Source organism: Ischnura elegans, chromosome 7 (assembly GCF_921293095.1).
Source record: "Ischnura elegans chromosome 7, ioIscEleg1.1, whole genome shotgun sequence".
In the NCBI taxonomy this organism is placed as follows: domain Eukaryota; kingdom Metazoa; phylum Arthropoda; class Insecta; order Odonata; family Coenagrionidae; genus Ischnura; species Ischnura elegans.
This window is the reverse complement of record NC_060252.1, coordinates 44445032-44589210: the sequence shown is the minus strand read 5'-3', so window position 1 is coordinate 44589210 and position 144179 is coordinate 44445032. Positions and strand designations below refer to the sequence as shown.

At 38.0% G+C, this 144179-nt stretch overlaps 4 protein-coding genes and 3 long non-coding RNA genes across 8 annotated transcripts; 2 read left to right on the top strand and 5 right to left on the bottom strand.

The window, feature by feature from the left end:
- The first annotated feature begins 69637 nt into the window (after positions 1-69637).
- On the top strand, positions 69638-80006 carry LOC124162442. The gene is made up of 3 exons (XR_006865563.1): positions 69638-69929; positions 70154-70321; positions 79676-80006. It is a non-coding gene; the product is annotated as an uncharacterized LOC124162442 (long non-coding RNA).
- Positions 70348-80815, bottom strand: LOC124162440 (F-box only protein 8-like). Of its 2 annotated transcripts, XM_046538979.1 has the most exons (8): positions 80723-80815; positions 80280-80489; positions 79923-80065; positions 79684-79834; positions 79482-79608; positions 79133-79251; positions 70775-70959; positions 70348-70691 (listed from the first exon to the last, which is right to left on the bottom strand). In XM_046538979.1, the coding sequence occupies exons 3-8, from the start codon at positions 80032-80034 to the stop codon at positions 70492-70494; spliced, it is 894 nt and encodes a 297-aa protein (XP_046394935.1). In that variant the 5' UTR covers positions 80035-80065; positions 80280-80489; positions 80723-80815; the 3' UTR covers positions 70348-70491. The 2 variants fall into 2 exon arrangements, with proteins under 2 accessions (XP_046394935.1, XP_046394936.1); XM_046538980.1 differs by lacking the exons at positions 80280-80489; positions 80723-80815 and adding an exon at positions 80145-80267.
- A 416-nt stretch (positions 80816-81231) lies between these two features.
- LOC124162439 (Hermansky-Pudlak syndrome 5 protein homolog) lies at positions 81232-103234 on the top strand. Its single transcript, XM_046538978.1, has 6 exons — positions 81232-81607; positions 81708-81818; positions 94100-94351; positions 95057-98034; positions 99056-99176; positions 102096-103234. Exons 1-6 carry the CDS (start codon positions 81524-81526, stop codon positions 102423-102425), a joined length of 3876 nt encoding a protein of 1291 aa, XP_046394934.1. The 5' UTR covers positions 81232-81523; the 3' UTR covers positions 102426-103234.
- LOC124162441 lies at positions 83382-90261 on the bottom strand. Its single transcript, XR_006865562.1, has 3 exons — positions 90107-90261; positions 85407-85546; positions 83382-85079 (listed from the first exon to the last, which is right to left on the bottom strand). It is a non-coding gene; the product is annotated as an uncharacterized LOC124162441 (long non-coding RNA).
- A 21428-nt stretch (positions 103235-124662) lies between the features above and the next one.
- Positions 124663-125154, bottom strand: LOC124162705. The gene is made up of 2 exons (XR_006865655.1): positions 124794-125154; positions 124663-124704 (listed from the first exon to the last, which is right to left on the bottom strand). It is a non-coding gene; the product is annotated as an uncharacterized LOC124162705 (long non-coding RNA).
- Positions 125155-125595: 441 nt separating this feature from the next.
- Positions 125596-128573, bottom strand: LOC124162971 (piggyBac transposable element-derived protein 4-like). The gene is made up of 3 exons (XM_046539751.1): positions 127481-128573; positions 126587-126791; positions 125596-125613 (listed from the first exon to the last, which is right to left on the bottom strand). The coding sequence occupies exons 1-3, from the start codon at positions 128500-128502 to the stop codon at positions 125596-125598; spliced, it is 1245 nt and encodes a 414-aa protein (XP_046395707.1). The 5' UTR covers positions 128503-128573.
- Positions 128574-132696: 4123 nt separating this feature from the next.
- On the bottom strand, positions 132697-135251 carry LOC124162969. Its single transcript, XM_046539750.1, has 2 exons — positions 135243-135251; positions 132697-133437 (listed from the first exon to the last, which is right to left on the bottom strand). Exons 1-2 carry the CDS (start codon positions 135249-135251, stop codon positions 132697-132699), a joined length of 750 nt encoding a protein of 249 aa, XP_046395706.1.
- Positions 135252-144179: the final 8928 nt, after the last annotated feature.

The following is a 144179-nucleotide window of genomic DNA, read 5'->3' as shown; positions in this document are numbered from 1 at the left end:
GGTAATACATATTAAACCTAATTTTAAGGCGTCATCTGGGATTTGAGCTCTGGATATCTGGTTAGCAAATCGCTCGATCCACTACTCTCACACGGCCCCTCGTTCCATAAAAAATCACCAGATTCACTTAAAAAATAGGATATTTCAATCGTCATTTTTACACCCCTTCTAAAATGTCGCTCGGAGAGAAGAAGGCGTTCCATTTGCCCCACGAAAGCAATGCCGCAGAGAAAATCCAGTTCTGAATTATCCCGCAACGAGAGGCAGAGGGAGGGCTGCTGAGATCTCTTGTCGCCGTGAGCCGCCGAGGAACAAAACCGCAACGCAGGAAGAGGAGGATACAGTCACCTCTTCGCTCGTAATTCGAAATTAATTGCCTAACTCCCCACCCTCCTCCGCTACGAACTCCCTTTGCGCCCTCCAACCCGACCCCTGTTTCACCTTCGTCAAGTTACCCACGAGCAACATCCAGGCGACAGAGAATCCATTCTTTCGACACTGTCTTATGAAGGGGAGATGGGGCAAAGTGTTTCAGAGAATAGGAGGTGGAATTAGATTTAAAAGGGTTTCAAATTCCTTTCCAGGAACAACGCTGTCATTGGCTTCGCAGAGAAGGAGGGATAGAGAAAAAAGAATGGCAGGTCACTTTAGAAGTTATATTTTGGGATGGGTTCCTATTCGATAATGTGCGCCATGCCAATTGTATGGATAATAGTACTTCGGAAATATATGATGGCGTCGGGGGTGATTTTCAGACACCTTAGCGACATCAAAGCCACTGCCATGAAAGCCTACAACCAGTGGCGAAACTATGCGGGGGGTGAGGGGATAGATCTTTCCCAAAGCCACAGAGGAATACAAAATATTTTAAACTCTTATCTGGTTTTGATATATAATAACTGCATTTGCTTGAAGTTAATTTTTGAGTTAAAAAATGATTTTAAATTTATTTCCAGGCATGTCATTTTTCAAAAACTTTCCCGCACCCCCCGCTTCCTCAGAGGTGGGAGGATCACCCCCACAGGGCCTTCATCCCCCAAAAGCATATTCCTAGTTACACCACTGACTACTACACCACATTCCCCAAACAGCTTTAATTCATATGGCAAACGAATACTCTGAGAACAAGTCAAAAGACCGAAGAAGCCACTAAAATAAAAGTTTAAAACAAATGAGTCATCGTAACCTTATTGGCTTTCAATTTAAAATTACTAAAAAACTGTTCAATAGTACATAGTGAATAAATATATTGACATTTCTCCTAAGAATGTAAATATCTAAGTAAGACCAGGAGGACAGTATTTGCAACCAAATTTGGCTTTAACTGATGAGGAAGCCATGTATCATTCTAGTTCCATTTTTGCCATCTATTTAACACTAAACATTGTTAGTCATCTTCCGATCTTTACCTGAGTTATTTTCCGGAGGGCACGAGTGCAGCCCTTCGTCCGTCGAATTGGACGTTTAACTTGGTTCTCTTCGCACCATTCGTTAAGAACATGCTAAAAGCTGCACTGGGTTTTTCTTCCCCCTATTTCTCTAACCTACGACGAAATGACCTAAGCTGTTGGTCATCACCTCTTATGCATAGCTACCTACCTGGATCGCTTCAACGTAGCCGTAAAAGTATCATTTTCAAAGCTGAACATTTTTCAGTTTTATCCATTCATCTGCCACTCGTTGACAAAAGTAAATTTAATGGTGTTTTATGACATTTTATTTGTTTCTATTCCCTTATATTTACTTACACATATTATTCCCTCCATTGGTTTGATAAGGACCATGGTGCAGCCACGTTAGTAATTACGAAGATAGGTTACAAAAGCATTCATGCATTTTTATTCATGATAAATTAAATACTCGTTTTTGACACAGAGTTAAATGCTTTAATAAGTTAAAGAAAATCATTTTGCTGCACGGCCTAAACTTCAATAAAAATGTTTGCCTCATCAGCTCATCTTTGACGAAGAACTCCGAACCTTGTCAAAACAATGAAGTAATTGATTTTATGCTAATTCTATGCTAGAATTTATATTATTAGGATAATTTTGTTAATTTATAACAACTAGTTAATTTTAAGAACACGAGCTACCATAATTGTCAGTTAGATTTATTATAAACTTCTTTCATCTCAAATGATTAAGTTAATGCATTGTTGTTGCTTTGAAGCAGAAGATTTAATTTCAGTAATGTTTTCCTCCTTGGTTTGTAAATTCTCCAGTTCCGCCGAGAAAAAGTTATTTTCAGTTCAATTATTCTTGCTCCAGAATATCTCTCCAATATTGAATATAATATCTTGATTTTACTGGTGGACAGTCACATGTGACCTCTTTCCTCTTGACGAAAACGCTGCTGTGACCTTTTTCTATCTCAGGAGACTCTAAGCGATGGAACATCTGGGGGCTAGCGACTCCTTTTGAAATGTGAACGAGAATGGCAGCAAATAAGTACACGGGAGCATGGCGTTGACTCTTATTATTCCCTGTGTTTGGTCATCCATGGTGCAAGGCGTAACCCTTAAACGGATAATAAGCCGCTTGATGGCCTACAAGTAGCAACAGATAGAGGGATCAAAAACGAAGGAATTTAATTGAATTCCCAAAGTCATTGATGTCTCTGATTCTCCTCCATTTCTTCTATGTTCTCGGTTTGTGAGGAATTTGTGGTGATGGGGCCCAAAGCTTTGATTGTCCCCCCGTGTTTTATTTTTCCTTTTCAGTCAAAACGTAATGGTCTCGAAAAGTTGTTTTTTAGGCGCCCTTTCTTTTTTTCGCACAAAAAAAAGTTTGCTTCCATTTTTTTAAAATTTGCCGGTAAACACAATAATATGGGTTACGATAAGTCACATATTATGTGAAAATTTAATAATAATTCTTTTAGTTAACTCATAATCATTTACCGTTGCGGAATGTTTGTTTTTTTTGTAAATTTATTGTTTGAAGTCTGTGATTCTTTGAAAAAAAGGAAAATGTGGGAAGAGAAATTTTTTCGTTTTATTTTCTCGGAAAAAAATAAAAACTATTTGTCTTCGTTTTTAACGTTTAAACTGTTACTTTTAAATTCACGTGAATAATTTTCTTGGATTATTGATTGAAAAATTAAAATTTTATTCAGGATTCATGTACTATCATAGTGATTATGCTGCACTTTACCATCGATTTCTTTCACTTTGTCTATGTTTACTTCATTTGAAATTAAAAATCTAAAAGTATATTATCTGAATTGGTATTTGAAAAGAATTATATCACTACTGCCTATTGCATAATTATAATAATTGGGATTTACATTTAAATCCGCTCCAGAATCAATGATATATAGATAACACGATTGGTTGTCTGCTATTTAGCTTCCAAGACGGGTATTTATATCGATTCAATCATCTATTTTCGTTTTTTTTGATAAATAGTTACTGGAGTTGGGGATTGATAAATTCAGGTACCTACTCCTCATCTTATGGAACGCCTTTGTATTTCTTTTCCATTCCACTTCAATAATTCTTTCACTCAAATATTACTCAATAAGAATAGTTTTTCATAGCCACAATAGCTCCTCAAAATGCCCGACATTATTTCCAGCTGTGAGCTCTTTCCCTCTTTTTCTTGCCATCTAACTTCTCCTTTCTCGTTTAACTCTACCAAAAACTCGATATCTACTTTACCTCTCCTCCATTTATTACTTTCTTCTCATTCCGTTCACCTCTGCTATTCCCCTTTACTCTGAATTGTCAAGTTGTCGTTCATTATACTCCTTCCTATCACTCTCTGTCATTGCAATCCTCCCAGTCTTTTAGGAGTCCTCATCACCCTTACCATGCTTTTATTCATTCTCTCTCCACCTTCCTCATTCTCTTCATAGCTCTGACCCTCCTAATTCATTTCTCTCCCCTCTGCAACTTCTAATGCTTGGCGCGTGAGGCATTGTTTCCCTGCCAGCCTCTGCTATAATCCCTCCAAGTCATCTCCCCTGGTGAAATATTCTGGCGCAAACGTTTTTCCTTTCCTCGCCGTTGAATGGAATATATCTCATTCCTTGGCTGCATTCTGAGGAACGAGGTGGTGTATCGATGGATGGAAGTAGAAAGGGATCTGTCGAATACTAAACGTTAGTCCACGATGGATAGGTCATCATTTCATATTAATTTTCATTCAGGAATATCCGCCAGTTATTCATGCGCAACTTATTCGTTCTTCTTCACCTTTAACTTGTTGGACAGTATTTAACATCCTTTTTTTCCAGTGATGTATGTTACCTTTTTCTCATATCTTTGTTTCCCCATCATCATGATTAAACGCGCGTAATTGCCCCATATAAAACGAATAAGAGTATTTGGTGATTGTTCAATTACCCCAGGGTACTCTATCACTATTAACTGTCGGTTGGTCGGTCACCCCTCTGATAGCAAGAATAGTTCAGCTTAATTTTAAACATTTGGTGTCTCTTGACACCCCCGTGAATATGCACAGCCCGCAGTGCACGTAAGAGGTTATTCAAGAATTGCATAGGCAGCAGGGGTGTATTTTAGTAGCAGTGTTGTACTGGTATATGAGTGCTTTAGTGTGCGTCAGAGAGGTAGGGTTTGGCTCAACAAAACTTTCATTTTGAGAGGCCCACATCTTTAAGAGATCTCGTTTGAAACCATTGAGTGCGAAAAAAAAATTGATTGAAGTAAAACTCTATCAAAATACATTTCGAGGAGAACCTTAGTGAAGAAATCTGTCCGTTGAAGAGACACGCGGCCTCATACCCCATATGTATTTTTTTCGAATGTGGTTAACTACCAGCAATGGAGTGCTCTCATTCCATTCTTATAATTATATTTTTCTATACTCAAAAATAATCTCTTCCTTCGGATGAAGGTTATGCATTTACACTTAAATAATTGATAACCAATAATTTTACTTTATTATTATTTGCGGGCGGAATAAAGTAAGAGCCATATATACTTATGAAATACCAATCCTTCTCTATACCTTTGGAATTATCAAATTGACCTCGACCGATCTTAATGAATTAAACAGAAGTGTGAGAACCCTTCTTACAAAACACCGTTTACACCACCCAAAGAGCTCTTCAGAAAGAGTAATACTTCCCACATATGAAGGAGGACTTAGTATTCTTGATGCTGTACAGCTTCACTAAAAGCAAATTGCTAATCTAAGGCAATACTTCTATAGCAAAGGAGTCAAATGCGAACTTTTTGAAATAGTATGTAAAACAGACACTCACTACACACCACTACATCTAAGCAACCATGTACTAGGCATCCCGATTCAAACCAAAGAACAGCTAATCGATCAATGGAAAAGTAAAGAACTTCATGGGCACCATCCTCATCAATTAAACATGCCACACATAGATAAAGAGGCTTCAAATATATGGTTGAAACAAAAGAATATATATGGGGAAATAGTCAGATTTATGAGGGCCATTCAAAATCGTATAATATTCATGAAGAACTACAGAAAGTTCATATTAAAATAAAACGTAACCAGCGATCAATATAGAAGATGTAAGAGCCAATCCGAGACAATAGAGCATATTATGGGAAGTTGCACGGCCCTAGCTGCAACTGTATATACCAGTAAACATGACAATGTAGCCAAAACCATGCACCAAGAACTGGCAAGAAAAAGAGAATCCTGGACACCGATGCACCATACTACAAATACCATCCACCTGATGTTATGGAAAACGATGAGTGCAAATTATATTGGAATGCAAAAATCAGAACTGACCGAGCAATTAAAAACAATAGACCGGACATAGTTATAATATAAAAAATAAAACGGCACACTACCCTCATAGACGTGACCATTCCCTTAAACCATAATGTACAGAAAGCTCACTCCACCAAAATTAATAAATATGCAGAACTTGCAGCAGAGATCAAAGCCTTGTGGAAGATGCAGTCAGTAGATATATGCCCAATAGTGATAACAACAACAGGAATCATGCCGTGCGAAGTTTTACACCAGCTAAAGAAGCTAAAATTGGAGAAAACTCTACCAAAAATACAAAAATCAGTCATCCTGGATGCCAGTCATATTGTCCGACGGTTCCTTTCAATAGAACAATAACGAAACTAATAACAAAATATAGTTGAACTTGACCTGGTCCGTTCATTCTGAACAAACCTTGCAAGAAAGCAAGAGGGAAAGAGGAAAATAATAATAATAATGATAGTAATAATAATAATATCCCCTTTCTCCTTATCTTTGTTCTATTAGTTTTTGAAGCAAAAATCTCGTTGATATACCTGTATTAATGAATCTCCGGCAAATCAAGGGTAAAAATCTTAATTTTTAGTTAATGATCTTCAATGTCATAAGCTTTTCCACAACTGAAATTTCTCAAAGACGTTTTAACGGAGTTATCGTTAATTCAAAAATATCATTAGTTTTCTTTCATTTCACAGATATTATATGCGTAAAGTCTCAAATTTAACATTACAAAATATCTGTATTTGCCTCGGTAAGCGCTTTAGATACTCGGTGCATTCATCAAAGGTTTTCAATGTATACACAATCACCGCTTTATTTTTATTTTCAGTGCTGCGATGTCTTAATAAATCTATTCCACGTTACTACAAGAAGGTATTTGAAACTTGGTATAATTCCAGCTTAAATTTATTTCTATAAAACGTCCCAGGTTACTTCTTTCTATTGATCATTCTTAATTTTAATCTCTCACACCTTGCAAACTTATATCAGAATCGTAGGTAAAATAAAGTCCTTAGTATTTCTACTTTTATGATCCGATTTTACCATGCAATTCCTTGTAATATACTCTTTCTGGAGTCACTCTTTATGCACTTAGACGATTTTAATGCAGGAAGTAGGGTATCTTATGGGGCTCTAACCCAGATTTCAGCCCATCTTCCCTCTGGGATTACGGAATAATATCGTCTTGAGAGCTCTTCATTGCCGTGTGCGCGCTACTAGACCATACTTCCCCCTTAACCTCGGGTTCTCACTCCACCAGTCCCACCTCTACCATCGCCCACCCCTCTTCCGACAGTGGAATTCCGCCGGAAGTGGTAATCGCGCGTGTAATGAATAGATGGCCCGCGGCTGGAGGAAAATACGGGGGAGGAGGGTTATATTCGCGGAGGAGACGAACATTCCCCTTATGGAAAACCACCCCAACTCGACTCCTCCTCCAGGTCCTTTTCTCAGGAGAAAAGCCTTAAGACGCCACCCTCACCCTCGATCAACCCTCTTTACATCCCTTAGCGATGATGGCCAGGCCGAATTCTCGTAAATTGCTAACTTTTTTTAAAGGTTTACCTGCTTGCATGGGTAAATATCCAAGTTCAATGTATTAATTATTTTATGACCTTTAGCTCTGAGTAAATTTTAAAATATAACAATAATGAGAAGCAGTTTATGATAGTAAATTTCTTCAGATTGAATAATGAAACATTTGGCTGACTCGTGAATTGCTTTTTTTTCAAAGACTTACTTTCTGGCCTCGGTAGATATCCAAAATCAGGGTATTTATTATTTTATGTGCTTTAGCTCTAAGTATTATTTAAAACATAAGAAGAAGAATTTGGAATGCATTGAAAATGAAATGTGATGCGACTAATAACCAGTAGTCAAACCAACCACCAGTGACTAGAGATATTAGTTGAATGAACAAGGATGTATATTGGAATAGCTTTCAAAGAGAATGCAATTTATGAATTGAAATCATTACCAATGTGTATGCAACACCTTCTTGCCTTCGCTCACTCCAGCCTTTTTTGGTAACTCAACCAGTTCGTAAAGTTATTGTTTGACGTTTCTAAATGGTGTGATGATGCATTATGACCAGAATTTGAGAAAATGAGAATTTCAAAAAATAGAAACCAATCTCGAGCAAAAAACAGTTTTGCTCCAAATCTGCCACATCTTGAAGGAATTCCGAATCCAATAAAATGACTTTGTTGCTTAGGGTTAATTATCTTCCTTAGCCTGTGATCCCAACTCTAAACCGTGTATAGAATAGATACAAGGTTTACTGTCCTTCTGAGTAACTGTTATAATCATTAGTAGTGATGACCTCAAATTGACTCACTAAATTAGGTCTGCAAGTCCTCTCTTCCACTTAGCTAGCTTAGAGATGCACTTGAAAACCAACCGTTGGATGAGGGGAAACCTATCGAAACGGAAGTTGAATCTACGTCCATATGATTAGCAAGCGCGGAATCCAACCCACCACCATCGAGGCCGGTCATATTAAGTTTAAGATAATGCAAGAATCGTAACACTACCATAAATAGACCTTTGGATACATTTCTTTGCTATATGTTGCCTTAGGTTGTTTATTATTATCAATCTTAGAGCTTCAAGCAACAAAGGAAACGTGTTGGGTGAATACTACACTCACCAACAGAGCCAGATTTTGGGCTAAAATTATTAGTATTTTTGTTTTAGTTTTTTTCATTTTAATACCAATCGATATTTTTAAAATATCCACCTTGCCGTTTTGTTTATTAGCCAATCTTATTATTTTGTGTAGATGATAGTCCTAGCGTCAAATGAAATACTATTTGTTACTTCCAAATATATTTATTTATTTTCATACCGCCGAATACAACATGTATTGGCCATTTTACATCGGTGTATTCAACAAATTCAACAATTACGTGTGTACAAACAACCATGCCCTGGAGGGGCAACCTACCTAGTTAGGACTCGAACTCGCGGCCTCTTTTGTGGCAGGTGAGGACTTTACCTCGCCGTCACCGAGCTCGGTAATGCCGAGGAGTTGCTATCATATAACTTTAAAAAAATATCACAGTTGAAATTTTTATTCCTTTCATAAAATGGCTTCCAGCTAATATGGCACCCTTGGTATTTAATTACTGTGTAATATTGCAGTGTTATCTGAAAGGACCCATTTACCCCGAATTCCTGGAGTTCGCATACGCTAGTTTTGACTAAAAGCAACGTTTTTGTCGGGTTGGTGACACAGCTTCAACCATTTTCATCAGCAGCATGCCTGTAATTTCTGTCCATTCATGCAGAGCCTCATATCTAGAGACGGAATTCTTAGCTTTACAAAGCGCTGTTCAGGTCTTGGAACAAAGGAAATATAAGCTGAAGTTTAGAGGTATAGCAACGAGCTCCACCACTTTTCTTGTCAATTGTGAATATTCTTCGCGGAAATACTTAAGTGGGACTCCACATCTTCCCTTTAGCAGAATTATTAGCTCTTTGAAAGGTGTTCAGTTATGGTCATTGATATAGTAATATCTAACAGGAATCGATGAAAACTAATGAGGAAAGTTGTATTGCTCCGCCGACTAAGTGAAAATGGATGTCAGCCGGCAAAATCTCTCCTCTCTAACCGCGTTGAGGTCTCATTTCGTTAATCGATCTTCTCAATGCGTAAATTGCATAGAAAATTTTAACTCGCAAGCTGAGAAATATGCAATGTTAGTTTACTCTAGTTGCTTTCCAATGGATTCTATCACTTCATAACATTTTTAAAGATATCAAAACGCTTGCACGCTTTCATTGAGAATGCAAATTTCTTGATGCGTATTTTAATGAGATTATGAATTTGTAAGTAACCTGCGTTTGTAAGTTTTCATTCTAAAAGAATGAAAAATTTTACTCGCATATAAAATATGCGGAGCCTTTTTGCTCATAAACCGCTGACACCTATTTCGTATTCAACTTAATAATTATGGTATGACTGAGGATATTTATCATAACACAAAGAACTTATCAGGTATTGATCCACCCCATGACTAATAAAACACTAGCCAAGTTTTCTAATGTCAACCATCATTATCAAGGTGCCGAGCACTGGCAAAAACCCGCATATATATTTATTAGTTTGGGTTGGGAAAGAAAATCTGAGGTAGGAACAAGCGGTAAACTTGCCTCCACCCAAACAGGCATTTGCATAGTGGTTCTTCTCAATCATTCGGCATCAAAATAGTATCGATTAACCAATGAAGAATACGATAGTTTTTATTTAATCAAAGTTTCTATTAGTTACGTGAGTCAATTTTTATACCATTAAAATAGCAATTTTCTAAACAATAAAATATGACTAGATCGTTTTTATGAGTGCATTGAGTCATATCCTCATCATTATCAGCCAGCAATCCGCAAATCTATGGGACGTAACACTTGTCTCTATTCTCTCATCAGCATCTCCTACAGCTCTTACATTATTCTTTTATTTTACATCCCTCATCTCAAGCTCCACATTTATTGTCCAAGGCCTACTTTTGCCGTTCTTGCTTTCCATTTGTCTGACAATGATTTTTTTCATCAAACCATTGTCTCTCATACTGAGGCCGATTACTTGTCCTGTCTCTTTTCCAAGATTTTGAAAATATTCCTCTCTTGCTCATCTTAGGACTTCGGATTTACTAACGAGAATGACCCATTTTACCTTCATCAATCTTCTGTAACACTCCATTTTTTAAGCTTCCCACTTTGCTTTATCTTCTGCTATGTAGAAGCTTGCTCCAAATCTATCCCTTCCTTACTTCAAACCCTGATATTCCCAGGTGTACTGAGACTCTTCTTTTTCAGGAATACTTTCTTAACTTTCTACTTATTTAAGTTTTATATTGTATACGTGTTTCATAATAATTATCAGTTATATATTTCACTCAACTGAGCTTCAAAGCCAGCGGACGGGAACAGTCGAAGTTTGTCACAAATGAATCTACTGGAGAAATAAAATTCACTTAGTATGTTCCACCCTCAATATTAAATTTGCACCAACGTCGGCTTCGATATCAATTTTATAATCCATACGCATTGCTATCACAGTCATTGATGATAATTTTATATTAATAATTTTAATAGCTTGATAACAGAGAATCGCAATCATGGTCAGTGTCAACCATTTGGTGTGGAAGGTTCAAAGAGGACTTTTCTTTCCCAACCCAAACCAAGAAATATATATGTTGGTATTTTGTCGGTGCTCGTAACCTTAATAATTACGGTTGACGTTAAAAACCTTGGCTAGTGTTTTATTAGTTATGGGGTGGATGAATACTAGATAAGTTCTTTATGTTACTATAAATATCCTCAGTCATACTTTATTTCCCTTTATCGTGGTGCTGCTAAGTTAAGCCGGAAACCTCACAAAGAAATCCGCTGGATTCTATCCTTAGGTAGACGATTTCTTCGGTTTTCTTCTCAAACCATCGAAGGACTCTCCTTGGCCCGCAAAACTACAGCAATCTCCTTGACAACCATTCTCAACAGCCTCCCGCTCTCACCCCCTGCCTTTTCGGCACCCCTCAACTCACACACGCCGGCTCACAACTCCTCCTGCTCCGGTCTTAACGCGTCGCCGCACCCGAGGATCTCTTCATATCCATCATCTCCCTGAGCGACCTACGCGATCTCTAACCCACCCACCTCACCGAAGCACACAAACGCCTCCGGCGGCGGCATGTTTAACCTCCACTCAGCCCCTCCTTCGTGGGAAGCCGAAAGAAACTGCTTCTGCCGGGGGCGGGAGCCGCTAAACACCGCGCCTCGGTCGCTGAGATACGGGGTAGTCGTCTCACCCAGTACTTCTACCTCCCCAATGCACACTCGTCTTCTGGCTTTCAAGCTACCTGCTTCTTCCCCTCTGGTTCGGGATCTTGAGGGATTCAAAGAAAGTCTTCTGACTCTGTATTCCCCGTCACATTTATAAGAGGTAGGATGAAGGGCAAAGAGAGGGGATGAAATAGTACTACTGTCCGATTCAAAAACCAGGCAAAGACTCGGGTTTGAAAGGTTAAATTTCCTTAAAATATTATTTTCACCAAAAGAAAGCATATATCAGCAGAAATCTTGATTGTGACGCTTGCAGGCCGCACAGTCTCGGTGCTTTAGGTGCAGGTAGAAGTTTTGGAGGAGAAGGGGTAAACATAGACTGGTTCATCTGATGACATCCCTATCCTGAATCACTCGATTTAAATTTCATTTTAATTGCTTTTCGGTGAAATCGTCTTTGGTATGCCCAGCAGAGATGGAACTATGGATTTAGAATGAAAGTTATAAGTCTCTCAGTATTATGGATGCAAAAATAGATGAAGAAGCTCCACTTATTGTCAGTAACCGTGTCCTATGAGCAAAAAATGCATCGGTGTCTGTTGGTAACTTCCACAAGATTATATTTTAAAATGACTTGTTTCGGCAGGTACGCAATTCTCATTGACAATGAGGGACTTATATGAAGTATGTGGAGTCTATCTGGAGAGTGAGGTGTGATGGGGCAAGAGATCTACGAAATGTAAGGTGTCAAGCAACAAAACGTATCATTAATTGGGCAGTTTGAATTCCTCGCCTGGCTGATCGTTTATTGATCACAGGCGTCCATTAGTTTCTTCCTTTTGCCGCATAGCGTATGTCCTCCTTGTGGAAGTCGACGAATCGTCTTTGTTTTCTAAGCAAGAACGTTTTTCTTTTTACCTGGTTTTAAAACTTGCCCCGTTAAGCCGGTATAAAATGCGTTTCAATTTAAATAAAATCTTGTTGAAGTGACTAAGTTTATTCTTTCGTAGACAATGGGGAGAAACTACTACCGCATGAAAGCTCCAAACTTTCTTTTTTATTTATTCCTGTACCACCGAAAACAGCACGATTGGCCTTTCAAATCGAGGTTTTTAGCATGACAGCCAAACGCACACCAACATCCATTTCCTGGCTTGGGGCAGCCTGCCCAGACGGGACTCAAACCCGCAACCTCTTGTGTGGTAGACAATGACTTCACTCCGCAGCCACCGTGAAGGGAAATTTTTTTCTCGATATTTAGATCCATGATAAAAAGAAGAACACAATCGTAATTTCCACACTTTTAATGTCACAACTCAGCAACCGACCATGGTTTCAACACGTAAGTGTCATTTTCAAGGTTACCTTTCAAGGTTACTTCAAGGTTCATTACCTTGAAAATGACCCTTACGTGTTGAAACCATGGTCGGTTGCTGAGTTGTGACATTAAAAGTGTGGAAATTACGATTGTGTTCTTCTTTTTATCATGGATATAAAGAACTTCCACAAAATTGAGCCGGATACGATTTTATACGTTCGATGTTTAGACATTTTTCTCTCCGTTATGAGTCAATACCCATGATTATGGACTAAATCCGGCCATGACACCAGAGGTTCACATTGCCTAATCCACCTCGCTGATAAACCCGACCCAGAACCGCTCAGGCGCTCACCTCAACAGGCGAACCCGAGTTCCCTCACTCCTTTCGTCAACCCTCCGCCGCCTCCGCAATCCATTCCGACGAACCCTTCCTTGCCTCCGAATCTCATTTCAGCCCCGAAACATCACTGTCATCCCCCGCCTTTCCCCAGGATTTAATCCTCCTTTAGTGCACACTTCCCCCCCACACTCCACAATCCCAAAACCTCCCTGCTCGCTTCCGTTCCAATCCCCGAGGAAATCCTTGCCCTCTTAACTCGCTGGGAAACACCTATCCCTTTCACGGTGGCTAACCACTTTGACACGTGTGAATAAAACGCGTCAAAATCCTACAAATCAAGTTTCCTTTCGGACTGCGACCTCGCATGCTTCCGCTTGTAATCCTTTTTCACCGTCGTGCCAACCAGTGGATGAAACCCTCTCCCTCCAACTTGACTTACGAGCCGAGGGGGGCGCTAAAATATACTCCGAAGTCGATACTCGAGTGGTCTCGTGCAAGGAGTTCGTTTCGATTACTGTTTCCATAGTCTTTCTGCTCACACGGGTGGATTTGTTATTCTTTGTCTCGCATTTCTTTTGTTTCTTTCGTGAGAGTATAATTAAATAACGAGAAATTGGAAAGGGTTCATTCCGTTGATCTTTATAATAGCACATAATAATAAAACAAAAGTCCTATTAGATTAAAAAAGGAAGTAGGCAGTGAAAATATTTGTTTTACTTGTTTCTGGAATGTTCCACTGCATCTCGTCTCCCATTTTAAGTTAACCACGTGAGCTGAAACTCTCTCTCTCTGAGTTGACTTATAGGCCAAGGGAAGCGATAAAATATACTCCGAGGACAATACTCGAGTGGTCTCGTACAAGGAGTTCGTTTCGATCACTGCTTCCAGAGTATTTCTGTTCACAGTGGTGGATTTTTTATTCATTGTTTCATATTCTTTTTGAGAAGATTTTGAGGGCTTGGTCAAATGATAAGAAATTTGCTTAGTCTACTTTTCACTCTTATATTAAAGCGTCATCTCAGGGTTGATAAAGCAAAGCAACAATACGATCCAATACAAGTTTAGAACTGAAAAACGTTAAATTTATGTACCATAGATTAACTGATGAGAGATACAGTATTTTGCCGAATCGATAAATATAGGAATTCATATTTACCGCCAAAAATAAATGACTCCAAAGAATGGTTGGTGGGATTTAGTGCGATCATCTCCTTTCCTTTATTTTTTATTAATTTATTTCTCAAATTTATTGGTATGGTATGGTATTTGAAGGAGGCGACCGACAGCTTAGATCATTTGCGCCATGAGGGAAGGGTATGGAAGGAAGGGTGGAGAGAAACCCGGCGTCGGCATTAGCCTGCTCTTAACGAAAGGCGCCAAGGGGACCACGGCTTAACGTCCCATACGACGGACGAAGTGTTGCGCTTGAAAATGTTCTCCACACAACACTCAAGCAGGGATCGGGCAGTCTCTGAAAATTCTCTGCCTCCGCCGGGATTTGAACCCGAGCCCACCGGGTGGGAAGCCAACACACTAGCCACCACACCAACCCGATCCCCCTCAAATTTATTCATTTGCATTGAAAACTTCGTGAGGGCTAGTGAAATGAGATAAAATTGCATAGTCTACATTTCACCTGTTTTAAAAGCGTTATCTCAGGGCTGAAAACCCTTAAAAACAACACATACCAACAAAAGGAAAAGATCTGAGGTTTTCCCGGCGTATGATGATGCTGAAGTTGTTTCGGGTTTCCCACCGGATGAGGTTCTCCATCTCTGCCGACGTTTCGATGGTCGTGTCGTCCATCGTCATCAGGGCTTGATGACGATGGACGACACGACCATCGAAACGTCGGCAGAGATGGAGAACCTCATCCGGTGGGAAACCCGAAACAACTTCAATATACCAACACAAATTTGGAAATACTGCACGTTAAACATGCATATCATAGATGAAACGCAGAGAGTTATTTTGCCGAACGAGTAGGTATGGGAATTTGTTTTTCCCGCGGAAGATACACCATGAAGCACTCCAATAGATGCTAGATGGGATTCAGGGTGCGCATCTCCTTATCTTTATTTTTTATTATTTCCTTTTGCCAGCAGATGGTGTCCTGATACCCCTGTCACATAATTATAGAAGCGGATTGCGTAGTAGTATTTGTACATGTTGGTAATTATTTTCGTAATGACATGGAGTAGTACTAAAATAGAAGGGGATGGGATTGGTGAGGTGGGTTGCGTGTTAGCTTCCCACCTCGTGGACCCGTGTTCATATCACGATTGTGGTGGATATTTTTTCAGAGACTGCTCGATCCCTGCTTGGGTGCTTTGTTGAGAGCACTGTAAGGGCAGCAATCGTTCCGTCGGATGGGACGCAAATCCGTGGTCCCATGGCGTCTTTCGTTAAGAGAACGTTGCCGACGTCGGGCATCTCTTCACCTCCCTTCTTCCTTCCCTCCCCAACGGAGCAAATAACCTGAGCTGTTGGTACCCTCCTCCAAATACCTGCCCCACTGAAACAGAATAGCAATCGCCACCAGAGATGTAAATTCGATCGATATCTTTCGTTGGAGATCGCTAATAAGAATTGGAATAAATACCAGGAGTATCCAGAATTTTGTTTGCATGACCAGTTATGCACTTCACGGAGGTGCGTGGTAGCCTATTGGGTAAAAAATTAGAGTTATAACCAAAGGGTCTCATTCTGGTTGAAATCCGGACTCTACAAAAGAAGTTCTCGCATTGCGGGGCGGCCAATGGAAAGGGACTGCCGCTGAATGCGTCATTTACACGCCTGTGGCTTAGTCCAGAGTTAGCTCTACCCTCACTTATCCAAACTAACTCTCGGGTTGAATCATTAAATGAGTAATGCCCTTGTCTCACCATTATGACTTCTAAAAAAACGACGTCCCGTGAGTAATTGGAAAGATATGACCACCCTCGTACACTCCTTAGCACAGGACTGGCCTCTTTTTCTTTCGCCTCTTGACTGCCTTCACTCCCTCACACCCATTCTCAATGCATGTCCTCATTTAGACTCCCACTCGGGCTCTCCCTTCTTCAAGCTCTTCCTCGTGATACTGCAAAGTCTCCTCAAATCCCTCTCATCCCTCAAGCACAGCCCCGTTTCTTTCCCTCGTCCTCGTCACTCCAATCTCGTCAAATTTACAGTCTTCATATTCTCTCGCTAAGGGGAAATTTTTTTAAGAACTTCTAGGTATCCTTTATATCTACTTCGCGTCAAAGGAAAGGAAATCTTGAGCAGCCTCGCGAGAGGAAGTGGCAAGAGAAAACCGGGTCAAGTGTTTTCTTCATTATTCTTGGCACTTACTCTCGGAAGCAGTGTGGGACGCAAATTTTTCAGCGCGTGGAACTCAAGGCGTTATCACTCTCCAGTTCTCGGTCCGGTTTTTCCTCAATTTGTTCCCAATCTAGACGTCCCTTGTATAATGATATAAAACTTCCTCCTACGGCTGAGGTCGAGTAACCTGACAACGGAAAGGGAAATGAGAATTTGAGAAGCGGCCGAGTTGTGAACCTTGTTATTACTATTTTTTCGTGAAATTATTCGTCCTCATTATTCCCAATCAACAGCGGACCATTGTTTATTTTTAGCATGGAAGTAAAAAAATCTCCCTATAATTCAATTATCTGGAGAAGTTAGCAAACATACAATAATTCTGATTGTCCCGTCATATAATCCACGGAAAAACGTAGGATTTTTCCTCCTTATAGGAAAATCTTTCCTTTCTATAGAAACATTAAATTATGGTTTCGCTAGTGCTGGGCCCTGGTCGCTTCTATAGTGGAGATGGCGCGGGCGTGTAAGTCTCTGACTTGGTTCCCGGCCCTCGAGAGTATACCCCATGCGGACCCGCTCTGGGTTCCCGAATCCACTGTCCCGTCATATAAGCAAGAAATGATCTTCGGATTTTTCTTCTCATAGAAAAATCTGCTAATTTAGTTGGTAAATCATGTAATTGTTTCGATAAATATATATTCTTTTTCCTCTTATCTTGACCTCATTTAATTACTGATAAAATAATTGCTGGAGTATAGGCCATATGTATAATGAAAAAAAAGTTGTGAGCCAACGCTTCAGTTTATTTAAAAAATTAAGTTTTGCACATATTTGTTAAAAAATATGTGCAATTGTTGCCAAGTAGGAAGAGAGTTCTTGACGCAGTCTTTCGTTTCCATGCACTGACATAGTCTTATGAGAAAATATGGCAACGCCTGCCTCTCTCTCTGTCTCTCCTCATCCTTAGTGTCGCAGGTCCCGCCTCTTGCCGCGATGCCACTCAATCATAACCTATGGTCGGGCGTTTTGTATACATATTAAGCATACTGACTGACGCACATCCAGTTTATACCCTGACACTACCAAGCTCGATAAGGATCAAGCCTGTATTTCAACAGACAGACATAAATGCAGTCAGAGAACATATAATTTATACCATGAAATAATTTGACTCGCCATAAAGATGAATGTTAACAAATATAATCGTGACAAGAGATGATTTTCACTCATAGGCCATCGCGTCAGACCTGACCCCTATCATGCAAGAGCTCCCCACAAGTCAGGTCCAGTGCTAACTTCAAATCAAAATGTATTAACACGCAAAACTCACATTAAGATAGAAAACACTTTACATCAATTTTCTGAAACAATCATGAGAAGACGGCTAGAAGGTGAAGGAATGATTTTTTTATTTCGTGTAAATCATACATATGTGTACTCTCTTGCATGATCCTTTTCAAACATCTTTGCTACTGGCCCAGTCGTGTAAGCTCGGAATGTTGTTTCGAGTGGCGTCGCGGCAAGAGGCGGGACCTGCGGCACTAAGGATGAGGAGAGACAGAGAGAGAGGCAGGCGTTGCCATATTTTCTCATAAGACTATGTCAGTGCATGGAAACGAATGACTGCGTCAAGAACTCTCTTCCCACTTGGCAACAATAATATATTGCTCACTAAGCGCAAGTTACGGAGGTCTGAATGCAACTGAATTTCACGGAGGCTAGTCTCGCATTTTGGTTGGTATTCAGGAAGTCACATGCACGAAGGTGGGGGAGGCCTGCCTCTCAGTCACAAAAATATTTAAATGAACTCTAGGAATAAACGCTATCATATTATGCTAAAATTAAAAATTATAGTCCAGTATAAAATAGGAATAAATTTGCCCAAACTTTATTGAGCCATAAAACCAGAGAAACAAGGCAAAAAGGCCTTCGCAGATATGACGGGACAGAGAGAATGAGGGCCCAAAGGGGGGTCCTTTGAAGGATACAACACACCGGGGCCGGGACCCAATAATTCAATTGATACGCCCTGACACCCGGGGAGGAGAGTGGAAGGGAAGGAAAAAGGATGAAGGTGGCGCCGGGAAAAGGAACCCATCGACGCCTCCAAGGAAGGGATAGGGATGGAAGGGTAGGATAGGGAAATACCTACGCCGCCATGAAAGACAACAGGGCCCACTATTACCGAAACAATTACTGATATAATAATTGCTGGAGTATAGGTCATATACATAAAAGTTGCTAGCCAACGTTTCAGTTTATTTAAAACCTTCATCAGGGCTTATTTTTGCACATATTTGTTAAAAAATATGTGCAAAAATAAATTATATGTTCTTTGACTGCATTTATGTCTGTCTGTTGAAATACAGGCTTGAGCTTGGTAGTGTCAGGGTATAAACTGGATGTGCGTCAGTCAGTATGCATAATATGTATACAAAACGCCCAACCATAGGTTATGATTGAATGCAGTTTTGTGTGCTATGAAGTGCACTAACACCGCATCAGCCGAAAATCCAAGGGACACAAAGTAGTTCTAAAATAAGCATAATTTGTATTGCTTAGAATAAAATAAAAAAGGAAAATTAAATAAGGCGGATAGAATCGTCGGAAATGAAATTTTTAAGATCAGTGAAAGGCTGCCCGAGATTGGATAAATTAAGAAATACTCAAGTAAAAGATGAGCTGGATGTCCAGGCAGTTACTAATAAATTACAAGAATACAAACACAGATGGAAGAAACATATACTTCGAATGCCAAATGAAAGAATTACAAAATAAGCAATTGAATATTTATCGATAGTCAAGAGAAGTGTTGGAAGACCAAGAAAAGGATAGTAATGTGGAGCCGGAAACGGCTTAGTAGCCTTATCCTGGAAGGAAGGAAGAAGAAGAATTAAATATTTAATATTTGCTTTGTGTGCTGGTATCTGCATGCCTTTTCCGATTAACTTTTTTATTTAAAATATAAATTTATAAATCACGTTTCAAAGAGTTGCTACATGCAGTATTGCTCATTTCTTTCTCTATTATAAGTGCTTCGGTAGCAATGAACTTATATCCGTAGTAAGATGTTCCTTCTCCATTAGGCCTGAACCGATCTTCTATCTGACGTTTTATATGATATTCATCCTCAACCTCGGTAACCAAATGTACTCCTTCCAATATAATCTCCGTAAGTAAATCTATTCCTTGAAAAATTTGATGAGTTCACTGGCATTTCATTGTGTTGAGATGTGAATAATAACTGATAGTAAAGTAAATTAATCCAGAATGCTCTCCACATCAATTCACGTCGATAGGTAACCGGTTTTTTTAATCTCATATAAGCATTCTTTTTCCTCAGACCCTTCAAACCCTTCCATTATCCCAGAATACGGTGAAGATACAATTTTATTTTCCTTGCTTAAAAGCCTACTTTTTTCATTTCAAACAGATTTGAATTATGGACGAGAACACCTATTTGATGTCAATACCTAAGAAATAATCTTTCCAAGCTAAATGGAGGTGGCTTGCCTCTATAGACGCTATTTTTATCGCTTATGGCGGCTCCTTTTGCGTCTCTCCTTATAAAGACCTTCCACTATATCTTCTGCCTCATCCTTTGATCGGATATTAAAATCGTCCTCGTGCTCTCGTTTCCAGCGATACGAGCTTCAAATTCCTCCGTGCGGAGCTGCCTTCATCTTATTCTTTGATGCGTAAACAATAGGATTTCCAGTAATTTTGATATTGCTACTTTGTCAATCAACTAGCTATTGATGCAATTCGCTCCATGAGATTAATATATTTATGAGACAAAATTTGCAATAAGAGCACTATCTTCGTTACTGCCTTTGATCTAAGGTTTTATTTCCCGAGGTGATACCAAATTCAAGCTCAGGTATAACTGCCGTTGCTAAAATTTTCATAGGCTAAATTTTAACCTCTAATCATATCATAGTTCCATTGTTTAAAACTTCAGGAAACAAAAATTATTGGGAATAAGAGTCGATTGATCTTCAAATGATAAAGTTTACAGATATATCTGTAATTAATTTCTGAATGTCTTAGCCACTTTGCTAGAAAGTGGAAAAGTTTCAACAGGGATAAAAAAATACGCGTTAACTTGGACAAAAACCAGAAGTCTCTGCGTAAAATTGACAATGATAAAGGCGTTGCCTAATGAGTTTATCGAGTCTAATACTGGAGATAATTAGAAACCCTTGTTCGAATGGAGCTGAAGGTGTAAAAGCATTTCAATTGAGGAATTTTCTAACTTTCGATTTATTTTGATTTTTTAAATAATTTTATTTTATTCCGTTTTTCAGCTACGCTCCATAAAAATGTATGCAGTGAGCATATAAACCGAATAAAAGGGAGCTTATGATTGAAAATTTTAAATATTCGTATTGCATGGATTTTACAAAAAATGCTACTTAAAGGAACTATTTGATCGGAAATATGATCAAAAATGATCAAAATCCTAGATTAAGAGCATTTAGGATTTTTGAGGTATATTTTATAAAATGTGAACTTGTATTGAATCGTTTGAGTTTCATCCAACGTAAAAATCGCATTCGCTGCTGGGGGGAAGGCGTTAATATCATATGCATCAATATTCTGGTACAGTACTACTACCGAACAGGTACTCACACCATATAATTGAAAATAAATGCTGAAATAAAAACATAGCTATTTTACCTGTATCTTTTTCCTTTGGTCCTGAAACAAAAAGATGAAATCAATAGGAAATGTTATTGATTGCACTGAAGAGCGTAACATTTTCTCAGGATTCCAAAATAATGAAATGTTAATTTCAAAGTATAACTGTGCGTGGCTCCAACCCATAAAGACCGTATTCATGAGATTTCACTGATATTTTGTTAATACATTAATTTCGTTTGATTGTCTGGAAAGATGCGGAACATTTTCTGCCATATAAGTGCTCATCAAGGACTCGGTATCCTTGAATCTGATAAAAATACATTTTTTTAGCTTCGTGAGGACGCGAGGTGCCCTTTAGCCCATACATGACTTTTTCATCGAATTTTTTATGGTAATTGTTAAAGAGCTTAAAAATTGAAATAATGTATGAACTTTACATTCTCTCCTCTTATATTTGCGTTATTGATAGCTAAACATAGATTTTTTTAAACATTTTAACGGAAAGAGGCGTTAAGAGTTAACAATGTCTCCAAATTTTTACACCTAATATCCTAGGGTGGTAAAAAAAACTCGAACAACCTCGCTTTTTATTTTGCTGGCTGACGATAGAATCTGTTCTCTGATGATACCGCAAGCTTTTAAAATGGATGGTAACTTAAATAAACAAAAGAAATATTTAATTTTGAGCCTGCTACAGAGCAGCACTGGTAAATTCTAGCCAAAAATGAAAGTGATCATTACTCAACGAAAATCATAACATATTTTCCAATTTTGCGTCAGAGTGGCTAAATATTTACGGGAATAAAATGGCTTCAGTTATAGCGTCATAGAGTCTCTGGAAAATTGCTTTCTTTTGTTATAAATATCTTCATGTGTATCAATCACTGCACTTTAAATGAACTCATCAGTAAAAATATTATTGTAGGCGTTGAATGAATTAATACTTTGCTTTTTCCACATGGTCATTTATTTTGTTTGACCATGGTTTCGTTGCCGCGTAAAATTGTCAAGGTACAGGAAACGAAACCATGATTGGACAAAATACATCGCAATGTAAAGATGCAGAAGTTTTTATTCCTTCCATTCCTACGATAAAGGATTTCCACCAAATTACGCCCGCTACTATTCATTATATTAATTATAAAAAATATTATACTACTTAATTATAAGTATTTTATGCTTTAAAAGGCGTTAAATTAAACTTTCAGCCTTAATTTTTGATCATCAGCCCCATATATTTATTGATTAAACTTTAATTTCATAAAGCCTTTACAAAGAAATTGAATAAATTGTTCCGGATTTGCAAAGTTTTTTTTAATCAAACTAACCTCTTGACATCATCGGTTTTTGTCATGCTCTATGCTGCCGACATTTTATATTAAAATTTGACAATCCCATAGAATTTGCTTTCCAAGCAAAGTACCATCTTGAAACACCCCTTCCCGGTATTATTCTTGAACCCTGTCGCGTTTCCCAGGTGAGCTCTGTTGCCGTTCGTGCGCTCGGCACTGTTTTTGGATAAATATGTCGGACGAGGTAGCGAGGTCGGTTATTTTCCGCTCCAAGTGAGACGCTGACTCCATATCTCTCTCCAGTCAAGATCCAAGAGGGCTTTTCCTGGACTCAGTCACTCACTCCCACCTCCCGTTCTCCCACCGTGCGACCAGCGCGAATTATACCTCGATATGCTGCTCGCGGAGGAACAACAATTGCTATCCGAGCACCGCAGCCCCGTCAACACCCACTCTAACGCTGCAACATTTGCGCTCGCTTCCTTCCTCCAACTTAACCAACCCCTGACCCTTTTCTCTCGTTGCGTGGGATTCCCTTCCCCAAATATCACTTGTGTCATAGTTTACACCATCCCACTTAATGTATGCTATGTCTCATATAGGGACAGTTTCTGCACATACCTGCCTGCATATTGCTGCAATCTTGTTATTGCGCCACTGTAGATTGGCAATAATTGCTGTGTGTGGGCTTTTGAAATAAATAAATAAAATACATTTCAGAATTTTGTTACATGCAGCGTTTTTAATTTATTTTTCTGTACATAATTGTTTTAATAGTAATGAATTTAGATCTATAACAAGATGTTCCCTCTCCCTGAGACCCAATGCAATCCTCTACCTATATTTTTAGCCTTCTAGTAAGCGTCTTTGGTAACTGTTAGTAAAAAATCAAACTTATCATTAAATATACGTTACTCGACGAAAATTATAACATATTATGCAAGTTTTCACCAAAGTAATTCATTAATGTATTCACTTATGTTAATAAAATTACAAAAAGGAACTATTACTTATCATATTTCATTCTACTATCGTTTATTCATAGTGTCTCCATAAAATTACTTCCTGTTACTTGGACATGTTCCTAAATATTATTCAGTGAACTTATTGTTAAAATTATTGCTTGATAATCAATATGTAATGCTTATGAAGAATTTGAACTTAATTTGTTCTCCAAGAGCCCTACACCTCTACCTTACCTTTCGTATGATATTCATCCTCATCCGCAGTGACTAAATGTTCTTTTTTCGACGTGGTCTCCAGAGGAAACACGTTTCCCCACAAAATTTGTTAAATTCACTCGCATTCCATAGGGTTGAGATATTAAAAATTAACTGGACGTAAATAAACTTTATCCTGCCTCATCTCCGGATAAGATGAGAATCACGCCGATAAGTGGCAGCTTATTATCATCTCATAATTGCATTCGATTTCCTTTACAAATAACTCTTTCAATCGTTTCTAACCCTTCCAATATCCCATAATACGGTGCAATCACAATATAATATGTATAATTTAATTAATAAGTATAAAATTCGGCCTTGCTCTGTTAAACCTTCCCATTTAAATTTTATACACGCCGTCAATGACACTCATAGAAATATTTCCATTATCATACTTCCACTACTCAGAAGTAGAAGTCCGCGAAAGATTTTCCTCACAGTAAAAATTTGTAGGATCATCTAAGAGCCGTATCATTGCCAAATTCGTTTGCTAACTAGCGTGGGAATGCGTGTTCTTGTGGCCCTAGTGGTGGTTGGAAATAAAATCAATAGACCTCGTAAAGTTCTCAAAATAAGTTTTATTTGCACGACCAGGGTTTTGCAACTTAGTCTTCATCCTTCTCCTCTAGAATTATGGAGGAAATAATTAACTTCACGATGGATTGATTCATAATTATAGGAAATAACTTATCTCCACTCCCATGTAGCCCTAGGGTTGGGTTTGAGCAATGATGAAGAAATTTCCGCGATAACTAAAGAAAGAAAGATGTGTTAGCCTGGCGGATGGAGCGCTCGGACTTTGACCGAAGGGTTCCAGGTTTAAATCCAGGGTGAAGAATTTGGCAGCCCCCAGCATAAATTCACAAAGTGCGAGGTGGTTGAGGGAAATAAATTTACCCCAAATTATATGTATTAACAGTTTTAGGCACGTGCCCTGGTAGGGAATTTGGCGGAAATCTACGGTTCCTTTCAGAAATAAACGAGTAGGTTACGCGTAATATTTATATATTTTTTAATGTTACGAGTACTATTGGAAATTAAATGAAATTTAATCGTAACCGGCGATTCAGTTCACGTAAGTACCGGGTACTCAGTTGCATTTCCTCGAAAAAAATCCCCAATTCTGGTGAAATATCGATATTTTTATGAGCAACACCCAGTCCTTAATTCTCCGTACCAACGCGGGACTCTCCGGGACCGAAACTCGGGAAGAGTGCGATTCGCCCACCCTCTATATACGGCAGCCTCGCTTCTCTCCCTACGCCAACCTCCACTTCCCCCCCGCGACCCTTCACCCCCCACCCCATTCACCACCGTACCTCCCCTTCAACCCCCTCCTCCCCCACTCCTCCCCTTTCCATCTCGCTCGCCCGCCTCGCTGATCTAAACACGCTCGAGGGAGCGGAAACGTACTCCGGATGGGAATAGGGATGTTTGGTGTGGGAGGCGAAGGGGTGGGAGGGGGATGGGTGGGTGTTGGGGGTTGGGAGGGGGTGGGAGCTGGGGGGCTGATGAGGAGCGCCACCGGGGGTTGGTTCACGGAGGGAGGCGGTGGTTGTGTGCGGGAGACAATCTTTGCAATCTTGAAAAAAATATGAACCACGCAATTTTTTTTATAGCATCCGGCATAACGTAGACTAAGTAGAGTATGAACGTGAACAGGAGATATATTAAATTGAAAACTTGAGGAAGAACAAATATATTACCATCAATGTATATAATGCAGACTAATAATATTTTATTTATCTCATAAATGCATTTTTGCCCACTATCGGCATGTCTTTTTCCTACATTTTACTACTTTTATGTCGATAAAAAAAATCCCATACAAAAAGGGATTTAATGTATTATCATTAAAATATTAATTACTTTAAATTTTGTGCATATATTTTATTTGCGCCAAGAGAAGTTTACAATCTTTATTAAAGGGTTTTTCCTGTTGATCTTTATGAATAAAGTAATAATAATTTAGGTATCATCCCAAGGCAAATAAAAAATATTCTTACAACAGTCGATCATCAAAAGTCAAAAAGTCAATTCAAATACATAAATCAAACTGCAATAGGCCATAATAATTTCATCTTCCCGCATCACGAGAAAAATTCTGAAATCAATGCTACAATAAGGAGTTACTTTGGCGAGAACCCGCTCTCTTGAAAAAAAACTGTAAAAACTAAATAAATTTTAATGAAAAATATTACGATAATGATAATAATATTAAAAAATTTATGTAAGAATTAAAACGTTGAAGTAGACAGCGAAAACATTTATATAACTTGTTTTTAGGATGTTCCAACTGCATATCGTCTTCCATTTTTGGTTAATTACATGAGTTGAAGTACTCAATTCATATAATGAGATAATGGTTTCAAACCATCTCGACACGTGTGAATAAAACGCGTCAAAATCCTACAAAACAAGTTTCCTTTCGGACTGCGACCTTGCATATTTCCGCTTGTAATGCTTTTTCATTTTCGCACCAACCAGTGGATGAAAATCTCTCTCTCTCCAACTTGACTTACGGGCAAAGAGGAGCGCTAAAATATACTATGAATATGATACTCGAGTGGTCTCGCACAAGGAGTTCGTTTCGATTACTCTTTCCAGAGTCTTTCTGTTTACACGCGCGGATTTTTCATTCTTTGTTAGTAAATTTCTTGAGGGCTTGGTAAAATGATAAAAAAATTGGTTAACCTACGATTTATTTTTGTTTATAAAACTTCATCTAAGGGCTGACATATCAAGAGAATATCACAAACCAATGCAATTTCAGAAACACACAGGTCATAACTGTATACTATGCACATTCATTAAGGGATATATTTAGTCTAGCGGTTAGGTATAGGAATTCGTTTGTCCCCGGACAATGAAGGACTTAAGTATATGCTGCAAGGATGGGACTAGTATAAGTGCACCGCACTCCTTTCCTTTATTTTTTATCTATTCAATTTTTATGGCTACGTATGGTGTTCTAACGCCCTCGTCATATGCTTATAGAGGCTGCTTGCGGGTTTACGAGTCAAAAGTAAATGGAAGTTTAAAATTGAAAATAAGAGGTTATATTATATTCCCAAATGCAATGAAAAAAACTGTTATACTGGAGGAAACAATGTTTGGAATTATTAATAATAATTATACGATTACGCCAATCTGTACTGCTAAAGTCACATTATTTGACAATGCATAGGAAATACTTTAAATAGCAATAGTAATATTCCACACACAAATTGAACATAACCAATCGTTTACTACAGATATGATTGGAAAATAGTGTTCAGACTCCCAAGCCACCAAACTAATTTCCCTAGAGAGTAAAGGAGTGATGAGAAAAGCTCTACTGCATTATACAAGGAAAGAAATTTCGAAAAGCACCTAGTAGCCCAAGAAGTACGTCATAGGGCTTGGCGAAATTCAGGGAAAAAGAACACAACCTATGCTCCCTAATTTAAAAATGTGCAATAAACATTATTAAAAACTTAACTAAAAATCATAAATTTGTGAAACAGCTGTAAACTTATCAATATCAGACCAAGAAGAAATAGGTCATGAAGTTACAAAGAATTACAACAGTTGTATTATGTATGAATATATCAGGTGTGACTAAGGAACGGAAGGAGAGGGAGTTTTAGCAAAATTTATTGGAGCAAAGGCTTGTAATCTAGTTGTATCACTTTCTACTTGGTTTTTAATGCTAATTCGCAGCAATACTGCAGCAGAAAATATTTTTTAAAATGATACCGATGATAACGATGAAAATCGTGAATTCTTTTAAATTTCAAACATTTGATTTTGGGTAAAAACCTTGTCTACTTTGATAATAGGGGAGTATGGTGGGCTTAAAGCTGCAGAGTGATAGGTTTGAGATGGAAATTGCAGATGAAGCCCTTTAAAATACCCAAACTAAAATTCTCAACCTGCGAGATGATCCAAAGAAATAATATTACCTTCCAAACCTGAATTGGTGATATCCCATGACTGTGGCTTTGTCTGCGGTAAGCTCTTCATCACCAATCTTAATTCGATTGAATCCCTGAGATCACCCAGCATTTTTATCGTGAAGATATTCACGTATGATGTGTTTGTTAAAAATTTTCTTAGAATCCATCACATAACGCTAATTGACTCTTTCTGGAGAGCGAAATATAGTTAAAAGATCATCTCGTTTGTGCTTTCGTGAAGATTCCTAGTAACATTTTTACTTCAGTCACGTTGGTTTAAACTTCGATTGTCACATTCATCGTTGCAAAACAAATAATTCGGTAACCCCAGTTTAACATCCACATTTTGGCTCTTCCTGGAGAGATAAAAATAATTGAAAGTTCATCTCATTTGTTCTTCCCCGAAGATTATGTGTAATATTTTAACTTCAGTCACGTTGGTTTAAACTTGTCACATTCACCATCGCAAAACAAATAATTCAGTAACCTCAGCTTAACATCCACCTTTTGACTGTTCCTGGAGAGCTAAAAATATTCCTTTTGAGTTTAAAAAAATATGTTTTCAGAGGCTACGTTGGAGAGGGGAAAATGAGGAGAGGATGTTATGGGTCGTCGGAAAACGAGGATGCGAGGTTGCTAAGAGAGAATGCCGCTCTCCGGAGTAGTAGTTCAGTCCACCACCCCGTGTGGCAGCAGGGGCGGGTTGAGTTCTGCGGCTGGAGGAATCGAGCTAGAGTTTTGGGGCGTTGGTGGTGGGCGGGAAAGTCTCGACGGGGGCGTAGCGTGTAGGTAAGCGGCAGGGGGTGGTTTTGAGGGACCTTTTCATATTCCCATCCCAAACCACCCTCCGTATCCATCCCCCGGAGGGAGTGGGCCGTTTCTCCACCTCCTCAGTTCTCCTTCCCCTTCATTTGTGGAGTGAGTTCTCATCCCGCCATCCCCCACTATAACCTTTAAATCCCAAAATTTGAAAGAGTAGGAGAGGTTATCAGAAGGTCCTGCCATCGGAGATGTATTCGATCGCACCAAGTTTTCAGGGATCATCCCTTAAGGTCAAGCGTCTCTTTTGGGAAAGTGGGTGAGGATGTAACTCGTACATCTCTGTAGCTATGGAAACAATCTTTTGCAGACCAAACGGTCGCTCTAGAGTAAATAGTTTGGCCTGATAAAATGCTTTTTTTCGTGTTTTCTGCACCATATATATTACCATCGTCTTGCGCAGGTGTTTCCTATTAGTATTTACAAAAGACTAAATAATTCCTCTGATTAATTTATGGCTTTAAACGTTTGCAAGGACAGGATTTTTGTAGCGTACTATGGCACGATATGACATTGCCAAAGTTTTGATGTCCTCGTTCAGACGAATAATTTCTCAAAATCCTTCCTGTGCATATCTCTCTGAAAATTATATTGCAACGTATCATGAGATTATGCGACTTTGGGAAAGCGAGTGGTTATGCAGCATCTAGTAGGTGCTGCTACTATGGAAGCAATATATTTTGAGCTCAATGTACCTCTTGTTATTTTTTAGTTTACTATTTTTCAATTTACTCCGTTTTATCTAATTTTTTACTACCTACTTGTACCTTCAAAGTGTTATTGATGGTGCCTCTGAATTTCTCATATTATTTCGGGCTGGGTAATATTTCCGTTCGCTAGAAAATCTTTGGAGAAAAATGTTTTAATTTCATTTGCTCATCATATATTTTTCTGGTGATTTATTGCTTGCCAGGTATAATTCACCATTTTAATCAATTTATAAATCATAGTCTTATGGGGGACTTATTTAAAGGGAATTTAATTACTTATCTTGAAGCTTTACCAGTGTGCAATTTCAGTGAACTATTCGCGGATGTTCCACCAGGCTAATTACTCAGTGATTTCGTTTCTGAACTCAACGCACTTTCTTATGGCTTGAAACTCTTGCGGAGGCGGTTTCTAAAGTTTATAAAATAGCAAATAATTCCTCTGTTTAATTTTTGGCTTAAACAGTGCGCACGAGCACAATTTATTTGTAGTTAACAGTGGCAGGATACGCCATTGTATTTGCTAAAGTTTCAATATCCTTATTTAGAAGAATAATTTCTCAAAATTATGCATAAAAATTTATACTAAAATAAAAAAAACAAGAAAGAGTATTATTTTAAATAAAGATCTATTTATGAGTTCATTTTAGTGCATTTGGGAATGTTTTTCATTATTGGAAACATACTTAACTCTGAATTTTCTAAATAGCTATCGCTGTGCTATTCTTGCAATGATATCAGTGTTATCTACAACAAATCGATGGCTGATTAGGTTTTTTTGCAATCGCAGGTGCTTCAAGTGTGAAATTTTTTAAGTCACCATAAAATAGCCCTTCTCTATTTACAATTGTGATTGACGTAGAAAGAGCCATTAGCACTGACTCTTTCCCAATTGATTACTTATGAAAATTTTCTTCTAATGCCGTTATTTGTTTAGGACGCCATAGTGTTGGGCGTTGGGATAGAGGCCATCAGGTCCCAGGTTCAAACAGGAGTGAAGACATTTGGCACCACTATGCAAAATATACTCGCGATCCTAAATTGTTGTTGGCCCGAGATATTAAATAGTGTCATACCGTAAATGAAAGGTTTTCAAACGACTGGATTCGAGGTGAGCTCTACCCTCATCGAATACATGTCAGCAGCTTGTGTTGAAACAATGATGGAGTTTCATTAGTTGCTAAGCTTATTCTTTGTTATTTAGTATTCCCGTAACTCATCCATTTAATCACTATTGAACTGTTTTTAGCTTTGATCGAGTGTTATATGAAATATTTTGTTATTCTCCTTTATCCGGTGGTAAAACTGAATCTGTGTGTTGCATATGATTATGGATAGCCTCCTTACGATGCGAGATTTTTTCACGCTAATATTGATGTAGGTACTACAAAAAAGTCATTATCCTCCTAATCATAAGGTGCTGCAATGTATTTTCAATCGAATTGAAGCCCCTAAAATGTATAATGCGTCAAAGAAAATCAAGAGTTTGATCTCATCTCTCATCGTTTTTTGTGAGAATATTTAAATAAGCTCTTCACTAGTTTTAGATCATCGAAACATTCATCTTTCATGTTACTCCAAATATAGTATATAAATTAAAAATCATATGATCATCAATTGCTGCGGAAATTAGATCTTTAAATATTAATAAAAACCCTTAAATTTTAATGAATGTCGTCGAAATTAAGTCCTTTTGAGAATTTTAGCTACTTTGTGGCAGATGAATCTGCTCTTTGCGTTCGAAAAAAGTCCATTTCGTAATATTTGCTAAATTGGAATAATTAAATTTGTTCTCGCGTTTATTTGTTTCGAGTACGTTTATTTCATTTTCCTGATTGAGTAAAATCTATTAGGGATTTGGCCTTTTTTCCTAAGTAATTTCATTATTTTGCATGGATGAATCGGCTTAATTTCTCATCCGCTTACATCTAAAGACTAATTGAATGTTACAAAAAAGTGCTAGAATGAAAAAATTTGAGAGTAATTATGCATGAATGTTGATCATGTGTGTCAAGTGATGCGCATCTTTTAAAAATGAACGCATCTTTGTTGGCGTTTAAAAAAAGACTGAAAATCATTTTCATCAGACTTAGCTATTTAATTCGATTATTCTTCCCATGAATTTGGAGGATAATTCAGCGTAAAGCCTTTCGTGTGTATTTGGAGTGTTAAAAATGTTTCATGATTGTTTTCATTTCCGACTCCAAAATTGTGAAAAGCAAGATCTTCACATTCAAAGACATTCAAATGTGAAGATTAAATGTGGGCGATTCTGATACACGCCGCATTGTTGTGTAAAACTGTTCGTCTCATTTTCATCACTTGAGTGATAATGTAAATGAGATATTATAAAAATTCTGTCATGCCTGCTTGATTTATGCAGAGGCACTTTTGGCTAATCTAAAGTTCCAGAGCTTTTTTTTCTAATGACCTGGTATATTAATAATATTTTCCTACTTAAATTGATGCTTCGGCCACATTATTTGCTCGTTTGCCATATATCCAATTTTCATTTTCGTCCTAACGACGAAACTTGGGAGGTGCGCTCCCAGCTCTTTCATCTTTTCCTAATTTTATCATCTTTTGATTGCTTATGCACCAATTTCAAGATTTTTCTTGTTCATTTTATCATGACAACATATTTTTAATTAACTCTATAGTGAATACTCGTCAATTACCGTGCAGCAAGTTATACCAAGAGCTACAATTCCCAAAACTACTTCATTTCCATTGCGCTACATTGGTTTCGCTGGATTCTAAGTGGCATGCATTTTCGTGGTGTAGCCCCTACTTGAACTATGGCGTAAATGAAAAGCCGCCTTTCTCTACATTTGGGAGGAAAAGATAAAATTTATTAATCAACACCAAGGGTAAAATTCGCCATGAAAAATTAATTTGTTTCACCCGCGATTAGAAACAGGTTCTCCCGATTTTTCCGTCAGGTACCTATGCTACCAGTTACACCACCAAGCCTAACTGGTAGCATACCTTCCCGGAAATCGAGAGAAACTTGTTCGAATACCGGCTAAGCCAAATGATTCTTTCATAGCGAATATGTATTGCACCTATGCGCATGACTGCATACAAGGCAACTATTTCTATGCAGCACTAGAAATGAATTAAATTCAAGGCCTAGCAGGTTCATATGGTAACCCAAAGTCGTTTGAAACCAGACCGGTAACACCATGTACAGTATTAAAAATAGTAATGCTCCTCCTCTAGTAATTATATCTCTGCGTGGTCACTTAACCCATCGGTGACCAATCAAAGATCAAGTTCTATTTTTTATGTTGAAAATTAAGCCATGGAAGAAAATAAAAACGTAAGAAAGGTTTGTAAAATACGCAGCTAATTGTAATTACATCGGGTTTAATGTGCTTAAAATTTTGGCAAGAATTTGATCTTTAATTGGCCATAAGCGGGCACTTCATCACGCATAAAGCTAAAAATAAGTGGAAATACATATTTTTCTCATTGATGGCACCAATCTGCATTGAAACGGCGTAGCATCCGACTTCATAATTTTATCATGCAAGGCGCTTTTACGAATTATTTACGATTAAAAAACAATGGAAAGAAGTCAAAAACGTGTTTTTACAGCCCTACAGATCAAAATTTGGACTTTGTTACACATTTCATGCTTGTTGTTCTTTAAATTTGGAGGTTACTTAGTCGTATTATAGTAATTGGCTTACGTTAACATCAGTGCTAATGCGGTCGGATCACAAATACATCATTAGAATTATATTTGAATATACCCTGTTCATTTTACCGCGTTAAAGACGATGATTTGTTTGGCTACTCTGCGGCCGGAAAATATCCCTTGAATAAATATTTTTAGAAAAGACCACTTTGGTCTTTGACCAAATGCCTCATAGCGATTGTTGACCCAACTTTAGCGCGCCATTCCTCTCATTAGTTGATTGGACGAATGTATATGGGTGATTGAATACCATCAAATCTTTTCGCTCGGTACTTGTATTTCTTTGTCGTCTTGTTTTCGAAACATCCAATGTCAATAAACATGGCATGTCAACGGCTTATCTACGACGACTGAAACAACAGGTTTGAAAAAAAAACCAGTTGTTTAGATTTTTTTCTTTTCATCTCGTCATCAAAGGACAAAAAATCTGACGGTCATGTGGGAGAGTAAAATGAAAGATGGACGAGTTTTTTTTACTACTAAGAGTGCGGTGTCATAGGGAAAGCAAAGGAAATGAAGCATTTGAGGGCACAAAAAAAGGACTCGTGAGAACTGTTTGAGTGCTTGGGGAGACCGCTGACAACGGACATGGAAAACCCAGCGCGCCTCCGTGCCGCCAAACACGTCGTCGGCTCTTCCCTTTGTAGCGCGCGGGTGCGGCGCTAGAGGGAGCGGGGGAGTGGGAAGGAAGTTTGCGGTCATCCTACGCTCCCCATTCCAGCCACCTTGCAGTGTCGGCGGCGGCGCACAGTGATCTGAGAAGCCACTTTCGTGGCCAAAAATCGATTTCGTCGAATTGTTTATTTCTTGGTAGAATCGTAAAACGTTTGGGATCGCCACCGGGTCAGGAACTGCATTAACTGCCGAATTTTCGATGTCCGACTCGGCCATCGTCTTCGGGGCTATTAGTGATTTCTCCCTGAATCCCGAAGAGACTCATAGCCCTGAGGACGATGGCCGAGTTTGACATCGAAACGTCGGCAGGAATGCAGTTCCTGACCCGGTGGCGATCCCGATAACTCTTCATGCAGTTTGTTCGCCGGGAAAGCACTAAATCTTTCTTCTTCGTGGAAGCTATTGCGGGGCATTATAGCTGATAATGATGTTATTTCGGACGTATCCGGCGTACTTATTCGGTTTGCTGCCTAACGTTTCCTGGACTTTACTGGTCACTTATTCTCAGGGAATAAGGATAGTTTTTCCGTTTAGGGTATTTATAAGTGATCATGGACTTGACTAAGCTTTTTATTTTACCTGACCCGGATTGGACCACAATCCGGTCCACTCTTCCCCCGGGCCAGGGCTTTTACAGGAGACGGTTTTAAAAGCATTGTATTGGCACGTATGCCAGTCCATCATATTTATAACCGAGTCCAGTTAGATTGTGTGCCAGGATTTTAAGTCAAGTCCGGAGGCTGCGGTTGTGGAAAAAACTCCCATCTTCCACCGATGTAATTCCCGAGCCTCCGTTGAGATTGCATCACGGACTCAGCACAGGATGATTTGCATAGAAAGATATAGACAAATAAATAAATAAATGTAAAGTATGTAATTAAAAGATCTGGGACGGGGATACAGAGGTTAGAATGATTACATTTAATGGAATAAAGGTAGAGATTATTGATGGATTAAAACTGAAGTAACTTGAGATAGTTCAATAGTAAAGTGAGTCAATTAAGAAAAAATAAAAATTTACTGTCTGTCAACGCAGGAATCTCCTTGCGGAGACGCAACTTGAGAGACTGGAATTTAATTCCAAAAATGGAGGGAAAGAGGTGGAAATTCATTCAGCCTCATTCCAGGAATAACTATTCTTATTCCCTAAGAAAAAGTGATCAGCAATGGCAGCGAAACATTGGGCAACACACAGAATGAGCACGCGAGGCAACCCGAAAAATTGTTTTATTTTTCGTCTTACTTATTCTTACTATGAAAAAAAAATGATTGATTCAATTGAGTGGGTGAGAAGCCAAGGGATACAAGTGATTTTTTTCTCAACAGAGTTAGGTAAAGTTAACTGATAGAAGAAATAAACAAAAACTTGGTTACCAAGGGATGCGAGTGAGTCTCTGTTCTGTGCTGACATCGAGTAGAAAATCAAATGCACTACCAATTATCTAGCTGATCTCGTTTGTTTTCTGTCTCACCCATTCAATTCTATTCTTAATCTTATGAATTTCCATAGTGTGTTGAGTAATGCCCGAGTAATACAGATGGACATGCAGGCCATCAGCGCCAGCGCTGCTCTTATATCATTTTGTCGTGCTGTGCAACGGAATCAAATTAAGAGGCATATAAAGCATATACAGGGTGTGTCAGGAGGGATATAAAATACTTCAGAAGGTGGTAGGCGAGACAATTTTAAGTATGTAAGCATAAAAAGCATAGATTTTAGTCAAACTTTTAAACGGAGCTAAGTAAATTTCGACTACACGTTGAAAATGCAGCAAAGTATGCACATATTGTGATCTTTGTTTGGCAGGAATACAGGGTGTACCAGGAGGAATCTGCATTACTTCGGGAGGTGGTAGGGAAGGAAGACAATTTTAAGCATTTTTGTCCATAAACATGGTGTCTAAACTCCTTAGTTACTGAGCTATGGCAACGCAAATATTTTTTGGGTGCACTTTGTAGAATCGTAAAATGTTCTCGGGATCGTTCTGTTACCATGGAAACGTTTTTTCTTGCGTATCCAGCCTTTCCGACATTTTATCTAACACTGAATTTTTAAGGGCATTCATTAATTATGGTTGGAGGAAAATGAGCGATTAAAATTTTCTGAAGGCCTGTTTACACGATACATTAGCACCTGCGAGCTAATGTCTGTTTGCTTGAATGATTTTTGTGGACCGGAACGGAATATGTACGAATGCATGAACCAAATTAGAACAGGTTATACTTTACGTTCATTCATTCACACAAGTTGGGTGACTACACGATGCATTTTCGTGTTCATTCTCGCGTTCCTACATTTAGACATAAACTCGTACGAGTTAATCTACCGTATACACAGGCCTTAAAACAATTAGTCTCAACATGGGTGATATTGTGCAATTGTATTGTTAATACTCGCTCAAAGCTCTTCTTTAATTCAGCTCAAAGTTTGATTATAGATTTTGTGTACTTGGAAATCAAAGATCGTAGTTCCAGATGTGTATAAAGTGGTAATTATACGTCTTATATACGATATATTCATAGTAACCGCAAAGTGCGTCCAAAAACATGTTTGCGTTGCCAAAGCTCAGTAACTAAGGAGTTGCGATCCCATGTTTATAGGACAAAGAATGCCAAAAATCTCTCCCCTAATACCTCCTGATGTGTTGCAGATTCTCTTTTATTATTTATTTATTTAGTTGTCCACACACAGCATATTTGCCAGTACACACTGGCACAATATAAAAAACATAAAAAAGTACGTATACAATTAAGCATAATAATATTGAATGAATAACAATGTATCAAATGTATTCATATTCTATTCAGATAGGAAAGAGTGCGGTTTCTAAAAGTGTGGTTAGGAAAAGAGATCGGGTCAATATGTTCTGGAAGAGAATTTATGAGGGAAGAGAGGCGGAAAAGGAGGCAACGTTTGGTCAGTGACAATCTGGGAATAGGTAATAAGCGAAAGCGTGTGAGTGGGTCTGCATAGAACTTAAAAGGCTAAATTGGAAATGAGATTGGGACAGTCTTTGACAGAGTTTAGTATGCTAATGGTAAATGTATTAGTTTTAAATCGGATTTGAGAATTAAATTTGGGATGTTAGATATCGAAAGTGTAGGTAAAATAGTATAAGCTTGTATATTACGAAAATGAGGGACTCTGAACTTAACTATTTTAGTGAAAACATTCTTCTTAAAACATCCTGAATATTTCATATATCTTCCATTTTTTAATTAAATTTTAAACTGAAGAACTCTTTCAAATCCTCCTCATAGTTGCCTTGTGACCACCCCTTCAACCTAGCACATCTTGAATTTTGGACAAGCTCGAAAGGGAAACATAAGTTTTACTGTAAGTTAGGCCTCTCATCTCTAATTCTGACCTAAAATAGATTAAAAAAGTACTGCATTAAAACCCTTGAGGGCGAGATGAGTATTTTTCTACGTATCCACTGAAAAACGTCCTTTCCTGTTAACCCACGCGACATGGTTTCATGAAGACGAGTCGTTTAGATTAAGAAAATCTGTAAAACTCTCATTAATTGCATGCGTGCTTTTTATTCGATATTCTTAGGTGAATGCTTACTTTTTACAATAATTAGCCTGGTATGCTAATCGCTCACTCTATTTTTTATTTAAAATAACTGGGCGGACTTTTTTAATAGATCAACAAGGATAATCTGGCTTTGGTGCATCCGCACTAATTTATTAATTATAGCTCATTTCAATAATATTTTTTTTAGCCGCGTCACTTTTTCGACATAATTAATGATTGAATTCTTATCTACTTTCAACGGTAATAACTATCTGTGGCGCAAAAGACCAATTTAGTATTTTAAATGGTATTTCGTACTTCCTTTTGCTATAAATCCAAACTCAAAATGGATGTAAGGCTAAAAAATAATTTCATGGCTATCTTTAATTCTTTATGATTGTGGTGGTGCAGATAATCACTACAGAAAAAAATCTCACCCGCGTAAAGCGCTTAATGAATAGGAGACAACTGAAAGTTCTTTATCTAAGCGCTCAGCACTATCACCAGGAAACAATGCACCTGTTCATCTCGATGTGGATGGAAGCATATGGATTGTACCACCTTCAGAGGGGCGTATTTCCTTATCTTTTAATCCACTTGAATGCATTTAATGGGAGTTGGAATGGCAAGCGTATGAGTCTCCTCACCAAGTGATATCAATGGAAAGTGAGCATATATCTCCTCTAAAGGCCGTTTTTCATGGGGCACGTAATTGCGCAATCGAAACGCATACACAAAATCGAAATTGCGTCGTGTAAAGCGGTGAATTGCTGGCACGCATACAAGAATGCATGGATGTGAGATTGAAAAAGAGCTTCTGTTCTAATTTTATTCGAGAAGTCGCGCAAATACATGCCATAATGAGAAATTAATGCTGTTCTAAGCTGCGCAATTACGTGCCCCGTGTACAACGGTCTTAATGGATGTCGGGTAAGCATATAAGTTTGGAATAAGAAACATAGAGGTTGTGAATAAGGCTAGTTCATAAAGCTCCAAACATCAATTTTCCTTGGCTTCGAGTTCACTTGGAAATCGCGGGCATAGATCATAATTCACTTTCGCACTAAGAACTTGCAATGGCGACGGTATCACGCGTTCATCACCGCGTTGAAAAATAAGCGTTGCAATGCAAACTGAATATTCACTATCAACTGCCGTGAATAGTTTGTAAATGGTGAAGCCCTCTGGGTCTCATCAGCTGCGGTTAATTGCTCGGAGATCATTAAACGGATTCAACTACCGTGGGTTAATTGACCACGGTACTACTGACATTTCCGTGTATAATTACGAATTAAAATGCTAATAATTAAATTATAAAATAAGTTATCTAAGTTAATATTTGTCTTTAAATTCATGATCAATGCAGACCGCTTTGCTGATGTAGTTGAAAGTTAATGGGATATTTCCTACTGCATCTTTAGGCAAGCCAAATTCGCTGTTTTACCTGCCTCAAGCTAATCCATGATTTTCTTCATACCATAAACAAAAGTTTGAAATAATATTATCGTGATGTCCTGGAAAAAATGAATATAAATTGTGTAATAATTTCGCAATATGCTAGTTAGGAATTAAAATGGTCAGCTTAAAAAAAGAATAAATTGGAGTTTATAAAAAAAATTTTCGAACAAATGACTGTAATGGATTGCTTAGCAGAGGCAAAGAGTGTGGATTAACTATAAATTACAGAAATCATTTCCGTCAGTGAGACAGAACAAGGAAAAGCAAAAGGGCGATTTGTATCCTCCAAATCAAATTCCGATCGATTCGATTAGTGATTCGGTTCCGAGTGAATGGAAAAGTATAAAAAAAAACTCTCGACACGACGCTTTTTATTGTGTATTCACGGCACGTGGAAGGTGGGGGTTGGGGTATTCCGAATCGCTTTTTTAGAAGAAAGACAAAAATAAAAATAAAAATTCGCTGCAAAATGCCATCCGCCGGTGTAGGGGAGGGCGCACCGAAAATTTCGACGCCGCTACGTATAACCTCCGGAACACACGACACATCCTCCGGGCCCGGAAAACTAACCGGGAGTGTGAGGTACGGAGGGTGACAAAGTAGAACCGGAGGAGATGGGAGTAAGAGGGTGAGAGAAGAGTGGTTCATCTCCATGGAGATTCCTCAGATTCCTGCGGCGGGATTGGGTTTCGAACCCACGTCCCCGCGCGGACAACTCACGCGGAACGGAAGCGGGGAAGTTGCGGAAGAGGGAGAGAGGTTTTGGTCGCTGTGTTTCGGGCGGGGTCACAAGGGATGGAAGGTGTGGAGTCGCCTGGCGTACTAGAGTGGGGGGACAGAGGGGAGCTTTGAGGGGTTGTTCCACGTATGTGTTTGTAGCCCGGGAGGGGCTTTGTAGGGGGGGGGGAGAGGATGGGCTGTAAAGCCGCTGCCTGCCTCGGCTGATGCAGGATTTCATTTTGTGCCAGCACTTTGATGTCCCTGGTGCGTGAGCTGAGTTTCTGCCTTTTTAACAAACTCATCCAGGGTTCCTCCTCCCCCCACCCACGTTGACTTCCTCCCCCTACCTCTCCGCACCCCCTCCACCCCCTTCATTCCATCTCTCTCTATTGAACAAAAAATCTTCCTATCCTTCTCCCTCGGCTATGTCTCTTTCACAGTCTCACCCGGTCTATCTCTTCATCCCTCTTCGCTTTATCTCCAAATCCACCACTCTCTCCTCTATCTCAATATGCTCACGTCTTTCACGCATTCGACGTATAAGAATCCCTTTATGCAGTTTTGAAACATTTTTATACGAATACTTAATGTTTTTTATGTGTACTTTATTCTTTGATTTTAAAGATGATTATTTACCGGAAAATTTTCAATAACCTTCATGGTTTTATGCAATAATTTGTGGGAATGCGTGAGAGTATTTTTAGCAAGAATAGCTTGCAAATTTTGTTTAAACTCTACAGTCTCCGGTTCAACTTTGTGGAAGTTCATTCTAACAAATGAAAAGAAAACTATGTGCTTATCCACCAATTTATTCTCGCGGTACAACTAGTTTCGACGCAGCGGCGTCATCATCATAGTTTTTTTTTCATTTGTTTGTATAAAATATTTCATCCAATTTTCCTTGATTTCAACAAATTATTTCCATTACCAAGGCGACTTATGGATATGATGACACAATAATTTTCTAAAACCTGATTCATTTGAGTTAAAGTTAAAATGTAAATAAGAAGAATATCTAGGTTTATTTCCCGCCCCTCCCTCTCTTCCTGATTCTCTTTGCCCACCCTCCTTCATTCCATATTTCTCTATTGAACAAAAAATGTTCCCATCCTTCTCCCACGGCTATGTCTCTTTCACCGTCTCCTCCGATCTATCTCTTTATTCCCCCTCCCTTCATTTCCAAATCCACTGCTCCCTACGGTCCACTATCTCAATATCCTCCCGTCTTTCCCCGAACGTGCGCACCGCCGCTACCACCTTCTGTTAAAAATCCTTCCGGCATTCTGCTGTAGTGCCTCGTAGTAGTCGATAACTTGACGGGAATGCGTGAGTTTAACTAAAGCAAAAATCGCTTCTAAATTTTGTTCAAAATATTGACCTTTATGGTTTTATGCGATAATTTGTGGGAATGCGTGAGAGTATTTGTAACAAAAATAACTTGCAAATTTTGTATAAAATATTTTATCCAACTTTCCTTGATTTCAACCATTTTCCTTCCGGGACTCTATTGTAGTGTCTCATGTTGATGACGATCCGACTTATAGTGATCCTTCTACGCTATTTTAAAACGTTTGATTTTTAATAATTGTGTTTTATGTTTACTTCTTTCTATAATTGATATGATAATTTTTATCAGGAAGTTTGGAGTTACTTTCATGATTTCGGGCGATAACTTGCGTAAATGCGTGTGGTTTTAAAAAATCAGTAGTTAACTTTGTAAAAAATATTTTATTTTTTAATATTTATAGTAAGTTCCCCTTGATTTCAGCATTTCTTTATATTATCAATGTGACTTATGCGTATTATGACATTAAATTTCTATAATCTGGGTCATATGATCGAAATTTACATTAAGCCACCTAAAAAAGGCGAGTGGCAGGGGGTATTAGGACACCAGCTGTTTACAAATAAAAAGCTAATGCTAAAAAAAATTACTACTAACATTTGTTAAAGTCTATTACTGTTCGGGGAAAAACGATTTCCCATATCTATCTGTTCGGCAAAACATCTCTCTTAATTTATCGCTTCAGTCGGACCTAGAAATATAGCGGGGTTTGAAGATGATGCTCACCTTGTCACTCTTGAATACATTCTCAATTGTTCAATCAATTTAAACCGAAAAGAAATTCTGCAATAGTGCCGCATGTTGATGATGATCCGAAGTATGGTGGTGATCCCGTAATGCTGTTTTAAAGCATTAGAATATGAATATATGTGTTTTGTGTATTCTTTATTCTATTATTTTAATGATGATGATATTTTACAAGGAATTTTTTAATAACTTTCATCGTTTCAGGCGATAACTTGTGGGAGTCTAATAGTGAGTTATGGAGTATCTAATTCGTGAGTTTAATGGTAACAAGAATCACTTGTAAATTATTTGCAAAATATTTTACTAGCTCTCCTTTGTTTTAGCGATTTTTCTGTTATCTACGTAACTTATGCCTTGATGGCATTAGCTTTCGAAAATTTGCATCATTTGAAAGAATTTTAGAATAGAAATCAACAGAATCTCCAACTTAACTTCCCGCCCCTTCCTCTCCCGCCTCTATGTCCCAATAAACCACGTCACCCAGCTTACCTCACTCTTTTCCATATTTCTCTCTTGAACCCATGAATTCTCCCTTTTTCTCAGTAGGCCCCGGTCTATCTTCACATTGATCATAATTTCAGCACGATTTCTGTAATCTTCCTAAAGGGAAGTTGTGGTTGCTGATCGAGGAGTCACGGTTTCAATACCGGATGAAAGTCTTCGGACAGCCCCAGTGACAGTGAGTGATTACTCATACCTGATGTGGTCAGAAGGAATTTACTTACATTTGACGCAACAACATTTAATCTCTATGCTAATAGTTATAAAAGTATTAAAGCGAATTGAATTTGTTTCCTATACATTTTACAATTTTCCGGCCCCGGTTACATATCAAAGTGTCATATGTGCCGTATTACCAAGGTCGGACCTAATTTGTGTTTCATGCACTCTTTATTCAATAATAATAATGATTTTATAGGAAAATATTACATGACACTCTTGGTTCCAGGCGGTAACTGTGTGACAGTCTTCATCATGAAAAAACTCTAAATTTTGTAAAAATTGCTGGTTAACTGATACAGGTTTCAGTAAATGTTCGCTATTTTACGAATGGAACATGGGGGGGTCTTAATGGTGACAGTAGTTTTCCGAAACTTAGACCCACGATCAACGATCGTTCCATGACGTGAAGTTAATGAGAAATATCAACCATCTCTCAGTATTCCAAATGTGCTCATGATTTCAGTATTTTATTTGTAGTATTATAGTTTCACTTACAGGCTACGAAACAGTAATGCATGCTTTTTCCTCAATAAACTTCTTTGCTAAATTTCAGCATCTATGCATGCTTATTTACTCAATTAATGGATGGATGGGATAGCCGCTATGTTGAGGCAAAATATGCCCATAACGATGTGCCCTAATTAGCCGGAATGTAATATATTTAGAAGAAGATTATTACGGCTAATCATGCAATCAATATGATCTAAAAACCAGATCCGCCATGCTTGATATGCGGGACACGCTTTTTGCCGCACAAAATTCTTCGTTTCCGAAGCAAATACCGCAAGTATGATCGTCCTCTGGCATCCATAGCTAAATAAATAGATATCCAATTCCAGAGAGGCAGTTATTATGAAAAGTCCCATAAATTGAAATGGAGATATTTATGACTTTACTAAGTGCTAACACTGACATTGTAAGGGAAAATTGATGAAACACTTGTCTATCCGTTAAACTTCGTGAAATACTTAGTGAAATATTCTTTTTAATTATTCGAAAAAAGGTATTTTCTGAGAAAATCATATAATTTATATAGACCTGAGGATTTCTCGGGGCCTAAATAAAGAAAATTTTGCTGAAGTAGAAAAATATTTATTTAAATAATCTGAATTGAGTACAGAGAGAGAAAGGAAGGATAATTAAGGACAAAATATCAAGGTATGTTTCACTGGGAAACATGCAATAGTCGATTTTAGTCCATGGGTGCGGCCTATTGATGATAGGGATAAATGTGTGAGTTACACTGTGATGTTAATAATTATTATTATGATGCTATGCGGAAACATGGACACTTAGGAAGGAGGACGAGAGAATACTGTTGGCGTTCGAGATGTGAGTGCAGAGAAGAATGGATAAAGTAAAGTAGACGGAAAGGAGGAGGACGACGAAGTTCTGGACATGGTGGGTGAAGAGAGAGGGCTTCTAGTTGAGATACAGAAGAAACAGAAGGTATGGATAGAGCGAGTGCTTAGTGAAGAAGTGATATTTAAAACAGTGTCAGAGGGTAGAACGTTGGGTGAACGAGGGAGAGGAAGGAAGAGAACAGGGTTTTTAGATAGAATGAAACAAGAGTAGGCCTTATTGTGAATTGAAGAGGGAAGTCCATGAAGGAAGGGGAGATTGCCAGAATACTTCTTGAATGCTTCATGTAAATCTACCATTATTGGTAGAGCTATTTAAAAGAAATGTAATTATTGTTATTATTATTATTATTAGTAATAGGTTAATTTTACATTATTAAATAAACATCCCTTTGAAGCGCAGTGGCTATGGTAAAAAAATACGTATGCAGGAAACCCCTCACATTTATTTCTTGGAAATGGCAAAGGATACATTTTTCTTGAATAAATTGAGGAATACAAGAATATTCTTAGCCCCATTTACTTGAAACTTAGCTTTGTGGAAATCCTTAATCATGAATTAAAAATATTTGGAAATGCTTGCGCGACTTTTAATGCTGCGTCGATCAGTACCCGTCGCATAGGCTACATCGTTAGTTATTACCGCGAAGCTAGATAATGATGTCGCCCATGCGACGAAAAAAGTTGACGTAGTATAAAAATATGTGGGAAAAAGTACGTATAAAATCGTTTTAGGCTTGATGGAAGTTCGATATATCCATGATAAAAACTAAGAATGGTAATTTCCACACTTCAATTCAAAAGTCAACAACCAACCATAGGATCAACATACTATGTAATTTTCAGGGAAATGGACAGCCTTGAAAATGACGTAATAATTGAAACCATGGTCGATAGATGACTTTTTAATTTAAGTATGGAATTACCATTTTTGGTTTTTTTATCATGGGAAAAAGTACTCCATCTTTTCAATTTAACAGAGCATTATTTTTAAATTATCTTTCTACTTTTCAAAATAGCACAGTTTCCACATTATTCCTTGCGCTGTCCTTTCATCCTTTGTCTCATTCACCTTTTGCCTGCCTACCATTCTCACCCCCGTTCCCATGACTTCACCAATGGCTTCCCATCATCCCCTCGGTACACCACCCCGGGCGCCTCGGACGCCGTCCAACTACCCTTTTCAGTCCAACCCACCCCTTTGGCACAACATTCCCCTTCGACCCCAAAATTTCCATGAATGGGAACGCGCTCACCCGGCGTTGCTCCCCGACAGCCCATTACCCTGCCGTCAACCAGTGGGTGGGTATTGCCCATATGGATTCCTGCGGACTTGGTCACGGCGGGCGGGTTTTGTACGGTAACCGTAATCCTATTTCGATGATAATATTTACTAATAATGATAACCATAGTTTTGATTTCACTCCCTCATTCAACTCCTCAAAATTCAGTACACCCATATTAAATGGAGAAACGAAAAAATTGAATTAAAATGGACACTGCATTGAATGAACTAATAGTCAATAATTCTTGGTTATTTAAATTAAATAATAAAAAATTAATAATAATTACTTTACCTTCACCCTAAAATGTAAGCGCTTAGCCATAACGAACTTAAACCAAACAAACTGATCTTTGGCAGGTTGACAGCCAAAGGCTTGACCTCCGCTGTCACAAGTACCTTTCTTGAAACGAATATAATTCACACCTTCTTCATAATAATGAGTCACACTCTGGAGATCAGGTGAATGGGATGTAGACTTCACATCTCATGGCCCAGGTTCAACTCCTGGCGATGGCAGAGATTTAACGTAGGCCTCCCTGCCCCTGCTGCAGTGTTGGATGGAGGACACTCAAATTACTGCACTACATTGGTCATTGAGGTACCATTAAGATTCCTTTTTTCTTTAACGTTGAATGTCAAACTTGTGTTTTTAATTGTGCTTGAACTTTAACCATCTACTGACTGGACTTAAAGCAAACAAACCGACCTTTGGGCGGTTGTCAGCCAAAGGCTCGACCTCCGCTGTCACAAAGGCTGGCCAATTCTTGAGAAGAAGTGCGTTTGAGTGCATAAAATATAGAATAATCAAAATCATCGAGTTTTCTGTAATATAAGACAGCCGAAGTATTGAGATATGGGTTATGATGGCAGCCGCTAAAAATTAGAGGCTGCGTGGTAGGCATAGATTGCTTGAGCCATTAAGGATTGATATCTTTCGGAGCAGCACGGAGAACATCGTCTTAGCCGCCCATCTAAGTGTCTAGGTCAAATTAAAATGACAAAATAGGGGAGACATTTTGACGAAAGAATCGGTAAAAGAATTTCTATTACCCCCGGAATGTCAATTAACGACCTCTCCCTCGTTCATCCAACGTTCTACCCTCTGACACTGTTTTAAATATCACTTCTGCACTAAGCACTCGCTCTATCCATACCTTCTGTTTCTTCCGTATCTCAACTAGAAGCCCTCTCTCTTCACCCACCATGTCCAGAACTTCGTCGCTCCTCAATCAATAAATTTGTCAGTCAGAGGTCAGAAATTAGTTTTATGGTACAGTGTGATTGAAAAAAAATTAACGGAATTTGAAAAGTTTGTACTTAATCAGTGTGCTCTCAATACCATATCGCTACAGTTTGGATAGCTGCTGTTATTCCTCGATTCAAATCTTCTATACTAACAATAAGTGGTAGAAGTGGTCGAAACACCATATCCTTACGTAGAATTTAAGGTTTTCCCGGCGTATGCTCTGCAGGAAACCCGAGAACTATTCCTTCAGACCATATCCTTAGCATACGCATATAAGAAAAAATCATAGGGGGAGAGATCAAAGCTTCTTGGAGGCCAGTGATGAAGTGCAATGTCAAGGCCGTTTTACACGGGGCACGTACTTGCACATCCTGACGTGTGTACGAAGGCGCAGTCAAAATTGCGACGCGTAAAGCGTTGAATTGCTAGAACACCTTCGAGAATGCGTGGACGTGAGTTGGTAAAATAGTCCCTGTTGTAATTTCGTTCATGCATTCGCGCAATGCCACGCCATTTTAGAAATTATTGCAGCTCTAACCTGCACAATTCCGTGGCCCGTGTAAAACGACCTTCACGGGAGTTAGGACAGACGTGAGAGTGTGGAACGAGTTTGAGTAACGGTTTGAAATCGCTCAAGTATCTGGAGGGAGTCATTCGAACATTTGTGAACTTGTTTTTAAGTGAAAAAAACTCTTTTAAATACTCTTTATAATCACATGTAACTCAAGTTTTTATTGTGCTTCTTTGATTAAATACAATTTTTTAAAGTTGTTGTATTCTTTTTGAATCACCTTGTACATAGATTCGATTCCGTTTTTCACCTTCATCGTCCTTCCGGTCTGCATGATTTGTTCCTTAGCTGTCCATCTGTCTCTACAATGTACACTAGGTCTCATCTCAATACGTTATGTTTCCCTGGGCATCGCACTACTGTTTACAGCAAATCTTTTCTCGTTACCGCTTCTCGGATTTGGAATGAGATACCAACTGACGTCAAAAATTGCATATCTGTCAAAACCTTTAAACTAAAATATTATTAACTATCTCGATAATATTATCTCGACTTTTTATTTTTTCAAATTTGTGTTCTGGTTATTATGGTTCATTTTTTTGCTCTAGGTTTTCGTTGCTTTTTTCTTTGTTTAGTAAAAAATATGTGACTTTTTGTTTGTGTTTGTATAAAATCCAACTTGGAAAATAGCTCAATTTGCCGAGTTTTACTATATTTCATGCATTGCCATGATCGGTTATGTCATGAAATGGAATATCATTGTAATCGTTTATATTGTATTAAATGTAATTTGCTAGCAAAATTTACTTTATTTATCTAATTTAATATTATTTTTGTTCTTACGGATTATTTCCTGAACAATAAATATTTTTCTACCTATCTAATGTTTTCGATTACAGCCTTGCGGTCTCTTTGGGGACCACTGAGACACACTTCGTTCAAAATCGCCTTATAATGAGTTTCGTCGCTCGAGAGTTAACTAAAGAGCTGTTTATATTTTAAACCCAGGCCATTTAAATGCCCGGCCATGTAGTGATACATCTGGGATTTAAAGCCGTCCTTAAAGGTTAAGTGAGATTCGAAGCGAAGTGAAAAATACTACTTAACGCTTATCGTACTGACCTCAGTACTGTATCCGAGCTCTGGCCATTTTCAATAGTTTTGTTTTATTATTTCTTCACAACCATCCTTTGAGATAGGAATAGGTGCTTGATATCATTTTAAAGAAAAATAAGAATATATTTTGCATTCGCTATTTCATTTGTTTTGTAGAGGTTTACCACAAAAAAATAGCAGACTACGATTTTTCAAAAGATGGATGGCATAACATTACGCCCATTGCACGCAAATTATTTAATAAATCTGTTTCCCTAAAAAAATATCTATAGCTAAAGGAAGCTGCGGAAAATTTTACGCTCATTCTCCTTCACTGACACTGGAACGGTTAACCTGGTCCCTTTACACAATTGTTTTGTCATCATTGTCCCGCTTACGCACTTTTCGAACAAGCATTGCCGCTGAAGACGTGGTATAAATACTCACCGGCAGCTGGACCATCCACGGGTATATAACCCGGTAAAATTTTAGTCGTCGTCGTCAAGCAAAAGGTACTACTTAAATATTTACGATTTTATGTTGGCAACGTTGCTAGCGCACGATCCGAAGTATATGGGAGAGTAAGCGGGGAAGGGAAGAGGGTGGGGGTGTGAGAGGAATTTCGAAAACGTTTCCCGCGACCGCTATCCCGTCGTGCCTTGCGTGCCGTTCTCCGTCCCCACCGCCTGCACCCATCACTCCCTGCCGTCACACGTCCCTTACACGCTCGTCAAATTCACGCCGTCCGCGAAAGGAATGGCTGCAGAAGGCTTCGGGCGCGGTAGGCCGCTATTGGTCCGCCCGTCTACCACCCCTTCCATTCGATATAACACTTCCCCCCCCCCAACTACCCTCCTCCCCTAATCCCTTCCCCCTCATTCCTTTATCCTACCCCTTTTACGCAGAGAATAAATGAAAATATTCCACCCTTACTCATCCCCTTCGAATACAATCACTTTATTACTATTATTTTTTTCTCTCGAAGCGGGACTGCTCCTCCTACCGTGACATTGATCGATCATCGAACACGCGGGCGACACGATCATGGGGACCACGTGACAATTTTTCCGCCTCGCATGAGCCTTTTCGTGCACGTACTCGTTTGCACGCGAGTGCTCGCATGCGTATGTAACAAGCTAATAAACATATTTAATTCCCCCCTTTGCTGTGTTTCTTTTTCTCGGTAACCGTGACTCCCCATTGTTGCGTCAATTAATAGTGTGCTGGGATCATTTTTTCAATCGTAGACATTCCTCGCAGCATTGTTGCGTTCTGTTTGCTCTTGAGAGTAATAATTGGCCGTAAACAGTTGGTTAGGGATTTGCTGAAATCATTCGTGGTTGGTTCTTTCACGTACCCAAGGACTCGCCCGATAATGAACTAATAGGGACCCGAAATTATTCCGCAATGGAAACAATATCGAACGCCTCAAGCATACTCTTCCTTCTTCAGACTTGGAAAAAACACAAACCCATTTAACGAATGACCTCCCTCTCCATACAAAGTGTTTATTTCACGATTCTCCATTCATTATAACGCAAATTTTTCGTTCATTAGCTTATCTTTCGCTTTCAATTATCAATTTTTAGCTTTCCAAAGGTACCACGCGAGGAAAAAAAATATTCGCCTCGATATCTTCGTAGCCTTCACGTCAACCTGCTTATTATCTGGAAAGTTTTGCAGCTGGAGTCCTCACATTTCTTCAACATCAATTTTCGTTCTCTCTCATTCTCTTAAGTCAATAAGAGGTGAAACGTCGAAGGGCCAATTACGATCTCATGGGGTATTCAGCCGAAGCTCATTGACGCATTCATTGGCGTGGCGAACCCTCGAGCGCGACAATGAGTAATGTGAGTAATTAGCATCTCTTAAGGGCACTGAACATCATGCCTTATGAAAACTGTCCACAAGTACTGTAGGCAGCGTTTGAAAGAGGGTCAACCACTTGAATGAAGCTTTGTATGACTGTAGGGTATCACAAGGGTCTTTTGTGGTTTTTTTCCCCACACTTTTGAAGGGTTTGAAATATCGAAAACGGCGTAGGATTTTAAGGAATGTCTGTGAAAGAATTATTCAGGTTTAAAGATGGATTTTAAGACATTTTTGACTGATGGAAGCTGCAATGACAACATTAAACCAATCTGTGCGAAAATTAATTTCCTGAAACCTCTTAATTGAGGGAAAGAATTAAGCATGCAAATTGTAGCGTCGTACCTGACACCTTATGTCAATTCCTCATGAGATGAATTGCATTCTCATTCTCGTGGTGTACATTACTCATGATTATGCCATTCGTTACTGTCATTTGAAAATTTTCTGAATATATTTTTTCCCCACACGTTGGGCTCATCGATATGAAAAATACTTTTCATTAACATAAAACAATTAGGAATTCTCTGTAGATAAAAATTCATAAAAAATATCTTAACTTCTTCTAACCTTCTTAAAAAGAGTTTCATTACCCTAAATGCATTAATACAAAAATGCTACGAGTGCATTAACGAGCAATGAAACTACTTCTAGTAAACCAAACGATCTAGTTGACACACTTAAGGATGTCATCATTAGTACTGCAATCTTAATACTAGTATGTTACAGACCTCTATTTCTCTTTTTAGCCAGCTGATTTCTATAGTTCCTTAATTTACATTTTCCTTATGCCCTTCTTTGTCCGCCAATTTCTCTTGGCCTTCAATGTAATGCTTTTCCTTAACTTTTACCCTCCCTTTTGATTTCTCTTGTAGTCATTGGTAGGATGCTTCAATCCATCGTCGTGATTTAATTCTTTTAAATTGCTTTTAGTGTCGATCGAACAAATTGGTTATATTTACTCACGGAAAAGTTTAAATGTTGATTAAATGTATTTAACTATATCTCCCAGCTTATTTACCGCAATAGACAAGTTTGTTTGTTTCGAACTGTGCCTTGGCATTCCCGAAAAAAACGGATTTCAGTTGAGCCTTTTAGAATTTGAAGTTTCATCAATGAAACTTGGAAGCTTATACTAAAACCCTTGCATAAATACCGTTTCACTGTTTATCAAATTTTATTTGTTCATTATTTATTATTATTTTCCCTATGAAGGTGATATTTTGGATTTCAGTGGACTTGATAACAGAATTCTCTCAACAAACCCCTTCATTTTCTATTGTTTGGCATTCCTATTTAGACTAATTTAAAAAAATGTAATAATCGATTGGCTCTTCCGTTACGATCGTGGTTGTCTCTATAGTTTTAGCAGTAGCCTCCTAACGCCATCATGTACAGTTTTCGGAACGATATTGGGGAAACACTTGATTTTTTTTATTCAAACCGATTGCCAAAGCAGCTATAATTGAATTGAATAATGTTTGAAATAGCCTCCTAACATTATCATGTACGGTGGCGGAACGATTTTGGGGAAACTCTAAATTGTTATATTTTCAAGGCAGGAGGAAAATATTAAAATTCTTTTAATTCTATAGCTTTAGGCAGGCACTTGAAAAACTTGACAGACTTGTGAATGCCCTATAACAAAATGAAACACGTTTTGCGTTAAATTAATTCAATGGAAATAATTGCAATGCTTATATCAACCAACAATGACCCTCCTAAATGTTTTTTCAGGAACAATTTCCCAATCAATTCCCTCGAACCATCCAATACCACCTGCTCATAACCCATTGACGAGGAAACAAATCCTCCATCTCAAAGAACGCCACCCACCCTGTAGGGCGTATGGTGGAAAAATATGAAATGCATCCCCCTCTCTTCCATAAACCCCCCCTTTACAATCTCCCCCCGCTCCTTCCGACCACCAAAACGCCCGCCTTGCGCTGCGTTTTTGTTTATCCCTTTTGTTCGGGTGTCACCCTCTTCCCCCCTTCTTCTTCAGAGGGGGAGGAAGAAGTGCCGGAGAGAGAGCGCCCTCCCCTTCGCGGGGAGGTGGGGGAGGGGTTGTTGAAGATATGGAGGGAGGGGGAGGGGTGGGTGGTGACGTGTCCGTGCGCGCGGCGCGTGCGTGCTTTCGCTCCAATGAACACCGCCGCCATCGCCACGCCGACTGCTGCCATTGGCACGAAACCCTCCCGACACCCACCCACCGTCTTCTTCCACCCTCCACCGGCTCTGCACCTCTCAGGAAACCGAAAAAGGTCTCGTATGCATGTTCGCATCCTCGTAAGGAAGAGCGCTCGCCACTTGTACTCGTCCACGAGAAGCCGATAGTTGGAATATGAAATCCAAGCAGCTTCGTATGGTATTTAGTGTAGGCAACGAACAGATAAGGTTATTTATGCCTTAAAGTTTAGGGATGGACAGGTGGAGAGATTAGCTGAGGTAAAATTTTATGGATCTCCTAATGTATCAGGATTAATTTAAGTATACCGGGACTAGCCATGGTGATAACTTTACGGAGTCCGCAATGCACAAATTGTGCGAAAAATCAGCAGGGAAAAAAATCTTGCGTTGGTTATACTATGCCCGGTATAGTCCTCAAATTTCCACAGGGTAGAATGACGCCTCGGTAGTTTAATTGACTAAAGCAGTCGACCGGAAATTGGGAGATCCAGGTTCAAATCCTGGTCAAGGCGAATAATAAGTTTCTCTGTGGATTAATCGCATTATATAAAGATAAACCAAAGATAGCAAAACTAATGATTAAATTAATACTTTTAAAAATCCCACTAAATGCTTCCATGAACAATTTGAGTGGAAAGGGATTTTATCCCTACCTCTATTTTATCTCAGAGAGAGGACAGGTGGAGAGAAACCCTTCGTTATCCTAGATTCCAAATGGATTATGGATTCCAAAATACTTTGGGCCACTGAAGAGGTTTAATATCGAGAGAAAAATATCAATCCAAGATTTATCGATACGAGGAAAATGTCATAAATCATATAACTACTCGTATGAATTCTGCTTAAAAACTATATGCATGCGTGATTCCACGAACCGGAAGGCACTTAACACGTTCGTCCAGATACAAGGATCTGAATCTACATGAAATTCAATGAATTTGGATTAGTTATAGTTCAGTACACTACAACTTGACTTCTATGCTTCGTAATTTAAGAATCATTAAAAAAATCGGTATAGTTTAGTATTATGAAGGAAACGACCTACAGTTACAGTGATTTGCGGCATAAATGAAAGGTTAGTGAAGGAAGGTTTTGAAAGAAATCCGTCGTCAGTATTAATTTGCTCTTATCGAAAGGTGTCGTGAAGACTATGGATCAACATTTCATCCGAAGGACGGAGTGCTGTGCTTGAAGTCTCCACCGCAAAGTACTAAGCCAGTGATCGAGCGTTCTCTAAAAAATCTCTCCCACCGCCGGAATTTGAAAGCGGACCCTCTGGGTGGGAAGCCAGCATTGCAGCCACCACACCAACCCGTTCCATTATAATATGACATTTTCCATCTAAATTATATTACGTATAAAATTAGCCGGCTCATCTTCCCTCGTAATAAAGCCTTTTAGGCAGAAATGTGAAATTATTATGAAAAAAAGGCTTAAAAGTGCCCCAAAATCTCGAAAAAATGTTTTTTGTTGCTTGTGTTTATACCCATTTAATATTGGCGTCTTTTAAAGGAAATTCGTAATGAAAGGAGGTTTAAAATGATATATGAATATATATTCTACATGCAATAAATATTTTAATAAATAATTTTTTCCCTCTACTCTGAAATAAAGAGTTCACCAACTGTAATTTCACTTTATTTTAGCATTGAAAATTGATGACAGCGCATAAACTAAAAGGTTGAAATCATTTTTCCCGCTCAAAATTCATCGAGAAACATACTTAATCCTCTGATTCATTAATTCAATTACCGGTCTCGTTTCTCCAAATTACACTGACGTGCGAGTTTCCATTTTCTTTCATTGAAATCGAGTGTTTGCATGAAAGAATAAGAAATTATCTCTGTTTACCCCGTAATAATTATAATATTTCCATTAGCGAAATATTAAAAAGCTAACAAAGGATATGGTTAAGCTAAAGCATAAAAAATACCAAGAGAGAAACTGGAGTTCAATCTCAAAAGAATAGAATTAATTGTTCATGCGTCGGAATAATTTTGAAGGAAATAATTTTACGACACGATTTATGCCCTCAGGGCATGAGAAATCTCGCACGTGGTATGCCTCTTGAGGCAAATACATTTCCTGTCAATTATGTCTGGAGAAGGACTCTGCTCGTTCCAAAAATATATGTGCTGATTAAATTTGAGTTATTTTATATGACCTTTGTAATATTAACTCGATTATCAAAAATACACGTGGGATCAAGAAATGTAAATTTTCTTTTACGAATTAAATTACGTTTTTAGAGAGAAGAAATTAGTGATCCTTCCATCGGACTTCTAATTTTTCATTTCAGTTCCTTCTCGTTAATTCGAATTTTATCTCAAAGTCACATGATTTCTCAGTATATTTTTTCAACTAAATTCAACATGAATCATATTTTTTTAATAACCCGCATCATTGGAAAAAATAGAAGTAAAGTTGAACTAAAGTTCGTGAAGCTCGTATCTACGGGTTGACTAATTATTATTTCAGCCTGGAAGAAAATTTTGTATTCAAGCAATTGTGTGTATGCTAGTTTCTAGTAATGCAATTATATAAACATTTAATACAGTAGTATTGATCAAAATTTTATAGAAAAAAACACCCCTTAATAACGTAATGACTTTAGTAGAATGATGTATGTAAAAGTGGAAAAAAAAACTGGGGAACGAGGCCATTCCACCATTAAAAATTATCATCCAGACAATAAGGTACTCAGGTATCACTCCAGATCACTTTTAAACTTCGCATTGTGAAAAAATTAAATTTTACGGGATAAGTATTTTTGTTCAAGCGTCGAATGGACCTTAGTTTTCGAGATGTTACCGATGGACGGTACTAGTGAACGACCTATACTATCCCCTCTTTATCTTTCCCAAGTATTAACCTCTAGGGCTGCCTCTGGGGACTACCTTCCATTATATTCATTACGTAATTGTGATGCATAATGAAATGGCCTATCCTCCAGGTCCTCCTCCGTAGTATGGTGCACCACAGTTCCATCTTTTCCTATATCGCGCTTCGATAACAGCTCCTCGTTTCTCTTCCCATCCGTCTATTAGATCTTCAGCGATTTTGTCCTATTTATACATATTTACGGACACCCTTCATCCGCGGTTAGGCTTGAGGAAGAGCACGTAAGAGGCTGCTGTGCCATTTATGTATTGCGGTATTTATGCATCGCGGGTTGCGTAGATCTAGGCGTCTTCCTCGTTCCTTCACTCGACAATATCTCGAAAACTGAGGCCCACTGAACGCGTGGCGAAAATATTCTCTCTTAAAATTTAATTGTATCTCACAATTGGAGCTCGGATGCTATCTAGTGTTGAAGCTTGTGTATCTTCCCTTGTTAGTTCGTGAAAATATTTTAATAGGCTTACAATCAAATACCTTTACGGCATCATTTGTGTGCTTTTCGAGGACTTAGTGACTATGAATGATTGACATCACATTTATATACGTTTTTGTTATTTTTATGTGTTTCATTTCTGAAGTTAATTTGTTGTTTGTTGTATTCGATTGTTGATTTTTTTATTGTTTTGTGTTGAGATTGAGTTGAGTTGCCTAGGTTACAGAGAGAAAAACAAGGGATTGTTGTGGAAGAACCCATAATGATATTTAAAGGATGAAGAAAGATAAAATGTTGTCAAGTGATATCGATTTTTTTATTCTGCATGATCGCTTTGGTACATTAGGCTGAATGGCGTCATTCATTATAAGCCAATTATCATAAGATTGGTTTGACGCAGCTCTCCATTCCGCTCTCCTATCTGCTATCCTTTTCATGGTGACGTATTTCTTATCTTGGACATCCTGTAGGTATAACTTATCCTATTTAACTCATTCGCAGCCGTCTCTTGCTCTTTTCCCCTTGCACCTGTTCTTCTACGATTGTTTTCATCGGGCCATCATGTCTCCTAATGTGGCCAAATAAGTTCTCCCGTCTTCTGCTTACGGTTTTTAGGAGGTTTTTCTTTTCTCTCGCTCTTCTTAGCACTTCCTCATTACTTGCACGGTCGATCTATTTATCTTCATCATTATTCGGTATCACCACATTTCAAATGCCTCCACTCTTGACTTCTCTGCTGCTGTCAACGTCCACGACTCGCTTCCACAAATGAACATGCTCCATACGTAGCATCTGATCAGTTAATTCCTTTTATGCTTTTGAACTCAGCTGTACGAAGATTCTTCTTTTGGTAGGAAACCCTCTTCACCTGCGCTATTCTACTGACTATTCATTTCTAGCTTCGTCCATTGTCTGTAATTCGGCTGCATAGGAAACAAAACTCTTACATCTTCAAAATTTTGTTTTCCTAGTTTAATTTTTTTAATGACGACATAGATAGTTTTTATACCGATGCAGGTAGTATAATAATGGAATGTCCAACGTATGGCTCGTCAGATGAGATGCATGGGCGAAGCGACCAACAGCAAAGGTTTTTTTCTCCTAAACACCATAGAAATATCGTCAGATTCTTTGTTTAAATATTTTTCAACTATATGACAGCATGTGCTCGAGCACTTTTGAAGCACTCGAGCATTTTTAAGGAGGCATAGATTTCTATAAGGTTTGAACTCATATTGGCTTATGCTTATGGTGAGAGATCATCACATCATTTTCATCACTTCCATAAGTTTAAATTTTTTATACCTGGAACCTTTATTCCTTGTTTATCGAAACATGTTTCTCAGGTCACTATCATCATCACTGCTTAAAAATCCTAAGATTGGTTTCACGCATCTCTCCACTCAATTCCTATGAGGTAATCTTTCCACACCAACGAATTTCTTCTTTTACACATGCTTCTTTACCTGTTCCATACATTTTTTTCGAGGTATTCCTTTTCCGTTATTGCCATCCACTTGTTCCTCGACTTTCGTCTTGATCAGGCCACCATGTCTCAAAATTTGGCCTATAAGGTTGCTGCGTCTTCTTATTAAGGTTTTCATGAGGCCTCTTCTCTCCTGCTCTTTCTAGGACTTATTATTTACTCCTCATTATTTACTCGGTCGATACATCTGATCTTTAACATTCTTCTGTAGCAGGTAGCATCATTCTTTCTCAGATACAAACCTAAATCTAATAACCCTTATCATTTTTTTAGAAGAAGATATGGCTACAGCTATTTGGCATAGTACTATCAATTTGGCGTACAAATTTAGTTTTCCAATTGTTCTTAATTTTACTTATTACATTGATACTTTTTTAAGTTCATTGTTTCCGAATATATTCTTGTAATCTTTTTATTTTCTCGTATTTTTTATATAAAAATTTAACATTTTATGGTCGGAATGTGCTTCCTCTTAACAAAATTTTTTATTTGTTTTTACTTCCTCGATCTGTCTTCTCTTTATTATCTCCATACTCATCACATTCACCGTTATCGTTCTTTTTCTATTTTCGTCTTTAAATGATTGACACATAATTACATACTGTGCTATCACAATTACTTTGGTATCTTAATACATATGCAGATGGTAAGGTATTTTTAATACGTAATTACTCTTTTATCTCATTTCACCTTCTTTAACGCCGTTTGTAAATGCCAGTCCTTTCATTAGGGACTTAGTGATTAGAGCAGTTGAGTAATCCATTACTGAATTTTTAACTCAGCAATTGAATTACTTTAACAAAATTGGCCTCTGATAAGCGAGACTTGATTCAAGTTTTTGACAAAGGAATCGGTATTAATTTATTATTGCTTGCGGTCAATCAATCTTTCCAATTTTAGCTTATAGTAATAATTTACGATAATATCTACCATGATAACTCCTTCACATTTTAATTTATAATAATCATTTTCGATTCTGTTCCAACCCGAATCAACTTAAGTAAGCCAAAATTTATTCTAATTTTTTAACCTGTAGCTGCTAAATAACCCAACCTAGCTTCATATTTTCGATACGTTGTGTCATTTCCTATACTGTCTGAGAATAAGTGAAAACCGTAAGGGGCGCCGCAACATATTGACTTCAGTTTCTCAATCAGTGGTTCAACCTGAAGATTGGTTTGATAGGTGAGAGTAAAGCTCACCCCAGACTAAGCCATAGGTGTGTGTATATCTCACAATCAGGGTTTTGGGTTCAGCTTCCTTCCCTGGGTTATCTCGCATTTTGAGCGTTAAAGATTAGGATGTCCGACGACTTATCCTGGGATTTGAACCCGGGACCCCTCGATCAGTAGCTAAACGCTCAAATGTCGAGACTACCACGCTCCCACAAATCATCTCAATAAATATTTTTTTTTAAGTTGAAAGTTGCTGTCCCGTTCGCCATTAAATGGGTTATTTATCTATATTTTTCCAAAAAATATGCCATTCTATCAGGTAAATCAACAGATATGCACCTTACAAGATTGTCCTTTCTCAACGAATTATATTTATATTTAATTCTCGGGATTATAGGGGTGCATTTTTATGGCTAACGTTTCAACTAAACACTCCTCTATCGTGTCAGAGCAATAATCTGCAGGAATTTGAAAAGTAAAGTCCTCTAAATATTTTTTTCTTTGTTGATAGAATAGTGTTCGATGGAAACGTCATCCCCAAAAATTCTTGTTCAAAAATTCTTTATCCACAGAAAAACGCATTTTGACGATTATTTCCTTCTATATTCCTCAGTAATGTCTCCATAGTATAGTAAAATCCAGCATTTCTATACTATAAAACCCATTTCTGAACACTGACTGACCGATTCATGCAAATTTTTGGGATGAGCGAGACAAGATACGACAAAAAGTAAAAAAAAAAGCGACCCCGTCTAAAATCGTCGGAAACCGGCAAATATAGTCGAGGTGGGAGTAAAAAAATGATGATAATAAGAGATTTGAACATCGCGGAGAGCTTGAGAGGGACACCAAAGTCATTGCGGCAGCCAGTAGTCCATGCCTTAAGCCGTGGTCCCCTTGGCGCCTTTCGTCAAGAGCAGGCTAATGCCAACGCCAGGTTTCTCTCCACCCTTCCTTACCTACCCTTCCCTCATGGCGAAAATGGCCTCAGCTGTCGGTCGCTTCCTCCAAATACCATACCACCATCTTTGTTATCTTGGTTTCAATCCTGTCCAAGAGAAAGGAAAAAAATATGACTCAATGAAAACACGTTTTGAAATCACGTATCGGCTTGAAATCATGCAAAATAAAGATTTTCATGATGTAAAATACGTTTTGCTTTATTAGCGGCAGGGTGGCAGGGTGAGAGGTTTCACTCCAAAGATGATTCTGCAGTGTTTCAGCTGTGGCACGACACCAAGCACTTCCTCTTCCGATGAGATTGAGTGTCAGGGGAGTTATAATAGCGTAAAACGAAAAGATCATTTGAATAAAAAGAAGATGAGTACACCATTGCTTCTAACTTCAGTACTTCTCAAGGTTTCATTCAAGTTTCCATGAATGAGTATGCGAAAGTGCAACACTGTAGGCCTTTCCTCTAATTTTGTGGGTATATATATGGAATGGTTGTGATACTTCCATTTACACACTTCCTTCAAAGGATTTTGCTTGCTTTGTGAACGATTTGCTCTGCGATTAATTCTAATACTTATATACAGGGACTGTGAGTTGAATGGTTATCAAATCTACTTCAAAGTTAATAATTGATAAGAAAATACAGACCCTTTGAATGAATAAGAGGGTGAATAAATTTTTGCCTCTGTCTTTATTAGATTTAATTACAGTCTCTTTAATTACAGATTATGTTCTCTAGAAAAACTCTTCCTTAATCAGTACATAAGTTGCTGTCTCTTTTAAGTCGGTAATAACCAATAGGTGGATACCTATAATCTTCTTTAGCAGCGGTGAAATAGTTTTCAACTCTTTCAGTAACTTTGATAACAATTAATATTAGGCAATAATTCGCGTTTTTTCGGTGTCTTTAATTCTATTTGTACAATTCAGAACAATCTGAGACGAACTTAAGTTATTATTTAGCTATATTAGTTTCCTTAGGTGAACAAAGTTTTTTATGGGATTGAATTTATTAAAAGGATATTATTTACATTTCCTAAAAAACACGATAATTATAAGACAGAGATCTGTGTTACCATATGAAATATACCCTTCGATAACTATTTAACTGTTAACTAGTGAAAATTTCAATAAAAACTTTGGCCAAGGCAGAGTAAATGAAAACAAAATGAAGGATTTGATGTAAAATATTCTAATGAGTAAGATTAACATAGTTAACTGTAAAACACATTATTATGTATGCATAATTATTACCTTGCCTGCTTATCACATTGAATTTCCGGAGCGTTAAATCTACCATCATTTATCATAAAATCATTGAGCATGAGAGCAGTCATTTTAGGTACGGTGTTGCAATTTGCCTTCATAAAACCGCAATTCAAAGTCATTTCTCACCATGACATTCGCAAATACGGCACGGATCACGGTGTTCGCGAAAAGTACATAGACAGTAAGTTCAACAGATTCAGGCTTCAATTGGTGGAAGTTAGACATATTTAAATAAATTAAAGATCGTTGCACTTTTCCAAAATCCTGTGGAAAAGTGCTTCGATCTTTTATTTATTTAAATATATAGACAGTGGTTATGTGGGACGTCAGAGCCATTAGAGCCTGACTTGCGGAAGTGGCCACTTCAAAATCGCACAAATTTCATCCCGGCTTAAAAGATTTTATGATGGTTCGAGTTCAGAAATATTTTCACCAATGTGAATTATTTGCCAAAACTACCGAGCTACGTTTATTTAATTGTGTATTTTCGTTTGATTTTAACACCTTTGAATGAGAGCGCCCGTTATATCAGCGCTTACGCAACCAGAAAACTTCAAAAGTTTCAAAACGACTTTTTCTGTTCTCGGCCGTACGATTCCGAATTCGTATCCAACTACTTCCATATTTTCCATGAAATGAAGATGTGGCTAGAAGAAAACAGCGTTTTCAAGCGGACGATGAGCTTCAGGAGAACGTAGACTAAAGTAGTAAACGTAAAGGAGTAAAACTCATCTAAAGTCATTGAAAGCAATATTCTTATGAATAGAGTATTGTAAAGCTAGCACACAGCTTCGACCAATTCTTTCGATCAATTCGACCAATCAACGAGGCGATTATGCCGGAAAGTAGCCACAAGCGTATGTGGAATTTAGCTATGAAATAATTTTAGTCATTCACGTTGTCTTATATTAATCTCCCGCCGGAGGTTTTCAATTATTTATTTGTGTGTTTAAATCATTTTTCACAAGCAGCCGTGACGCCAATATAATGTGAAAATTTTAACGAAACATTAAATCTGATAAGATAGATAAAAACTGCATTCGTAGATTCCTATAGCTCAACACGAGCAGTAAGCATTAATGTTCATATTCTTTTCGGTACTCCCATCGCGGATTGTCCACAGCGCCCATCTTTTCGGCAAAACTCTTCGAAAAACAAGCCATCAAAATGGCAGCCGTAAAATCCACCCTACCCAACATTGGCTCCAAGTAAAGCAATAAAAGGACGTTTTACGACGGTAACCATCCTCTGTCGTCGTGGTAGTCTTCATCTACCACCCAGTATTCTCCCTCTTCCCCCCTATCGCTAGAAATTGCCCCTCCCTCACTTATCCATCCAAATGGAAGATGCTCAATAGTACTGATTCGGCGGATATTTGGTGGAATACCCATGCAAAGGCATCCCATGAAAAATATAACCTCATCAGATTTCACAAATGATGAGAATAAGTTTCCCTGACGATTTTACTTATTGTTAGAACGTAATTTTCCACGGCGGTGGTTTGATCTCTGCATTTCTCCAGGGTTTTCTTCCGCGTCAGCTTGTTTGTGGACATCAGTTTCGCTGGCTATCCTACCAGCGTCTTCAGGTCGAAGGTGCGGTTTCTGCCTCGCTTACTTATATACTGTAGGCTGGATGAGAGCTGCACTGTGATTGGTTATCTGACTGGGCGCTTCTCTCTGATTGGCTCTCTTTTTGATGACTCTTTTCCAGGCGCTGTGAAGGAAGTATTCATCTTATCTATTGAAATTCAATGGTGTTTTTTGAATTTCTATTGCTTCCCTGATTTGTCTTGGGAAGTATCGGTACTCCTTAACTAAAAGTTTCTTTTCCTCAAATCTGATGTCGTGGCCAGGTTCCGACCATGCATGCTCATACTTATTACTTTTTCACACTTATTTCACTTTTGATTCACTCGTTCTTGCCTTTTTGGGCGAGAACCTCTTACCGGCCCTCCATTATGGCCTTCAACCATCTCAAACTTTGTTAGTAGGACAGAGTATACTGCCCGTAATTCTCATGAATCATTATGTTTGTCTCTTCAAGAAATTTTTTCAGCTCAGCGCAAAACTTTTTTCTTATTTTACAAGACGGCTTATTATAAGAGAAGAAGATTTTACACAACTATATTCGCCAACAATTTCACTCTGAAATATAATCATAAAATTATTTAGCTCTTATAAATATTTACACCAAAAATGGAAATTACTGCGAAAAAGTAACGTAAAAGAGCCGGAACCCAAACCCATCCCTTTCGATTGTCGGTCAGATAGGCAGCTTTGCTATTAGGCAGTGGCGTAACTACGGGGGGATAAGGGGGATAGATCCCCCCTAAAGCCTGAGAGAAATAAAAATAATATTCAAAACTATTGTCTAGTTTTGGCATATAGTACATTTTAGCGTAACCTTTTAATGAAACCCAAATTTTAAGTGCCAAAATTATGTAAAATGTAATATTTAGGCTTGTCATTTTTCCAAAATTTTCCCAAACGGGGGGGGGGGGGAGGTCACCATTCCTCATCCCTCCCCCAAAGCATATTCCTATTTACGCTACTGCTATTAGGTATGTACCTACACTACCAAGCCTTCTGTGTTCAAGTTAGCGAGCCAAGTCCACATTGTGGCAAAGGAGACAGAAAGAGTTCTCACCAGGTCACTGTCTAAGAGATATTGGCGTAAATAGCTGAGCAAGCGTGCGCTTCGCTGCGGACAAAGCTATAATTGTTCCACACAGGTATCTGGCATCTGATATATAAGACAGATTTATATAAATAAGTACAATCCTACGCCTCTCTTTGAATATGATTTTATTGATCCCTTAAATTAGTCTTCAAGATATCAAACAGCATAATAGGGTGGTTTCCTATTATTTTTTTATTGCTTAAATCGAAAGATTATTACTCCTGGAGTACGTATTTCACGCTTTTAGATTTTTAAATGTTGATATCTATTTTTCGCGTGAAAAAAAAATGAGCGCTATGAAAAGTGAAAATTTTCAAGCGCGCGAAAACGCGACGGCTAAGTAGGAATGCTGGGAAAAGTCCGTGTGACGTATTTCAGGTTCCAGCTGTCGGCGTGTGAGGTGACCTTGGGACGAGGCTTGAGCGCTGATATGACGCAGGCTGCTTACAGGTAGCTGAGTACCCTGCTAGTAGGTAGCGCTTGGCTTAAATAAGTATTATTATTCCCCTACCAAACGAAGGAAACTTTCCGAACTTAGGTATTTTTAATGTGTGACTATTAAGAGATGTTTCCCTGAGCTCTGTGTCTCATGCATGCATTAGTAATCTCAGACAATGTAAAACTCCTATCTACTCGTATATAAACTAGGTCCCTGTGACGTCACGTGGAGTGGGATCGCATGGGCGCCAATCTGGCCTTTTTCAAATGAGGTTAAAATTGACCATTGCCATTCGTCTAAACTGGGATTTCTAAAACCAAATAATTTGTATATTATGAATACACTAATGGTGGGTAAGGAATCGCAATCAATGCATTTCGTTTTCTTTGATGAAGGAAACAACCCTATTCTCCAATACTATCATTAAAAAATCATTCCCGTCTCGCAATCATTACTTAGTAGAATTTATTAACATTCACAAATATCAATATTTTTATAGATTACGGATCATTGAAAAATTACGAATAAACTAAAAAGTGCTTCAGTCAGTTTCATATTTTCTTTCGGGGTAATCTATAGGACTATATTATGTTTATACATTTTCGCTGATCAACAACAATGTATGCGTTCTATAAATACGAAGAAGCCATTTTATTTATCCAAACTAATATTTGCAACGTACTGTGGAAGATGAATGCTGTAGACGCAGTAGTTTTCCCTAGGTTGAGTTACAAAGTTCATGAAGTTGACTAAACGGCTAATTTTACGGTGAGCGGAGTCATTTATTGCACTGGCGTGTCTACGCAACGAACAACGGGAAGAATAAGTAAATCGCCAAACTTTAGAAGTGTGAAAGGAAGATACATCACCAGCTCATTAAATTTTGATCTGTTAGAAAGTTTGAATTGCTTGCCATGTTTTTTTTGTAATGTGAAGGAATTATTAAGTACATTAGTTCTACGTATAGTTTATTCATTAACCCCTTGCGCTGTAATGTAGATCGTCATGAACTTTCGACGCCAAACCGCGCAATGACGAGTGTACCTCGTCATCGGATTTTCATGATTTTAGCACTATTTAGGGGAACAATAAAATTATTTTGAAAACTTAAAAATGTAAAAACATACATAGTATGCATAAATAACTCATATTTCATGACATATGATGCATTGGAAGGATTAAAATGATTTTATTCGAGTAGCGATAGCTGTGTTCTTCATGTATAATAACGACATTTTATTTCACGGTTCTACGTTTTTTACAAATTACAAAATATCATTTCATTACCTACCATTTAAAAGAGAACCACCGAAAAAATAAATAGAGAATAGGAGCACGATATTCGGAAAATTAATCGAATTGGAAGGGGTTAAAATTTAGAATTAAAATTCGACTGTGATCAAACTCGATTCGATTACTATATATCAATGTGTGTTTGAGGTTGGTTGAATTTTCAATGCTGTTATAGCGGAAATACAACTTATAATTCTTCTATATAAGCCAGCTGCATGTTCTTGAGAGTACTCTAAAGAGCAAGTAAACCGTTAGAAAAATAATTTGAACACATATCATTATTTTGGGCAATATAACAGTGACTATAAAAACTAGTTTCATAAATTATTTGCGATAGTACTTTTGTGCAGCATAAAATTCTTATGTATACGTGATGCCTTCAGCATTTCACATGTACATCTTACTCCTCCTATTCTAAATCTCTAATCCTTTTTCGCGCATAGACGTGTGGGAACCTCATTTAATACCGGTATGCCATCTAGCGAGAAAATTTTGGTAACTCGCAATCCGGTTGGACGTGTACCTTTAGGTGCCAGCATTGCCTACCATCTGTTGATGAAAGATGGAAGTTCTAGTGGACAGGGACTTGTACCCGCGAAGAGTTTCGATTTAAAATAATGATGAACTAAAGGGATATGTAAATGATTGCTCACGTGTTGTGATGTTTGACACCGATCACCTATCCATGGTGCTGTACATGGGCAAAATATAACAGCAAATTAAGTCTACCAACATAATAAGTTATGCAAATGGTAACATAGTTAACGCAGCTAAATGAATAACGTTTGCATTAGCAGTACGCAGTCCGATCTTTAATTAATGGCAATCATCCGAGGCTTACTCTGCTATCAAACTAAAGGGTGCTGACGAGTGATTATTTCCTGTAGAAGGTGTTGTTATTAATCCTTTATAAAGTTAAATTTACTTACAAGGAAAGTCCCTCTAGTGTCACCACCATATCGATAGCTAAGTTCTAACAACACGTATCTCAAGAGTAGCAACTTTTCAGGAGAGCAAAAAAAAAATATTTTTTAATTGTATGTAATTTTAATTGAAATTAAAAACCAAAAATGCATCAAACTGAAAAAGAAGCATGCATTTTTAAACAAGAAGTTGTTTTTTGATTGAGTTTTATTTTTTTATTAACTGTATTAACTCGCTGTCAGAACGGCCAAATTTTGAGATACGTGTTGTTAGAGCTTAGCCATCGATGCCTCGTTCAAATTTTGGTAAGTGATAGAAAATGTTTACACATGAGATGTGGTTTTATTTCAGCCGCCAACTCTTTGCGACATATTAGCGTCGGAAAGTATCAGGGAAACGCCTGAATTAATGCAACCCGCAGCACGAACAATAGACGCTTATACTTCGTTGACGAAGAGCACCGGCAACAATACACCGTCGCAACGGTGCATAAGACGTTGGCTTCGATATTGACCAGTGCAATGACATCGTGTTGACACACAGGCCCTCCCATCAAGGTGGGGTCAACTCGTAGCTTTGGATGGATATTGCGTTGGAAAATAGTGTTGTGTAGCTAAAAGAATGGGGAATAAGATGTAGTTGAATGCTGGATAAGCAACCCGTGTTTCAGAAAAAAATGAGTTTCATCACTTATTGGACTCGTTTCGTATATATACCAGCTGCGGATTTATCGCTCTTTGTTAATGAAATGACCTCTTTCTAACGTCTACCACCATATTGTTGGATGTATAAAATTGCGTATTCCTATGTGATAAAGCGCTTAACTATCCTAAAATCTTCATTTTAATTTACACTAATCGTATTCCTGGAAGCTTGGACACAAACTTTGAACCTTTCGTTGCTGTCTCAATAATAATGAGACTTCAAAATGAGGTTAAATGACGTACTTAATTAATGATTACCGAGTGATAGTATTCTTCGCACGAAACGATTATTTTTAATGTTGAAGTAGAAATAAATTTTGGTCGCCCTCTTAATCCTTCACTGCATTTTTTATCATATATGATGCACTACACTCATCGCCAGTTATTTCTGAAGGGTACAATTCTTCCTCTCTAACGCATGGTGTACCAGATATGATACAACCCGTCGTTATGCTATGTGGTTCTCGAAGCAGTCAGTAGGTGCCAAATGTGATCAGCTTCTAATTATGTTGATGGAAGTCAGCTCCCCGTATGAGAGACGAGTTAGAGGATTTTCCCATGTGATCTATATATATGTAATTAGTAAAGGTACGGGCGCCATTGAGAAGATTTCAATGGGTACTTGAAGTGAAAACCTTTTTTGGAAAATTGCCAATTCTGTGATACATTTCCAGTTAATGTCAAAGTTGTCTATAACCATAATACCATATGTGATACATATTAAAATGTTTCCTCATTAAAAATAGCAAAAAGTTATTAAAATGTAGTAATTGAAGCGTTTCTGGATATATTTCATAAAGAAATATTTTTTAAAATTCTTTTCTTTATCCCTTATATCCATCCAGTTTCCTATAACTCCTCGCACACTAACACTCACAGTGTTTTGTTTTTATCGCCGTGTCCGCCGTACGCGTATTGTATAGCGCTGGCCGCTTCTCAATAAGCAAAATTAACTTTTCAACGTCTCCTGGCAAGGGCGTACCCAGGATCATAACTAGGGGAGGCAAGCCTTGGTCTAGAGGGGGATAAGCCATTGTCATGGGGGGGGGGGGCGGCAAACCAAGTTGTGACATTAGTTTATGAGATTTTTTCCTTGAAAAAATATTTTTATTTTAGTTACTTATCTTATACTAATACATACCATTTTTCGTGAGTTTAAAGAAAATTTATATAATACTTTCGTTTGAATTCAGTACTGATTTTTCTTAAAGACTTTTGCGAGTTTTGCTTCTAGAGGGGGGACAGCTGCCCCTCGCTGGGTACGCCCATGTCTCCCGCCATTACTTTCAAAACTATGAGACCTTTTCATAACGCAAACAGCAAGGAAATTCCCGAGATAAGCTACGAACAAGGGTCGTCAAGCAACTAAATAGTTGACCGTTCGCGGGTTTGGGCAAAAACCAACGCGGTCTATTCCTACCGGCAACAGTTTACTCCACCTCGGAATAGGTCCGGACGCAATTATTTCGTTGTGACAATTAAAGAGTCACCGGTACGCGGGGCTACAGTCAATACCGTGTGATTTACTGGGACTTCTTCAAAGCGACTAAATACATGCTTCGAAAAAGTTGCCTGCGCGCGGTGGGCCTATATCAACTTTCTCATGTGGGAGGAAAAGGGCTTTGCTACGAACGTGTGATATATTTTTATGACTGAGGCAAATGGAAGTATAAAGATTAGTACAAATCCTATAAATGACGTATTAACCTTAGTGGGGAGGAGAGGGTGAAACATTGACAGAAATTACATTCTGCCTATCCGCTACTGCTATTCACTCCCCTCAAAATCGAATTAATACTGTATTGACAATTTCAAGCAGTTTTAGGGCAACGCGGGGACCGATTGAATGTTCTGAGTTGGCCGCATACATATTTTGAATTTTTTTCTCCGGCATGAAAACTTTTACCGTCTCAGCCTTGGGTGCATCTATATAGTTTCATCCCCTATTCCAGTTGAGGTTGAGTCGAAGCAAACTAGAAGGCCACAGGAACCTATTGGAAAAATTTGACTCCATGTATTGTTCCTACGCCCCGTCGAGCTGGCGCGCCGAAATAAATAGATTGAAAAAGTCATCTCGTTTATTTATTTCCATTTCCCCGAAAACAGCACAATGAGGCCTTTACATCGGGAGTCTTAACAATCAACAACAGGCGATTAAACACACAACTATATCCTGCAAGGGACAACCTTTCCAGGCGGGACTCGAACCCGCGTCCTTCGGTATGGTAGGTGGCCCCACCGCCACGGAGGCAGAGTTCAGAAATTTTCAGAAATATTTTCGAAAACTAAAAAATAAAATTGCCCGCAAAAGGAATCGATGCTAGACTTGCTGTAGTTCCCTTAGTGCTCTCCGCCTATTATCACTCCTACTGCCGAGTTACTTTTCAATAAGCAGGTCATTACACGTCCAAGAATCTCAAAATCACGGACTTGGTGACTTCATCGAAAGTGTTGGATTTATGGTCTCGGGGAGGGCGGGATACTCCGTTCCATCAGTACCTTGATGCTATGCTAGCTATTGATTATTCTTCGCCTTTATACTGACAATTATTAATTTAAACAAAGAATGGTACAATAAAATATTTTGCTATAAATTTGCGACAAATAATTATATAATGCAAGTCAAAAATTTCCTCAACGACGGTGACTGCTGTTCTATTTAGCTCATTGACTTACCTCGACCAATTAGTTCGCCCTGAAATAATTAAAAATGCGAATTTATTTTCGTTGTTGGTGTATTATTGTCTTTTTGAACGGGAATCTTGTTTCTATTCATTATTCACAATTTTATAGATCCATAAACATAATATGTGAGGTCATGGCATTTAAATATTTTTTAAAGTTTTAGTATTTTTAATTTCTTTCTATTATTTTACTTTTTTGCTTTTATTTACACTTAACAACTAACCTATGAATTTCCTTACGGGTGAAATAGTGTTTTCTCGTTTTTTATTGAGATTATCATATTTTTTCTATCTTCTATTTAGTTATTTTTGTATTTTTCTATAGTCAGTCCTCATTTATTAATGCAATGAATCCCAGAAGGAGGCTTTTGACTTTAAAAACGAATACAGTATAAGATAGTAATTTGTTGATGCAGAGCATATGCAGTTGGGACTCTAGGATCATAGTCCTACCTGTGTATTGAGGGGTAATTATTCGTTGCCTACAGCCTGGTCTTCAAACTGCTTATAATATGGGAAAAAATTGTCTATTGTGGGGAGTTGGCGAGAGGCATGGTTATCGGAAACGCGGATAAGTTTAGAAATACGGAGAATTAGGAAAAGGGATTTATTTTGAAAATTTTCTATTTTCTTACGGATAGATCTGCTGCAAGCCAAAATAGTTGCAACACTTAAAATTTTTTCCTAAATAAAGTTCTTTGTTTTGTAAGAACAGATTTTCAAATTTCACTGTGATTAATCATTTTTTTCACTATATTCAACGAACAATTTGCGATTTTGGATTGTAATAACTAACGATCACCTGCCAATGATAAGAATATTTCCTTCGCGTGATGGAAGACTAAAAATATTGCTCGAAAAGGTATTCTCAGCTGCTGACCACTAATCGACATAGGTGGCTGTAGTGGTGAGCTTGATAATATTATTTGAAAAAATATTTTATTGGCCCATTCTTATTAAAAAATAATAGTCTAGTTGAATACTGATCTCTGTAATACGTTTGGCGGACCTGTGGTATGCTAAACGGCATATTCATCTTCGCGCTTTAATTATTTCACGCCGCGAACGAGCCTCTCTAGAACCATCTACTGGTACATTTTGGAAGTAAGTAAAATGTTCCTTTAGCATTACTCTTCCGTTCTCCCTAGTGGAGGCGCTAATATCGTACTCAAAGAGCGGGAGAGGTGTTGAATGTGGTGGTTTGTTGTGCGACGATATTATATTTTCTGTGGTCTTTTCTCTTGTAGATTTCGAATCATAACATCGATTTCTATCCAGTTACGATAACTTGTTTTGAAGTGTCGCCGGTGCCGAAGTCATCATTTCTGCGGAGCAAATATTTAGTGCCTTCTTCAGTGTATTTTAAATTTTTATAGGCTTTGGGAGTTGCATCCACAATGCTTCCCATTCCTGTAGAAGAGGCCACCAAGCTTGCAGAAGCATTAGGTTAGATGTGGTAGTTTACGAAAACATACTGGTTTTAATTGTGACTGATGGTACTCCTCACACATGAAGCAGTAATTTGGTTTTCTGCGATAGATTTCTTTCACCTGTGTTTTCATCAGGCGTCTGATGATTGACGTTACCGAAGTTAATGGTTCATTGGTGAAATTCTACTTCCACGTAGTTGAGCCTGATACTGTTGTACATAATAGTTCTTCAACCCATAGGTCACCTGTCGTCTGCCGTGACACAATTGGAGCAAGTCCATTCCAGTTTGTTGAAGCATAATGCTAAAGTTTGTTGGTTCATGAAAACCAGCAAACAACGTCAAGAAATTTTACGCCATGGCGTTGGAGAAATGTCTAAGAAAGCTGATCAGTGTGGGAAGTGCTAAGGTTTGTGCATTGAATTTGACAAGTTGTTACATTAGCACGATTACTTTATTCAAATTCACAATCACAGTACACACACATAAATTATTCTACTTGCTAACAATAGGTTCAGGTACAAGGATATTACATCACAAACACACTGGCAATAGTACTTCATAATGGCATTAATGGGCTCAGTCTTCAGTATTTGGGGCAATGTGCCCATCTAAATAAATGTCATCATATAGGTGGCCATACAGTTCGTCATCAAACCTCTGAAGTGCATTTCTCACATTTCTGATGAACTCTCGCTTTGACATTTTATTTTTCACATGAGGACTGGTCAGGTCCACGGATAGCAATATGAGTGAGAAGCAGAGTATATACACAACATCTGCAAGAGAAAACATCATGGCATATTTAATAGAGGAAGCATAAAATTTTTTTATTGAATGATTTTGATCATATCCCACTTGCCTGGAGTTAAATTGAGATGAGGGTTACACTGGCAAAACTGTCGGGAAAACTTTTCAAGTAGAGTTTGCAAGTAGTTCCCTCGGTCATTTGGGGCCTGTATTGTTTGAAAGAATCTCCTCAATGCCCGAGGCAAGAACAAATTACCGTAGTCTTGCAACTCAACTAACTTCTCAAGGACATCACGCCTGTAAATAACACAAAAAAATGAAGGCTCATGTTATACAGTTTCCATGCCATTAGAATCAAATAATTTATGTTATCAGTCCATTTGCACAAACACAATGAATAAAATCCATACCACATGCACATATCAGACATATTCACTTGTGACATATGTATCTGTCTAATTGGATGTTTAAGTTTGCAAAGGTAAAAGAGAAGTACATTGTCATTTGAAGACCATCACTATTAAGTAATTGGATGCATTTGCCTCAGTTTTCATTTGATTGAATAGTTGCATGGTTGTGGTTCATTTCAAGTCTGCCATGTGAACGGCACTGAAATTCACATTGTTTGACCTAAGAAAATATTCCCCTGCCCTCGAAATCGGACCACAGACCTTTTAGTTTCCTGGCCAACACGCAGGTTACTATGTTATTCAGGTTCTTCAACTCCCACAGAAATTTTACCCAGATGTTTAGGCTATTAAGACCCATCAAGGAATGGGGTTCACCTTTCGGTAGTGGCTTCTTGGAGACCCATCTTCCCTTGCATTTCCATCCTTGATGAACTGCAATGGCCCGACATCTAGCACCATTGATCCTAGGTAAAATTACCATGGGAACTGAAGAACTTGGGTAGTGTAGCAATCTGCACAGTGGCCCAGAAAGTTGAAGGTTAGTGATTTGATTCCCCGTCCTGGGCAATTGTTTTCAAGTTGCAATTAATGTGAGTTACATGATTGTCAAAATTTCAAGGTCGGGTTCATTGTCTTCAGAATAGCGTAGAAAATACAAGAGAGTGGGAAAAACATTCAATATAAGTACCTAACCCTATTAGAGGTAAGGCATCCAAAATTCCTACTATCCTTAGATAATTTCTTCGCCCTGAATTCAACTATCCTAATGTTAGCAATTACAGAACAACACCGTCAATAAAAAATCCTACAGGAGTACATCTAGAAAATTATTAACAGAACGAATTTAATTGAGATTCATATTTATTATTTCACAAATACTAATGGAAAGATTTAAGCAAATGGGTGTTCTGGAAAAACAAAACTCAAGGCGAAATCCAGAAATGTTCTTTCTGAGGAAATCTGCAAACCAGTTTAAAAAAATACAGAACAATGCTGGAAACAAAACTGTTGGTGCACATATTTTTAAACTGTGACATGGGTTTACTGAGGGAGCATTGTTGGACATAATAGACTGTGACAGATAAAACCAATCAATGGGGAATCTATGTATGTAGTCCACATGAAACAGTATACAGTGCAGTGGCGGCTGGTGGTAATTTATCTAGGGTGTGCATTACAGCAGATATAGGATGATTTAATTATATTATGTTAATACTAATCCATGAGCATCATATTTCGTCGTAATGGTATACATAGCAAGCAAAACATATCACTGGTATATTCTACCCTTAAAATTGCATGAACAGAAATAATATTAGCATGCATGAAAATAATTATTCTAAACACACCTTTACAAGTGACGGTATGTGAAATTCATTCTCCTTTCATAAAGGCCGTTTTACACGGCACACGGAATTGCGCAGTCTGACGTACGTGTGAAGGCGCAATCAGAATTGCGTCGTGTAAAGCGGTGAATTGCTAGAAGACATGCGAGAATGCGTGGATGCGAGACGGCAAAATAGCCCCTGTTCTAATTTCGTTCATGCATTCGCGCAATTCCACGCCATTTTAGAAATTAATGCAGCTCTAACCTGTGCAATTCCGTGTACCGTGTAAAACGGCCTTAACACCCTAAGAGGAAGTAGTGTATAAAACGGCCATACAGATGACTCTGTAGACGGACTATAGAATCCTGGGGGCAGGTAGTGTAGGTGGCGGCTACACCACTACACTACCTGCGAGTCACTCACCAAAAATATGCGCGTGCGTACTCGCATCGTTTTGAGTCTGCTCCCATCACCCATTTGAACTGTGCATACCCCCCCGCATACTTCGTCCCGCCCGAGCACCCTCAAGCGATCGCATAGACCGAAAATGCTCCCAGCGCGATGCCACGGGATTGCACACTTGTAGAGCGGTGAATTTGAAAAGGAGATAGCTGTAGCGTTCGGAGTTTCATGTTTCTTGCATGTGGAGACAGGATTTTTATCCTTCTCGTTGCAAAGGAATAGTTTTCTTTTATAATTCATTAATCTTTGGGTGTGCACTTGCTAACATGCGTATACGCACGCGCCACCACTGATGCAGTGCAGCATTGAACTGTAGCTAATGATTAGCTAACTGGAGAATTAATTGGAGAGCTGCATTAAACCCATCTTTGAATTGATGTATGCTGATGATGATGATCATTCAATGCCCCATTTGAAGTTCTTTCTTGGACATTTTTTATTACTCCCACGTAAGGTTATCATGATTGATTCCTTACAACTTTAAAATGCCTCGCTTTTTAAGGGAAATGCTGGCAACATATTCATTTACCCATTACTAATATTCCTGTCCTTTGCAACTTGAGTCATGTCATCACTTACTTGTCTTGAAAATGTTTACTATGTGGATAGATTGCCTTCCTCCATTGCTATGGACATTTGGGAAATTAAATCCCATATTTTTCCACTCAACATGGACATTTTTACACTTCCCTTACATCAAAAGTTGGGGTTCATAATACACAAGGTTTTACATGGCTACCTGTTAGTTAGTAAGAATTTTTTTATTTTTTAAAAATTACATATGTATGTATGCACTAGAGACAACATATTTTGATACCCTGTATCTTTCCAAGACTGAAAATTTAATACAATGGGGAACATGCACAATTTTCTTTTAAAGTGCTGGAACAAGAAGGCCTTTACCTCAAATGTACTCGCCAAAAATTTTGCGCATGAATAATGCTTTATAGCCGAGTTATGAGTCTTAAAAAATTGATCTTCATCGGCTGCTTGAAAACACGACGTCATCGGAGCATGACGTCACGGCATGGTATCCACTGATGACAGACTGAGGAAGTGGATAGAAAATCGGTCCACGTAGGGGCTCAAGGGTAAATTTGGAGAAAATAATTGCTGTTTTAACGTCAAACGGCAAATTGTGAATATTTTGGGTTGCCAAGGCATTGCTGAAACAATTAAAGGGGATTGTTTGGGGAGATTTGGAAAGATTAAATGAAAATAAGTTGGTTGCAGATTGTGTTCTACGTTAGACACCCACATCATTTGGTTAGTGGAATAAGTGTGTTACAGCATGGATATTCAATATATAAACGTGTGAAAACCATACATATCATGTAGTGTGCCCCGCCTCTCAAGTACCTCTATTTTCTCGCCGGAGAAGGTTTTTGCTTGTGTCCCAAAGGACAAAAATAAGAGAAGAAAGTGGTTGATGACCTACAGAATGGAGTTAAATACTTTATTTGCATTGTCAATGGGATATTTCTCAATGTAAGTACACTCTTGAATCAGGGTTACTGTAGGGTTTTATCTAATCGCCAGTATTTCTCTGATGCCCACCAAATTTAAGATGTATCACTCATTTCACCTTGTAAACAACCCTAGAAATGTACCTAATAGTCCACTGATTGTAGGATTATATATATAAATGAAGGTTATTCATGAGAATAAATACTGATTACGATTAAACCACCGGGAAAAATAAGGAATATACGAGAAATATATGGCTTTTGGTAAGGTAAACTAAGTATTTGCTGCTGTGATGCCCATAAAGTTCGCTGCTTGTCAATGCAAAATCTAAAATTTTGTCTCGTTTCTGCAGAGGGTTTCTGTTCAAAAACAGGAACTTGAGTAAGTACAGTGTAAATAGTACTTGAAACTTATTTCTGTGTCTATCAAATACTTTTTTTACCTTTTCACGATAATTTGGATCTAAACTTCGACCGATTAGGGAAAACTATCTAAGTTCTGCATGGTAGGTAACTAAGTAAATACATAAGATAGATTTTCAGCTAGCAATGCAATCACTGTTTTTCAGAAAATCAGCTGTCGATCAGTCGACCATAAGTAAACTTAGGTATTTTGCTTTCTCAATCCCTCATAAGTCAATTTGTCCTATTAGGAACTACTACAAAGCTCGACGAAAATTTTTACTTCAGTATCCCGCATTCAAGGCTCTACCACTCAACTCTCTTAGCGAAGTGAATGGTGTACCTTGCGATGACGTCAGAAAGCATTTCAGGTCACGTGACTCCAAGCGATATTTGAGCATTTTTAATTAGCATTTATTGACGTTTGTGGAGTACTAGGAGAGTTTTGGTTTATATATTTGGACTCTTGAGAAAATTTTCTAATCAATGAGACTTAGCATGATGAACAAATTTCATGCATGTTCCCCATTGGACTTGAAAATGAATCAGTGTATTGAAAATAGTTGCCTCAAATAAGGAAGTGGAAAATTATCATTTCATTCCTTAGTAGATGATGTTAAAGCTCCACCACATTTTCCTACATATTTCAACTAGTTCTGAATAAAACAATGGTAGGTATCTCACCATCAGCAATATACCTATGTACATACAGTAGATTCCGTTTAATTGGGACATATGGGTACTTGTGCACTTTGACCCAATTAAGTGGCTGCCCCAATTAGGCGAACTATCCTGTATAAGGGCATAAACAAACGTTGAAATGATAGAAAGAAGACTAAAGAATTTTGATAATGCAACATAAGTTATTAATCTATTAATTTGATTAATAAATCAGCAAGTTTAGTTAATTTAGTATCATTTTCAAGATTATAACAATTTAGTTTAAAATATTTTTAATAAAAAAGCCCTATTTTCTTGCGGATAATACAACAACAACAAGAGTTTTCAAAATAGGGCAATAATAGGAACATTTGTGAAAAATAAGAGTAAATCAAAGGAGGAAAATAAATAAAAATGGTATTCTAAAAACAAAAAAATTTTAATTTTGTCGCGAGTATAGAGTCTATGTTGCCAACTCATGGCCCAATAAAGCGGCATGCTGTTCCAAATAAGCAGAGAATACTCGGGGATATTCCTCTATTGGGTTCTGTTCCTCAAGATCTGCCCCAATTAAGCGGCTGCCCCAGGTAACCGGTGGACCCATTAAACGGAATCTACTGTATTATGGTGCAGCTAATTTTAATGTTTTACTGAAATACTAATTCCAAACGAAGTTAAGCACCTCACCGAGACCTCAGCTCAGAAGGTAGCAGGATATGGCCACAAAGGGGGCCTTGGTAAGAAAAATTAGGTTAACCACTGGCCTCCTGCAACTTGCTGCCTATGACTCGTTCAGAGATAATTACCAGTTGCTCCTACTGTTGGATGTGGAAGTCTGAGGGCTTTCAACAAATCATTCTCTTTACCTACGTTTAAGTGTGCCATGTTGCCTGCTCTGTGACAGTTCATACTGTTTTTGGTACTCGGGGGCATCTCGATTGTATTACATGAAGTGAAAGGTAAAAGCCTTTCCTTACAAAAGAAAGTGTAGGAGTTGGAACATGGGCAAAAAGTAATGAGTTGTATCCTTAAATTAGCAGTCCACTTTGGTTTCTGTGAGACTCAAGGCGCTGATATTCCGAAGCACAAGAAAATGCAGAGTTTGACAGAGTGGTTAAAAAAGCTAGTTAAAATGATGGGAAAGGAAAGAAGAAATATTATGCTTCTTCTTAACAATGTTCCTTGCCATTTCCATATAGAGTAAAAAAAACATCAAAATTATTTTTTCCCATAAAAATGCTGCAAGTATAATAAAACCTATGGACCAAGGCATCAACGAATATTTCAAAGTCCTCCGCAGAAGGTCAGAAAGTCAATTCATTTAAAAAAGCGTGCTATATAAAGTTGACTTGGGGCATTCCCATACTCGTGCGTGGAAGTCGATTGCTGCTATTGATGCAATGTTTTGGATTTATCCAATTATCAGAAACATGAAAAAAACAACTGAGAGTAATTGTTTTCTCAACGCACAATCATCTTCAGAGTTGGAAGTTGTTATCAATGGTTGGAATTTAGACATTTTGTTAAATGATTAGACGTAGGAAAATCATGTGAGCAAATATCCTGTCATGCCTCTTTAGAAGATAACATGATTGTCCCTATGCCTCACCAGGCATTAAAAGTTTGATAACTATGCATAGTAACTATAGTGAACACTTAGATTACATGGTTCATCTTATTGTCATATATAAAATTGTCAGTCTCCCGAGGGAAGGAACTTTGAAATATTCGTAGTAACTCATCAAACTCAAGCATCAAACAAATCAGATTCTTCGTCCTTAAAATCCATTAATGGGATCAAATTTTCACAAAATTCATCCACGAAAGTTTACATAAGCAATCCAATGGGTCAGAGAGATGGCTATATCCAAACATCAAATTGCTTATTTTAACTCATTTTGCAAAATGCTCAAACCAGCTTGGTTATTATCAATCAACTACGGGTTTATGGCTAGTGTTTACACATTCGAGTAACAAAGAAACAAACGTATATTCCTTCTATGCCCCACACTATCTGTATTTCTTATGAACTTCCCTAACTATTGCGTTAGAAAGTAATGCTAATATTTTACACAAATACAAGGATTGCACAACGAGGAATACATGTACTTTCAGACCCATTTTCCTGCCTTTTAAGTTACACTATTACAAAAAATCACCCAGCATCAAATCTCATCTGATCATCAGCACTACTTGTATTTCGATCTTCATGCCAGTACTCTCAGAAAACACATAAAATGTAGTGAAATTTCATTTAGGAGCAGGAAGTAGCAACACTCCATTTTTTTAATACTCATGGATCGAGTGTGTAGTTCAAGTTCGAAAAATAACCTAACTACTATCATTGATTTCTTTAGGTTTAAGTAAGCTGTTATTTTGTATGTATTCATATTAGAATGTGTAAGGCTTCAAGAATTCCAAATATGTACATGTACAGTCAAATTCAAAAGTATTGCAACAATTGAAGCGGCACCACTTTCACCGCAGTTTGGAAATTGTGTTTTGGTATTTTCTATTGTATCAGTGGGAGGGAACAACATTCCCTTTCACAACATTTGAACAGCATTCCCACTTCCCACAATATTTTTATTGCAACATCATCATAGAGAATTGTAAGCGAGATTTGTGTAATGTGTAATACCACATAAATTATGCAGCTCATGCTAGATAATAAATCCACCTCCACAACTTCCATTTACTTTCTCTCATAAATTGGCTGATCTGTTGAAGTATATTTTCTAACAATTAATGCTGAAGTTTTTCGATGAGAGGTAGCGAACATAACATACATAGAAAATATCCACCATAATATCACAGCAAATAATGCCACTGGATGTTAAAATTCAGTTTGATTTAGTGACACTAGAAGACTGGCTCGTACCCTTGCATGACTTTGCAAAGCTCTTAATAAAACACCTTTCGAATCAACGAGCCAGTTGGCCAAGTGGTAAAGCAGTGGATTTTGTACGGTAGCATTATACAAATTTGGTGGTTCGAACCTCTGTGTATTATTTTTTTCAGAGACATATTATGACAGTAACATATTTTTCTTATCCACTTTTATGCATGTAATGTTATTAACACCATAAAATTTTGAATGGCGAAAATGCATGTTTTTCTCAGCAGATATCGTTATTCGTTTTTATCGAAATCTCAATGCACGAATTAAATGGAAAATATTTCAGTTAGGTATTCTGCTCCAAGTTCTTTTTCGTAGTACCCAAAAGTTCTATTGTTTTCATTAATATGATTATAGGCTGTTAGCTCAAAAATAGGAAGATCTTAAGTAAACCTGGAGGCACGGAAAGAGGTGGGAGTAAACAATGTCTCAATAGAAATGCTGAAGGATAAATGGCATATAGGGGTGAAAAGATTTTATATTGACGTACGATATAAAGTGTCCCAGTCAAGGCAAATGATATGGATCGGAAATCCAGTAGGTTAGGTTTTTAGCTCACATTCTTTAAAACGGAAGCATGTAGTCATCATAACACCAAGATTTAAGTCCTGTTACTCACTTACAGGCAGGGAAAATTTCAAACATAAGGAGTGAAGAATGACAAATGCTAGACATGCAGCCAGGCAACCACATATACTCCAGTTAGAAAGGCTCTACAATTAGCATTTTATAACATTTTGAGAGGAAACTTATTTACATAAATTTTAGGTGAACAACATAACCTAGAACTGAGAAATAGGAACTAAACTGGCATTATTTGTTTTCTGGAAATTGTAAAATTACCTGGAATCAAGGTATTTCCTCATCTCTCTTGGATGAAGACAGTTTGTATGGTGAAAGAAACTGGCAATTTCTTCTGGTCTGTCAGCAACAAGTCCACGGTTAATAAAGTATTCCATTCCCTGTCAAAATTTGATGGAAAACTAAATTATAATGATTGACTGTAGGAAACGATCTATCATATTTTACATGAAGCACTCACTTTATTAAAATATGTAGTTTTATCCTGTTTGAAGGAGAAATTCGAAGTACTTCATGTAACATATGATAGGAATGACCGAAAAAGAATTTTCTTTAGGCATTTAGCACGTTAGTGATTTTGCATTTTTTGCGGCATCGTACAGAAATTTACCTTGTATGCATCAGAGTTAAAAGTTAAAGTACCCTCATCCAAGTCCAAGTAAAGCTTTCTGTATGAAAATGATTTCTTCTTTTTTTCTTCATATATTGATACATATCCCCATTGGTTTCGGCAAAGACTGCAAATGAAACAACAAGTTTTAAATATAAACTGTTATCACTCACAATCTTGTCTCCTAATTCCAGGTGCCTACCCTTGCCAAAGAATTTCGTCCGCGGCTAGCTCTTGCCAAACACATGCTGCAAGACAGAGATCTGTGGCATTGAGATGAGATAGTACTTCAAGACCAAGTTCTGGAGGCAGATCGTTTAAGTCGGGGAATTTATTTGTCAAGTTGTCACTTCCTGAAAGCAGAAGTTAAAATACGAAGAAAAATGTGTGGTGATAACCTTCTCGGTAAATAACAGACGCTGCGATATTGCAGTACTTTACCATTCCATCTTTTGTCATATATTGGATTCGGTTCTGGTTCAAATTCTAAAAATCTAAGAATGATATCCACTTCGAAGTCCACAGGCATAAACCTCCGAACTGCTTGCCCCATGACAGGACATAGTCAACATTTAGTGTTATTTCTGAAAATGAGAAGGACAATACCCAAAATTGTGAACGGAGTACAGAATAAATAATTCGCACTAACATTTCATACTCAAAAGTATTATTTTCGCTTCCCACGAATGACTACATTTTGTGGCAATCATATTGCGCAGCATCCGTCAGTTATGGCTCCTCACACTAATTACCATCAATTGCTATATTGCTCTAGAGGATTAAGGTGTACACACTCACCGTTAATCTGTGATCCTATTGTTTTGGTTTTACGTATGATGTCCACTATTGACAGTTGCTCTTCATCCGTGTATTAAATGTTGGTTTTATGGGATATGATTAAATACTCTTCTGTGATTAATACTGTCTCTTTATTGGGAACAACGGTGTATTTGAGCAAAAATACATCTTCGGAGAACTACCGCCATATTTGATGGATCTTGATCCAATCTGAAAACCGAAGCAGACGATATATTCGATAGAAAAATACAGACGCATTTGCGCAGTCGTGCGAGGTAATTGGGAGAGAAACAATGCAGTAAATGGTTGATGCTGTCACGGAATGTTAGTAACAATGACGTGTTTATTAACATCAACCTATCACGAGGTAATATTTTCTTTCGTCATTCTGAAGAGAAAAAGAAAGAGTAAAAATCATGCCAAAATACCTACTGCCTTCTTACCTAACGATATGACTACATCATCAATCCTCTTAGGAATTTAGCAAACTTCTAGATGCTGTTGTATGAATACTATCTGTAATACTATATCATCTAATTATCGTAGCCCGTCATTAATTTCGATAATGGCTCAGATTTAAAGCTGAATTAGTCTGTCTTCGACTCAAACGGTCAACTGAAATTTTTATATTGCTTAAGTGAAATGAGAAATGTTGAAGAAGCCTTAGCAATGACTGAGGTACTTATAAAACAAAGAAAGTCATTAGTGAAATCGGAAAATTTTTCGTGGATATAACGCTGCGCGCGATGAATAAATATTCCCCTTATTTAAAGGTACTGGAATATTATTTTTTCCTGAACTAATGCTTATTTTTTCACGATTTTTCTAAATTCATTGACCACCGCCAGTCAATTCTCTGATTGTGGTCCACACATGTTCGTTCCATCAAAAACTAAGTGCGATATATCGTTCCCGTATATTATATATAGATTATATGGTTTCGATTTTTCGATATGTCTAATGGATTGGATTTGAATGAAATCAACTGAACAGATCACACGACCAAAAGTCCTCAAGATGTACGCGAGCTAATAGTTGCGTTAAGTGCAACACTCATTTGCTGTGATCTTGAATTATTATTTTGTGAGCGATGAATATTGAATATATATTTGGAAAAGAGAATATCACAACCGAAGGAGAGGAATATTTTTATCTGTTTTCAGTGTTGTAAGTTAGCATTTTGTGTGCCTATCTTGATGCACGCATAAATAATACTTGTGGGACTGCAATTAAATATTTTGCCCATGGAAGTTCAGCCTTACGTTTTAGTTGAATTGGAAGATTTGTCTCCATTATCCTCTCCAGTGAAATCATCGCAACGGATTAAGGTAAGTTCTTCCAGACACACTTAAGTGAAGGCACTGAAGTTCCATGAAATATTTGTTTTAATAAAGCTTTTTTCTGTAACATTTTATCTGGTTCCCACAGTACACGTGCTTCGACGCCTCGCAAAGATTCATTGTTCTCGGTGCTACTAGCGGAGGAATCTATATATTTCAACGAAAGCCATGCATATTTCTTCAGTTGATTCCAAATACGGTAAAGGAATTGTAATAATTATCATGTTAATGTTTTATGTTTTACTTATCTATCTAACCTGTGCCTATGGAAATTTTTAAACCTTAAAATAGTGTAGTGATAAACTGTTGCGTAACTGCCCCCTTAGCCATAATGCATTATTATTAAATTATATATTCGACCTATGAACTAAACCGCTACAGATTTGTTTGGGAGACCGTAGTAATTACATGCCTTTCTTGCTGTTCTGTCTGTACATTTTTAACTAAAGATCATTGCGCTAATCAGAGCTGGTGTTTTTCCGAGTTACGTAGGCGGGGTATTTTACTTTTTCCTTTCTTATGCTGCAGTTTGCTACTGAACTCGTAAAATTCCCATGGGTTCCCATACAGCACAAGCAGTGCGAAACCCGTGTAAAATCGTGATAAAACACGGGTAAAAACTCGTGTATATCCCGTTTCTACTCGTGTAGGACTGGTGTAATTGCGGTGTATTTCCGGTACTATGTCCGCTATTTCTGGTGTATACACGAGTATTATCCGTATATTATTCCATAGGTCCCACGTAGTACCACGATTCCCGAGGGCGACGCCACCGTCGCAACATTGAGTTACTTTCAAATATGGCCGCTAGTTGGCAGTACTATCGCTGCAGCCAAATCGATTGGTCGATTATATCGAGCTATCGATAGGTCGCTCTTGGCGATATATATTGACTCATCGATAGGTCGCTCTTGACAATTACTCGAACCTGAACGATTAGGATGAAATAAACATTGCTGTTCCACAGATCAAAAAATAAACTTTGCAATTACACTGATTTCTGTGGAATTACAAAGTTTAATTTTTTATCTGTGGAATAACAAAGTTCAATTTTTTCATCCAAAATGCAAATTCCATGAAGTATCTATAGGGTGATCTATATAACCTAATAATATATTCTGTTGAATGACAAAGTTTAATTTTCACCCAAAAAGATTAGTAAATTCAATGAACGATCACCAGAAACCACCTATGACCCCGAATGCATAAAAAGCGGAAGCTTGTAGTTTACCAGTGAGTACATTTAAAGTGGTGCATTTCGAAGGCTGTACCGCTATGTTTTTTCATTGGAAGAAGGTCCTTCAGCATTCCTGTAAACAAACGTGATCCTCTCAAAATGCACCATTTAATGTGATATGGTGTTTAATACAATGAAAGCAAGTAGTAGAATTCACAATCAATGCAACCCCCTAAACTTACAATTAAGAGGTCAACTAAAACTATCCTGGATCTATAAGTTCGTATAGATCTAGACCCTATAGACACTAACTTCCCCCGAACTATTAAATTAATATCCCAAGTGGTTGATTTTGCTCCCCAGGGGGCAAACAATGCATACTTACCCAACTCCCCTTGGTTGCCACTGGCGTCCGACATCTCATGGATGAGGAATGCTTACCATTCCTAAGCATGAGGACTTACACAGAAAAACTCACCCATTAATGATGGTGATCACTGAAGAAGCCCACCTAATGCTAGGTGACTTATTTCAACCAAGTAAATGGGAAAACCTTTCAAATGCAGATTAAAAATTTAATGACACTTCAATTTAAGAAAAATTTATTTGGACACTATTAGGTGAATGGCAGAATACAAAACAAAGCATACGAAATACAGAATAAACAAAGCATACATGAGACTTCATTCGCATCCCCAGCAATCAAGAGACTTAAAATCCTTAGTGAATTACAGTCGGTCTGTGAAACTTCATTGTGGAATGAACCACTCACTATCAAATACTCAGTAGCATCTACAATCACAAAAAGGGCTTCATTAATAGGAAAAACCATACCTGTGATCCCATACCATCAAATAAAGAAAGAACAATCAAAAGAATTATACTTCTTTGTAAACACGAGGACCATACTATCACCTGCAGAGACAAAGGAAACAGTTTGGTTATATAAGAGTGAAAAGAGTGCCATGACAATGTCAACAATTCAATGAGGATAATGATTGTGAATCTTTAATATATGTACTAGAGACAAATGAAACAAGAGCTCAACAATTGTTACTTCCCACTGACAGGCAGAAAAAACATGATTTTATCAAATAGTGCAAACATTCCACAGAGTTTTATCAATATTAACCCTTCATCATCACGGTTATTTGGCCTCCTTAAGATACAAAAGAGTACTAACCCAGATAGACTAAATCTACTAATGCTCTGATAACAGATAGGCAAATGAAGAACTCTCTGCAGATAGGCTAAAAAATTTCATGGATAAAAAAAATCAACTATGAAAGTTCATGTGTAATTGATTATGGACAACCATAAAGTCAAATCTCTCTTGATAGCTATGAATTCCATAGAGGTAATCATGTTCATGTTGTCTTTATACCCCCGCATAATCACAGCCTTTGGATTTTTTTATGATTCTCTCAAGAAAGTGTTTAATTTACAAAGGGACAGGCCCTTATGGATTGATGACCTCCAGAAGATTTCAGTAAACGACATAACTTTGACCCTGAAAAAACTTTCATCCTTGTTGCGACATTCATGAAGCGTATATTAAGATCCCAACAATGCAAAATGGTGTTTCAGGATTCAGTGTAGCAGAAATCTTTCCCTTTATACTGGAAGAGTTCAATGACGTGGACTTCATCTTTGAAAAAGCTTTTCAAACACAAATCATCATTGACCCAGAGAATGTTGACGAATCAATGAATGACGAAACTGATCACGAACACTATGATGCTGTCAATGAGCAGCCAGCAAACCTTAATAAGACATGTGTTGAAACTTCACATCTGTATGGGTATAACCCAAAAGATATTGCTAAAAAATTGAATCCAAAAAAACAGCCAGCTTAAATTTATCAGAGCTGTACGAAAATCCTGTTGGTGGTACTTCGCGACCTAATTCAACACCCAAGTCATTCCCGGAACCTACTCAACCCCATCTCATTTCAAAGAAACCCTAGAATTGACATATCCTCCGCAAAAACCACACAGTGACTGAAAATAAAATCTAAGACGGGACAGAAAGCAACACTCAATAATTAGGACTTCTACTCCTATGAAATTGGTATCAAAGTGTCAAAGTATCAAAGAGTATATAGGAACACATGCAGGTAAACAAAATTGTAATTAATTTTCAAGTACTTAAATGAAAAATGTAACAAAATATGTAAAAAATCATAAATTTAAATGTCTTAAGGAGTCAACATTGTTCTGGACTACCATACCATGCTAACATGTTTTTATCTTCGTACTAGCACTCATCAATGCCAATTCATCCCTGAAAAAAAATAAAAATCATAATTATTGTTGAAGTAGCAAAGCTATCAATCACTTCATTTATGTGCTAATACCTTTTAATGCAGAAGCAATACTTATAGCATATGAACAATCTTTTTCACATGCAATGACGAATGACATTGCAAAGCCTACAACTAGTAAGCGTTCCAACAAAGATGCCATGATGAACACAACAAAAAGTTATAAAATATGGAACCTGGTGCAAACTGGTCTAACAAACAATTTTATATTACAATATTTAGGCATCATGTGAAACTAAGTGCCAACTCCCTCCCTGAGATATAACTTTTGAATAAGTATTTGGTACCTGTATTCCACATCACGCCACAGAGTATGGTCTATACCCATTTCACCAGACTCCTTCCTACGGCCAGCTTATATCAGCCAGCTTTGAATGTTTATCCTCCTCCATCAAACGACCGTAACCAATGTTTCCTATGGAGCTTCCTAGATTTATAAATGCAAAGGACACATTAAAACATTTTTATGATTACATATATGGTCTCAAAATTATTTCTTTACACCATGTCATGCCATCACTTAGATCAATATTCACAAGAGAAAACGAGACACAGTGATATATATAAGAAATGGTATTTTAGTATCTCAGAATAGTTTTTTATTAAAAATATGAGGAGCACGTCTAGTACCTCACCAATTAAAAAAGTACAGTCATTTGCAGCAAGGCTGATGACCCTACATATAATATTGAAATCTAACCAACTCTTAACCCATTGGCTTAGTATTTTTTGAGCGTTTCCCTTACCGAGGATTACGATTTATTTCAGCCAAATTCTTTAAATGAATAATATTTTTTATCTACGCATATAATGTTGCTATTTACTTGAAAATTTCACTTGACTACAATGAAACAATTTTGAACGTTATTTAGTTTTTTGTTAGAAGAATTTTGAATTTACAAAGCGATATTATTAACAATAGCAAAATTGTAACTTTTTACAACAATTGTTGTAATAATGCAACAAAGTGAAATTTCGAAGGTAAAATTGGAAAAAGTAATAGTGATATGTGTGTTTTTATATGTATTTCTTTTTAACAGTGATCAAGTCACTGATATGGAAACAATCAAACGTTGAATTCATTTCAGGAAATCTGTAAAACAAATTTTGACTTATCAGTTCCTTGAGTGAAAGTTGCCATCATACTTTGTTTTTATGCGTATTTAATGTTAAATGTATTTTTCTGGTTGGTGGGTACTCTGAAAAATAATATAAACTAATACTATTTAATGTAAATTTCGTTATCTTCATGGTTTTATGGTATGAAAATCCTTGAAGCATTCGGGTATTTGAAGAGCAACACAGCACTGCTCACACTCCCACCGACTTTCACTATATTTCAAACTGGAGACAATATCCTGAGGAACTTTCACAAATGTTGTAAACATTTATCCCAAATCTATCTCTCTTGTTGGGGTTATACTTCTAAAACTAAGTCTGCCGCGAAACTTCATAAGGCTTTCATCGACAGCAAGATTTTGTGAAGGGCAATATATAACTGAAATACTTTTGTTCACGTACTGACTGATGGGAGAAATCTTTCTTTGCCTGTCATTTTCATCGACAGTTGAATTATCAGTGAAATGCAAAAATTTAGACAGCAATAGAAAGCGTCGATAGGGCATTACTTTACCGAAGAAAGGAGTTTCAGTGACCGCTCACAGACTCCAATACTTTTGAATTTTATTTTTCTTCACCTGTGCCATCAAAACACACAATGCAAAATATGCTCGTAATTCTTCAGCAGTGGTTGGAAACCATTCGCCCATCAAACTACTTCTGCGATTCATCGCTGCATTCAAAAAAGTTTCAGCAAATCTGTTAGTCTCTTGGCAGATCAACTCCCAAAAGCCAGGTTGCAAAAAAGCGTAAAAAAATCCGGTTCATTGGCATTTTCCGGTAAATGCCGAAGCACTCTCGAGTTCATGTCAGGTGCACCACAAAAATTAAACTTTTTCACGAGGTTATTACATGTATTCCACATTCAGCTGTCTTCCTTTACTTTTTTTCTTTACTGGTTGATGCTCAACCTCTTCTTCACTAGAGTCCTCTCACAGTCCGCGGTTTCATTGGTGCTCTCACGCTCATCGGACGAATCTTCATCACCACTACTCATATTACTCTCAAACAAAGCATTCTCGATATCGGTACTCTCAAAGTAATCCATTTTTCTGCTTGCAATTTTCGCAAGGAGCACAAACACCGACGAAATAAAGCCTTACGTGCTTCCGAACTGACCATCTGAATTCCAAACCCAGGGTTTATATAGCCGTTGAGAAAAGAAGAATGTCTTACAATGTGATTAGTTCTGATAATGTAACGTGAGCAACAAAGGTCTGAGTAAGAAGCAAATTGATAGAAAAAGTGAACGATAACAAAGTAATTGCTTCTCACCAATTTTCAACCCAGAAAAGAAGGTTCTCAAATAACTGCGTATTATATTGCCAGACACATGAATCCGATATCAAAACACAATTGTGAGCAAAGTATAAAGAAATAAAACACCTGTATAAGGATCAGGTTAGGCACCTGCAGTGGAAGTGAAACACAACACTACGTCAGCATTGATAGTAAACCGATAGGTGATTTTGAAAGGGAGACGGGCCTCTGCGGCCATCTGCGGGAGAAAGAGAGGTTCATAATCCGAAATGAACTGCTCACTTGCAAGGCAATAATACTAAGTCAATCGTGAAATTGATAACTAGACATTACAAAGTAATATAATTACAGCCGTCAGTCAGTCTTGTCATAAACGCACGAAGCAAAATTTCAGTCATTTCAATGGGTGCGTCAGATTCCACGAAAACGAAGTCGTCTCGTTTATGCGTCCTTCTTATCGTCAGCAGAGATGAAAAGACAGGCAAAAAATCGCCTCCGATAAATACTTAAGGTAATCACTTTCAAAACAATTGCATAAACAGTGAATAATAAGTGCCAATGAAAGGCAACGGGTAGGCCTTCATCTGTGAGTAAAGATAACTGGCGGAAAGACGCACCCCTAAAAAATGGCAGTTACACATTTCGAGGTAAAGAGTAAAAATACTGTAAAATGGTAGCTGCAAATGCATTTGACCTAAAGAACAATGTTTCTGTGATACAAATGTTAAGATTTCATCCAAATATTTTATTCCGTTAATTAATTAGGCGTGTTGAAAGACAGCGCTGCATTCAACCGGCGAATCGCCGGCTCTTTAGTTTACGGCAAAGTCCCGTAGGCCGGCGAATCGCCGTCTCTTTAAGCCAATGGGTTAAATATATATGAACTGAAATATGTCCTAATCATCAGGAAACAATCCTCTTGCCGTGAACTTTCTATATTTAACAGAGCAGAAGACTAGAGTATGCTGTGACCTTTGCTGGCTCATAAGTGAGCATGCCTCAGAAAATACTTTTTCATTATACCAGCCTCAGTCTTGCCTCCAATCCTATTCATAGTATTCTCATGTGGATGAGACTAAGTTACAAGTAGTGAGTCCATCTCCACCCACCCTTCTCTAAAATGAGTACACTTGAGTGTTTAATTAATTTGATGATATTTTTACTAAATCTATACTCAAGAAAAAGATAAATGCAAAAAAAAGTTTATATTGACAGAGAGCAACATTTTGATATATCACACAGTTACATTATTTTATTTATATTTCTTAGAACTTGAGGAAGAAGAATGAGAGAGATCAAATTTATTACAACATAAATTGCAGTGTTTTGGTGTAGTTCGATGGCAGGTAATAATGGACACAAAAATGGGGCGAAATTTTTGTATTGATGTTTGGAACTCTAAAAGTTATAAAAGAAAACAAATCAGTGAATTTGATCTTATCCAACAATATGCCATTTAAGTTGAACATTCCAATTTGTCTTCTACGATTTGAGGGAGCTTGCAAATTCAATAAATGCACATATCTATAGCATCCTGGGTCTTTCTGCAGTATTTTCTCAATATTGTAATCAAGTAATTTACAATACTTATTTTGGATCCATTCAAGGGTATATATGTGTGAATGAAAATGTGGGTTAAAATTCATAAAACCTTGGCACGAGATTGTAAATAAAAAAATAATTAACACCTTTCTATCAGGATTACTTTCGAGTGTTACTACGAAATTAACGAAATGTAATTAGCTTATATTATAACAAATATCACCGTAACAAATGATAATAACAGCAACGAAAAAAGCTTTCATTTTTTAACCATTCACGAGCATATTAACAGCGACGTTAAATCGTCGTGGCAACATGCTACACACTAGCACTCATATACTTGATTCTCCAAAATATCAATTGAAAAATCCGGACCAAATAGCCCAATAAAGTCAGCAATTGACGCCCAAAATTATAACACAAATAAATCTCCCGGCAAACACATGAATTGCGTCGAATAACGGCTCTACTTGTGGTAATTAAACCACACGGATGAGCAATAATGAATTAAGAGCCAATAAAAACTCAGTGGATGAAACAGTAGAATATTTTATTAGCAATGGCTAAGAAAAAGGAAGGCTGACAATGAACCTTCGGCCATTTTCATGACGCCACCACCTCAGGGAAAGCAACACATTTGTAAAGTTAACTACGTATGATAAATAAATGTGAATCGAAATCGAAGCAAATTGAAACCATAGAATCAGCCAAGAACCTTAACATAGTTACTTAAAGGGTACTTGGAATTTTGACGCTCAAAGATTTATGAAAAATATACCTATCACCGGACGAAGATAGCGTCGAAGTGGAACCGAAGACGAATACCGCCGAATCCCAGCTGTATATTAAGTATTTATATCACACAGATGAGAAATTATAAATTTAGATCCAATAAAAATCCCAAGGATAACAGAATAGAATATGAATAATAGAACTACAAATGCGCTATTACCTAATGGCGTCCTTCGGCCATTTTCATGACATCACGAACCTCACGGTAGAGGTCACATTTATAAGATTACGTATGGCAAACAAATGTAAGTCGCATAAAAAATTGATAACTCACCTTTTTATGAAAGCAGCAAGGAGCAGTAGACGGCAGAGGTTGCAATATTAGCGCGTTGTGGTACCTGAGGTTTTATCGTTGCATCTTGCGTCCTTGTCCTTGTGTTTATCCAGCGACACGGAGCGCCACACACGGTGCTAACAAGAACTCATAGTCCAACATGTCTGCTACCATCAGCATCATCACCATCACGAAATATCAGAAATATCACGAAAAACATTATCTTCTTTTATTGTAAAAAGAATTATGCGCCAATATTAAGTACGCTCATCAATTTACATCTGAAACAATATTTATCAAGGTGGCAATTTTTGAAAGGAAGATCCAGTCATTTGATCAAGTCACGGACGTATTTAAATAAATATATTTTTAAAATTATACGTTTGCCTATCTGGAAGCACGCAAGCAATTTAAAAAACATAAAAATTATGGCATGAATGGATTTCATTACGAAAGTATAGCAAAATGTGCGTTTAAATGTAGAATACTTCTATACACGGGATTTATTATGATAATATCCGAGTTTTATTTTTACACCGCATTTACACCAAAAAAACACGTGTACATAACTTCTCGGTGCTGTCTGGGTTGATGATAGAATTTGTGATGAAACCCGGCTGGGCTATTGTAGGGTCATTCTTGTTAGACTTAAAAGTATTCTTTTCTATTTATAATGACTTAACACTTTTGCCAATGGTCATGGCATGGCAATATTTTCTCTAATATCTTTTAATGATGGAAACATATTAAATCCAAATTTACTTATGGTTGAACAGATAGGAAAGAATTTTTAGAGAATAACATTGCACCTTGAAAAGTGTGAATTGAGATTGGAAGAAATTGAGAAGCCTCCTACTGTTGTAGAGGATGTCACTGAAAAGCTATTGAAACTAGGTAATAAATATATGGGATTACTCATACCTTGGTGAGGGGATCAAATGTTTCTAGACATCAATCCAAATTCATGGGTGCCATGGTGTGGTTGTTTAGGTATAGAAGGCCCATTGGCTTTGAGTTTGGCCATATATAGTTAGAAAAAAATGAGTATATTTGCTGGTATAGTAATTGATAACCATCAGTCCGATATTTTTTGTTGAAAAATTTACCACCATTTCTATAACCATTTCAAAATGGGCACACCATATATAGATCTTACATTTTTGATAAGGCATGAAATAACCTATTTTTTTAAGAGAATTAAAAGTCTAAGCTTCTTCCATGACTCATTTTGGCTCATTCATGTATTTTATTGTAGCAGTTGAAGACAATATTTGTAACGTATAATACTGTATTTATATACTAGTTACCAGGCTAAAAAACCTGAAATTTTCATTACTGCTGCTTTCTTACTTCCTTTTATATTAAATTGTTTGTTTTCATAGTACATAATGCAAAAATGGTCAATGGTTCATTTGACTAACAGACTGAATTGTTTTCTATGAATTAGTGCATACAAAGAGTCGTATGAGTACTTTGGAAGCCAAGGGGTACAAGTGATTTCTTTTTTCTTTACCCAGTTAGGTACAGAAATTAGGTATAGAAAAAAGAAGCGAGATGAATTAGCTATTTGATATACATAGTTCATTAGATTTTCCACTCAATCTCATCACAGAACTGACAAGGAGGCTGTGCATAAGTGATGTCAAGAAAGAAGATGAAACCTTTTTTACTTGAAAGTAGGCACTTAGATAGGAATACTGTTGAATGGTTTTGTCCATATACACTAGGGTTTGAGAGAGAAAGCCTTTAAAAATTAAAAAATACGATCACATTGAATTTAATTTAAAAAATTTGCCCATTGTTTCAATGCCGATTTGGCCTAGTGGCAGCGTACCACGTTTTCGTTTTGAAAGACCTGGGTTCAAGACTTTTTCCCGCAGCACGATATTAATGGGATTTCTCTTCCTTTCATTAGACCTTGTGCCCACGAGAAATTGTTGTCGTATAAAGGACCATTAATTGGAGGAAATACTTCCATAATATAAGGCACCAAAATATAAAATTGAAAGATACTGAAATTGGCACTGTCTTCTCCAATTTTTCATTACTTATTTATTACTTCGCCCCTTTACAGGAATTTGGATGATGATTGTCATAAAAACAAGAGAAGCACAAAATTGTAAAGCACCATGCTCATTCTATAAAACTGCTACCTGAGCATTCGCACTTGGGTTTCTTTAAGTCTTCAGGGAAACGTATTTCCCTTAAGTTTTTAAAAACAATTCTATTCTCTACTAACTCTGGGGCATACCATGCATACCTCAGCATATCATTGAACGTTGGTGAGGACAACTGATGATGCATGATTGAATGGATTTTTATTCCATCCTTACGTGAAGAAATCTCTATTTTCTCTAGAAGGAGGAAGGTGCAGTTCTGGATTCGTGCAATAAACTGCTATACGTGCCCGTAAAAATATACATCGCAGTGTTGGCAGACAGATGTACACTTCGGTGGTATAATTTTTGTGCTGCATATCGGTTTTCCTTCCTTGACGATAAAAAGTTCATCATAAATGGCACTATTTGTTTGTCCCCCAAGAGTCAATGAGCTATAAAAATGTGTTTTTCTTAACGTATGGCTGGAGAACATTTTTTAAAAACTTGAAATACAACCCAGTCTCAAGTTTTCCAGATTTAGAATACAAAGCAGAAACATTTAAAATTTCACTCTCCAGTTTCTTCACATATTCGCGGACCAAAACACCTCCAGGTTCTAAAATGCGCAATAAAAACTTTAGGAAGCTGCTTTCTTAAAGTTTTTATTGCGCATTTTAGAACCTGGAGGTGTTTTGGTCCGCGGATATGTGAAGAAACTGGAGAGTGAAATTTTAAATGTTAATAGCAGACTGCGCTGTATGTAGGTGTGTTATTTTGATCACGCTCCCAAGAGCCACCTGAACAATTTTATCTCCTATTTTGGAGAGCGTTTTCTTTATATCCATCTGTACAGAAACCCGGTCTGGTCTGTATTATTTGCGAAATCCCTATTATATTTGGAGATTAGGCTTTTTGTTTGCTTCTGAAATGTCATTGATGGTTGCAATATTTCTTCAGCAGACGCTTGCTCGCTCACTGACACATAGTATGTTATTTTATGTTGCACTATTCAATGTCTCTTCTTGAAAGATGCAACCCATGAAGCACGCAGAGAATTCAAATCCTGGAGATATTTACTGAAGTCACGCTGAAATAGCCTATTCTTGTGAATTCCGGGTCATCACCAGCTCATTCCTGTTCCTGGCTTCCACTAAGCTCCCATCTGTTGATCACTTCCAGCTTGTCGAGTTTCATTCCCCTTTATTTTAAATCTTTCTCTCGTACAAAACTGGGAGATTGAAATTGATAAATGCACATTTCCCCTAATTCAGTGCTTTCAATAATTCAGAGCTATGTGATAGCTCTATCACATGTGTCTAGTTACCAAGATCAAACTACCAAAATTATCATTGGATAATGAGGTTCCCAGTTTTGGACCTTCCAGCTGTGAAAATTTCAGTGTTATTAAGTATTAATTTGAAAGATTGTCTGCTAGTGAGAGGTTTGCTTTGGATCACATCGACCATCCTCCACGACTCCCATTATTTGCAATTGCACTATCACCTCTTAAGCTCACAATTGCTACTCTAGGTGTTATTACTAAACTATAATACTGATTAAGGTAGGTTACTTAAGTGTTTTTCAGGTAGCTCAGTCTGTCTCCCCTCGTAGATCGGATCTCCCTTTTCAATTCACAATGAAGTCTACTACCTTTATTTCTATCACTTATTTCCTATCCTCCTCCTTCTCTTCCCTCCCCTATGGAACATTCTCCTTCAAATACAGATTTTAACTTTGGCCTTTCTGCTCAGTACTCCCTCAATCTGAAACTTGTCTCTGTATCTCAACTTGAAGTTTATAGGTGTGACTAAAGGGTGGAGTGTATTTTAATGAGGGGTACCTGACTAGTTTTCTGAGCATAATGCTATTCTTATCATAATGCTATTCTTTTCAGGAGGGAGCAGTCACGCAAGTGTCAGTGTCACCAAACGAGAGCATGTTTGCCTTCTCTACAGTAAAAGGATTCGTTTTCCTAGTTGACCACAACGTTGGGCAAGATGGAAGTGGAGGAGTCAGAAAAGTGCAAGTGTCTTCTGATCATCGTGGAGCACAGATCACTGCTTTTCAATGGCACTTGAGAACCAGTGATTTGTACATCGGTGATGACAAGGGAAAGATATCTGTCGTCAGTGTCTCATTTTTTATGGTATGTTTTATTTAGTTCATATCTAAATCCTTTCCCTGAATTCATGATTTTAAAGTTTTCATTCAAAATTTTTCATAATCTCAGTGAAATAACAGGTATTTTTCTTCAAAATGCTTCATAAGTATTGAACGTAAATGTAGTCATCACTACAACTTTTTTCCCACAAATTTTTGAAAAAATAGTTTTTTTTTATAAAAAAATATGACAGGGTAATACCTAAATACATTTGAAGGTATTGCTGGCAATGTCTTTTCACAGGCATTAAAATATACATGATTCTATCTAGTCCTCAATTCTTTTATCACCCAACACCAGGCACAAATGAATTAAGTTTTCAGAAGCACTTGAATGGAAGACTTGAATTTTATTTGCTCATCCTTGTACTTAGTTTGTTTGCATTTGTTTATCGTCTTTTGGTGAGGACCTTCATTTTTGACTCTTCTCTTAAACTTGAATATTTCAAAAATATGTCTCAGAAATAGATACATGTGTATGGGCCAAACGTCTATTTTAGGTAACATTTTTAGGAATCTAAAGAATTACCACTGTAGTGGTAACACATGTATTCTCATAACATGAATTGGTTAATATCAGTTTTAGTGCCCTTGATAATCACAGTTTAATTTCTTGTTTTTATGTCCACATTTTAATCATGATGCTTAATATGTTCTGTATTGTGATGATTTCTTGTATGTGCCATTTCAGGCCAAAACTATTTTTCAAGCCCCATCATTCACCCTCATGGAATTAGATTCAAAAATTGTCCAAATGGATCTTCATGGAAATCTTCTGCTTGTGTCAACATTGACTCGTTCATTTATATGTGATACTGCTCAAGAACAATACAGGAAAATTGGAAGCAAGCCTAGAAATGGTACTTTCGGGGCTTGTTTTCAAGAAGTTGATCGAAGTAGCTCTCCAGTGTCTGATGAAAATGTGTGTGCTGATGGGCCAGCAGATATAAATCCAAATATGTATAACTCTGAAGCTATGAACGTGAGGATATTTTGTGCTAGGCCTGGTGCTAGGCTCTGGGAGGTTGGCATTGGTGGAGAAGTAGTGAGCACACACAAATTTGCTGAAGTACTTTCTGTCCCTCCTGTACCTATTCTATACGTTAATTCTGAGCCTGAACAGCTCGAGAAATCAGTGGTTCCTGGCTTCACCAAAGTGTTTCCCATTGGGGAAAGGTTCATTTTTTCTTATGAACAGCACTCAGTTTATATTATGGATCCAGAGAATGCATGTGTCATCCTTTGGAGCAGATTGCATCAAGAAACTACTGATGTTCGTGTTATTGGTAACATTGCCTACCTTTGGTCTGGATCATTGATGGCACTTACCCTTCTCACTGTTGAGGAATGTTTGCAGTCATTATTTTCAGCCGGCCGCTTCAAAGTTTGCACCGACCTATGCCTCTGCCATCTTCAGTACCTTATGGAGCATGCTCAGCACATATTACCCCTGGCAGACCTCGGAAAGCACATCCCTGCCATTCCTGAGGAGATGATACCATTAATAGAGGAGGTATCACGATTGGCAAAAAAGCTGGAGGGTAGGGGTCAACCTCATATAAATATGTTCCGGAGGCTGGAATCTGGAATGCATGTCAACGTGGGTCATGAATCTAATGGTAGAAAAAGTATGAGAGACATTCATGGTGGTGTTGCTGCCATGCGTTCAAGGAGTGCATCCCCAGGCTTCCATCAAAGAAAGCATGCATTAGTGAAGAGGGATGCTTTATCCGAAGATAAAGAAGCTTGCTCCTTGGCCTCCGATGGTCCTTCAGCATCCTTGCCTGACCTATCAGAAGGAGCTGTTGACAGTAATGGTACCGAGAAGCCAGGAAGCGTGTCTGACAGCAGAAACGGCCTAGTGATTGAGGAGAAGGAGGCAAAACCAGTGGCAGAATCAATCCAGTCACAAGCCAAGTCTATTGGGACCATCTCGCAAAAGCTGGTGGAAGGGACAATGACGATCAGGGAGAAATGGCAAGAATTAGAGGGCTTAGTTAGAGCATTCAGTCGTGATTCACCTGTTGAAGTTTCACAGGCTGATAAATGTGATGAGCAAGATTGTGATGATGAGGAAAATGAAGCTTCAGATGAAGGAGTTTACGTGTATGAAGATGATATAATTACTTCAGCCCGTGACCATCTTTTAAAGAGAAGCATGTCATCTTCTGTGATGAACAAATTGCCAGAGGCTAAGCCATTTCATCCTGTTTTGGATTTAGAAAATTTATTTGAGAAAATCAAGAAAATTGCTAGTGATGGCTATGAGCTCTCTCTGCTGCATTCTCTCTTTGATTCAATATTTGAAGCCTTCCTTTCTTATTCAAGTGAAAAGAACAAGGAATCTGGTAGCATGAAAAATGGTAAGGATGCCATGGGAGAAGTTACAGTATCAGTTGAAGAGCCTAAAGCTGAAAATTTTTTGTTTCCATTTCGATATTATTTTACTGAAAGCATGATTGCAATAATATTAAAATGTATTGAGGTGTTGCTTTCTTCTGATAATTCATCTGCATGGCTTGAAGAAAAATTTAGTTCGTCTTTGATTATAAAGGCAGATGCTCACCCAGCTTTGAGAAATGCTTGTTCTCAACAAGAATTCATTGATGACAAGTATTGTTGTGCCTTACTTGATCCATTCTTAGACATAATTGACCCTTTGAGAATTCTATCCAGCTTAGGAAATTGTAGCAGCCCATGCCGGTTTTTAACATGGTGCAAAGTCATAGAATTGGTGATAAGTAAACCTTGGGAAAGGTTGACAAAGCCACCAAATGGAAGTACAGAAAGTGGTCACCTATCAAATATACCAGCTACGTTTCCATTCCTTCTGACTGAATTTGACAGGGTCAGAGAATCTAATTGCTCAATGCTTCTGAAAGATGCACCCCAAATATTGGTGAAAGAAGGGGTATCGTTGCGACACTCACTCTACATAATATATTGGCTTTGTGCAGACAATAAAAATGAAGATTGGTGTTCTGCCCTACTCTCCACTTTTCTGTTAAGTGAGGTTGACATTACTCAAGACCGCATATCTCATTCATGTGTAATTGATGCCCTCAACAAGTTGAATTCACGTGCTTCTCCGCGACCACTCTGCTCCTGTGGCTACCCTTGTCCTGGCATTGCCACTTCCTGTGCTCATAGATATGCTAGTGTTGTTGTGAGACTTGCAAAGAAATCATGGCAAGCTGGCCATCTTGAAGATAGTCTCAAGTTGTGCTGGGAGTCAGGCCTGTGGCGGTGGTTTGTTTGGTTTTTGCACTCAGGGTTTTTGAAGAGGGATGAATTGGGAAAAACAGTTATCTGTGATGTTCTCTCTCCACTTAGTTGGGATGAGTCTCGTGGGCAATGGGAGTGGGGTATTCTTAGTCTCCTGGCCACCTTAGGAGACAGTTGGTGCCTTGAGGAATGGCTGGAAGAGATGGATGAAGTGGCATGGAGAAATTTTGTGGACCTTAGGAAGGAAGTTGTGAAAGGGAACTGCCTTGGCTGCATAGCTCGTGGCCTTTCATCGTCAAACTCTGATGTGGCCAAGTCTGATCCCTCCACTATCACATGGACTGAAATTGGGATTCTTATGATGGAGAACTTGGGACCTGAATGTGCATGTTCCATCCTGATGGATTCTTGTTCTTCTGACTCTGATGTCCTACTGGATGCCAGGTACTATCCAATATTATACAATTTAAGTACATATTTAATGCTATTATGTACATAATTCTCATGCTCACGAAGAGTATACTTCTATAATTTTTTTAAACCTTAGGAACCTTGATCATGTTCTCTTGGCTCTGTATTAAAAACCCACTAAACTGTTACAGAGATTGTCTGAATTGGGTGTTCTAGTGTAGTTTCACTGAAAATTCAATCTTCCTAGCTATTTGTTTAGTCACTGGTAGACACTGTAATGTCTTCTATTCAGACTATGCTTATGCTTTCTTTTTGTCCTTCAATCCTGAAGATCTGATCTTACTGACATTATACTGACATTTACTGATCTTACTGACATTATATCCCTGCCTACCCCTCCCACCATGTAATCTATATATAGATTTTAATGTTTGCCCTGCTCTACGTATAATTAAAGGGTAAAGTCATTTTATACCAATTATATAAATTAACTTCAGATATGCACCGTCGCAGTCATTATAAATTATTACTTAATTAGATTCAGTCATTGTAGTCCATTGGCAAAATATGTTTCTTTCTGTAAACATAATCGTACTTTACATAGTTCAAGTAAAAAAAAGACTTGGGTCACAATTTATCATGGAAGCAAAGAAATTTTATACTGTACGATCTTAGGTTTTCCCGGTGTATCAGTTGCAGAAAAGTTTCTCGGGTTTTCCACTGGTTGGGCTGTGTTCCATGGGCCTGTGTTCAAGCTTTCTGTACTAAAATGTCCTATGTTGACTAATATGGTTTATATGATCCAGTATATGGCATCTTATAGCATATGTCATAATTTTATTAAAGCCTGCTACTGAACCTTAGTGAGTTTTAATCTTAGAAACATGTAAAACCTACATTAACCCGCGGAAACCTACGTTCTAACATTAGAAACATGTATTTACATTTTTATGAAGTAATTTACTGTGTGTGTGGAATTTTCTGTCAGCCTATTGCATTTTAATCCACATTTTTAGAATCCCAATCTTAATTTAATTCCATTGGTGCTTTCCAGTTTTTACCGGCTGTGCATTTTGTCTACCATTGTCAGCTCAGTTGCAAAGGATAAACTCGCTGTAAAAACTGTGGTGAGGAAATTACTTGGACAAGAGACCAGAGATGTATGTTCTCCTCAGGTATGTGTATCTCATTTACTGCATGCCAGAGGAATACTGTATTTCTCCGAATATAGTCCCCTCCGATTATAGTCCACCCCCTAATTTCGAGGCTTCAGTTTTGGGAAAACATTTAAAATAAGCTGCCCGGGTTGCAACTGCTGTGGGACGTGTATCCCTGATCACTGAGCACGATTGTGCAGTGTGGGGCTTTGAAAACACAGACACAGTGCTCCCTTGAATGCAGCTATACCATTTTTCCAAACTGGTGGCGGCTGGGTGGAAAATAGAAACTAGCCAATGAGAAGCGCTGCCCCTTCCACCTCTCCGTTCCCCTCCATCCCCTACCCTTTTCCAGGCCCCTCCCCTCCATCCGGCCGACCGGCGTTGCCAGCCTTAGGAATAACGGTACTTGTGGGGGCGGCAGAGCGAGCGCTGTGCAATCTCCAAAGATTCGGCTTGGCAACACTGCCAGCTGGAGAGCGATGTGCACTTCACGGAGTTCGGAGAGAGACTGCGGGCTCTTCCACACTTTCTCCTGTCGCTCTTCTGTGATTGGCTAGAAGAGTGGGTGGGTTTCGTGCACGCTCAAGGTCAGCCGCCATCAGTTCAGAAAAATGGTATAGCCTGTGATCGCTTCCATTTTACGAAGGGGATTCTACTGGAAATAATAAGCCCGGTGTATCCTAGCATTAATGCAGTAATTCCTGTGATTTTGCGTCCCATTTTACTTTTTTTATAAAGATTGTGGGAAATATTGAGCAAGAGTGAAAATCATGCACTGATAATCCGCAACACGGATATACTGCAGCCAGATAATTGGGAGTCTGCTGTACGTGAAAAATCTGATGCTGTGCTTTTAGTTTATTTAACTTAAACTTCTGCAGTCTTTTTCATGTTTCACAGTCATTTATTTATTTTTATTTATTTATTTATTTCCAACTGCCCCGTAAACAGCACTTTAAGGCCTTTACAACGGAGGATAAACAATAAACAAAACAAACATCCATGCCCTGGATAAGAACCACCTACCCAGGTGGGATTCGAAACCACGACCTACGGTTTGGCAGGCGAGGACTTTACCCCACCGCCACCGGCCACCGAGGCCAGTCATTATTGAGAATGCTAAATCAATGAATTCATACATTTAAGTTTTGTTGGCCCAAGGGTCCACCAGATGCATATCGATGGCTAAGTTCTAACTACACATATCTCAAATTCAGCCGGTTTGAGACAGGTATCTTAAAGTGTAATAACATTAAAAAATAAAATACAAGCAAAGAACAACTCTTTATTTGCAAATGAAGGCTTCTTTTCCAGTTTTATGAACTTATGGTTTTTATTTTCAGTGTGCAAGTATAAGAAATTGTTTTTTTGCCCTCCTGAAAAGTTGCTATTTTTGAGTTGCATGTTGTTAGAACTTAGCCATTGATATGCTTTTTCATTTCTTTGTTGCATATATTACCCATGTGTGTTATATTTGTCACAGTTTCTTGCAGCTTGCTTTTGTTTTACTTAATGGAAGCATTTGAGGCATTAATTGGCCGCAATATTGTTTTATCAGCAATAGTTTGATAATTCTGCAAAAAATATCCGAATAGTAGATTCATTATGCTAATGGTAAACTTACATAGAAAAATGGCTTCGTTGGTTGTGCCTAGGGGTATTGTTGGCAAAGCACTGCATTGCATGATTTTTATTCAGCTCGGCACTTATTAATCGAATGAGGAACTTGTATGAATTTTTATTTCACAGGTGGACATAAAATTATTTTCTGAATTCAACAAAGAAAACCACATGTAAATCTGAGTTTTCCTTCGTGAGATAGTCAATGATAAATATAACGAATTTTAACGCGCACCAAAAACTCCCTCCCCCCCAAGCCAATGGCGACGAAGCCTCGATGACGTCAAAGGTGCCTAAGCATCACACGATGCAATTGTTGTGATTGTTTGTAATAGTTGCCAAAAGCTGTGAGAGCTTTTGAGCGATCGAGGACCCATGCAAGTTCCGCATTGCGTTTTTTATTAAGGTAAGGAAATTTAGTTATATCACAAAAACATCGCCTTTCGTCTGGATTTATATTCAAATTTATCAGACAGAAATGTCTCCGTTACTGCACCAATCCTGTTCCTATAAAAGTGTTGACAATGGATGTATTGGCTGTTACTTGCTCCACCTCCGGTAAAGCAACAATTCGCTATAGCAAGAGTATATTTGAGCACCGTGGGGTCTCGTTTTATCGAGGTTGTACTGTACTTTATTCAGTACTTCTCTACCATGCAAAGCATTGATGATGCGTCCTGAAAATTAGCGAGGATGCATCAAGCCACTGTGTGATGGTAGAAACATTTTCAGATGCCGTGCTTCACAGTATGGTCACACGGAAGTTACTCAGAATGTAAATACTGAGTTCACGGAGTGCAACTGAATCCCAGCTCCTCCACAATGTTTGTAAATCAGTAACACAAAACTGCAGTGAAGTCAACTGGCAAGCAATCCTGCTGTCACAAAAATGGGCTTGTGTAACAACTATAAGTGGGCAGAGGAGGCTGTACATATCTCCAATTTCTCATGGTGCACCAGAATGCAATGGGAAACAATATGGGTGATACCAATGCTTTTCTTCCCTTCAGTGCAAAATCATTGCAAGTGCAAAAGTTTTATCAAATGTAAAGCAAGTATTAAAGCTTTAGATTCTCAACACATTATGCTTATAGTGTTCAGTTGATTAAAGATATTGCCAGACTTACCCATTTTAAGCCATGGTTTAAGGTCTATAGGAGTCATAAATGCATGGTTCTTGGAAACCAGGGCTTCAGGCCATATTGTTGGTGACCACATATCCCTTGAGTGCCCAGGATTACAAAACTATTTTTTGTCAATTTATTCACAGTCAATTATAAATTAACATTTGTACATCCTATTCCCTTTATCCAGGTCTCCCAACTGGTTGAAGAGTGCTTGGCAAGGGATTCACACAGTTGGGGTGATGTTGAGTGCCTTATTCCCCTTCCTCCATCTCGTCAAAGAGCTGGAAATCATCATTGTGGACAGTCTCTCTCTTTGAGCAAGAATATTCCTTGCCCACGGTGTTCACTGCCTCTCACAAGTCAGGTTTTGCTCTCTAGCAAGCCTGGGGGTTTGTTGGTTCTGCCATGTGGCCATACCCTCCATACTGTATGTGCCAGGTCCTTGAATAAATCATGTCCATTAGGATGCCCTCAGGTTTGTTTAGCATCATGTAGTGGTGGTTTGGAAGACGATTGATTTAATTTGTAGCATTAAGATTGTTTTATGTCTGGCTGTGAACGTAAGTGAGCATGTTGTTTACTCTTAGCTAGCAGAGTTGAAATGTTTGTTTTCCAACTACTTGTTTTAAAAGTTATATATTCTGTTTTGTTGTATGTTTGTACAAATGCCCTGGATTGTTTAATTCAAAAAGACTTAATTTATTCGATCATATTGATTGATATGTTACATGTACATACATACATGGTATGGTTTTTGCTGTGCCAAATTGGTAAAGATCCAACTTGATATGAAGCTATCATATCCCTTTCTTAGGATGGAATGTGTGAATCTCTCTTAAATGCTGTCTCATTTTAAGGAAAAATATTGCAAGTACTGAAAACAATTTGGTTCACCTTGGTTCAATATCCTTCAAGATATAATTTTGTGATACATAATGATTTATGGCTTCATAATTAAGGTGCTTATTATATGCCTATTATTCCTGTTTCTTTGAGCCAGATATTATTTAACATTTTCCTTGTAGATTTTTACTGAGTGTGCTGCTAAATATGTAGGCTTAAAAAAGATATTAACTGGATTTAAATGGCAGTGCAGTTAAGTAGTTATCAAATGGTTTAAGTTTTTGGTCATTGTTTTCCACTTACAATTCATACTACACCAAGTTGCAGTGATAGTTAGTGCACGTGTTGATGGAAGTACTTTTCAGTCAATATGTTAACCCCGTTTTGGTGTAAGCTGTGCTCTAAAAAGCAGTTTTCAGTTATATATGTACCCTGTAGTTACACAGTATGGCACCATTGAAGGAGAAGGGTTTTATGATTTAATATGTTGCTCATTTTATTGCATTATTTTAATATTTACTTTAGTGGTAAGCAGTGCTTGATTTATGAAATTTTAGGTACCTGAATGCATACCCACATATTTAATCCAGTCATGATTTTTTAATATAAGCCGATGCCGCCCTTAAACTTCCAATATTTTACACGTTCTGGTTGTGTTGGCAAGCTATTATGTATCACCTTTATGTGTTTAACATCGCCTTTGCAATTTCTTTTGCAATAACGTTTTCCCTATACTTCTGAAAAGCAAAAATGACCAAGAAAGGTTTATTTAGGTTTGAAGATTTTCGTGGCGTTGATCAGATAATCTCTGTATTTTCTTTGGGTTTTCACCGCATCTGTTGGCTTTTGGCGACAACAGTTTTGCTAACATTGCAGTCAGCGAAACTGTTGTCGCCAAAAGCCTACAGACGCGGTGAAAACCCGAAGAGAATGTAGAATGGTTTATGTTTGATCCACGATTCCCAGAATTTTCAAGATGCAGTTTAACAAGAGCAAGTGTGTCATGTATTTTTATGTACCAGGTACCATTGTGTGAGAAGAGCACCATGTATTTTGGGCTATAGTTTAAGAAATAAGTGGTAAAAAAATTGGCAATAGTTGACACAAGTTAACAAAAGGAAAAAATTACTGTATTTAATTCATTTGTGAATCAAATGGCCAATGGTGGCAACACCATCCCCAGCAGGGAAGTACAGTAAACTCCATTATACGAAGTCAGCGGGACTGGAAAATTGGCTCTTTGTAATATCGAGGTTCATAATTTCAAACATTTTCAATAAGTCGCGAAAATATATTTGCTTTTGTTTCCTCTTAGCCTTCTTAGCCTATTTCCTAAATAACATTTGTAAGTTAATACTTGGAGTTCTGCCGTGTTTTCAGCTGAAGGCTCTATCTTCTTAATTAGTTATTTTCTTTGAGATTCAGTTACGACCATAAATTACGTAGGATATGATTATCTTCTGGTGAATATTTGAAGTAAATTCTTTATGAGTTCTCCGTCTGGCGATGTTCCTACCTGAAAAAAAGTTTGAGAAGCAATTTCCGTTTTCGGAGAAATAAAGAGAGAAAGGTTATTATCCACATTCGTTGCTCTCCTATAGCACACGTTTTATCATTTCTCAATGTGTGAAGCATTGGTTCACTTGCAGGGATTCCCAGAAATTATAGCCGAAAACCTGTACCTCAACCTCATTTAGTTTTCGTGTTTTTTCTCCACCGTATTGAAAATTATGCAAAGAATTATTGATATCGTAAGGATTCAGTATATCGATACCATCAGGGTAGGCAGGATTAGTTAAAAGAAAACTCCTTATTACTCAAAGCAGGTTTATTAGCCACGTTCGTGCTCTACTGCCGCCAAACACACACTCTCCTAGTGTCCTCTTTTTGCATGCATAGACGCTCTATCTCCACTGTCCCGTGGTATATCCATCCTGCCAACGTTGCATCAGTCCCACGCTTGAGGTGAGGAACGGGAAGGGATGTGAGAAGCGAAGGAAGGACTGCGGACTCGACAGCGCGTGGGCGGTGGGTGGCGTGAGGTGAAGGGGAAGGCAGAACAGAGTCCCTCATCCCACGATGCTTACACCACCCTCCCCCCAAACGTCTTTTAATTCTTCAATTAACATGTCTTGTACACAGGGCAGGCACTGCAATATGTGAACGGCAATTTACATATAACAAAATCTTTACCCGAACACAATGCTTGACAACGGTCAGCACAAGGAAACTACAACAACACAAAATGCAATGAGTCCACTATAAAATGAAGTTGATGACACTTTGTTAACTATGAAAGATTTCAAACACACTTTTATCTGAAAATAAAATCACTGAACATAAAATCTCCAATATTACTGCTACACACTTAAGGCACAATACATAATTGGAATATCAAAGCAATAATTAAGTCCCCAAATTCCCGTATTCCATACATAACATATATATTCGCTGGAATCCATACCCCAAAACATACATATTTTTCGTATTGACGTTATCGTTATACATCACAAAAACAAGTTACCTCAGAATCATTACAATCATATAGCCCTCACGGCTAAGCATTGACAACATAAACACTTCACTCATGCAAGATTTATTACCAATTCTTCTCTTCATCTTCTTTTCATTACAATTAACCCATTTTAAGACACCTTTGCTCCCTTTTTAATTCCTCAAACTCTAATGGCCTAATCTCCATAGGCTCCCGGGCACACATCTCTTAACCCATAGTGCCATAAATAGGCAGATAACACTCCCAGCCATCAGGCTACAACAACCATCACAATCACAGTACACTGGACCATAGTTTTCACTTCCTCTAATTCCGTACACTGGCGAATTTTTTTTACAAGGACTCTTCGTCGTACTCCGCTCACTGTTCTTCTTGTGTTGGAGGAGGGAAATTGGGGTCCACAGGATCGGAGGTCGTATGGCGATCTCTGAGGGAGGGTAGTGGGGGTAGGATGCAATTCACGTTCTTCTCTTGTCGTACACTCGAGGGCTGCCCATGGCAATTCTACTTCGCTGACCCCCGGGTTAACACTCGATTCTCCGTAACACTCCGTATTTAGGTCTGGGCTTGATGCTTCCTCTCGAGGGACAGTGGACTCAGGGGGGGGGAGCTTGAGGGATTTCACCAACACTAGGGGTGGGTGAGGGCTCACTTTGGGAAGGGGGGGCTTCAACTTGTGTATTCTGCGATTCTTGAGGAGGCACTGGGGGACATGTGGAATTAGTCACATAAGGTAAATTTTTCCTTGGTCTTCCCCTCCCCCTTCTAAACACTTGCTCAGGGTGGAAATCACAGTCAGCTTCTCGCTTTTGCTTTTTGCACGCTCGATCAGCACACACAAACGGAATTTTGCCAACGCATTCCTCCCATTCACTATCGGATATGGCATTTCTCAGTCTGCCACGCCGTCTTTCTCCATGGGGTGGGGGAGGAACCGAAAGATGACTAGGGTGGGGTTTCACTCGATCCTGATGTACGATCACAGTCATATGCTGAAGTTGCAATTTTAAATTGGAGGGGAAAGCACTTCTATCACCCTATACGATCCTTTCCAGGGGCTGTGAAACTTTCACACACTGCCCGTTTTAAGAACTGGGTCCGTCAAATAAACTTAATCACCCACTGCATAACGCCTATTCTTTGAACTAGTCTTTGCCCCTCTGGCCTGTTCCTCCCGAGCTTTGCTATTATTACGTTCACACTTACCCTGAATTACCCTTAGTCTGTCTTGCAGTTGCAACACAAAATCATCCACTAGAATCAGAGAAGAGCCGAGGCACTCAAAGGGGGTTTTCATTCGTTCACCATACACTACTTCGTGCGGGGAGTGGCGAGTACTCCGATGCCAGCTCGTATTGTAAGCTGATACGGCATGATCAATTAAAAGGTCCCAATTATTGTTCTTACTAATTACATAGTGGGAAAGAATTTGAGCAATGGTTCGGTGTACCCTCTCTACACGCCCGTTGCACTGAGGATGAAATGATGATGTTAGTAATTTTGTGATCTTTAATAACTTGCAAACATTTCGAAAGAGCTCGGAAGTGAAGTTACTACCCTGATCAGATAGCAGTTTTTCAGGGACGCCAAATTTAAGTATCCATTCGCGGATAAAGGCCACTGCTATTGTGTCTGCTGTTTGGTCACTTAAAGGTACCATAACTAAATATCTCGAGAAGTGATCAATGATCGAGAGTACAAAATGGTTCCCACGCTCTGTCTTCGGTAAGGGGCGGACAATATCCAGTGCTACGAATTCAAATGGTGTACAAGCCTCCGGCAGTGGCTGCTAAGGTGCCCTCATTTTCCCATAGGGGGATGTGCGCAAACATGACACGCACCCTCTTACATACCTCTCGCAATCTCTCTTCCAACCCGGCCACCAATATTGCCCACACGCACGATGTGTAGTAGATTCTACTCCCAAATTACCAGCAAGCATATGGTCATGACACTGTTTAAGTATTCCATTTGGCAAATCCTTCGGCACGACTATCTTACGTTCTCCTTCCTCTACGCGGCACAAGAGACCATCCACCACTTCGAAATGTTTCTCCTTTCTCCACTGAATGCACTCGTCACCTTTCTGATAATAGCTTCTTGCGACACAGGTACTGGCGTTGACTCGTCGCAACCCTGGAGAGCATCGTCTAGGGCAATATAATCGCTTGATGTTGCGCGCTGTGATCCTCCTTCCAAGTATTTTTTGTATTTGTCCTCCAAGCATCTAATCTTCTCCATGATTTCATCTGCAGCAGCTTCCTGAAGATATAACACAACGAATTAACCATAGTTGTGTTATTATGGGAGTAAAACTACTGCTAGGTTAGTTGCATCGAATGCCAACCTTGGGAACATCCTCATGAAGTGCTATCAAAGGGAATCTGGCCGAATTCCAGCAATTTGAGATTGTAGAGAGTAGAGGAAATCTCTCTCCAGGACTCGGCTATGGTGCAGATTGCATGTAATAGCATCCATTTAGGGAAATTGTTCATTTCTGTTCCCATTTCTAAAAGAAGTGAAGAGATTTGAAAGAATGGTAAACACGAATAAAAATATCTTAATCAGTATCCAAAAATAGATGAGAAAAATAGGTGAATGTATACATACCGATCCATCGCAAGTAATACTGCACAAGCTTCTTCCAGTACAGGACTTTTAAGTTCTGAATAATACCTTGGTCCAAGGGCTGGGACTTGCTAGTCGAGTTCGGGGGTAAAAAGAGGACTCGAACATTAGCCAATTTTAGATTTTCCATGTATTTATGGACGGTGGCATTATCCATGATTAAAACTGCATATTTTCTGGTTTTCTCCAGCCATTTTTCTCTGTAGACGTATATCAGTTTGCTCGAAAATTTCACGCGTCATCCAGCTGTTTTTGTTCGCATGGTAAAAAATTTGGAGGGCTTCCAACTTTACGTGTTTCAGACACTGTTGCCTTTCAAATTTTCCAATGACAACTGGCTTGATTTTGACCGTGCCCATTTGGTTGATGCAGAGCCCCACGGTAACACACTTTTTGCTCTTTTTTCCCCCATGGCACCTTTGCCCTTTAAAACCCAGGGTTACGTCGGGTAAAGCATTAAAAAATAGCCCAGTTTCATCAAAATTATAGCTGTTTGGCACTATACTCTTGAAGTATAGCATTGTTATCTATGTGTCACGTCTCAATAATTTGAGTATTAACAGAGCCTTCTTCCCCACTTATCTTCTGAGATACAATGTTGAATCTTGCCTTAAAATTTGTTAACCAGCCACTGGAGCATTTAAAACTGTCAATTTTCTTTTGCAAGGCTATATATTCGGCCTTTTCTTGTAATATTGGGCCACTGACGGGAAGCTTTTGCTCACAGCACTTACAAAAGAAGGTGTATAGCTCCTCTTCAACCTCCGCAAACTTGGTGCAGTGCAGACTTTTCATTTTCAGGGAAACATCTGACCCGACTTTTTCTTGTAGTTTACCGCAGTTTGCTATAATTGTCGGCAAAGTCGACAGTGGGATTCCAAACTTTTCTGCAATTTCACTTTTACTTAATCTCTTCACGTCCACCTCTTCAATAATTTTCATTCTTATTTCTAAGGATAATCCTCTTCTTTTTTGTTTTGGCTGTGAAGGCTCCATATCCCCAAAGTTCAAACACGATCGCAAAGAAAACATTACTATTGGAGATTCAGAGAAGCACTGGTTGTTGCTTACAGACTCGCAAGGCACCGACTGAAGCCCTTCGCACTCTAATGAATTTAGTTCAAGCCCATTCTCCACAATTCAGCACTTCAAGAACGAAAGACAGCTGGATGCCCCACCCCCCCCTTGTGGATAGATACCAAAGTGCTTGGCCGAAAACTTAATGCACAGAATCATGAAATACCTGATGCACAAAGGTTAAGAAAAGACTTCGCTGTTTCACAAAATAAAATATATTTGCGACCGGTTTGGATACAGCGTATCATCATCTGGCTGTGAAGGCTCCATATCCCCAAAGTTCAAACACGATCGCAAAGAAAACGTTACTATTGGAGTACGCCAACCACCATCGCATTTATCATGAAATACCTGTTTAAATTAGTATTAGAGGAGCCATTTTGCCCTCAATATGGGCTTGTGTATAAAGTATTATATCATCGGTGATATCCTTGTCTCCCCATCTTTCATTGCTGACAGCCCCGACCTTCCCCCAAAATGTAACGTTTTGTCTAAAATGAAAAATATTTCCTCTATCATTGAGTAAATTAATTCTCTTCTTTCCTCATGTTACCAACTATTGATAGAAAAGTGTTGTCACAAGATGGCTTGATAACCTGTAAGACGGTTGAAATTTGAGTAATTTTATGGACTTGTGACATTTTCTTGGTATGATTGAATTACGTAGGGTTTAAGTAGGAGTGTAAGAAATACCCTGCGTGACCTTCCTTGCATGTTCCTAAATTCCCACCATAAGTTTTTAGGCAAACCTTTGAAACGTACTTTGAGGTCTGGGGGTATGCAGAGGAGTGTAAAGCACAGAAAAAATAAAAAGGCACAGTTGAAACGAGTATCAAATAATTTAATAACAAAAGAAATGGTCGATTAACAAAAAATATCACCTTTCTGAACTGTGGTAGCCAGGAAACTAACTAAAAGACTCGGGGGGAAAAGGCAAGGTTAGAAACGGGGATGGAGGATTGTTACCTTGGCTGTAGGAGGTAGTGGTGGTCAGAAAAGGTACCTTTGGTCGCCTCCTGGGAGCAGCTCTTCTCACGCCCAAACACTCGACAAGAGCTTTAGCAAAACAGTGCACACTGCTCGCGGGCAAACATTCCCTTATATATGTTTTGGCCCATTTGCCACCACCATGTTAGGCCCCTACTGACCGGAGGCCATTTCCTTTGGTGGAGGATTTCACTACCCACCAAGCTGTTCCACCAATAGCATAGAGTGAGGCACGGCTCACCCTTTCTCTCCAAAGTTGCACTGTCATTTACAATATCACACTTTGATACACCACAGCCATAAGCACTAATGTGTTTGCTGCTTTCACCGGTGTAACTAGTTCAGTCGACAAATTTTTTGCTGTTGTTTGTATAAACGAAATCCATTTGCTCCTGGGGACGGAGCCGAGGTTCACAATTTCAAAAAATTTCGTATTTTTGAAACTTCATATAATCGAGAAGCACCATGTATTTACCATAGGCTTTTTGCCGGGACCGCAATTTCACTTTGTATAATCAAAAACTTCGTGATATCCTGGCTCGTATGATCAAGAGTTTACTGTAATTGGGTGCAAATTTCCATGTGTATTACCTGTTGGTAATGGCTTTTTTATTAAAACTAATATTATGTGATATATCGTGATATCCTCACTAATATGCTATGCAATATCCTCACTGTGAATGTCTGAACTTCTGTATTCTGATTAGATTGTGATTAGTAATGGAATCCGATGGTTATTTTTTAGTTCTCATTTGAGTTTCGTATTGTTGGGATGCGATTTTAAAAAATGTGTGATAAGGGTAAACGTTTGTTGTAGAATAGCATTATTTTTCCTGTAGGATTTAATGCTTCATTACAATGATTTTTAAGTGGCATAACACTGTGATGATGTACCTGTTGGATTACCAGGGTAAGGCCTCATTAAAATATTCTATACTTGAGACTTCACTAACGGAGACTTTATTCATATGTTGGTTAATATGAGATTGCATCTCTAGAATAAACAAATAACAAGCCGTTTAACTTTTTCGCTATTCCTGCATCTTTCTATGCACGTGTAAGGTAAGCATACTTAGAAACGTTAATTAATGACAGCCAAACCTTGTAATGACTGTTGAGTGGGGAGCTATGTACTTAGTGAATAAAAAAGGTTATAGATTTATGAAATTTTGCTATTGCGAATCATATCAGTGAAATAGAGAATCAGATATAATTTATTTCTGTATTTCATGCAAAATAGGTCAAAAATAACCTCTGAACCGAAAGTGTGTTTTCATCATGATAATTGTTGAGGTGTTTATGCTCAAAGATAAAAATAGCATGAAAATACGAATGCGAGGAAGTACAAATTAATTTTGTTTTGCTCATCTGCTAAATCCAGTGTTGGTGGCAGTGAAAATAGTGATGCACGTTTATTCCTTAAAACAAATTACTTCATGCATAGTGTTATTCCACTTTGTTATTCTGTATAAAACCAGGCTATAGCAGTAAACAGAAAACATTTTTTGGTAGATAGTCAAGCTTATTAACCTTGAATATTTAAGGAATTAATTAAGGGCTTGCCAGTGGTGTACTTTTACGAAGTCACTCCAAAGCACATGTAAAGTGAAAAAATTCCAGAGGAAAAATCGTGCATGGGATTTGAAAATAGGGAATTTTAAATAAATGCTTAACTATGATTGTATAATAATCTTACAATTTTTCTAAAGGTTCATATCACAAATTGTCAATCAAATAATTAATAATCTGTCATGTAAAATGGTTTATAACTTGTTTTATTTTTGAACTTAGCAAAATCTTGAAATGAAATTTCTCAGGTTTAAATGAAAGAACTGCCATGATGTTGCTTGCCATGAAACTATGCAGTACAAATCTTCGTATTTTTAAATTTTTAATCAGATGTAAGATAAACTAGTAAGTGCATTAATTTTGGATTTAATATACCATTTGAGATAGCCCTTCATATTCAGACCCTGCAGTACTTATGAATGTGATTGCACTCTTTCACTATAAACAATTTTTTAAAAATTGTTTAATTGTTATTACTGGGACATTTTTGCACGCTCATGTTTTTTGCAAATTAAATGGTATTTTTGTCATCATATTTTAAAATATAGTTCTTGCCTTAGCTGATGCTTGATGCATTGCTTACCATAGGGTTGCATTTGCTAATCACTGGGAATGTAATCACACAACCATCATCTTCTAGACGGGACCATTGGATCCAGTAAGAGTGCGTTTGACAACAGTACTGCAGGGTTGAAAAAATTTCCCATATTGATGTACCCTTTTATAAAAATCACTAATTCTTAAGAATTCTGCAACATCTAGGTGAATCATTATGATTTCTAGGATATAGCTCTATCACTTGAATAGTAAATTAGCATAAGTAACCATAACTCTCATAAATGAAAGGAGGCCTGGCCGCTGTGTAGTTCGGTATGCATAATGGTTTCTAGAATCTTGTGGCAACATTTCCTTTAGATATCACCTACAAATAGGATGGCGAAGATGATATCTCTTCCTTGTTTTGTCAGTTGTGGCCTTATCAGTTTCATGCATGCATTAAATTAAACTATTTTAGATATTTTGGTGTTAATGTAAAAAGGTGGTAATGTAATGATCCATTTGAAGTGCTATGTTCTTAATGCCGACCCCTTGAGAGCAGAAACATTGTCATGTTTGTATGAGCTCATAGTGTACAATTTGATGGAGTTGGTGATGCTTAAAGATGGTATCCATTGTTCTTAAATGTATATTGTCATGAACAGCATTGACTAGTCAATATGTAAATGGTGTTTCATTCATCTCTAGGTAAAGTATCATTGTAGTGTTTTTAATGCAGCAGAGTTTGAAGCAAATTATCTGTGAAAGAGGTTCATATTTTCTTATAATTTTGAGTCTGAAATGCAAAGATAGTTTCCCTTACATTTATATAAAATTTGTTTCAATTTGTTTATTGAAAATTTTATCGGAATGATATAGCCTGTATTTATAGTATTCTCATTTGAAACTCATTGCATAAATGTTAAATTCATCTTAATGGAATATTTTGTGTAACATTAAAACTTTCATGGATACGAATGACACTACTGGTCCAAATAAAATTTTCATATGAAAATGCAAAAGGGAATACTTCTAAACTGAATTTCTGTGGAAGCCCTATGTTGTATGGCATAAAGTAAGAAACCTGAATTTGCGAGGAATAGCTGAGGAACTAATTTATACTCCTATGATTTACCTGAAGAATAAATCAGTATGTATCAATATATACAACCACATGCCTCCCCATTGTCATTTAGTACGTGGCTGGTAAAATTTGCATTTTCATGCTCCCTTAATGCTAGAAATAATTCATTGATGTGCAGTACAGTACTACTGTCTAAAGCATATAACCCAGGGTCAGAAAATAGGCTTGGTGTGTCCAAGTATATGGCTAACTATGTATGTATGGAATTAAACGTCGTGGGAATTTTTTCGATTATAGAAAAATATAATAATTGCAAGTAGGATGTGTTGATTCAACCTTGTCTGAATGATTTTGCCATTCATGAAAGTGTCCACTGAAATGTTTGTGGATTGATTTTTCAGTTATTTTTTCATACAATGCTAACAAATGAGCCGAGTTCAAATACGCAATATATGCAAAGAGTCCAATAGAGATAGCGATTTTTCTTTTTTGGTGAGATCTTGCATTACTAAGCTCTACAGTATATGTTCTTGTTGGGTTTCCTTATTAAATTTTGTTCATTCTTTGGCTTTTGTAAAGGCAGTGCTTTATAAGTTATGTATTTTTCTCTTATGATTTGGAAGATCTTATTTAACTTCTACTTGCTCAAAACTTAAAATTTCTTGAAAGCATTAGTCAATTTGATAAATTATCTTATTCACCCATGACATTTGCCTACAATCATACTTATTGTAATTTACTCATATTTAGATGTGTATGTACTTTGAATATAATGTATTCATAATATTTTCTATTGTGGTATTCATGATATTTTCTACTAATGGCTGCATTAAATTGTAATGTGTACCCACTTAAGATTAGAATCATTAGGCAAATATTTATAGCAATTATCAATGGAAGCAGTTCAAAAGATTTTTACATTTTCATGTATTTATCTATTGGTGCTCAATTTCTCAGGATGTTATTAGATCCATAGATCTACGAAGGGATTCTACGGCATTTTAAGCTCCTACGTTAAGCAAATGAGATACACAAAACCAGATGCATCTAACAACACCCCTTTGGTGTTTATGTTCTAAATTTGATCTGAAGTTTCCCTAGAATTTGGAGAAATTGATATTTGAATGAAAAAAATATGGAAAAATTCAGAAGAAAAGGTTTTTACCGAACAATTTTACCTGTGCAAAATATCAATAAAGTGACCAAGAGGACTGCTAAAGGAGGCCCAATTACATCCCGTACATGGCTGATTTATTTTGCCACTTCGGTCGCATTTTAATCTGTTTTCAAAAATGTCTGTTGCACGGTGATGAGTGCAATGCGATCCACTTTGTTCCAATATCTTGTGTTATAATCTTTGTAATTGCGAGGAATAGCATGGAAAAGTTATTAATATAGATCACGTCTACATATATATGCATTTCAATTAACGCCCTTAATTGTACCTTATTTTTCCATGAAACTCAGATCAATTTGTGCGTCAGCAACGCAAGTGTCTACTTTTGTAAACCTTTTTAAATGTGCGGTAGATGGCAACAGATCTAGAGGCTGACTTGAGGAATCTCTTTTGTAATATTTGTCAAAGTGACTTTTCTATGCTATAACACCACCCTTAAAAATGCCATCCATGTTGCTGTTCACAATAAAAGAGATCTTGTGATACTCTTCTGGGAATGCATGGTGTTTGTTCTTTATTATATCCTATGCCTGAAAAGGAGGGCATAGTGTGAAGGCAGTGACTCTGCACTTGGCAAGGAAAGTTAATGAACCAATTTTCAGTCAGTATTTCAAGATATTTTAATAAAGTGCATGTGAAACCTATGCAGGATTTTCACCCTCGGGTGATTTTAAGTGTATCTTGTTGGCAGTTCAACGGATTGCTGTAAAGGATTGTGTTGGCTGTGTTTTTTTGTTGCGTGCTAAGAATGCTTGCAATAATGTTCTCTGTATTCTAATGCATAGAGGGATTATAGAGAACATTGAAATTTTTTTGGTGATCTTTAAATGCTTTATTGCATTGGAAATGACTACTGTATTAATATTTAATGCCTATTGCTTACAAAACCAATGTCCAGGTTAATGAAGTGAAGGGGTGAGAGAAACGCCTTTACTTAATTGTTTGAAAGATTGTTTTTTCCAATTTCATTGTTTCTATTCAAGATCTTTGGGTAAACCCTATGGTGTTTTGTGAAATATATACAGAGTTACTTTCATCTCTTCACTCCTGCCCTTGGTCAGCTGAAGTCCATGGTGGAATAAATGTAGTAAACATGATATTTTTTTGTTGCAATTAAATTTGTGTTTTTCTATAAATTCATGGAGTTGTTTATGAAGTTTCAGAGATTCTATACCGTAATCCTTGGCACCTTAAATCCACTGATTGCTATCATCCCCTTGTTTGCTTTTACTACCCTTACCATCGTGTAGCTTTTTCATTACATCTTCTATCTTATACAAATAGTCATCTATACATTTGTTTCAATTCAATGAACTTATTTTCATTTGATACTGGTCTCCTCTCCTTTTTACCATGTTGAACGCTGCTACATCCTACGTTTTTACTGTTCTCATCTTGATCACCCTCTTTTATGTATCTTTGCAAAATATTTTGACTGGACTTTTTTATGAGTTCTGGACTCCTTTTCCAAACCTTTCTTTTACCATTATGTATGAATGAAAAATCTTTGGTTAACTCCTAAAATCCACTTATGATTGAGTGCAATACAGTGGTTTTGCTGTATAATCACATGAATAGGCTGGATAGACTCTGTTGGCTGTGAAGGGTTTGCACAGTTTAGAAAATTCATGCTTGCCTATGGATAATGGGATTGTTAAGTTAACTTTAGGTTTGGTTGGTGCCAACTTCTGCAATTCGCTTTGTTTTTATGGATTGAATTTTAAGACTGTTAGTATTTTTTCATAAATGCATACTGTTGTACCTGTCCAAGAATGTGCAATAATATATATATTTTGTGATCCTTGGGTTTCTTGATTGGGAATGCTGGTGAATAAATCTGCAACATTAAAGGACACTAATTTTGCATTGGGTGGTTCTGACGTATCTTTGACTTTCTTATCAACTGAATGGAACTTTTTATTGTGATTTTTGGCTTACAGTTGGTGAGGTCCTTCAGGATGGTGCTGTCTGAATGGTAGTTCGTGGGTAGATGCTGATAGGTGCATTAAAGGGTACTCAAAGCAGCTTAAATATTAAGGATGGTGGTAATTACAAAATGTGGATAGCTTTGTGTTCTTGATGGTGGAAAGTTCTTGCTCTTTTGAGTTGGACCAGCTTTTTTGAGTGTTCCTCGTTAGCTCTGCCTGGGACATACCCTTTCTATCGTTACTCTCCACAGTATATGGTTTCTCTCTAAGTCAAGTGAACTATTTCATAATCTATTTCATACTTTGATTTCTCAGAATTAGGTGCAATTGTAGTTTTATAAATGTTGAAGGTAAGACAGACCATGGTCGCCCACATTTTCAGATATACCTCTGAAATTTTCTGTTTTCTTTTAATGTTATTTTGTTGAATGTGTTAACGAAGAATTATTTTAATGGTGTAAGGATGACTTAAAATTGTTTAAAAAGAAATCATGCAAGTTTGCTGATTTTTAAAAAAATATGTCCGAGTTGAGAAACCCCAGGTGCCTCATGGCTTAACTTCACATTGTAACCAAGTTCCTGCAATTTGGTCTCAGAAAATGAGCAATTTTGAGATCTATTTAAAATTTTTAAACATTATTTGACCAGAAGCTGCGTAACCCTGCGGGTAGGGGTTTATGAATACTTCCGCAGTATCCCTGCTTGTCGTAGAAGGCGACTAAAAGGGTAGGGTGATCCCCTAAGTCATCTGCCAGTTTTTTTAAAAATACTTGAGTGCATGAAAAATAGCTGAATGATTGAAAAATAGGAAAAAATCTATTCCAGGCAGAGTGGTCTATCAAATTGTCTTCCTCTAGACCTCTAATTTTCTTAAATTTATCTGCTAAGGCCTTTACTTTAATGCCCGAGCAGTCTGTTGCTTCATCCTCCAGGGCTCTAGGAAATAAAAATTATATCATGGTGGTAATAGGTAATGAGATTAGAACTGGGTTGATAAGAAAGAGGTGAAATGATCATGGTAAATACAGTACCTTAAGAAATGATTGGTGATATAACGAAGGCAAAACAACTCCATAATTGTATTGATAGGTTGGGTAAATTATACAACACACTACAAGAGAGAACAACAGTCACTTGTGTTTTTATTTAACGGAAAATACTCTGATACAGGAAAACTTAAACACATATATGAACAGTGCTACCAACCTTACAATGAAAAATTTATCCCAATGATGTTGCCAACCTAAAATAATATTACAATAGTCCTTACATGGATCCCTGTGGAACACCAAATGCAATTTTTTCATGGGGGAGGCACATTACACTCAATTACAGTGAAAGATGCATCTTTAAGCAATCACTTGGGAAAGAGTCAATCCATTTCTCTGGTGCCCCTCTAATTTTCAGTCTTTCAAGCTTCCTCAGAAGTATTTGGTGGCAGGCACAATCTTACTTCACTCAACCACCAACAAGGCTGAAAAAATATTTCGACATAAGAACATAGGACTAACAAAATGACTTAATAGAATTGTTTGCAAACGATAATAATGATAAGCAGACTTCTGCCCCATGTGAAAAAACCCCGGTACTGGGCCAGTATTGGCCCAGTACTGGGATACTTCCAAAATTGGCAAGAAAATGCCAGTACCGGCCCAGTACTGGGCCGGTTCTGGGCCATTACTGGGCCTGTACCGGGCCAGCTCCAAGTGGTACTGGGCTGGTTCCGGCCTAGTGCTATAATCAAATTTGAATAAAATAATCGCATTTGAAAAAAAAACATTTTAAAGGTTTATTTAAAGTCATATAATTCGGTTACATAGAAAGATATATGCAGTGGCGGCTGGTGAACTTTTATTTCGGGGGTTCAACCGGGAGGTGCGGGTAGTCTACCTTCCAGCCATAGAGGGAGAATCCCAGGAAAATTTTATATTTGTAGAGCTTAAAAAACTATTTTAAAACTATTTTGATCCCAATTTGGTTGCTTTGAAAAATATTTAGTTATTTGAAAATAAGTATCTACAATTACATTTTTATGCAATTAATTTAGTTTACTATGGATTATCGTTTTATAAAAGTTGTACCATGGAAAAGGAAAAATAAGAATGATATTATTTTATTTAAGTTTTTGTGAATTCACTAGCATCCTACAAATGCTTGCATATTGAAATATTTTATGCTTAGTTTTTAATGGTAATAGAACCCCAGCATATTTAATTTGATGTACACACGATTTAGGCAATTGCAAATTCACAAATAGCTATATGAGGCAGGCTCAATGGCGTCACCCCCCCCCCCAGATTTTTCCTCGCAGGGACATCATGAAATAAAGAAGTTGCATGAAATTTGATATTTTTTAAACTCGAACCGATTCTCAAAATGACACTTTCCCATCCTCACTCTCGAAAGCTGAGCCGAGAGTTGAGATTCTTGCTGTAATCAGAATATCAAGTTGCAATTAATACTTTGGCAATTTTTTTACAATTGTATATTTTAACTAATAAAATCGTACAGCTACAGATATTCTACACAGTTAAGTTACATTCATTGTTAAAATGAGACTTAAACCACACTAATTTTAATAAGAACCTTTAAGCGACTCCTGCAGTTGTTGTATGTTTAAACATGAAGTCCATTCTTCTCTCCTTTTTGCGGCAAAATGGTCAATCACCTTCTCATTAAAGTCCACTATATTGCGGGCCATCTCTTTTTCAATTGACATCATGGTAAGTGCTGTAAGCCGGTCTTCGTCCATTGTGCTTCTGAGGAAGGTTTTAATTCTTTTCAGACATGAAAAACAACGTTCTGCTTCTGCCGTTGTCATTGGTATTGTGATCAGTGCTTTTAGCAGTTTCACCGTTTCACTGAAACATTCTTCTAAATTGTTTTCAAGAAGGAATGACAACAAATGAGTGGCCTTCTTAACTTCTTTAAAATCTTCTCTGCTGTAAATAAGCTGAAGCTCGCATCTTAGTTTATTTTTGTCAAGAAAACCAAATGATTCTATTGTCGTGTTTAGGATATCATCAGGAAACCTTTTTCTATAGCCGGACATATTTTCGTTGTCAAACAAGTTTGCTGCAACTAGATGACCAGTGAATTCGAATCTGCGTTCTGCCTCTGCTGCTATAGCGTCACAAACTTCCTTGGCAGCTGCATTTCGCAATGTTTGCCAGTTTTCCACCTTATTTCTCTTTGGTCTAGGCTCTGCTGATTCATCTGCTGTGGCCAGGCTTTCCACACTCTCCCTTACTTTCTGTATTTCTCTTTTGAAAGAGGAAATTGCTTCCTTTGCCCAAACAGGGTTTATATTTTTCTTTTGCAGTGAGCTATACAAAATATCTACATGAGGCATAACCTTTGAAAAGAATTCGAGCCAGTATTTAAACTCTGGTTGCTGCAGTTTCAGTTTAAGTCCTTGAGCTTTATTCAAAGTAGAAGTCATTTTGCTTGTTTCTTCAATTTTTTCAAAGCATTCTATTAATTCTTGAATATTTTGGTGAACTACTAATACGGATCTTGAATTGTAGTTCCATCTTGTTGAAGAGCCAGAAGGAAGTCGTTTTCCAACTATTTCATCCAAAATGTCAGCTCTCTGTGAGGACTGGCTAAAAAAGGTACACACCTCTTGAAGATTTGCAAAAAATACCCTCACTTCTTTGTTTTGACTTGTTGCTTGAACCATGACCAAGTTGAGCTGGTGCGCGTAGCAATGTACAAAGTGTGCATTTGGATACTCCGCCTTGACACGTGTCTGAACACCATTGAATTGGCCACTCATTACATTTGTACCATCATAGCTTTGTGAGATAAGTTTGTTTTTGGCCTCTCCTAGCACTTCCACAAGAACACGTTTTATGCAGGCGAATAATGTTTCAGCATCATGATGTTTAGGGTTTAGAAATGTCCAAAATCTCTCGATAGGCAACCCACTTTTGAGAACAGAGCGAAACACTACAACCATCTGAGCTTTAGCAGACACATCTGTAGTTTCATCAGCAATCACAGACACAAAATCTGCTGAGCGAATTTCTTCAAGAATATGTAGTTTGCAGACGTGCAGCATACAATCTAACAGGTCATTTTGAATTTCCTTGGACGTACCTTTAAAAACAGTGGCAACTTCCAGGTGTGATTTCAAAATAGTATCTAATGTAGCTGAGAAATTCACTAATCCTTTGAAAATACCGGGGTTATTGGAGTCATCTCTTTCATTATGTCCACGCAAAGCTAGTTCAAACTCTCCACAAAACCGAATACAATCAATTATTTTTGAAAGGACATACCGATTTTTCCTGACTTGGTCGTTATTTTTCTCAACATTAAGCCTAAAAGCTTCACTGAGTTGTTGCCTTATTTCAGTACGACCTAAGATGGATAAATCCAAGCAGGCATTCTTATGATACAAAGATGTTTCATGTTTTTTTATTTTCTGGGTAAGATGACTCAAGTCTGAAACTCCAGTAGTTGTCCATGTTGTGTCCTTTCCTTTATAAAATAGAAGACACGGGAAGCAAAAGAATCTATTGGTTACTTCACATCCACAAATCCACGAATTTCTATCATACAGATGTGACTTGAATATACGAGTGTAGTTTTTGCCTCGAGAACTTTGCTGTAGACGAATGTCCAAAGGCGGCGTCGGTCTGCCTAGTGCTTTGATTGCACATTTTTGTTCAAGAGTTAGGGCACAAAAGTTACTACTAAGTAATGATGCAACACTGTTCATCCTTGACACGTTTCGAAGCACTAAGCCCACACTATACAGTCGCTCACAATCAACTGAAATAATTTACAATCCACGATGACACATTCAGTACGGTGAAACACTATTCGTGATACTGACCAATACTGACTGACAGAGACGTAACTTAAAAATTGTAGTAAACAAATGAGTTGCAGCGATATCGTGCGCCAGCTGTTGACAGCGCTGTGCACACTTATCCGCGCGCATTAAAATCAGCTTCAAATATCGCCACTTGCGACGCTAACGAGCAACGGTATCCAGAGTCCTCTATTTATGAAGTGAGGGAGTGGTGCTGAGAATCCAATATAGAGGACTCTGACGAAGAGTAATATAGAGAAAGAGTAGCGTCGAGAACAGCCATTCAGAGGACTCTGAATACCGTTGCATGTCAGCGCCTCGAGTGGCGATTTTTGAAGCTGATTTTAATGCGCGCGGAGCGAAAACAACTCTAGCGGCGGACATAACAAACCTCTTGTTGTGCAGTTTACGGGATTGGCAGACTCGTGAACCGTTCGGACACGTTCGGTTACTCTCGGGAGAAGTCGGTTGTCGCTACACTGTCTTTGCAGCTCCGAGACCATGTTATTCCGCCGCAAGCCCCCCTCCCTCCGCCAACCCCGCGCCTAAGTCAGGAGGTTCATTCTTCCTACTGAACTCAGCACAGCTGAGCACAGCAGTAGAGCTCACGCGCGGTAACTTCAGCCCTCTTTCAAAAATTTTGAAACGTATTTAATGAAATTTCCAAGATAAATCTTACAATTCCGTTTCCGTTTAGGTAAATGTCAAAGCAGCAATTTATTTTGGGGGTTCACTGAACCAGTGAACCTATAGCACGAGCCGCCACTGGATATATGGTCAAAAAAGATAGTAATTAAGAATTAATATTTCATTAAATAGACGTATTTAAGTTTGCCTTTGCCGCTTTTCGAATTTCGCACAATCTCGTGCACAATTGCTTCTTGACAAACTGTGATCTTCCACCTTTACATTTCCTGCTCTCGCGTAGTGTTCTGCATAGTCTGAAAATGAAGGATGGAGAAAGCATAAAAGCATTGAAATATCTTTACCCTCTCCATTAATTTACTATCACTATTGTTTTGACTTTCATTGTTTCATTAGTGTTGAGATTACTGTGTATGCAATAACCAACGAAACAATAACTAACCTAACCTGTAATTATACTCTGTCCAAAGCTTAATCGGCCCCAAGAAAATTATTTAAGACCTTATAAAAGGCAGTTTTTTAGACTAAGGCCTTTTAGGTGATTCATCGAAGCACCAGTAATGGCATATGGCCCAGCTATTAATAGGATTACAGTAGTTTTAAAGAACTTACTTCTAAGGAACTTTGGTCCAATGGTGTCAGCAACCCACACATTTACAGCTCCAGCTGGAAGAATTTGTTCACAAGGCAAACTGGTATATTTACGGGAGTGCAATCCTTGATGATTTTCTCCACGGGTCTCCGAGGAGCCTCTCTTCTTTGAGAACGATACCTAGCCATGTTGACACACGCACACCACAAGCGAGACTGAACGATCTGTCTACACCGGAAGTACCGACGCTGGCTCGAAAGTGGGAGTGGGATAAGGACCGGAAACTGACGTATCCATAGGGCATTTACTCTAAAATTGAAAAAAAAGTGATTTTCCCGAACGCTCTATGGTTATTCTAGAGAGCGTACGGGGGTACGGGAGTGAAATTTTTCGAAGTCCAGAGAATCCAAGATGGCGCTGAGCTCAATGACAAAAGACAATGCGCTACGCGCATGGAAATGAAAGAATGATTCAGATGACGTTATACACTATTCATAAACCTTTAACTTCCTCACTAGACCAAACTTCCATGAAAGAAATATGTAAAATAGTATTATTCACTGTAAGATCTTAGTTAAAATTGTTGATAATTTTTATTCTGAGAAAACGCAATAAATACATTAAAAATGTGTATTTATAACTTTTCGTTGAAGCATGTTTTTAAAATTATATGGCAAAAATTGAAGGTTTAATTTCTGTACATGCATTAATTTCCCAATCTGGACTGGAGATTCTGGCTCAGTTTTGGCGTTTCTGGCCCAGTACCGGTCGGTTCTGGTCCAGTACTGGCCGTTTCTGATCCAGTACTGGCCGGTTCTGGGCCGGTACTGGCCGGTTCTGGGCCAGTACTGGCCGGTTCTGGGCCAGTACTGGCCGGTTCTAGTCCATTACTGGTTTATTACCGGCCGGTTCTGGCCCAGTACTGGCGTTTCTGGCCCAGTACCGGTCGGTTCTGGTCCATTACTGGCCGGTTCTGGTCAGGTACTGGCCGGTTCTGGTCCATTACGGGTTTAATACCGGCCGGTTCCGGCCCAGTACTGGCCGGTTCTGGCTCAGTACCGGCCGGTTCTGTTCCAGTACTGAATCAATACTGGTCGGTTCTGGCCCAGTACTGGCCGGTTCTGGTCCAGTAATGAATTAATACTGGCCGGTTCTGGCCCAGTATTGGCCGGTTCTGGTCCAGTACTGGATTAATACTGACCCAGTATAAATCCAGTACTTGACCAGTATAATTCCAGTACTGGACCAGAAATTTTTTCCACGTGGGGCAGCTATTGCTATATCACAAAAATTCAATTTTGTGAAGTAATATCATCTCAGAAAACACATTTGTGAATAGCACTGTGGAGGTACTGTAGTAAGCAATAATGGCTTAATTGAAACTTAGAGAAGGCTCTGACTCTTACTTAACCTGCTGCAGGTAATGAATATTTCACATTAAGTGCTCTGGATTTTGGCTTCAACTTGCTCTCAACACAAAATCCAAAATTGAATCCAATGCCACACGATTTCAAGTTATCGCACACCTGAAAATAAACACAGAATTAAATGGTAGAGAATAAATAAGAGAAATTCGCAAAATTTTCTCATGCAATTATAAAAATTAGTACAATAGAGGATCTTCAAGGATAAATCTAGCACCTTATATCCAAAAATGGAATGATACCACATTTACCTTGAGTATCCTGTCAGCAAAAGGGACTTACAATGAAGGCTGGGAAAACTATATAAAAATATAATGCTTAACATTGACATAGAAGACGATAGAACCAAATACAATGGATTATAAATAAGTGAGGTGCTAAAAAACTGATTCTTAAACATTTACCACCATCATCAACAGTTTCTCTGACATCTTTATGCAACCTGCAATCATCTGACACTTCATAATACAACCTGCAAGGCAATGAAAAGATTCAATATCATTCAATATCAACAAACACCAAAATATCAAACAATGAGAGGAGAAAGGACACTCACTCCAGAGAGAACTTAGAATCTTCCAAGTAATAACATTCATCTCCAGCAGAAGAAGGAACTAAATACAATGGATTGCATTCAAGATGTCAGAAATCACATAATTTTTGCAAACATCAATGATAACCAGCTCCAGGTTCGTGTTAAATCCTGCAGGGTGTTAAAGAGGAGTAAATATCATTTAAGTTTATGACACGAATAGTAGGTACATATTTCATTATTAGGATACAAAAGACAAACATTTCACGAGTAGTTGAAAGTTCTTTCAGATCAAAGAAGGTGATTTTTGCAACATTCTCCTCCAAAAAGATGATGGACCCAATGGTTACAGATGATTTCTGGTAGACAGCAGGCAACTAATTCTTCAATGTCATTACCAGCATCAAGAACTTAAGGAACAGGTTCATGTTAAATCCTGCAGGTTGTACAAGAGGATCAAAATCATTTAAATAAACGACAAGAATAGCAGCTGCATATTTCCAGAAAAGGATATGATAAACTTACATTTCACGAGTAGTTGAAAGTTCTTTTAGTGTGCAATTTTCAGATCAAAGAAGGTGATTTTTGCAACATTCTCCTCAAAAAAGATGGTGGACCCAATAGATATACAGATGACTTCAGGTAGACAGCAGGCAACTAATTCTTCAATGTCATTACCAGCATCAAAGGAGCATGAACAGAAGGACGCACAAGATATAAATACACAGTGTTCGCTCATCAAAGAGTCCTCAATAAAGTACATTCACTCAAAGGGGGGCAGCCTTCGGTGAACAGAAGGAGGCACACGATATAAATACACATTGTTCGCTCATCAAAGAGTCCACAATAAAGTACATTCACTCAAAGGGGGGCAGCCTTCGGTGAACAGAAGGAGGCGCACGATATAAATACACAGTGTTCGCTCATCAAAGAGTCCTCAATAAAGTACATTCACTCAAAGGGGGGCAGCCTTCGGTGAACAGAAGGAGGCACACGATATAAATACACATTGTTCGCTCATCAAAGAGTCCACAATAAAGTACATTCACTCAAAGGGGGGCAGCCTTCGGTGAACAGAAGGAGGCGCACGATATAAATACACAGTGTTCGCTCATCAAAGAGTCCTCAATAAAGTACATTCACTCAAAGGGGGGCAGCCTTCGGTGAACAGGAGGAGGCACACGATATAAATACACATTGTTCGCTCATCAAAGAGTCCACAATAAAGTACATTCACTCAAAGGGGGGCAGCCTTCGGTGAACAGAAGGAGGCGCACGATATAAATACACAGTGTTCGCTCATCAAAGAGTCCTCAATAAAGTACATTCACACGAAGGGGGCAGCCTTGAGTGAACAGAAGGAGGCACAAGATATAAATACACAAGTGTTCGCTCATCAAAGAGTCCACAATAAAGTACATTCACTCAAAGGGGGGCAGCCTTGGGTGAACAGAAGGAGGCACACGATATAAATAAACTATATGTGCTCATCAATTACTCCACAAATTAATTTACTGTCCTCTAAACTGTATAAGTTTTGTGAAAATTTGCCTGACTTTGTTCGTCTGTAGAGTCTCAGTTACACATTTGGCATGGTGTGTCTACCTTATTTGGCAATAAGCAATAGATACAGCCCTCACGAGATGGATTTGATGATTTTCATCTGGATGCTGGTTAAGGGAATGATCAATTAAATTTGGGAATATGTTACTATTTCCACAGATTTCTTGCGCACGTATAACTAAAGGCAATAATTTTGGGTTTCCTATTTTAATTGCCACTCTCACAATTTTTTCACAAATTCTGCATATTTTGAAGACATCAGATGATGGATGTGTTAACCCTCCTCTGTTCTTCTTGTTTAATAACTTGCTTGATGTATTCTCGCTAGTTAAAAGTGGCCTGCAAATGGAACACTTCAAGGTTCGCATCAATTTCCTTGCCACAAATCCAGCTATATACCCCACAACACTTTCTGATACTTCAGTAAGCTCCACAGGGTGGGGCATAGTAAGGTGGGAGTGATCGATGGGAGTAGGATCATCTATGTTTATGTCAAATATGTCCGTAGAGTCATTGATGGTTATTATGGAGCTATTGCCAGAAGTACTGCTTGTATATAAAATAGGGATATTTTGAATGGGAATGCAGTTGCCTCTTGCATTTCCAACTACTTGGCAAGGTATTATCAGTTTTTTATAAGCCGCTCGAAACTGTCTCGCAGTGGGGTTGTTATTGAAGCCACCTTGCGACCTTATGCTGGAGAAGAATATTTCCAAGTGGTCTTGGCTGATTCTGTACGTTGGGAGAAAACGTACCTCATTACTGCCCTCCTTCAGTAATGATTGATACAGCCCAAGAGTACTTGATATGCACACAAGGAAACCAAGGAAACCCAGTTTCCTATTGGACTGTACCACTAACTGACCAGTTGCATCTCTCAGTTTTAGTATGTACTCTTTCGCTTCACCGAAAAATTCCGACACCTCTTCAATACTCCCCCACGGGGACTTACGAGCATCTCTAAGAAACGTGGTATTTGGAAAATGGAGGGAGTCATGGAGGATTCTAAATAATAACAAGCTCCGTGGCATCAAGGACATGGTAGCAGCGTGGCCCTCCTCAGCTCGTAGTAATCGGAGAGAGGAAGTAGTACTTACACGATTGAGGATAGGGCACAGCCCCCTGACCCATGCGTATCTCTTTACTGAAGAGAAGGAACCTCCCCAATGTGGGGATTGTAAATGTCCATTAACCCTTCCGCACTCGCGTCAAATTTTGGGACAAATATGCTCGCGTGGCGTCTGCTAGACGCCAATAGTGTACATTATAATATAATAGTTAATATTAAAATTAAATGCAACACACTACTTTTATGTTATTTATTTGCTCCTTTACAAGTTATAACATTGTAAATACAATAGTTTTTAACTTATTTAAGACATTTTAACCATCTTTTAGTAACTAAGCACATTTTTGATACATTGCTCTCAATTAAACCACATCACAGCAACAATTACATATTTTTATCCTTGCAAACAATACAAACGTATTCAGAATGCTCTAAACATATATAATGATCACAGGAAATGCACCTATATTTTGTCATTCGATTTTTTTTTCTGTCGCAAATGTAACATCTCTTTCTAGAATTCTCTTTTTTCTCCTTCGTTTTTTCCTCCGATTTCCTACGAATACTTTTGGAACTGCAAGTACTTGACTCATTATGTTCAGTTTCTTTGTCTTTCTCACTAATGGCTAAAGTTCTTTTTCTCAATTCCCTCGGTAAATTTACCACGTGACTACGTTTTTGCAGGTGCTCTTTAGTTAGTTCTTGCGCAAGGACTTTGATAAAATGCCTTCTTTTCAAAATTGCATGAGAACTCTCTTTGTTGTTTACAAGGTAAATAACCTGAGCATTTATTGCTGCCACATTGAGCATGGTATAAAATATAGTCATCGGCCACCTTTTGGTGTTTCTTGCTACTGAGTAAGTCGCGCATAATTTATCAACTACATCAACGCCAGATTTAGTTGCATTGTAAAATGTCACGATCTCTGGCTTATTCGAATTCCCTGTTGTTTCATCGATTGTGGAATCATGATGCATTGAAGATATTAAAATTACATTTTTTCGTGGCTTTGGTATGTATGATACCAATGTGCAATGCCTATCAAATCCAAAACGAGTTGTAAATGGTTCTCGACCGACAGGGGATGTAAAACTGGGTGGAAGCTGCCGTTTATTCTTCCTTACTGTTCCTACATACGTAAGGTTAGCTTTGAGTAGGTCTAAAACTAGCTCATAACTGGTAAACCAATTATCGGCGGTTATATTGCGACCACTGTGAGCAATCGGTCTAACCAACCTTTTTACAACATCATTGGCACTGTTACTAACGTAAAATGGGCCTTCCGGCTGCTTCCCAACGTATACTTCTAAGTTCCCTGTGTAAAATGTTTTAGAATCTGCTAGAGAAAATATCTTAATTCCATATTTTCCTGGTTTACTCGGGATGTATTGCCTAAATGCACATCTTCCTCTGAATTTTGATAGCATTTCATCAATAGTTACGTATTCTCCCAAAGAATAACTTTCACGGCAATTTTGAACAAATATATCAAAAACCTCTCTAACAGGTGCAAGCTTATCTAATAGCTTCCTATCGCTTCTAGTTGCTTTGTCATCAAACCGAAGGCTTTGTAAAATAAAGTGGAAGCGCTTACGAGACATCACCAATCGAAAAAATTCAACACCAGTTCCATCTGTAGACCACAAATCACTTGTATTTAGCTTACTATTTCTAAGGAAACCTGCCATATACAGTAATCCAAAGAAAGCTTTCAGTTCACTCAAATCGGTAAATTTACAATCTCTTTCCCTATCGTAACGATCTTTTTGGGATTCAATGAATTTATTAGTGTTTTCCAAAATAATAGCAAGCAGACTGTCGGTAAAAAAACATCTCCAACACTCGAGTACAGTCTTAGCGGTTGTAGCACTTTCTTTCACACGTGAATTCAGGTTTACAATATTATGACGACGAGTCCTTACAGTCACCACTGGTATTTGCAAAGCCCACTTCGTAGTTTTGTCTTTCCCAAAAACAAATTCTTTACCTGATTCTTCATCCTCTCGGTCACTTTCTTCCTCACTAGTAATTTCTTGCTCCGTATCCGTGTTTTGCAATTGTTCCTTCAAGGAATCTTCTTCACCTTCGCTCTCATCATCTACTGCAGACAATTCTGAATCTGATGATTCCATCAGAAGACGCTGCAGATAGCTACGATCTTCCTCACGCATTAGGTTTAGCTGTTTTTTTCTCTCCATCTAAGGGACGTAAGTAAATCCAGAAGAGATACATCATAATAGGGAACAACCATCTACAGCGTGATTAATTTCATAAATGTATATGCATAAATATAAAGGAATATAAAACTTACACTTTCGAACAATGAAACACTATGAAGTGTAGCTTGTTCCACTGCACCACTCTGGAATTACTCGCACGTTTTACTGATAAAATTCAGGGGCTCCTTGCAGTCACAAGTTCCTTTCTGACGCACCAATACACCAACGGACAAAGAATGAGTGGTCGATAGCGGGATACTTGGGTATTTATACGGAGGAACTACAAGAGTTGCACATTTGTATATCCAAAAGAAAACAAGTTAGTAAATTAGCGCAATATGTGGGGACCCGACGTGGCATCTCTGCGGCTGCGAGAAATAGATAAGAAAAAGATAACTTGTCATAGATATGTTGGAGAGTTTCTCTAAGGTTGCAGATTGAAAAGAAAACAAAGTCGTCACCGAAATGGTTTTAGAGGCGGCGTCTATCACACTGTGCTGAATAGACATTGATAAGATACGTTAAAATTGAGACTCGACGAAAAGGCAAGCGTTGGACCTACGCAGATAGAAAACAAATTAGCAGGGCATATGCCGAATTCAAAAGAAAGCAAAGTCGTCACCGATATGGTTTCGCGACGCGGCGCCTATCCACAGTGCTGAATAGACTAGGGTAAGATACGTTATAATTGAGACTCGACGAAAAGACAAGCGTTGGACCTACGCGGATAGAAAAAAAAGCAGCTGGGCATATGCCGAAACAGCAGGCCGTGGCGTGCCGCTCCCCAGATTGCAATCAATTGCTGTGCAATTAAGTTGCACACAAAAAACCCACAATGGATGGGTGGCTGAAATACGACCTTCGAATGATTGTCTCCGGTGAAATCGAGAGCAGTAATTCCTTGATATATTCCCGCAGTAAACAAAAACGCGAGCTTAAACCACATAAATAAATAAGAGAAAAAAATTGCATTTTTATTTACAACAAATTAAAGATAATCATAATTAATAATAGCATTAAATAACAATTATAAAATATAAGAAATGAGCATTGATTGAAAATAAAATATTTATTAAATTGTAACGAATCTAGTCGCGTGGCGTCTGACAGACTCAAATACATTTCAAAAACCCTTGCCTGGCACCCTGCTATAAATTTATCTGATATGATTTAACTGAATGGCAGACAATTCGAAAAGAGTAAGGTACCTAGAAGGAGAAACTATTATACGCACACTTTGGCCGAAGAAAAACAAAAACATATTGGTTGGCGTCCAGCAGACGCCACGCGAGTAGCGGAGGGTTAAGTAGTAGACACATCATGCTAGATTGTGTTAAGTACCGCGAAGCGCGAAGACGAAATAATCTAGGGGGAGACCTAAAAACCCTTTTAGGAGACTACCCTACCAACTTAATCTGTACATTTCGGTTTCTCAGAGAAATAAACATTTTTAATAAAGTCTAATTATGTACACTTTCAACGAAGACATCAGATGCAGTAGATTACTTTATACATAACTTTTGTAATTAAATAGCACAGTAGTGGTGCAAAATGACCTTGCCGTCGACGCACCCTAAATCCAAATACTACTACTACTACTCTTCAATATTTCCCCGGTGAATTGGTTTTTTCCATCCCTTTTGCAGTACATTCCTGGAATTTAGTACATCAAATAGGCGGTTAAAAATTTTAAGGAAGGAACAGAGAGGTGCAGATCCTTGAAAATCTGGAAGGTCCAATTCTTCACAAAATGCAAGGGCGTCGGCCACTGAGTCACTTAGGACTTGTGCTGCCAGTCGCACCTTCATCTTCTGCCTCCTCCAGTCCATGTGGGCAGCCCTCAATTTATTGCCCAGGTGAACACCCTCCATGTCCTGAAGATTTTTTAACGCCTCTAAAAACTTCCAGTCTATTCCCCCTTCATCACCATCCCGGAGCAGTCTCTTATCCCCCAAAGTGTTTCTCACCAACTTTAACATATGACATGGGTCAAGAAAAACATAAACTGGGCTCCTGGTAACCGGATGCTGGAAATATGTAATCATATCTCCAGGGGTGAAGCGACAACCCAGTATATTAGCCATTGTTACATTCGATGCTGCCCCATCGAAAGTAAGGGAACTAACATTCATTCCAGTTTGATGAATTTCTGTCAGCACCTGACTGACAATATTTGCCCGCTGTTCCCCAGAGACACCATTAGTGAAGTAGTAGGCCACAGGCAGTTTCCACTTGTCGTTTATCCCCACAGCCATTACAACAAACACCTCCTTTGCAATAGGCATACTATCACAATTAAAGTCATGACCGAAGTCCACGTAGCCATGATACCTGTGGCCATCCCACTCCACATGCTGTCTTATGGCCATTTCGTCAATAACAATATTTACAATAATTTTATATGTACAACTATCTGCCCTGCTTTTCAATGTGCTGAGAGCCTCCAAGGATATCCCAGGATTCCCATGGACTCTACCATACCACTTAGATATGGTCCTTGGGTGAGGCAAGCATGTATTAAAGTGCTCCCTTACGTAACAATATGCCTTGGGCGAATAGAAATGGAGAGTTAGCGCAAAAGCTCTCAGTTCTGCCTTATACTTTTGGGGGAGTGCCCTTTCCTCTCCACTTAATATGAGCCTCTGCATTAAAAATCTGCATGAGCCCGGAATGTTCTTCAGGATGCCAAGGCCACTGGCATCCATCAAATTTTTCTTCTCCAGGTCGCCCACAAGATTGGCCAATTTCTTATTGGCCTTCCCATGTCTCCTCTTCGCTTGCTGCAACACCTTAATCTTTCTCCTGGCACTCTGGTAAAGCTTTGTCATCCTCTCCAGTTCCACTCGCAGTTTATGAACTTCCTTGCAGCAGTCAACCCCATGACACCAAGTAACAGGCTGCACAGGCTCAATGACGCAGACCTCACTAACATGTTGCCCTGGTGAAGCTGGGGCACAGACATCACATACATATTGCCCTGGAGAAGCTGGGGCACAGACAACACTTGCTGCTCTGGTGAAGCTGGGGCACAGACATCACTTAAGGGCCTTTGCACACTAGGCCACCAAAGTGGCGCCACCATGGAAGCGCTTCTTTGGAAGCGCGTTTGGTGGCGAGTAACCTCGTGTGGCGAGCCACTTCATCAGCCACCACGCTTACTCAGTTCATGGTTTTCTATTGACCGTGATGGATGTGGAAGAAGCTTGTGGGTTCGCTTTTATGTTTGTTTACTTGCGGAATAAAAGGAAAAAATACAGGAGAAAATACTGGATACACCCGTTTTTACGCGATCGCAGTTCAAGAGGAGTGTTTTTTACTCATTATGTGGACCTCAGAAACAACCCGGATAAATTTTACACATATGCAAGAATGACTGTTGGTACCTATGACGAACTACTCACAAGATTGAAAGAAAAGATTACAGGAACCACAACCAGATTCCGAGATTGTATACCGCCAGAACAGAAGTTGCTTGTAACGTTGAGGTAAGTAAAAAACAAAACAAAAATACACAATCAAAAAAATCATAGTTTAATACAATGTATCAGAAATATGGGTAGTAACAGTGGTGTATTTTTAATACAAAGTGGTAAATTCATAAGTTGATTCATTTGAAAAGTCACTGTCTGAATGAGGTGAAAGTACACTTCTTTGCTGGTCCATTTGGTTCTGAAGTGGTTGGAACCTCTGAGAAGTTGTTTGCTGCAGTCCTGAAGGACCTGCCGTTGGTTGTTGCGGACAAATGTTTCCAGACGTTGTTTGTTGCTGATATGTTGCTGGCACCACAGTAGGATTCTGCGTCAAACGCGCTGTTTCAAGGACACGCATTAACTCCATTTTAATGGATAACCTGTTATTCTTTGGAATTTCCTTCAACGGTTGCAGTAAAGACAACAAAAACATTCGATCACTATCATCCTCCAATTTTTCCTCTCTCTCTTGGCGACTCTGAAGGCCAGTCTTTAAAATGTTCACCATCTCCTCCAGTTCATTTGTATGTTCTGCTCTCTTCCTCTTACCAACATAAGATGTTTTTGGAGTTGGCTGGGAAGGATCTTCAGTGGGTTGCACATGTGCACCGTCTACTTGCTCATGAGTTCCCATGCTACTGCATGTCGGTTTCTTATTTATTATTTGTCCCAAAAATGAAAGCTGTTGAAAGTAAACATAACCTGTTTTACGTCCCGCAGCTGATCCACTTTTCGTAGTCTTAAGCCTCGACACTTCCCTCGAGAAGCAGTCACGTAAACTCTTCCACTTCCTTTGAAGTATTCTTCCTGAAAGTAAATATATATGTGAAATTGCAGAATATACATCCTACTTAACCCTCGAGCGGGCGCGCTGGCGTATAAAGTACGCCAATCTTCGAAAACCAAGGATTTCAACATTGTACGTATATTCTGAGCTAGAATGGCCTCGTGCGTTCTTACAATGCATTTTGACTGTCAATAGTCCGAGTTTTCAAAGCTCTAAGTATTGTAGCTAATTAATTTTTATATCGGCAATAGGAACCAACACCCGTGGCGTACAATGTACGCCGCGCGACCGGCCTTGTACCTCGCGCTTTGTTTTCTTGAATGGCCTTGTGTATTATTACATATCATTTTGACTGTCTATAGCGTGATTTTTTAAAGCACTAAGTATTGTAGCAAATTTTTCTAGATCAGCAAGAAGAGCCTAAACCCGCGGCGTATAAATTACGCCGCGCGACTGGTCATGATCCACCTGTGTACCTTTATATATTTATCGCCTATAAATGTTTAAGCTTGGACTAATTTCCACAAATAAAGGTAAATTTCAACAAAAATCGAGTGTTATCATATAAATGCATATATTGCGGACAAAGTACGCCATGCGCCCAGTCGTGTAAAAATATCATGCGCGCCCCTCTCGACGGTTAAATTATGAATGTACGTTAAATAATTTAAATTTTAATTCTTTGATTCTTTTTCAGTTACTTGGGAAGTGGAATCACAATGACTCAACTTCATATTTACTATCGCTTGGGACAAACAACTGTGGGAAAAATCGTAAGAGAAGTGACAAGAGAAATATGGGCAACAATGAAGAACGAATGTATCCCTGATATAAGTACCGAAAAGTGGAAGTGTATTGCAGAAGACTTTCACTCAATCACAAATTTTCCAAACTGTGTAGGTGCACTTGACGGAAAACATATACGAATTACCAAACCGTGGAATAGTGGCTCGATGTACTATAACTATAAACATTATTGTTCAATTGTGCTGCTTGCATTGTGCGATGCAAACTACTTGTTTACTTTCATCGATGTCGGGGGCTTTGGAAAAGAAAGCGACAGTACTATTTTCAAAGATAGTACCTTGAACGCAGCTTTGAACAGCAATACGTTAAATTTACCTGTAGCAAGACCAATTGGTGATACTACTTCACCGTTACCATACCTGATTGTTGCCGATGAGGCATTTGCCCTGTCAAGTCATGTAATGCGTCCGTACCCAAAGAAATCACTCACAATTCGTAAAAAAGTTTATAATTACCGCCATTCACGAGCGCGTAGACTCATAGAATGTTCTTTTGGGCTGCTAAGCAATAAGTGGCAAATATTGCATCGCGCACTGAATGTAGATGTATTGCTTGCGGAAAATATTGTGAAAGCTTGCTGCATACTTCACAATTTCGTGCGAAGTAGAGATGGTTTTAAGTTTGAGGAAACCTTGAATGTAATTGGCTTTCAAAATCTGAATGTTGACAATGAGAGTAGAAGCACAAAAGAAGCTTTAAGTATTCGAGATAAGTTTGCTGAATACTTTGATAGTCCAGATGGCAGTTTGGAATGGCAATACCGAGTGATCTAGAAACACTGTCTCAGTATCTGTATCTCACTGTATCAGTTTAAACCAACTACTATTTAACGCTGAAATCAAGCGAGTCCAGTAGTACTATTGCCACTAGTTAATGCTATTTCTAGCATTTAGTAATAAAACAAATAGTTAACACGTACCAAAACTCAGAGATGAAGGAAATTAAAACTATTTAACCGTGGTCAAACTGCGAAACGCACGACATCCAAACTCACACACGGCAATGAGGCAATGGCTCTCGACAAGTTAACTTCGTTCCCGCATGAGTGCAGCACTTACCGGCGCCATGACACCAAATGGCCACTTTACCCGCCCTGGCCACTTTGCCCGTGCCTCCCCTATCCTTCTGCATTTATTGAAGGAGTAACAATTGCAATATGGGTGCAATCAATTGCACCTATTACTCCAGGAAATCTAATCCTAGGTCTGAACCTGAAAAGTCAACCAATTTTTTTAATCAAATTAAAAACCTTCCACTTCAGTGTAGTAGCACTACATATCAGTTCATAACCAACCTTTCCCCTATGCCCTCCCATGTGGCCCTTCTGGGAAACTTAACCCATTTGGGCAACATCCTACGTATCATTGCCCTTGCCACCCGCTTCAGGCATATACTCACAGAAGGTTGGCTCACAGAAAGGAGAGCATCTTGCCCAACACCTCTCTGATAGCCGCCCTCGGCCAAAAACCTTAATGTGACCAGTACCTTAATTGTGGTGATTAAATACATACCATCAGGAAACAAATTCATCAACAATCATTGTGCAATAACTTTATTCTCTATTGAGCAGGTTACTTACCCGGCAGTGAACTGGTAGTCCACGCCTTTGTACCCTTGCTAAGTGGGGTTGCAACTCTGTACACAGAAATTGTGCCACCACCTTCGGTACTCTAAAGTATTGCAAAAAAGCATCGTCTGATACTTCGAAGGGATTAGTGGAGTCCCTTAATATCCTCCTTATAGCGGCTTGCCTTCTTCTAGCATCAATCTCTTCCACAAGTGCAAGATCCAGGTGTCGAAGTAAACGCGCCATTTCGGCTAAAGTGAAAATAATTTGAGCGAGCTGAGCGCATTAAAGCTGTGATCACAATGCCCATTAGTAAAAAAAATACGAATAATACATAACTGGAGTGCCTTAAGCTGGGTTCACATGCAGCGGAAAGCGTGCGGAAAGCGGACTGCGGAAACGCTGCGGAAAATGGTCTGGGGGTGGGGGAGGCTGCGGAAAAGCGGACGGCAGTTCACATGGATACGGAAAGGTTGCGGAGTGCGGAAACATATTTGCGGGAAACTTGATTCTGAAGCCGTGAAACGCTAACGATAAGTGTTCTATTCTGCAATTCAGTCTCTCTATTTCCGACTATTCTTCACTACGGGGATATATGGCCGTACCCCTATCAGTTATCCATTTAAATTGGCCTCACCGTCGCTGTCCATAATTTGGCCCAACTCAAGCCACACCTTCCTAAAGTGGGACATGTCATGGTGCTTTGGGTCTTGCAGGTCCCACAAGCACCTTCTCTCTCCAACCAGCTGAGCCAAAAGCTCATTGGAATTTTCTTCGAACGCCATAGTTGCCTCCATTTGAAATTTACCGCTTGTTTGTGTTTCCAAGAGCGCACCGCTGTGACGGATGGCGTCTTTCTACTGTTTATGACGTCACCTTCCGCATGCGGAACGAGGAAAATATCAAATAATTTTATCCGCACGGTCCCGCAGGGTTAGCTCCGCCTCTTGCGGACAGCTATCTCAGCTAGCTCCGCCCACCGCCTCTGATTGGCTGGGTGTCTTTCCGCAGTCCGCTTTCCGCATCCATGTGAACCCAGCTTTAATCACTGACGAAAACACTTAAATCCGCTGAAATAACAAGAAATCTGTTGCACTGCATTCATTCCGTTAAAGTGACAGGGTTTCCAAAGATATTGCTAATTCACAGAGCAAAAGGAAGGCACTTTTTATTATAATGAAAAAATAACCATTGGCCAGTTATCTATGGCAAACGATAGAAAGATAAAAACCACAAGATAATCACTTATTATAAAAATACACTTTTATTTCATGGTAATGCGAAAGACTTTCACGATTTTCTTTGGTTTCACGAATACACAGTCACAGGAAAAAGTCTGTCCACAATACACATATTTCCCAAACAACACACAAGAGAAGCTACCACTTATTTCACTAATACAGATAAATCCATCGATAAGTAGCACACACGATAAAAATGTGGAGCGAAAAAGGCAAATACAATCAGAAAAAACTGGAAGTCACTACCATTATTATATTCATTACGTTTAAATAGAGCTCGTTACGATGAAAACCACTTCTTAATTATTCACTGATTTAAGCCTTGCATTAGCCCACACAAGTGGGTTCTCACTACTATTCGTCGACACAGTTTACTTGATGAAACAAATTTCATTCACATTGATTGAGAAATGTCATCTAAACAGTGAATAATGAAGGTGAACACGCTACTGATAATTTCAAATCACTATCAGACATTTCTCGATAGCGTAATAGCACTGTTTACAAAGCAATCGCGATAGAACACATATTAAAACTCCTGGCCGATATATTGTCAATTAGTTCATTACAACCACTGGCACTGTAGATTAGGTAGTTGTCACGTTGAAAATAACACTATTTTGGCACAAAAGATGTTCGTAGATATCTCGGATATCTACGAACGGGGGGAAGAGAGTAATCTCTTCCTTTGGGGAGCCGCGCCCCCACGGACCCGAGCCCACCGAGGAGACAATTTCACATTTCTGACTGCAGTTATCCTTATCTTGTTCTCCCTTGTAGGTTGCTGGAACAGGAGGTAAGGATGGTAATGTTTTCTTAGTTGGCTTTCTCTTATTCATGAAAGTAACTTCGGATGAATCTGAGTCACTCTCAGAATCCTGTATTCTAATTGAAGGAAAACATTTTCTTTTCGTGGGAACATCCTCATTCTCTGTTCCAAGATCCGAAAGTTGTTCTGCAAGTCTTATCTTACTTCAACCCTTCTCATAAGAATCTGTTTGAGATGGAAACAAAGAAGAGAACCATAATTAAAACATTTACATTTTATAACTTAAAAGTTAGTAAGGAAAAATCATACCTGTGTAGTACATAATCCTTTTTAAAGGATATATGTTCCATTTGTTTTTATCTGGGTCTACCATCCTTTCAACGGCCCGTTTAAAGTCCCGGCTATCCTTTAACTTAGGCCAGTAAGCCTGATTGGACTTAAGGTCTAGCCACTTCGTAGGCAGTAACTCTATGTCATCATCAAATTCAACAATTGAAAATGAAAGTTGCTTATCAGCTATTCTGAAAAAGATTGTAGGTAATTGAAAGACTTTAAAAAATTCGTTATAACAGTAGGTTACAAGAGACTACACAACTGACATTTTATTGTAATTAGCTTACCAATGAATACTAGGCATGTTGAATTCAAAGCAAGTTAAAAAAATTGTCACGGTGTAAAATTGAAATGAAGGTCAATAATCTGCACTCTCTCAAGGACATGGATTTTTTTATAAACACTTATTTACATATCCTCTTCGGTCCCGAAAAAAACCTGGCTCTCAGAAAAATGTTTCCTTGCTAATATTTAGCACATATGAGACTACTGACATTGTGTGTGGAAGTATTTTTGAAATTGTTTCTATAATTGTTAAAATATTCTATGTCCACATATGTGGACATGAGGATCATATATGCAGATTGTGAAATATACTTTTCTGTTTTTTATTGCGATATATATGTACTTTTTTTACTTAATTGATCAAATACTATTATTGCATGCGAAAAAATTGTACCACGAATAAAAATATAAAAGTTTATCAACAAAATGAAGAATAAATAATTTTTTTAGTAATTTTTATTTTTTAATATTTCTCAAATAAACAGTTATGTCAAGTATGAATTACAATGACATTAAAATAAAGGCACATAAGTAATTAAAATCTTAGTACAAATCAAATAGTTCAATTATTATGATACATAATACAATCTTAAAAAAATAAAAAACAATTGTTTTCTTTCAGCATGTTTAGTGCCTTGTATGAAATTTTTGAAAACAGCCATTGAGGCTCACACATAAGTATACATCACACTTTTGGCATTTAATCCTAGTTCTTGATGAACAGCCAGAGTGTCTGCATCGTGATGCATTTTTGTCATTGCTAAAAATAGGCCAATGATTTATCCTGTCAAATCTGACGTCATTGACAGGGTGTATGATTCTTCGACGTTTTTGCTGGGTTTGATCCTCGTGGTCAATTTGCTGATCTTCAATGCCTGTTTCTTCATTTACACATATTTTAGAACTCTCATGAGGGCCTGGACTAATTGAACTACATTTTGATGGCCTGCCTCTTTTTTTTTGGATCTCCTCCCTGATTTCAACCCTTCCAGATTCAAAGTGAATCATTGCATTGCCTAATCGAGTTCTAAATTGCAAAAGTGAGGCAATTTCTCTTTTTGGTACATCTGCCTTCACACAATTTCGGCGGTACATTACCCAGGAATTTACTATAGCCAAATCAACAAAGTGCGTAAATACCCGTAAAGGCCATTTTTTGGTACGCATTGAAGAAGAGTAATATGCTAGAAGTCGATCACAAAGATCAATTCCTCCCATACATTGGTTGTATTTTTTTATAACTAGAGGCTGGTTGACTTCACGTTTCCTCTTCTCTGTTTTGTCCCATCTCAAGCAAGATGAGTGGGGTTCACTACCTATGCAAGTAGATAGCATAGTGACTGCCTTACTATCCTGCCACTTGACACAACACATTTTTTTATCACTGCGCAGAACCTCGTCATAATCACCCCGTTTTAATTCTTTGTCGGATTTCAAAATACTAAGTGCACCACCTACTCTGTTTTTCATGACAGTACCACAGAGGTTAAAATTATTTGCCACTAGGTAATCACTTAGTTTTTCACTAGTGAAGAAGCGGTCGCAGTAGATGATGGAATGGCTGATCGTCCTCGTTAGCAACTTCACAATTCCTGCGCCCAGACCAAGCTCCCTCATGTCCTTATCAGGAATGGTTCCTTTTCCAACATAGATATGAAAATCAAGAACAAGACCATCTCTTTCTGCAAGAACAAAATTTTTTAGTCCTACTGGATGTGGCTTATTCGGTACATACTGTCGATTAGGACATCTACAGATTGTTCATTCGATCTAGGTAGCATGTGACATTTTTTCAAAAAGGCATCAAGTATCGGTCTTACTTTTTGTAACTTGTCATCGCTATCGCTAGTAACAAATTTGTCAACGAAATGTAAATGATTCCTTAACTCGAAAAATCTGTCCCGTGACATGACTTTTTGAATGAGAGGAACGGCCAAATCCCTACTCCAATACAGCCTTGTTTGCGGATAATTTAGTGAACCCATCAAAATGGACACGCCAACAAATCTGATGATTTCATCGTAGGTCATATTAATGGAGCGATGATCTCTTACTTGTACTGAATACAGGTTGCTTTGTTCTACCACACTTTTCCAAAAGCTGGGAGGAAAATACTCGAAAAACATATCGAGGAAATTTTGACTCCCTTCCTCATTTTCACAAAAGAGATCTTCTACGTCGTGTACATATGGTGGCATCCTGTAAGTTGTACAATTTTTTGCAGATTACTTATTTATTATTATCACCAATGTATTCATAACTGCATGCAGTATCATTCAATGCACTTTAACTCACTTGTCACGTGTCCATTTTTTATTCTTCGGAGTGCCTTTTTCTGAATTCGGTTAACGGAGTGATGCTAGTGGAACATCATCTTCACTTGAATATTCTTCTAAATATTCATTAAAATCATGTTCTTCATCTTCACCACTAGATATTTCCCCTGGAATATCCACATCACTATCTCCTAACATTTCCAAAATGTCATCAGCAGAGAGGCCTATAGCATGTTAAACAGCAAAGTTAAACCCGATGTCCACATATGTGTACATTTGTTAATTGAAGGATAGAAAAATAATTGGTGGTCGCACGAAAAACAACAGACTACCATCATAAGTATAAATAATGATTACATTAAAAGAAAAAAATTCAACATGAACCAGTGAAAATTAGCGGAAATATAGTTTACTTACTTCCCATGTGCTTATTTGTGGCCGCCATTTTGATTTCTGGAAAACAAATGCTGAAATAAATAGCTTCTAGTATGTAGAATTGGCGCTGTCAAGGCGGAAAATTCAAAAAAAGGTATGTCCACAGATGCGTACAAGAGTACAATATTCTACTGGAAGAAACTAGCCTGTGAATTAATAATAAACCGGCCGTCCACATATGTGGACAAGGGGACCGAAGAGGATATAGAAAATTTTTGTATTATAATGAAACATAGTTTTACAAAATGCTATTATAAACGGAAATTTGCAGTGGCATCACAACTATTGCCAACATCTGCATGTAATATTAATGCTAAAAAATATTTTTCATCATTAAGTGGTACTGAGTAACATTTGTATTGAAAATCTTTAATCAAGAACTTTCTCAGAGATTTGGTCAATGTTGATACTGTAAAAATTTTAAGAAGTGATGATGCACATGGTATACAATAAAAATCTTCCTTGATTGTAAATTCTTGCCCAATAAAAACATGTTCTTGCTACTCAGGGGAATATGCGGTATTTTTCACTTTGACTGCCACCCCACTTCTCAGTAAAACAAAGCTATCTTTCTCTTGGAGAACGTTAATGGTTGCATTCAAATATATCATTCTGTCATACTGAGGAGATGTTACTCCTTTGATCAGCGGACCTTTACAATGTTTGTGCTGATATGTTATTTTGGGCTCATAAATGTGATTTATTGGACTTCTTAAAGAAGCAGATTCGTGCATTCTTGTAGCAATCTGCTGCAACGGCTTATCTGCTGTCCCAACCAACTTTTTCAATTTCTGTAAATAAATCTCAAATTTGAATGCACTAAAATCATCCAAATTTCCAAAATTACGTGCATCATCAACCAGATGCAATAAGCCATGGATGTTATGTGAAACATTATGTTCTCCGTATAATATTCTGAAGGATTCATTGAAGTGCTTTAATAATTCATCAGCGTATTGAATCAATGAATTGATGTGCACAGGTGAACATAGGATTCGAATGGCAATGTGTAAAGATTAAAAATTTATATAAATATCCTCCTTCAAAATATTATGGAAAATTACTGGGCCGGTGTATAGTAGTAATTGACGAAGCTCAGTAGCTTTAAATAACTTGGAGTCTGTAAGAGCTCGTGGCTTCCTGCAAAATTCCGAGGGGGCATAAGTTCTAAGTTTAGTAAGCCTTTGTGATGCTTTTTGAATCTGTCCCTGGCCTAACCTGTAAGACAAGTCACAAGATGCCCACAAGTTTAGTAACTTCTTCATGATTCCTAAGCACACCAGATGCATGTAGTCTAATGGAAATTGGCTAACTAATTTTAAATTTGGTATTTCAGCAAGAATTGTCCTTTTACTATGAAAATCATCGTCTAGCATTGCATCAAAATCATCATCACTTCTCTTTGTACCCACAGGTCCAGGAAAACAAACCCTACCATTTACATATTTTCCCTCAATATTACACTTTGTGCAACTAAAATAGCCACTATGACCCTTTACATATAAAATGTAAGATTTTGCTGGTGTATCGCAAACAAAATTTTTAATTATAAAATTGTAATGATTGCCCGCAATTTCTAAACTAGTTTCATACAATCTTTTGGCTTCATCCACAAAATCTCTGAGATAAGAGTTTGAATCATTGGTTTTTTTTCACCGTAATAAGCTCCTATTAGGAAACATTCTGAGGTCTCATGTAATGATCCTGTTATAGTCCAAAGTGAATGGTTGCTCGACCTTGTTGAAGGTAAACCGTCAACATTGATGGAAACTTGAATATCTTCTCCAATTTTTTTGGGCAATACCTTGCTCAATAAAATTTTCAATGCCACGATGGAAATATTGGCCTGGTGCGACATTTATCAACTGTGTATGCGTGGGAGTGTTCATTATGGTTCGAGCATCTACTGGCAAGGAGTTTAAATCCGTCAAATAATGCCCTTATTTCAATATCTTCAATAAGGCAAAAAAAGCTTTCAAATTAATAATAAAATTCGCAGCCCATTTAGATAATCAAGCACTCAAATTAGATGGTGATTTATCATTGTCTGATAGAGTTTCAGAAACACTGCCGAGTGATGCTACATCATCCTCAAGTGAACTATTATTTTCATCATGGATGTCATCTAAAGAGGCATTCTTAACTTCATCACTGGAACTTGATGTGGATAATTCCTCTTCGACTATTTCATTGGAAATTTCATCTTTAAAGTTCACAATACTCTGGAATTCGCGTGCTGTATTCAACGCTATCCTTCTTATATGTCTCTCTGACAAGTTATACGGTTTCTTCCTGCTTGCCATTATCCCACTATGTTTGGTTATGAATATAACCAAAGGCTTCACACAAAGTATGTCTATAAAAATAAATTGTAGTTCAATGAACACCCTAACTCAAATTCATTTATCATGTATAGACAATAATTATTAACGAATTATTATGAAATCATTAAATTTATCTCCAAGGGGTTTCGTATGGAATACAATTGTAACTTAAATTATAAGACTATATTGTCTTGTATATGAGTATCATAAGTTCAAATAAAAAATTTCTTAAACTTTGCGTGGGACTTAATTTTTTTTAATACAATAAAAGTTAAGACAGCTCGTGATATCTTTTTTGCCCCCCTTCCATTTGAGTGTTTTTTTTGTATCTGCTACCACACAATACTCTAATACTCTCAAACGATTTCTCAGCAAAGATCCTGTGATTTTCTTGGTATTTGTCATAAATTTAGCATGCTATCTTTGTAGAATGTTGCTGCCTGTGTAGTAATTCATGAATTAGTAACGTGTTTTTTCAGCTTTTCGTAACTATTGCACCAGTGACTTTAAATAAGTGAAATATTCTCTTATTATCTTTAAATTCATTTTCCTTTTTTATTTCGAAACAACATGCGTTCCGAACACACATCATCTTATAAAATGGTCAAACCACGGTCAAAAGAAAGGAACGTGTTTTCACTTAAATAGAAAAATATGATATGAAATTGGCAGAAAGGAAAATTAAAAATCAATAGTTTAATAATCGCGGTATTTTTAAAAATATCTTAAATCCATTTTTTTATGATATTTTTTTAAGATATTTTT

Coding starts and splice junctions, on each gene's coding strand:
- LOC124162440 (XM_046538979.1), bottom strand. CDS start 80,034: ATGGGGCAAGCAGTTCGGAGGTTTATGCCTGTGGACTTCGAAGTGGAT. Junction 79,252..79,481: donor TTAACTCTGATGCATACAAG/GTAAATTTCTGT, acceptor AAATTTTGACAG/GGAATGGAATACTTTATTAA. Junction 70,960..79,132: donor AGGAAATACCTTGATTCCAG/GTAATTTTACAA, acceptor TGTTATTTACAG/GCGTGATGTCCTTGAGAAGT.
- LOC124162439 (XM_046538978.1), top strand. CDS start 81,524: ATGGAAGTTCAGCCTTACGTTTTAGTTGAATTGGAAGATTTGTCTCCA. Junction 98,035..99,055: donor GATGTCCTACTGGATGCCAG/GTACTATCCAAT, acceptor GGTGCTTTCCAG/TTTTTACCGGCTGTGCATTT. Junction 99,177..102,095: donor GAGATGTATGTTCTCCTCAG/GTATGTGTATCT, acceptor CCCTTTATCCAG/GTCTCCCAACTGGTTGAAGA.
- LOC124162971 (XM_046539751.1), bottom strand. CDS start 128,502: ATGTCTCGTAAGCGCTTCCACTTTATTTTACAAAGCCTTCGGTTTGAT. Junction 126,792..127,480: donor GAACATAATGAGTCAAGTAC/TTGCAGTTCCAA, acceptor CACGTTTCTTAG/AGATGCTCGTAAGTCCCCGT.